This window comes from Podarcis liolepis (genome assembly GCF_965112155.1).
Source record: "Podarcis liolepis genome assembly, chromosome: 6".
Lineage (NCBI taxonomy): Eukaryota > Metazoa > Chordata > Lepidosauria > Squamata > Lacertidae > Podarcis > Podarcis liolepis.
Genome location: NC_139559.1, coordinates 8,837,844 through 8,955,863, shown reverse-complemented (window position 1 = coordinate 8,955,863; position 118,020 = coordinate 8,837,844). Strand labels below are relative to the sequence as shown.

General features: G+C 46.5%; 1 protein-coding gene and 1 long non-coding RNA gene across 4 annotated transcripts; one reads left to right on the top strand and one right to left on the bottom strand.

Moving 5' to 3' along the window:
* Nucleotides 1-1,792: 1,792 nt before the first annotated feature.
* On the bottom strand, nucleotides 1,793-106,411 carry NKAIN4 (sodium/potassium transporting ATPase interacting 4; the record flags this gene model as incomplete). 3 transcript variants are annotated; one of them, XM_083507773.1, is made up of 7 exons in its annotated part: nucleotides 106,045-106,411; nucleotides 63,166-63,303; nucleotides 59,605-59,685; nucleotides 45,159-45,356; nucleotides 18,628-18,688; nucleotides 8,082-8,166; nucleotides 1,793-5,086 (listed from the first exon to the last, which is right to left on the bottom strand). In XM_083507773.1, exons 1-7 carry the CDS (start codon nucleotides 106,096-106,098, stop codon nucleotides 5,077-5,079), a joined length of 627 nt encoding a protein of 208 aa, XP_083363899.1. In that variant the 5' UTR covers nucleotides 106,099-106,411. The 3 variants fall into 3 exon arrangements, with proteins under 3 accessions (XP_083363899.1, XP_083363901.1, XP_083363900.1); XM_083507775.1 differs by lacking the exon at nucleotides 8,082-8,166 and having other exon boundaries at nucleotides 106,045-106,392; XM_083507774.1 differs by lacking the exon at nucleotides 1,793-5,086 and having other exon boundaries at nucleotides 8,078-8,166; nucleotides 106,045-106,392.
* Nucleotides 90,200-97,348, top strand: LOC310708970. Its single transcript, XR_014527272.1, has 3 exons — nucleotides 90,200-90,293; nucleotides 95,834-96,052; nucleotides 96,570-97,348. It is a non-coding gene; the product is annotated as an uncharacterized lncRNA (long non-coding RNA).
* Nucleotides 106,412-118,020: the final 11,609 nt, after the last annotated feature.

The window sequence follows — 118,020 nt, the reverse complement described above, 5'->3', positions numbered from 1 at the left end:
TTGCTTGAGGAACTGCAAATTAGGGAGTTTCATATTTAGAGCACAAAATGAGACATTGCTCATCAAGCATCAGCCAGCATTCAGCTTCATGAAGCTGTTCTGTAGATGACTGCACAATCGTATTTCATATTGGCTCCTGACTCTGGCTTGCTAATTGTGGAACAACATGCCCAGACCACCTGATCAGAAACAGCTTGCTGATTGGCGAGTCTGTACTCCATTTGGGCCAATTCTCTTATTTCCTCAACCGGGTTTAGAACCCTGCCAGGAGTGGCTGTGGCAACAGCTCCCTGATTACCAGCTCAAAGGTCAGCTTTGGAGAGAGGCAGATAGACAAGAAGACCTCCCCTCATGAGGAGGAGAGACACTCAATAAGCCAGAAGGATCAAGGCTTGGTGGGTGGCACATTTAGCGAGGCTCCCAAGTAGGGAAAGATCAAGGATGGAGTAGCAAAAAATGAAAGGAGTAAAGACCAAGACTGAGGGCAATCTTTGCTCTATAGCAGCTTAAAAAGGTAAAGGGACCCCTGACCATTATGTCCAGTCATGGCCGACTCTGGGGTTGCGGTGCTCATCTTGCTTTATTGGCCGAGAGAGCCAGCGTACAGCTTCCAGGTCATGTGGCCAGCATGACTAAGCCGCTTCTGGAGAACCAGAGCAGTGCACGGAAATGCCATTTACCTTCCCGCCGGAGCGGTACCTATTTATCTACTTGCACTTTGACATGCTTTCAAACTGCTAGGTTGGCAGGAGCTGGGACCGAGCAACAGGAGCTCACCCTGTCGCGGGGATTCGAACTGCTGACCTTCTGATCAGCAAGTCCTAGGCTCTGTGGTTCAGCCCACAGCGCCACCCGTGTCCCTTCTATAGCAGCTTAAGGCACAGGAAAAGGATGCAACTCTGGGCCTAGCCACCTCAGCAGTGAGTCAATGAGGGAAAAGGTTAACTGAAGGTAGGAACACAGGAAGTTGTCTTATATAGAGTTGGACCAATGGTCCACAGAGCTCAGTATTGTCTACACCAGTGGTGGCCAAACATGGCCCTCCAGATGTTTTGGGACTACAATTCCCATCATCCCTGACCACTGGTCCTGTTAGCTAGGGATGATGGGAGTTGTAGTCCAAAAACAGCTGGAGGGCCAAGTTTGGCCACCACTGGTCTACACGGATTGTGATAGAGGGATTAAGGGGGAAACAAGGGTGATTAAATGGACAGATTTCAGAAGGGCTCTGAGGATGAGAAAAGTTTTAAACTCATCCAAGGGAAGAGCTCACCAGTTGTTTTCCAAAGGGAAGAGACCCTCTGAGATCCTTGGGGGGAGGGTAGAAGCACTGATAACATAATTTTGTTCCCTGGTATGTTGTTATTTTTTGACGGGTGCATTGAAAACTACAATTTCCAAGGGGCAATGTAATGAGATGCACATGTGCCATCATCACTCATCAGCCAACAGAGCGCTTGGGGGAAAGGTGAGTCCCCACCCCCACCCTGAGAATTATCCAAGAAAGCTAGTAAATACCAAACTGATTTTGAACTGAGCTCAACTGAGGATGTTTACAGAAATGATTTGGCTGTATGGCAAGGTGATTCCAGAATCCTCATGTAGCCTTATTTTCAATCAGAGAAAAAATTAAAAATGGCAATATATCTGCCTCCTCCCCTCTCTAGCAATTATTCCCTCTCAGCTGTGCTATGGAGAACAGGATTGTCACCGTCCTTGAGGGGAACAGGAGAAGACAATATCTGTGATGTCTGATCAAAAAACACTTGAGTGATGGACAAGTCAAATAAGGTTTGTGTATTTAAAGCATTAATTTATTAGAACAGTAACAAAGAACAGAGAGAATCATGCTAATTAAAAACAAACAAACCAAAACCTCCTACTGTCTTCTAGAGGACTCCACCATGGAGCCCTTCACAGATCACCAGGCCAGATCACATGGAAATGTCTGCTCAACCAAACCAACGCAATGGGCTGAATGGTGGTCCCGATCCTTGGCACCCTTGCGTCCTGTGCCACTACGATGATTTGCTTGTGTGTTTCCTTCGTGCTTTCTCCTTGGACCATTGTGGTCCTCTTCAGAGGTGCAGGCATGCAAGTCATGGCTGATGGTCACTAGCATAACCCTATAGGTTATATGGCTTAATGGAGAGGGGAGAGGGCAGAAGCTGTCTGCCTGTGAATGTGGGCTGTGGACACACGTGTGGATCTTCACTCTTAAGAACATAAGAAGAGCCTGCTGGATCAGGCCAATGGCCCGTCTAGTCCAGCATCCAGTTCTCACAGTGTCCAACCATAATGCCTGTGGGAAACCAGGGAGCAGGACATGAGGACATGAGTAACTGTACCCTCTTGTGGTTTCCAGCAACTGGTTTTCAGAAGCATCCCTGCCTCCAGCTGTGGCAGAGGCAGGGCATAGCTATCTTGCAAGGCTGGGAAGAAGGGAGTCCTGAAACTTGACTTGGCTCTTAGGTAGCCCACAATCCGATTCACACAATGTCATATTTGAGCATTGGTCGCCTGGCTTCTCAACCCCAGAGAAGAATGTTAAGAATAAGCGTCTTCCTTTCTCCTTTTTAGCATCTGGAAAGTCCTTGCGATATGACTGTTGCAGATGAACTTTTTATTTTTAAAGGCACATGTGGGTTGCCTATGACAGATGCAGGGTCTTAGCATCACAGCAGATGGAGCAATTCTGCAGAGAGGCGTCCTTTTGCTTGAAACACTTGCCGCCTTGCTATGCATCAGTATTCTCAAAAGGCCACTTGGTTTTGCAGACAACAGTCCAGAGCTCAGACCTTTGCAAGTGGTCAAGTTGTGTAATAAAGTCGACTCCCCGTCCCCGTTTAGCACAAAGGGCATTGTCGGTGGGCATGATTGCAAATCGAGAGAGAGCGGATGTAGGAGAATGTGCATGTGTGTGTTGTTAACCAGAAAATGTTCTGCTCTGCTTCGGCATCCATGGGATCCAAAAAGTAATAATTGGGGGGGGGGGAGAGGGAAACTAAAAAGTATTGACGACTGAAGGAGACCTGACGGCAGCTTCAGCGTAGGATTGTGTTCTGGGATGAGGATGGAAGGCAGCAGGTAGACATGGCATGGAGTAGGTGTGAATTGTAGAGAAGAAGTAGTGCAGAGACAGTGGGAAAGGGTGGGAGATGGAGCCATCGGTTTGGGGAGGGGGCTGTTATACAGAAGCGAAAGAACAGGAGAAAACCCTCAGCCGCAATATATGTGGCACGTGACTTTTTCTGTGGACAATGGGATAAGATGAGCTCTGCGTAAAGGTAAAGGGACCCCTGACCATTAGGTCCAGTCGTGGCCGACTCTGGGTTTGCGGTGCTCATCTCACTTTATTGGCTGAGGGAGCTGGCGTACAGCTTTCGGGTCATGTGGCCAGTATGACTAAGCCGCTTCTGGCGAACCAGAGCAGCGCACGGAAACTCCGTTTACCTTCCCGCTGGAGCGGTACCTATTTATCTACTTGCACTTTGATGTGCTTTCGAACTGCTAGGTTGGCAGGAGAAAGGACCAAGCAACGGGAGCTCACCCCGTCGCGGGGATTCGAACTTCTGACCTTCTGATCGGCAAGTCCTAGGCTCTGTGGTTTAACCCACAGTGCCACCCGCGTCCGAGCTCTGCTTAAGTCAGTCCAAAAGTCCTTCTAGCTGAGCATCGTGTTTACTCACACTGGCTGATCAGAGGCCTTTGAACAGCCCCCAAGCACGACGTGAAGGAAATAGTCTTCTCTGCTGCCCCCCAGCAACTGAAACTCACCAGCAAGCTGTCTCTGAGCCTGGAGGAATGCCGACATGACTGACAGCTGCTATCAAGGACATAGCCACCCATGAATTTATCTAATCCCTTTATAAGACCACAAGGATAAAGAAAACATTCGGGCAAAGATCAATCTCGGGATCCTTCTAGCATGAAGGGCTTGAGAAATCTGCCATGGCCCATGATATCCATGGACGATCTATATGTTTGTGGAGATCTACTTCGTGTGGGATGTCTTGTTACAAGTGCAGAAACGTGATGTCTCACCACCTTTTTGAAACCGTGGGGTAGCTTTGTACAGCATTGCAGTTGGAACGAGGTAGGCCCACTGAAAGCCAGCTAAAAATAGTCTTGGAGGACGGATCCAGCAAAGGGGCTTGCCAGGTAGCCACCCAAGCAATAGACCATATGGATGGAACCTTTGGTCCTCCAGATATAGCTTAACTACAGCTCCTATCATCCCTGGCTATTGGTCATGCCTCCTTGGGCTGAAGGACATCATAGTTCTCCACATCTCTGCAGACCTTAATGGATGAGGGTACAGGGAGACAGAATAACATAGAATTGGGTTCTAAATAGTTTTCCTATGACATCTAAAAAAACAACCACCACCAAGGAACTTACAAGTTCAACCAACACGTTGTCCATTATGGGAAACGGTAAGGTGAAACAGTTTGAAGTGGGTTTGGAGTTTGGGGGAGTGGGAAGAACTGTAGAGAAAGAGGGTAGGGACAAATGCATAATTAGTTGGCCCTGCCAGTCATTGGCTCAGCTAAGCTCTCTAGCACCACCTACTGTTGGCCTCCCTATCTTCCACCCTACCTATCTGAATCTCCACTGGATCAGTCCATTTGTCACAAGGAAATGGAAGCAATGATACCTTGGAAGTGAACCGCACTCAAGGGCGCTCCTAATGAAAAGTGAGTGCTACAGAGTCAAGTGGAGATTCTCCAAATACCTTCTTCTGATTCTCAATGGAGTGGTGTGGGGAAGGGAAACAGTATTTCCTCCCCAATTCATTCATTCATTCACAGCAAAACCTGCAAGTCCACTAATGAGCTAGCACATTGAAGAGACATTGGTATGAGTGGCTGGCCAGCAAAACGATATTTGGGCCTGAATGCCCACTTGTCAGAGTTCAGTCATCTTTTTGTGTATGTGCGTATCTGCATGTGTGTCGGTGTTTTTGTGTTCTTTCAAGTGGAATGTAGTTTCCCATCTTTTTGCATCCGGGACATCTGGCATTTGGGGAATCTGGATGGATGGTTTCAGTCTGTCCAGAGTCTGGATCCTTGTCACTTACGCAGGCCTGCAGAAAGAAGGAAGGGAGGGAGGGAGGGAGGGAGGGAGGGAGGGAGGGAGGGAGGGAGGAAGGAAGGAAGGAAGGAAGGAAGGAAGGAAGGAAGGAAGGAAGGAAAGACGGAAGGAAAGACATCAGATGAGAACTCAGAATATGGCACATACTCAAAAGCAGTTACAGATAGGTAGCTGTGTTGGTCTGCCATAGTCAAAATAAAAAAATTCCTTCCAGTAGCACCTTAAAGACCAACTAAGTTAGTTCTTGGTATGAGCTTTCGTGTGCATGCACACTTCTTCAGATACACTGGTTTACCAAACTTAAAATCATGGAGAGACCTGGTCTGAACAAAGACATTGGATTCTTATCTCATTATACATGACTTGGCCATTTTTCACCTTTTCACCCCTTGCCTTTTCCTGTAAGACCTATTGCAGTCGTTAAGAGTCGTCAACAGGCTCATCTCAGCTATCTGCCAATCTCCCATTCCCACCACCCTTCTGAGTAATACCCCTCCCCACCTTCTCTCTATATAGAAGGATCTGGCAACTTCTGTTTCAGTGTATCTGAAGAAGTGTGCATGCACACGAAAGCTCATACCAAGAACTAACTTAGTTGGTCTTTAAGGTGCTACTGGAAGGAATTTTTTTATTTCAAAAGCAGTTGTCAGGGTGCCTTTCCTCGAATACCCTCCTCCCATTAAGAGTATCTAAATTGAGTAAAGTAAGGCATTAACAGGGCATGGTATATTGTAGAAAGAACCTTTCTCTCTCTGCCGCACCCCTCAAACACCCTGAATTCTGCCTTTGTTTTTTTTTTAAAAAAAGAAAATTTTTATGTAAAATATATTTTAAACAAAAACATATATATGTGAAATATGCAATATGTAAATTCAGCATGTGTGTGTGGCCATCACTGAGCATGGGGAGGGGCAAAGATGGCAGTCAAGGAGCTATGCAGGCCAATGAAACTCCTTCCTCTCGTCCCTTGGAAATCCTGCTCAGCCTCCATACCATTTTCAGAGAGTGCACCCAGCATGGCCCCTCTACATTACAATTGCAGTCCTGAGGACTGGTAACTTTTTAAGCAGCAAACAACCGAGAAACAAGTGCAGGTTGAGGTTATTGAGGTGCTGAATTCTGAACACGTTTTTGTGCGATTGTGGGACTCTCACAACACACACAGGAGGTATAATATTTCTTCATCTGCATGCCTGCATGTACCACTAATTAGGCAGGTGGTATTATCGTTTTAGAATGTATCATCTGGTTTTCACTGGTATGTCCCAGGAAAGGTTACAGCATTTTAAAATTCCGAATTAAAATCAGAATAAGGTGGGGTCCTGAAGCACATATCTCAGGCTAGGGTAAAGAGGTGTATCTTCAGAAAATGTTACTTATTACTAATACTGCTAGAAAAATGCCTGTTGTTCTACCTCTCAGGAATCTCCCCAGGCCACAACGCTCCTCCCCAGCCTCCCTCCCTGTGTGTCTCTGGTCCAGCTTGCCACTGACACATGGACCCCGGACACTCCTACTCCATGTAGACCTTCATAGGATTGTCCTTTGAATCTACACTGCACCTCCAACCCAACCACACACACACAAAAGAGAACCCCCCCCCCCAAGTACATTTTGTTCTACTTCAGCTTTAAGCTTCCTTCTGCTGGATTAGTAAATCAAGGCGCTGCCTCGGATCCTCCAGAGGCATTGCATATTCCCTCCTTGCAAAACCTACAGTGCTGGAAATCAATATTTAATCTCTTGCCTCATCAATCTAAACACGGTGACAGAATGGGGGGAAATGCAGTTCCGGACCAAAAACAAAAACAAAACCCAAAGGTGCTGGCGTTTTAAGAGCTGACCTTAGGCCATTTTTGCAAACTGTTGGCGCCAGTCACAAAATGAGATTACGAAGCAACAAAAGCAAGAACTTCTTGACGCTGAGCACAGTTCGCTTACAGAATTCTCTGCCACAAGACGTAGTGACGGCCACCAACTTTGACATCCTTGAAAGGGGATGGCCACTTCAGGGTGCTGGCCTAGAAGCGCCATTGGGCTCTTCTTAGGTTCTTGTGGTCATGATGATTGTATGGTTCTCCCAGGATTTGAGGGAGAGAGCCTTAGACTATCCATGCCTTGGCAGTTTTTGCAACAAGAGGCAGTCCGGATGAGCCCTTAAGTCTTAGCACTGCCCTTGTAGAACTCAACAGGGAAGAGGAGGGACATAAAATCAGGATTAGCTCTGGCTTCACCTACTGTTGGCCTCCCTGTAGGGATGCGGGTGGCACTGTGGTGTGAACCACTGAGCCTCTTGGGCTTGCTGATCAGAAGGTCAGTGGTTCGAATCCCCATGATGGAGTGAGCTCCTGTTGCTCTGTCCCAGTTCCTGCCAACCTAGCAGTTCAAGTAGATAAATAGGTACTGCTGCAGTGGGATGGTAAACGGCGTTTCTGTGTGCTCTGGCACTAGTCACGGTCCTCCATGTGCCAGTAGCGGTTTAGTCATGCTGGCCACATGACCTGGAAAACTGTCTGTGGACAAACGCTGGCTCCCTCGGCCTGAAAGTGAGATGAGCACTGCAACCCCATAGTCGCCTTTGACTGGACTTAACCACCCAGGGGTCCTTTACCTTTTACCTTGGCCTCCCTGCTACGATCAGTCTCCAATAATAATGGGGTATTCGTGGTGGATTTATACTGGAGTGTACAAACATCATTCGACTTTTTAAGTTGTTCTCCAATGTTTCCCCAATGTTGCAGCGTTACTGATGTTTGGAGGGCCAGTCTTGCATTATCGCTTAACAGAAGCAGGATGAAAACAGACCTGGGAATATTTGTTGCAGGATTCCAGCAGGGAACCCAATTTGAAACAGAGCAGTATGTCCACCCTGAAACCTTTGCAGGCACAAAGCAGAGAGTCCACATATATCCGCCCCGGTTATCATCCTGAGCACAAATCATCCCGAATGCACAATCGGAAAGACGTCTGGAGGGGCCCATACTTACAGGTATGTCTGCTTGAACAAAAGGTTGGAGGGCTTTTCATTGACATGGTAGAGAGGGAATGGGTCAAATCCACCAATGAAATCAACTGAAAGAAAGAAAATCCAAAACTCATGCATAAAACAATGGTGTGGTTGAAACAAAACAGAAGGAGGGTGAAGATGGCAATCAGTAAACCAAAGGGTGAGGAGTGTGTGCGGAAAAGACCAAATGCAAAGGTGCTCACCAGCAAAGCCTTAGGGCAGAATCATGCCAAATTTAAGTGTATGCGCACCTTGGTGATTTCAATGGGAGACTAAAGGACAGGCTTCACTCGCCTCCACTGAAATTAAATGGACGTAACTATCCTTAAGGGACACAGGTGGTGCTGTGGGTTAAACCACAGAGCCTAGGACTTGCTGATGAGAAGGTCGGCAGTTTGAATCCCCGCAACGGGGTGAGCTCCTGTTGTTCGATCCCTGCTCCTGCCAACCTAGCAGTTTGGAAGCATGAAGTGCAAGTAGATAAATAGGTACCACTCCAGCGGGAAGGTTAACGGCATTTCCGTTCACTGCCAAAGCGGCTTAGTCATGCTGGACACATGACCCGGAAGCTGTACGCCGGCTCCCTCGATGAGCGCCGTAACCCCAGAGTCGGTCACGACTGGACCTAATGGTCAGGGGTCCCTTTACCTTTACCTTTAACCATCCTTAGCTTTAGCTAGTTTGTTCCCTGGGTTCCTTGCAAACTCCTATCAAGAAAGTCAGTGTGGTGTAGTGGTTAGAGTCTTGGGCTGTGACGTGGGAGACTAGGGTCTGAATCCTCCAGTCAGCCATGAAGCTCAGTGGATGACCTTGGGCCCATTACTGCCTCTCAGCCTAATCTACTTTGCAGGATTGTTGGAGATTAAATGAGATGGGGCAGAACCACATGCGCCAACTTGAGTTCCTTGGGATATAAATGCAATAAAATAAATAAACACTTAAAATGGAAATGCTGGCAATGTGGACTTCCAGGATGGAACAACCGTCCAGGACTACAACATACTTCTTTTGGTCAGGCACCAGTAAAACAATCCAGAAAGGAATTGCTTGCTTTCCACAGTTATCACAGTGATGCAGTTGCTCAAGGTTTGGGGTTCCAGCCCAGCTGCAGGAAGGTCTGAGAGGCCTTGGAGTCTGAGAGCAGCTCTTGAAGTCCTCGTTCCTCTGGCCCACCACAAGCACATCCCCAGCTCCATCTGGTACACAGGCTGAGACCCTACCTGCCCATGGACTGTCTTGCCAGAGTGGTGCATGCTCTGGTTATCTCCCACTTGAACTACTGCAATGCGCTCTATGTGGGGCTACCTTTGAAGGTGACCCGGAAACTACAACTAATCCAGAATGCGGCAGCCAGACTGGTGACTGGGAGTGGCCGCTGAGACCACATTACACTGGTCCTGAAAGACCTACGTTGGCTCCCAATACGTTTTCAGGCACAATTCGGCCCAGTATACCTGAAGGAGTGTCTCCACCCCCATCATTCAGCCCAGACACTGAGGTTAAGCTCCAAGGGCTTTCTCTTTGACATCTGGTGGGAGGGCGTTCCACAGGGCAGGTGCCACCACTGAGAAGGCCCTCTGCCTGGTTCCCTGTAACTTGGCTTCTTGCAGCGAGGGAACCGGCAGAAGGCCCTTGGGGCTGGACCTCAGTGTCTGGGCTGAACGATGGGGGTGGAGATGCTCCTTCAGGTATTATTATTTGTGGGGGGGGGGTGTGGGGTACTAGAGGAGGTGGGGTACCTCTGGTGGGGGAACATGTCATGGTGCTTCAGGAACGGTTTGTCCACCTTTGGTCCCCATCCTGCACTTAGCTGTCACCTGTGGCTCCTGGAAGCTGTCAACATGCGACAGCCGTCACACCCCAGGAAATGGCTTCGACTGGCTAGCAAAGTAAGGGTGGCCGATGGGTTTCAAACTCTCAGTGACTTAGGGACTTCCCCTGCATGAGAAGACAGGCTCTGGTGGATTGAGCAGGCAGGAGCAATAGTGGGTCCAACGGTCAAGAAAGTGGTTTCTGTAGGTGCTGTAGAGGGAAGTGACGGGTAGATGGGGCCCATCAACCTGGGAAGGAACCTGGGAAGAAAAACTCTGAGCCTAAACCTCTGCTGCCATGTGGGATATCTTCAGGAGAAGGAAAGGTTAAGGGGCAAACCCAGAATGGAGTTCCTAAGATGGTTGGATGGTGCCTTGTATGCCTCCTTCTGGCAACTCCTGCTGCTAAACTGGTGCCACTCATATTGCTCTACTCTCCTTTGGACCACATCAGTGAGGCCGAGAAGAGGGTCATGTCATCTGGGTAGCCCAGGACCTCCATACACACTGCCCAGGTTTGTGCCCCACTTTGGTGCTGCTAAAACAGCAGTTTGACTTCACCCCCAGAAGCGCACTCCATTGTCTATTGAGACAGACAGATGGCAACAACAAGTATCCTGGGAAAGGGGACGGGTGGCCAGTTGAAACCCTGAACAGGCCAACTCTATGCTGCTACATTATAATGCAGGTCCCAGTCTTTGAACTATCATTCCCAAACAGAGTAAAGTGTGATAGCGGGTTGCGTTATTGTTTCCGCCTCCCACCCCACCCCACAATGGCACGCAAATTGTGTTAGCGCCTGGCAAGGCACCTCTGCACTTATAACGACTTCCTGCTCCAGAGCAAAGGCGTGTTTTCAAAGAAACCCACAAATGGGGGAGAAAATTAAAAGGCAGCTCAAATTGGCTCAGGTCACTGGAAGGCTCTACTGCTGAGAGTGTGAAATATTGATGGTTTGTCAGTGTTAATTATTGAGGCTGGCATTTCGGAATTGGAATGCCGGAAGAGGGAGGGGGAAAGGATTTGCTGGGGGTGGTGGGAGGGGGGGACGACTGAAATTAGCTGCTGTGAATTTCTCAATAAATCACTCTCCCCCCGCCAGCTCGGTGACATCTCTTTTTATTTTATTGGCTTTTCTCTTGAGATTCACCCTCCCTCACCTAGCCTGATCGACCTCCTCCCTATGCCCCATCAAAGTTACTCCTTTTATTGCAAATATATAGCCATAGTTATTTTAAAACAAACTATATATATATATTCTAAAACCACAAAATCCTTTAACCAAACCACAGCCAAAATTGATAATCCAGCTTTTCTCTCTAGCAGTAAGTGGGGGTTTTGGTTGATCAAATTACAAGTTATTTCCCACTTTTCTCTTCTCCATCTCTCTCTTTATATATATATTGCTCAAGTAATAATAATAATAATAATAATAATAATAATAATAATACCCCGCCCTCCCCAGCCAAGACCGGGCTCAGGGTGGCTAACCATCAAAGTTATAAAATATCAGAGGTACGTACAGAGAACCAAAAGTAAGTGTAAAACATACACCCAAAATAATACGGTTAGAATAACAGTAGGACATCGGAAGATGATCGGCGGGCAAGAATTAATTAATGATTAATGGTTTAATCGTGTCTTTAATTATTAATCCATTCATTCTGGGTTTTCGTTCAGAACAGGTGTGGGTAGACACCCAGGTCTTAAACACCTGAAATTACACGTGGTTGGAGCGAAGAGTTAAATGAATTTCATGTTAAGAGAGCCCCCTACACTGACAGCCCCATTACTTGGGACCAGAAGGCAAATGTTAGGATCTCTTTGTGCCTCCAAAAGGTTCTCTACCATAGAAGACAATAGCTTGGCAAAGAGGTTGAAGGGGAGAGTTGTTTAGGACTTTGTAAGCAAGTAAGAAGACCTGGAACCCCACCTGGTGGCATATTAGCAGCCAGTGCAGCTGCTTCAACAAAGGTGTACTACTTTGACAACAGTTAGCTCAAGGCAGCAACCTCACGGCAGCATTTTGCAGTAACCACAGTTTCCGAACCACCTACAAGGGCAGCCCCACAGAGAGTGCATTGCAGCAATCAAGTCTTGAGGGTACCAATGAGCCAGCTGAACGTGGCCAGATTATGTAACTGTTTAAAATTAATCTCCCAGTGGATTTGGCCACTAAGATTGTTTCACAAAATCAATTCAACGGTTGCCCCCTTGGGGAGATTTCATGTCTTAAGCACATGCTGTTTTTTTGTTGCATCAATTAAGTTTTTTAAATTTGTTGTTAGCTGCCCTGAGCCCGGTTTTCTGAACAGGGAAGGGCGGGCTGTAAATAAAAATTATTATTATTATTATTTATGCTCAAGCAACAATGATAGATTTTAAGTCTATAATCAGAGTGGGGAACTAGATGTTACTGAGAGCCAGTGTGGTGTAGTGGTTAAGAACAGTGGACTCGTAATCTGGTGAACTGGGTTCACGTCTCCGCTCCTCCACATGCAGCTGCTGGGTGACCTTGGGCTAGTTACACTTCTTTGAAGTCTCTCAGCCCCACTCACCTCACAGAGTGTTTGTTGTGGGGGAGGATCGATGCTTATGTTGCAAATTTATTGTAATGTATGTTGTTGGTCTTTTGCTTATTTTGCTTTGGTTCTTGTCTGTTTTCTGTAAGTTTTTGACTGTTTTAAATTTGGAGGTTTTAGTACATATATGTTGGTGGGAAACTGTCATGTGACGGGCTAATGGCCGTAATAAATTTTTCTTTCTTGTGGGGGAGGAAGGGAAAGGAGAATGTTAGCTGCTTTGAGACTTCTTTGGGTAGTGACTTCTTTGCGTAGCGGGATATCAAATCCAAACTCTTCTTCTTCTACTGGACTCCAACAGCATCCCCAGCCAAGAAGGTCAATGGTCAGGGATGATGGGAGTTGCAGTCTGAAAATATTTGGAGGACCAGACAATCCCTTCAGAAGCTGGTACCCTCCAGATGTTATTGGACTACAACTTTCATCATCATTGGTCACACTGGCTGGGGCTGATGGGAGCTAGTGTACCAACATCTGGAGAGTATCAAGTTGGCTACCACTAGCATAGACTCACCTCACCCCAAGAAAAAAACACAACATCTCTCCTACCTGCTAGTCAACATCTTCAGTAACGTGCAAAGTATCTTAGCATCTTCCTAAGCTCAGTTCTCGACCAAGTACAGATATATTAGCCTAACTAGAGGGGGTGGCAGTGAAAGTGGTTCAAGCTGTTCATTACAGGCATTTTAGAGTGTTGTAAATTTAAAGGCCAGCTTCTGACGCAACGCCGATCAATAAAACCACCGTGAAGAACACATCTTTTAGACAGTTTCAAAGAGAGATTGCTGGAGTAAGTGCTCTTTCCGCCCACCCCAGAATTTGGAAAAGCACTCACACTACTCCACTTGAAATAAATACAGCCACTTACAGCAATTGAACTTAATGCGTTGTTTAACAGGAGATTAGTGACCTGGCCGCAATACTTGTCGAGCCAGCCAATAAACACTTAGGGCCCAGTGCAGCCCAAGCCAAGCACTTTAAACAGTGCAACCCTAAAGCACAGTCCTCCAGGAATAAGCGCAATACATAAAGACCAGGCTACCTTAAAGTTTAGCTCAGGTCCTGTTTGTGGGTTTCTCATAGGTGTTCACCAGGAGGACAGGAAGCTAAACCAGATGAGCCATTGGCACTGCCGGATTTACATATAAGCAGGGGCGGACGAAGGCGTCGTGACACCTAGGGCAGGCGTTGCTACGTACGACTCATGCACCGTACGTAGCGACACCGCACATGTGCTGTGCATAGTGGTTTGCCTGCGCTCCAGCGCCATACGGATGTTGCCGGGATCCTCTGCTTGCGGCTGCAGCCGCGAACAGAGGATCCCCTACCCCGACCTGGCCACAGTAATCCATGCGATGGTCACCTCCTGGCTTGACTACTGTAATTCGCTCTATGCGGGGCTGCCCTTGAAGCTGTCCCAGAAACTCCAGTGGGTGCAGAATGCTGCAGCGAGGCTCCTCACAGGGACTCTGCCATGGGAGCATATTCACCCAGTGCTTTTCCAGCTGCATTGGCTCCCGGTGGAGTACAGGGTCAGATTTAAGGTGCTGGTTTAAAGCCCTTCACAGCCTAGGACCCTCGTACCTACGGGACCGCCTCTCCCGGTATGCCCCACGGAGGACCTTCAGGTCCATATATAGCAACACCCTAGAGGTCCCGGGCCCTAAGGAAGTTAGATTAGCCTCAATCAGAGCCAGGGCCTTCTCACCACTGGCTCCGGCCTGGTGGAACGCTCTGTCTCATGAGACCAGGGCCCTGCGGGATCTGATCTCTTTCCGCAGGGCCTGTAAGACAGAGTTGTTCCAGCTGGCCTTTGGCTTAGAATCAGTTTGATTCACTCCCCCTCTTTCTTTTTCCTTTCTCCTCCTATGAAGAGATTGCACCCTAATGTTTTAATGTTGTATCGTAATCTTTTAAATTGCATTTTAATCAACTTGTTTTTATTATTGGTTGTTAGCCGCCCTGAACCCGGTCTTGGCTGGGGAGGGCGGGGTATAAATAAAAATTTATTACAGTGGTGCCTCGCAAGACGAAAAGAATCTGTTCTGTGATTCTCTTCATCTAGCGGTTTTTTTCGTCTTGCGAAGCAAGCCCATTGAAGGATTAGCGGATTAGCGCTATTAGCGGCTTTTAGAGGCTTTTAGCGGCTTATCTGCTGATCGGATCAGCTGATAAGTGGCTTAGCGGCTTAGAAAAAAGGGGGGGGAACAGCAGGAACTCACAACACATTGTCGTCTTGCGAAGCAAGCCCATAGGAGATTCGTTTTGCGAAGCACCTCCAAAATGGAAAACTCTTTCGTCTAGTGAGTTTTCCGTCTTGCGAGGCATTCGTCTTGCGGGGCACTACTGTATTATCAGTACATAACACTCACCAACTTTTGGGGTGTCCTGGTTTCTACTTTTTGAAAGATGGCATCTACTTTTTGAAATATGTGCAATGGGAGAGGCCTGACTGGAAAGCTTAAGGCCTGTTACTGCTACACAGGAAACAGATGGATGAAAAGAAAATATGAACTGGCCTGTAGCTTGACCAGTCACTGTGAAGAGTGGCAAGGAGCTAGGTGGAGTCACAGATCTTTAAAAAAAAGTGTAGACTTGCACACACTGGCCAGCTTCCATTTTGACTTGAAATGTTCATTTTGGGCTTCTCAAAATCTACATAAAGGCAAGTACGTAAAAGCAAGAAGGGGGGGGGGGGCTGCAGTGGTGCCCACCTGAGAGGTGCGCCAGAACTGCGCTCTGTTAATTTATATGAATATTTATAGACTGTCATAAAAATATATCAAAGCGGTTTACAGCTATGAAACATAAATCCGTACAAGAAAAACCACAAAAAGTTGAAAGCAGACATTGATTAACCATGGTGGAAGGATGTATTCTTAATTGCCTGCTTTCTTATAATCTCATCTCTTTTATACACAATTGATCACTGCACTCATCTCCTCAGAAGGTTCCTTCCATATGGTGTGGAAATCCGGCCTTTGCAGATCCCTCTGAACCCTTTTATCCCAACTCGATCCCTGAGATCATGTGCAAGAGCATCACTGGTCATTCCGTGAGTCAGTGAGGCTCATTTGACAATAACAAGAAATCAAGACTTACTACCATCATCCCTGTATTGTGGAATACTCTGCTAGCTGGTTTTCAACAGGCACCCTCTGTTCCAACTTTTAAATACCTGCCTCAAACTTTTCTGTTCTGTCAGCATTATGCAAGCAATTAAGAACAGATCTTAATAGTTAGCTGATTTCTGGTTTCAGCTTTTCACGTGGCTTTTATTGCATGGTTTTGTGTACAATTGTTGTTAACCTCTCTCATGTTTTTTATGAACAGCAATATAAATATTATTTTTTTATAAAGAATACACTGAGTCCCACAGTAAATGTAATAGATGTCACCGCATGAGCTCATTGGAAGCCCCCAGCAGAGCAAACCTTGGGGTAGATTTGCAGAGCCTGAATAAGTAGCCAAATGTTGCCACACTGAGAAATCAGCTTGTTAGGGTTGCCATCTGACTGAAGAATTCGTCATTGACTGGTGGTCTTGTGGAGTGGTAAAAGTCTTCTGGGAAATGATATATAATGAGTTAAAGAAAATGTTTAAGAAAAACTTTATTGAAAAACCAGAAGCCTTTTTGTTAGGTATACAGTGGTACCTCAGGTTACATACGCTTCAGGTTACATACGCTTCAGGTTACACGCTCTGCTAACCCAGAAATAGTGCTTCAAGTTAAGAACTTTGCTTCAGGATAAGAACAGAAATTGGGTTCCGGCAGCGCGGCGGCAGCAGGAGGCCCCAATAGCTAAAGTGGTGCTTCAGGTTAAGAACAGTTTCAGGTTAAGAACGGACCTCTGGAACGAATTAAGAGATACCAAAAGAAGACAAGAGACTGTTCATGTACAGAACGACGGCAGCGAGAATGCTTCTAGATGTCAGGAACCAGACTGAAGATTATTGCTCTGAGGAAAAATAGTGGGAGCCCCCCCTCCCTCTGAACAAGGGCCTGATCCTGAAGCTCCTCTGGAGCAGGAGGATAGTATTGACCTAGAGCAATGGTTCGAGGAAGGACACAGTTTAGAAAGTGACAGCTGGGCGAAGAGCAATCGAAGGGAGAGGAACGGGAAGAGAGAGAGCTGGTTGGATCTCCCTCACCAGAAAGTGTGCAGTGCATGAGTCCTAGAGCCAGGAGTCTGGATAGGGTAGCCTCTCAGAAGGCTCAGTGGTGGAGGAATCACGTGGTGAGGAGACGGGAAGACGGAAGTGTGGGATGTAAGAATCAGGTGCAGTCAAACACAACATTGCTAGAGTAGACATGAAGGTTGTCTCAGTCCTCCAGCCAGAACTTCCTGCTTCCCAGGACTGAGATGAAACTTCCTATGTGTAATTTGAGATAGGCATGGCCTCTCTCCTGAAGTAGAAAGAACCACAGGCTGGTGACCATCTTGTCTCTCTTGTCTCTATCAATGCCATCTTAACAACAGCACTACTAAGATGCACCCTTGGCTCCAGGCCAAGAGAAGAAAAGGGGGTCTTTCTCCCATAAGGAGATATTCACTATGTTCTAACCTTTTAAGTCTGCCTTCTGGTAACCTTTGTGTGAACAGATGATTACTTGTGAATAAACGCTCTATACTTTACAGAAGACTGTGTAGCGTCTTATTTTAGGAGGGATTAACGGGGAAAATACAAGGAAATATTTACAGAGACTCTGATGAGTCTGAGCAAGCTATCTGCTGTGCATGTGTTTAAAGAAAGGGGAATGTTAACTCTGCTGATTTTGTTGAACTTATAAAGAAAAGTTGGGATGGGATATCTTAGACAATATATCCTCCCCCGCATCCCTAAACATTCCCACAGGAAATAACTAGAGGGAAGTGGGAGGAACTCAACTGGGAGCACCTACACGATGTGAACGGACGCTGAATGTTTGTGCTGTGTTCAATAAACCTCTCTGTTGCTGCCAAAAGACTGCTTTCACTTTGTGCTGTTATAGACAGAGAGTGGGAAGGTAAGCCTGACACTAGCCCAGAGCATAGCTGTCAACCTTCCCTTTTTTGGTGGGAAATTCCCTTATTCCAGCGCCATTTCCCGCTGCTTCCCACTTCTATCCCAGATTGTTAGATATCCTGTAGACTGTCCCCGGGACAGGTGAGGCTGCTGATCCCTTATTTTCAAATCTGAAAGTTGACAGCGATGGCCCAGAGATGGAAGGAGGGAGAAGTGCCGACCAGAGAAGAATGGCAGACCAAGTTAATGGAATATGCAGAGATGGCGAGACTGATGGGAAAGATCAGAAACCAGGAAGTTCAACTCTTTCTAAAAGGCTGGAACAATTTTTTAGCATACTTAAAAGACCACTGTAAACAGTTAAAATCATTGGCAGGGATACAATGACACTTGTAGAGTGAAATGAACTTTGGAAACTGAATATAAGGGTAAAAGATGCAGGAAAAAAAATATTTTCTTAGGAAATTGAACTCATGGAGGGAGGGATGGAAGTCCAAAGGTTTGAAAGAAACTTTTCATTTTAATGCTTTCAAATGGTTACAGTTAAATTGTATAAAATTATGCACAACCATTAAAAAAAGAATTCTTCATTGACTAATCACCTGCCTTTTTGATCAAGTAAACACATTTGCATATAACCAAAGCCTCTGTAGAATCAGTTGCCTTGTTTGCAATTACAGAAAGAAGCCGGAGATACCCTATAATTTGATCGGCAAAATGCTGCCTCTTGAAGCTGGAATGAAAGGTCACCGTTTAATATTTTCCATTGCTTTTTAAAGCATTGTGCTTAAACTACATATATAAAAAATCACAGCAAACATGACTCAAAAGTGTACATAGGGCACTGTTCAGGGAGGACAGATGGTAGCTAGAGACTTAAGACGCGGGAGAGGAGGTTTCAAATTCCTACTCAGCCAAGAAGCTCGTCACATGACCTTGGGCCTAATCTACTTCACAGGGTTGTTGTGAGGATAAAACAGCGAGGCAGAGAACTTTGTATGCCACCTCAAGCTCCCTGGTGAGATATATATGCAATAAATAAATAAATAAAATAAATTCCATTCTGAGAGGAAGGGCATCAGATTAAGACCCACCGCCAGGGATCTGTCCTGCGGCGAATACTTACAGCTGTCTTCTTCTTCTGTAAAAACACTGACAACATAACAGGCATAGACGAAGCCCACCAGCTGGAAGAAGAAAAGATAAAAGGAATCACAATCATAATATTTGCTCCAAGACTAGTGATAACATAAAGGAATATACGCTCTGTACGCATAGAACAAACAACAGTCAAAACTGTATAGAAAGAGTGGAACTATTTTTATAGAGAAGAAGAAGAAGAAGAGTTTGGATTTGATATCCCGCCTTTCACTCCCTTTAAGGAGTCTCAAAGCGGCTAACATTCTCCTTTCCCTTCCTCCCCCACAACAAACACTCTTTGAGGTGGATGGGGCTGAGAGACTTCAGAGACGTGTGACTGGCCCAAGGTCACCCAGCAGCTGCATGTGGAGGAGCGGAGACTTGAACCCGGTTCTCCAGATTACGAGTCTACCGCTCTTAACCACTACACCACACTGGCTCTCTGGTTGGATCAGGCAAATAGCCTACCCAGTCCAGCATCGTGTTGTCACAGTAGCCAACCAGATGCTTATGCAAAGCTCACAAGCAAAATCTGAGTGCAAACACACACTCTCCCCTCCTGCAGTTTTCAGTGACTGCTATTCAGAAATGTGCTGCCTTAGACAGTGACGGCAGAATGTAACTATCATGGCTAGAAGTCATTGATAACAATATGGCCCATGGATTTGTCTAATCCGCTCTACGTGGGGCTACCTTTGAAGGTGACTCAGAAACTGCAGTTAATCCAGAATGCAGCAGCTAGACTGGTGACGGGGAGTGGCCGATGATACCGTATAACGCTAGTCCTGAAAGACCTACATTGGCTCCCAGTACGTTTCTGAGCACAATTCAAAGTGTTGGTGCTGACCTTGAAAGCCCTAAACGGCTTCGGTCCAGTATACCTGAAGGAGCGTCTCCACCTCTATCGTCCAACCCAGACACTGAGGTCCAGCTCCGAGGGCCTTCTGGCGGTTCCCTCCCTGTGAAAAGTGAGGTTGCAGGGAACCAGGCAGAGGGCCTTCTCAGTAGTGGCACCCACCCTGTGGAACGCCCTCCCACCAGATGTCAAGGCAATAAACAACTATTTTACTTTTAAAAGACAACTGAAGGGGAACTGTTTAGGGACGTTTTTAATGTCTGACGCTGTATTGTTTTTAATATTCAGTTGGAAGCCACCCAGAGTGGCTGGGGAAACCCAGCCAGATGGGCGGGGTATAAATAATAAGTTATTATATTATTATTCATCTTTTAAAGCTATCCAGGTTGCTGTCCCTCACTACATCTTGAGGGTTCTGAACTTGAGGGTATTTGTGGTGTGAAGAATTTATTCTTCTTCTAGTCTGTCATGAATCTTTCTACATTCAGCTTCACTGGATAGCCCTGAGCTCCAGAATAACACGAGAGGGGGGAAAGCTTTGATTATAGCTTATTTTTTATTTTAACATTTTGCTTTGGGGCTCCTTTGGCTAACTAGTTATCGCTATTGTTAGACGACTGGGAGGAGCGCAGAAAGAAGAAATGCCATGGTGCATCAGCTCAGCCAGACGCCTTCATCTGCCCCAGCTGCAACAAAACATGTCTCTCCCGTATCGTTCTCTACAATCACAGCAGGCACTGTAATTCTCCAACAATTTGACTTAGCCGCCAAGGGTGCTCTCCTTCATTGTCTCCCGACAATAGAAACCTTTGCCAGTCTGCTACAGATCACCCAGAGATCAGCCAGCAGATTCTGATCCACCTTCTACTTACCCAAGTCGTATAACATAAAATTGTAGGATTGTAGAGTTGGAAGGGACCCCGAGGGTCATCTAGTCCAACCCCCTGCAATGCAGGAATCTCAGCTGAAGAATCCATGACAGATGGCCATCCGACCACTGCTTAAAAACCTCCAAGGAAGGAGAGCCCACAACTCCCCAAGGGAAACTGTTCCACTGTTGAACAGCTCTTACTGTCAGAAAGATATTCCTGATGTTTTGTCGGAATCTCCTTTCTTCTAACTCGAAGCTGTTTTGAATTCCGATTCTGCATTAGCTACCCCTCGCGGTTTGGTGCCATCTGCAAATTTGATGAGCATCCCCTCAATTCCTTCCTCCAAAGACATTTATAAACGGCCTCGGCCCAGTATAGCTGAAGGAGCATCTGCACCCCTACCGTTCTGCCCGGATGCTGAGGTCCAGCGCCGAGGGCCTTCTGGTGGTTCCCTCATTGCGAGAAGCCAAGTTACAGGGAACCAGGCAGAGGGCCTTCTTGGTGGTGGCGCCCGCCCTGTGGAACACCCTCCCACCAGATGTCAAAGAGATAAACAACTACCTGACATTCAGAAGACATCTGAATGCAGCCCTGTTCAGGGAAGTTTTTAATGTGTGACATTTTAGTGTATTTTTGGTCTTTGTTGGAAGCCGCCCAGAGTGGCTGGGGAAACCCAGCCAGATGGGCGGGGTACAAATAAATAATAATAATAATAATAATAATAATAATAATAATAATAATAATAATGTTTGTTGTTGTTGTTGTTGTTGTTGTTGTTGTTGTCGTCGTTGAACAACAAGAAGCCCAGGACAGAACCCTGTGGCACCCCACTTGTCACTTATTTTCCAGGATGTTAAAGAACTATTAATGAGTACTCTTTGGGTTCGGTCAGTCAGCCAGCTACAAATCCACCTAACAGTTACCTTGTTCAACCCCCATTTTACCAGCTTCCTTGCAAGAGGATCATGGGGGACTTTTTCAGTAAGACTTTGCCTTACTGAAATCAAGATACACTATGTATTCCCTTCATCCACCAAGCTTGTAATTCCATCAAAAGAAAGACAGACATGAGATTCATCTGGCATTGCTTGTTATTGAGAAACTCATGCTGGATCTAAGAGCTCACAGAGCAACTGTTGAGTTATCTGTTTTAAGACCTTTCCTGGTATCAATGTCACGCTCACCAGCTGGTAGTTACCTGGGTCCCCCCCCCTTTTTTGAAGTGAATGTGGAAAGAGGAAGGAAGGAACAGTGCAATCAATGTTCTGAATTCTACAGCTCATATAGGTAAAGGTAAAGGGACCCCTGACCATTAGGTCCAGTCGTGACCAACTCTGGGGTTGCGGTGCTCATCTCGCTTTATTGGCTGAGGGAGCCGGCATACAGCTTCCGGGTATCAGCATGACTAAGCCACTTCTGGCGAACCAGAGCAGTGCACGGAAACGCCATTTACCTTCCCGCTGGAGCGGTACCTATTTATGTACTTGCACTTAGAGGTGCTTGTGAACTGCTAGGTTGGCAGGAGCTGGGACCGAGCAACGGGAGCTCACCCCGCCGCGGGGATTCGAACCGCCAACCTTCTGATCGGCAAGTCCTAGGCTCTGTGGTTTAACCCACAGCGCCACCCGCATCCCTTGTACAGCTCATATAAATGGGGGAAATTGAGCACATTTGCTCTTATTTTGCATAATTTACAATGCATTGTGTGGGTTGTATCAAACTAAGTTATACATCAAAACTTCCAGACCAAAGTTAGTCAAGCTCATAAATCTGAATGGGTCAGTTTGAGTAAAACTAATATTGGATGCAACCCTATAGATTTCACATAGACACCTAAGAAGTGGTTTTATATCAGGACAGATGGTTTGTTCATCTAGTTCGGAACTGTTAACTCTCACAGCAGTGTAGCAGGCCAACTTTCTCATCAGCTGGTACTTTGGGAGAAGAACCGTAGGTCCATGGGAAAGCTCAGCTGCAGAGCATCTGTCCTGCATGCAGAGGGTCTCAACTTCAGTCCCAGGCATCTTCACTAAGGCTGGAAATATCCATTGACTGAAACCCTGGAGAGCTACTGCCTGTCTGTGTAGACAATAAAGAGCCAGATGGACCAATGGTCTGACTTGATATAAGACGGTTTCCTATGTTGTTGTTTAGTCGTTTAGTAGTGTCCGACTCTTCATGACCCCATGGATCAGAGCACGCCAGGCACTCCTATCTTCCACTGCATCCCACAGTTTGGTCAAACTCATGCTGGTAGCTTCGAGAACACTGTCCAACCATCTTGTCCTCTGTCATCCCCTTCTCTTGTGCCCTCCATCTTTCCCAACATCAGGGTCTTTTCCAGGGAGTCTTCTCTTCTCATGAGGTGGCCAAAGTATTGGAGTCTCAGCTTCAGGATCTGTCCTTCCAGTGAGCACTCAGGGCTGATTTCCTTCAGAACGGATAGGTTTGATCTTCTTGCACTCCATGGGACTAATTCAAAAGCATCAATTCTTTGGCGATCAGCCTTCTTTATGGTCCAGCTCTCACTTCCATACATCACTACTGGGAAAACCATAGCTTTAACTATACGGACCTTTCTTGGCAAGGTGATGGCTCTGCTTTTTCCTACATTTCCTAAATCCTTTGAGTTGGAGATTTCAGGAGTTGAGCCTGGGACCTTTTGCAATGCAAAACTCAGACTTCATCACCGAGTCGTGGTTCCTCCATAATTTATCCTGATTTTAGCTAGCCTTCTCAGTGAGCCACCTTCTGAATGTTTGCAGACACTGCCCAAGCTTTTCAAGCTTATATTTTGCAGAAGCTTGCTTTGTAAAAGAATAAGATGTTGACATTCCCAGGATGCTGAATTCCTGCCTAATGCCATTGTCTCTACCCGAACACTACAATCACCTGCCATCGTTCAATAGAATCCATTTTGTTCCTTCTGTCAGGCACAAAAGCAAATTCCAACCTTTCCAAAGAATGGACGCCATCACCCGCATGTATTGAACTTCCTGGTGTCCATCAGACCAAGGAGAATAAAGTGAGCATTCCGTCATCCTTGCAACTCTTAATAAGATGCTCAGGAGAATCAGAGTTGGTGAGGCAGCTTTTTTTTTGCAAAACAATGTAAAACATTACTCAACCTCTCCAGAGTGGGGCTTTCAGAAGAGACCTGCCAAACCCAAATGCATTCCATAATCCCTCCCACGGAAACCTCATTATCCTGCCTTTTGTTCAGCGGTGTGATGTATGTTTCTCTTGTATTAAAAATGAATGACTCCACTTTCCAGAGTCCCCTCATACATCATTCTGCCTTCCTGCGGTGTGAGTAATTGTTTGGTCCTAATTCCTCGTTAAAGTGGATTGAGTTCACAGTGGAAAACAAATAATTAAGGCCTACAATAACCTTAAAAATGAGGTGCCCGGCAGATCTTGAGGAACCAGGGATCCCAGTTTGAGATCCTCCTTGCACCAAGCAACATTGCACAGACTCATGGAATGGCATTGCAAAGCCTCTACCTTACGTCTCCTATGTAAGCATTTCAAGAAAGTAGTGGAGATACTTTCACCTGCTGCCAAAAAGCCTGTAGGGAGACCAAGCCATTGGCAGATGTGTCCTATACAAATTTCAAACAGACCATAAAACCAAGAAAGCAGCACTGGCGTGGGGGCATACTGTATTGGCCCGAATCTAACCCACACCTTTTTTCCAAATTCTGACCATGAAAAGTTAAAGTGCGGCTTATATTCACGGCCTTACGATATCACTGCTGAAACAGCCCAGGATGCCATCATGAGGGCTGTTGAGGGTGCGAGACAATGGTGCCCATCTTGCCCACCGATCCCAAGCCTCCCCTGAGCCATCAGAATGAAGGGGCGAAGCAGCGCAGCTTCCCCCCCCCCAGAGAGCAGCCCAGGAGTGCGGGGCAACGGCGTGCTGCCCGCTGCACCCAAGCCTTTAACTCCTGCTGCAGCCCTACTGAGCGGGGGTTGCGGTTGCCCAGGCAGGCAATCACCTATGCCGCCACCCTATGCAAACCTCCCCCCAGCTGCACCATGTAGGGCTGGTGCTTCGGGGGAGTATCAGAGCCTATTCGGTAGCCCCCCATCACTTCCCAGTGCACTGTGCAGGTCCTGAAGGGACACAATTTTTTACTCGGACCACATGGTCACCACCAATTTTAAGGGAGCGTCTTATATTCAGGTATCCCCCCCCCCATTTTTATTTTATTTTTTCAATTTTTTTAATTAATTTTCCAAATTTATAACAGACAAATAAAAAGAAAACATCCAAATAAAAAGATAAATAAAAAGAAAACAAACAAACAAACATTAATCCTAAATGTAATAATTCCACTTTTGTTATTATTATTGTGTGACTTCCTCGAATCCCCCAGCTGAATTTCCATATAAATCATTACAGCAGTTTTCCAAAACTATTTTCACATAAAATTTACTTAGTCAATTAACATCTTTCTTTCTTTTCATTTTTTTTTTTAACCATAGTATTCTACAACATCACTTATTTAAATCCTAGGCCAATCTGGTGCTTGCAAGTAATTCTATTTAAGTTATCTTAACATATTTAGCTAAATAGTCTTTAAATTTCTTCCATTCCGCTTGGTACTCCTCCTCCTTCTGGTCGCGGACTCCCCCCCCCCCCCGAATTTTAAAGGTGCAGCTTATATTTGGGTACGGCTTATATTCGGGCCAATACGGTATTTGTACAGAGGGTTCCAGTGGCAGGGCCTGAGCACCTAACTCGCTCCAAGGCTGTAGCTGCATCCAGGAGGAAGAAAATGCTGCAACTCTCTCCCTCCCCCCCCCTCTCTCACACACACAGAAAGAGAGAGAGAGAGAGAATGGATGGCATTGCAAGTTGACAGAGATCAGGTGACATAAAGGGCCAATTGGGGTTCCACCCGGTCCTATAAAAGCTGCTGCGACCGGCATGACTGCAGTGTCAGACATTCATTGCTCAGGTGTGTGCTAAGCTGCTCAGAGGCAGCCTCTCCCTGCTTGACTACCTATTCTTTCCTAAATGAAGGATTCTGCCTAAATAAATACCGTATTTTTCGTCCCATAGGACGCTCCGCCCCATAGGATGCACCTAGTTTTTTGGGGGGGAAATAAAGGGGAAAAATTTCCCTTTATTTCCCCCCCAAAAGCAGGTCGGGGAAACAGAACCAGGTCGAGGAACAGCGGGATGGCAGCGCTGCGCTTCCCTGCTGTCCCCTGAGCTTGTGGGGCTGGCCGATGTCTGCCCCGCGCGAGGGGCGCTCTGCATCAGGGCGCCCCCCCCTGCGGGGCAGCAGGCTGCTATCCGCAGCCTAGACATCCCTGCCGGACCTCCCGTAGGGCTGCCTAGGCTGCGGATGTGTTCCTGAAGCCTGGAAAGCGAGAGGGGTCGGTGCGCACCGGCCCCTCTCACTCTCCAAGCTTCAGCAAAAGCCTGCATTTGCCCCATAGGACGCACCCAGATTTCCCCTTCATTTTTGGAGGGGAAAAAGTGCGTCCTATAGGGTGAAAAATACGGTATGCAGCTGAAGCAAAGTCTTTAATCCCCTGTACAAGAAGAGGATGCAGCAGTTTCCAGATGGTCTTCAAACCCTTCAGGAGCTGGAACAAGAAGAGGATCCAGCACTTTCCAGATGGTCAATGCAACCGTTCGAAAATCTGTGGCAACTGTGCTTTTCTGGTTTCCATGCAAACACATCATTGTGCAATTTTAGTAAGAGGTTTCTCACACACACACAAAGCAACATGACTCGCGATGAGGAAAGAAAAGCAGGATGTGTTCATCTCACGGGGTGACCATGGCAAAACCCACCATATAGAAGGAGCAGAAACAATTATTTATGTATGCAATGACAGCAGTGCGGATACTACTGGCCCAGAGATGGAAAGAAAATAAAGTCCCAACCAGAGACAAATGGACTATGCCAAAATGGCGAAATTGACAGGGAAAATCAGAAGCCAGGAAGAGAAGAACTTTAAGATGGAATGGGAAAGATCTACAATGTATTTAAGAAAACACTGTAAACAACTAAAAACTTTGGCAGGATTTGCGTAATGCTTGTAATGTATTAAAGACTATGGTAAAAATGGACTATTTTTTCTTAAGAGAAGCAGCTGAAAAAAGATTGATAATGGTAACCATGGAAGGACAGAGGGAGTCAAAGGATTCAAGGAATCCTAAATTTTGATGTTTAATGTTTGAATTTTAATTAGTAATGTGAAATTTAATAAAAAAGATTTGACAAAAAAACAACAGCACACCATCTAGGACACTAGTGGGCTTAGGCAGAGGAGCCTGGGGCAAAGAAGATGCTGAAAAGCCAAGGGAAAATACAACCCCAGACTGTTCCCAGTGATTTCTTACCCCAGTGCATGTATGTCCTTTGAGATAGTGGAGGTGAAAGCTTTTAGAGGTATGCAGGTCTGGAGCTGGCCATGGTGCTGAAACAATGACCTGGTCGTCGTCGTCGTCTTCTTCTTCTTCTTCTTCTTCTTCTTCTTCTTCTTCTTCTTCTTCTTCTTCTTCTTCTGCGATACCTCGTAGCCAAGTAAGAATGAGTCCGTAAGTGACTGTGGAGGCCAATTCTGGATCCACACGTCCTTCCACAGTGAGGACATAGGTTTCCGGGTGGGAGTTGATCACGGTGAGGGTTTGCCAAGCATGCCTTCCTCTTAGCACGTTTCTCCCTTGCGTCCTGAGTTTGAGAGTCTTCAAAGCCCATGACACCTTTGGTAAAGGTTATTCTCCAACTGGAGTGCTCACAGGCCAGTGTTTCCCAGTTGTCAGTGTTTATACTACATTTTTTTAGATTTGCCTTGAGACAGTCTTTAAACCTCTTTTGTTGACCACCAGCATTACACTTTCCATTTTTAAGTTCGGAATAGAGTAGTTGCTTTTGTGATCAACATCCAGCATGTTTTTTTGTTGTGCAAGTGGTGTTTCATTATTTACCGTACTTCTTTGATTTATCACATCCCAAATGCCCAGGTAACAATAACCTAAAATCATCAAGTTCCAAGTGCATTGATTAAATCACCTTCATCTCACATCATCACGCTATATCTGGGGCCAGCCAATGAGAAGCAGAATACAGTGGTACCTCGGGTTACATACGCTTCAGGTTACATACATTTCAGGTTACAGACTCCACTAGCCCAGAAAGAGTGCTTCAGGTTAAGAACTTTGCTTCAGAATGAGAACAGAAATTGTGCTCCAGCGGCACGGCAGCAGCAGAAGGCTCCATTAGCTAAAGTGGTGCTTCAGGTTAAGAACAGTTTCAGGTTAAGTACGGACCTCCAAAATGAATTAAGTACTTAACCCGAGGTACCACTGTATCTTGCACTTTCTTGGAAGATACCCAGATCCAGGTTTTGTGGGTCTTCAGGGGAAAGAAATGTCTTACGATTTTCCTCATGCCTTTCTATGTATGTGCTGTCAGATGTGGCGCAATGCTCAGATCCCCACTTTCTCTAGCTGAAAGTGTCCTGAACTCTATGAGGAAACTCGTCAAAAATCAGAAGCCCGGAAGCCTGCCCAGCTTCAAAAACCCAAAGCGGAAACTCCATTTACCTTCCTTTTATCAGCAAGCTTAAACCAAATATCCTTCAATGTAATTGTTTGCCCACTGTATGACACGTAGGAAAGTTAAGTACCAAAATACATTAAGCATTGGACAAAGGATTAAAAATTCATTATTGCCCCAGAAATATGAACCCTGGCTGCTGACATTTATAACTTCCTATGTCCTTGAAAAGGTAATAAGCAACTGGATCCTTCCATTTATTAATTCGATCAGATTATTTATAGCTGACTGTATCCCATGGGCTCAGGACTAGGGTAACGGAAATTTAACCCAGCTACCTTAAATCTCTGCCTAGGAATCTAATAATCGAGTCCATAGGAAATGGACGCCAAAGTCTCTGAATGGAGTAAGACAGAAACCAGGATGTTGTGGGCATCACTGAGATCTCCCTGGCCTTGAGTAGCATTTTAGGAAATTTTTAATTAGCAGGTCACTTATATCCATCTCTGAGAATATAAGAAGTCCTTTCTTACACTCTCAGAATGGAAGGGCAATGAAATGGGATATTAGACTGCTGGTTGTACCTGCTTGCCTCCCAGATTCCCCTTGTGCTCAGGGATCCTTTGCATTTCTCTACAGCAGTGGTTCTCAACCTGTGGGTCCCCAGATGTTGTTGGACTACAACTCCTATTATCCCTGAGCCTTGCTAGCTAGGGGTAATGGGAGTTGTAGTTCAACAACATCTGGGGACCCACAGGTTGAGAAAAGCTGCTCTACAGCTTTCTAGGGTTGTAGCAAAGGCAGAATTAAATAACCTTTTAATGAGGGTGAAAGAGGAGAGTGCAAAATATGGTCTGAAGCTCAATATCAAAAAAACGAAGATCATGGCCACTTGGCCCATCACCTCCTGGCAAATAGAAGGGGAAGAAATGGAGGCAGTGAGAGATTTTACTTTCTTGGGCTCCATGATCATTGCAGATGTTTACAGCAGTCACGAAATTAAAAGACGCCTGCTTCTTGGGAAGAAAAGCAATGACAAACCTAGACAGCATCTTAAAAAGCAGAGACATTACCTTGCCAACAAAGGTCCGTATAGTTAAAGCTATGGTTTTCCCAGTAGTGATGTATGAAAGTGAGAGCTGGACCATAAAGAAGGCTGATTGCTGAAGAATTGATGCTTTTGAATTATGGGGCTGGAGGAGACTCTTGAGAGTCCCATGGACTGCAAGATCATCAAACCTATCCATTCTTAAGGAAATCAGCCCTGAGTGCTCACTGGAAGGACAGATCGTGAAGCTGAGGCTCCAATACTTTGGCCATCTCATGAGAAGAGAAGACTCCCTGGAAAAGACCCTGATGTTGGGAAAGATGGAGGGCACAAGGAGAAGGGGACGACAGAGGTCGAGATGGTTGGACAGTGTTCTCGAAGCTACCAGCATGAGTTTGACCAAACTGCGGGAGGCAGTGGAAGACAGGAGGGCCTGGCATGCTCTGGTCCAAGGGGTCACGAAGAGTTGGACATGACTAAACGACTAAACAACAACAACAACAAAGCATAGGTCCAGAAGCATATGAAATACCCTTCTGAACCCTTTCAACATGTCCCCAAGGCCACATCCTTAGATAGCAGTTTTCCAAGGTCTCTCGTTGGCCTTGTGCATCTCATTCCTCACTCCCATTCCTTTGACTTTGTTTCCAACACATCCCACTTAGTGATTAAATCCTTTGTTCTGCTTTGACCTCATCCCCCCCTGCCTACGACTTTCCAACATGGGGTTTCATCAATAATGAATTACTGTTTATTCAATTGTTTCACTTCTCCCACTTTACCCAAAGAGGTTACATCAGCCTCCCAGCTCATCAGGATCAGAGAGGTTTCTAGAGCAAGCAGAGGGTTTCGGGGAAGAGCACATCATGTGAGCCTGATCTGCCTTTCCATGCTAAGCTGTAATGAAAGCCAGCACCTCGGGGATATAGAAAACGCCTGGAAGCTCTGCTACGTTTTGCCTTCTGCATGAAATATGAATGGTAGAAAGCCAATAGCAGGAGAAAAATCAAACTCTGAAAGGTCACAGCAGTAAAGCGCAATGCAAAGAAGGAAGGATAACATTGAGGTATGTAAATGTTTAAGTGAATTCATTGCTGATTCTTGCTCCACAGGAATTGATAGGTGCATATAGGAACATAGGAAGCTGCCTTATAATGAGTCAGATGGCTGGTTCATCTAGCTCAGCATTGTCTATTCTGACCAGAAGCCCCCTGAATCTCTCAGGGAATCTCTCCCAGCTGAAACTGGAGACGCCAGGCATTGAACTTGGAACCTTCTGAGTGCAGATCTGATGCTCTACCATTTAGCTACAGACTCCTTGCTTCTCCTTCAAGCAGCTATTATGTTCTCTAGCCACAGTTGTTGTTGAAGAAGAAGAGTTTGGACTTGATATCCCGCTTTATCACTACCTGAAGGAGTCTCAAAGCGGCTAACATTCTCCTTTCCCTTCCTCCCCCACAACAAACACTCTGTGAGGTGAGTGAGACTGAGAGACTTCAAAGGAGTGTGACTGGCCCAAGGTCACCCAGCAGCTGCATGTGGAGGAGCGGAGACGCGAACCCGGTTCCCCAGATTACGAGTCCACCGCTCTTAACCACTACACCACTCTGGCTCTCTTTTGTCATGCACCTATAACTTTGCCAAATGAGTCTGAAGACACTGCGGATATACTCATGTTTTCATGCGTACTCTGTTCCCCTTATAATATTACTATTTGTTATGGGTGCTATGGGCTCTCAGTTTTTGGACAGAAAGATGAAGACAAATACGGGATTCAAGATGACCTTAACAGATTGGAGAAAAGGGCCTAAACTAACAAAATGAATTTCAGTAGGGATAAATGTCAGGTTCTGCACTTAGGCAGGAATAATCAGCTGCACAAATATAACATGGGGAAAACATAGCTTGCCAGTAGTACATGTGAAAAGGATTTTGGGAGTTTTAGTGAATCACAAGCTGAACATGAGTCAACAGTATGGTGCAGCAGCAGCAAACAAACAAACAAACAAAAAATAACGCTATTCTAGTATAGTGTCCAGATCAAGGGAATTAACAGTACTACTCTATTCTGCCTTTGTCAGACCACACTTGGAATACTGTGTCCAGTTCTGGGCACTCCAATTTAAGAAGGATGTTGACAAACTGGAATATGTGCAGAGGAGGGCGACCAAGATTATCAAGGGTCTGGAAACTAAGCCGTACAAGGAACGGTTGAAGGAGCTGGGTATGTTTAGCCTGGAAAAGAAGAGACAGAGAGGTGATATGATAGCTGTCTTCAACTATCTAAAGGGCTGCCCCATGGAGGATGGAACAAGTTTGTTTTCTCTTTCTCCAGAGGGTAGGATTCAAAACAATGGCTTCAAGTTACAGGGAAGGAGATTGTGATTAAACATCAAGAAGAACTTTCTGAAAGTAAGAGCTGTTTGACAGTAGAGTAGTCTCTCTTGGGAGACTGTGGGCTCTCCTTTCTTGGAGGTTTTTAAGTAGAGGTTGGATGGCCCTCTGTCCTGGATGATTTAGCTGAGATTCCTGCGATGCAGGAGGTTGGACCAGATGACCCTTGGACTCTACAGTGGGTCACTTGCTACACTATTACAATGAGGAAATTCCCATTACACGAAGTTATAAGTGTGATCTCAATTTGACTAATTGTAAGATGATGATGAAGAAGAAGAGGATGAGGAGGAGGAGTTTGGACTTGATATCCCGCCTTTCACTCCCCTTAAGGAGTGTCAAATCAGTTAACATTCTCCTTTCCCTTCCTCCCCCACAACAAACACTCTGTGAGGTGAGTGAAGCTGAGAGACTTCAGAGAAGTGTGACTGGCCCAAGGTCACCCAGCAGCTGCATGTGGAGGAGCGGGGAAGCGAACCCGGTTCACCAGATTACGAGTCCGCCGCTCTTAACCACTACACCACCCTGGCTCTGATACGTCCTGTTATAGCTTTATTCAAACTATGATGTGTGGGAAACCCACAAGAAGGACCTGAGTGAAATAGCACACTCCTAGTTATGATCCCTGGTAACATGTAATCATCAAAACCAGTACCATTGATAGTCTTATCCTTCACGGATGTCCTTCACATGCTGGGGATTACAGTCGGCCTGCTACCACTGAGCTAATGAATTTTCTACACAATCACCCCACCTGCAAAAAATACGTCATGCATGTGGGATGTAAACACAGGAGCAGTCAATGACAACATTCCTAGAGTGTACATGTTAGAACATGGGGAGGGATGTCTGTCCAGCAAGCAGGTAAACTTCCTGGGGACGGACTTCCTCCGCACGTGACCAGAGGTGGGTGTGGCCTCACCTGTGCAGGTAATGACAAAAGCACAGGGCAGGCAGCCATCTCTCTCTCTCTGCCATTTTCCTTTGATGAGGAAACATCTAAAGATGCTCTCTTGGCTCTCAGCCAAGAGAGGAGATAAGGTCTATCTTACAACAAGATAGATTCTAAAATATATGTAACCTTTTTAAGCCTGCCTACCTTCTGGGATCATATTGTGAACAGATCGTGAGTAAACTCTTTTATACTTTTATAAAGACTGTGTTGTGTCTTGTATTTTAAGAGGGAACAAAGGGGAAATTACCAGAGTAATTATTATAGAGGTTCTAGCGAACCTGTGCACACGTTACCGTTGCGAACTTGAAGGGGAATGTCTATAAACTCTGCTGATATTTTGGGAACTTGTTAGCACAAGTTGGATAAGGATATAATTAGTCAATATATCCTCTCCTGCACCCAAGAACATTCCCACAATGCAGACCTCTTTCTGTGTGTGTTTGTGTGCGTGTGTGTTAATCTGTTCTGTGGAAAAGAGAGTCAATTGCCTTAAAATGTCCCCAAAGTCTTCTAAAGACGAGCGTCCTCTGGCAACAGCAAGAATGGATCGGGTGGCAGCGGGCGGAGGGAAATTACTTTTCCCCCGTTGTCTCAGCATGGAAGGCAAAGAGTTTTTGATCTATGTATCACAGCACCATCCATCAAGGCGTTTGCCCACAGCAGAAGATGCTTCAAGGTCAACGTAGGCAGGAAATTATCAAGAGGAGAATTAGGACAATGGAACGGAGGGGAGCAAGGAAGGGGGGCAGGGAGAACCCATGAGAGACGAAGAGTCCACGGTGATCCAAAAGGTGCTGAACAAGCCTAGCTTGTAATAGACCGAGAATGCATTTTTCCGTGATAGATGGGTCCCATTAGAATTCTATTAAAGCCCAACAAATACCTATAAGCGTTGCAACTTTTGACCCGCAGAGCCAACTGCGGCCCACCAGGCATGTAGGGCAGCCCACTGTTGAAGGGTCACTAAACCTGCTTTTCCTACTGTCATCTCCCTGTCAACTGCATTAACATGGCAAGCACTGGGGGATGGGCTGTAGCTCAGCAGTAAGGATGTTCCTTTGCATGCAGAAGGTCCCACGTTCAGTTCCATAGCTGTCACCTTACAGATTTGAAAATAAGGGACCGGCAGCCTCGAAAATAAGGGATCAGCAGCCAAAATAAGGGATCAACAATTACTTTGATAAAATACATATTTTGTTGCGTGCAAATGGCTTTAGATACCTATTAGGTCCATAAATTACCATATAGCATATATTCAACACAAAAAAGCAACAATTTGTTGTTGACAAAGGACAGCTGGACATAGAAAGGGCCCCATTACCTTCAGTAGCTTATTTAAGCGACATCATCAATAAGGAAAAATAAAAAAATTCCTTCCAGTAGCACCTTAAAGACCAACTAAGTTAGTTCTTGGTATGAGCTTTCGTGTGCATGCACACTTCTTCAGATACACTGAAACAGAAGTTGCCAGATCCTTCTATATAGTGAGAAGGTGGGGAGGGGTGTTACTCAGAAGGGTAACACCCCTCCCCACCTTCTCACTATATAGAAGGATCTGGCAACTTCTGTTTCAGTGTATCTGAAGAAGTGTGCATGCACACGAAAGCTCATACCAAGAACTAACTTAGTTGGTCTTTAAGGTGCTACTGGAAGGAATTTTTTTATTTTGACTATGGCAGACCAACACGGCTACCTATCTACTACTGGAATCATCAATAAGGGACAGCAGTGGGACATGGCGCTGGGATAAGGGATTGTCCCGCCAAATAAGGGACACTTGACAGCTATGTTCAGTTCCTGGCATCTCAAAGTAGATGCCTTTCTCTAGCCCTGGAGAGCCAAGTTATTGTAGGCAATAATGAGCTACAGGGACCAATCAACGAGTTCCGTATGAGATAGCTTCCAGTGCTCCTTTGTCAAACATCTGGGAGACCACCACAGATGTGCAGGTCGACTGTGTTCAGTTTCTTGGGTCATCAGCTGGGCAGGCTGGAAACAGAATTCTGCTTAAGCAGGAGATTCCTGCCCAGAGGCAATGGGCCAGCTTTCCTTGCGCCCGAGTACAGAGAGGCTCTGAGCCCAAGAAGCACCATCTACATTGCACATTTACAGCACAATCATACCACTTTAAACAATCATGGCTTCCTCAATGAACTCTGGGTGCTGAGAGGAAACTCCTGGGAAAAGGCCGTTGCCTATTGAAGCCGCTCAGTTGTGGAATTCCCTCCCCGCAGAGGCACATCTGCCAGCTTCATTATGCTGATGACACAGCTCTCATACCCTCCGACATTTCTCTGGTGAAAATAAAGGTAAAGGGACTCCTGACCATTAGGTCCAGTTGTGGCTGACTCTGGAGTTGTGGCACTCATCTCGCTTTATTGGCCGAGGGAGGCAGCGTACAGCTTCCGGGTCATGTGGCCAGCATGATTAAGCCGCTTCTGGCGAACCAGAGCAGCGCACAGAAACGCTGTTTACCTTCCCGCCAAAGCGGTACCTATTTATTTACTTGCACTGGCGTGCTTTTGAACTGCTAGGTTGGCAGGAGCTGGGACCGAGCAACGGGAGCTCGCCCCGTCGTGGGGATTCAAACCACCGACCTTCTGATCGGCAAGTCCGAGGCTCTGTGGTTTAACCCACAGCGCCACCCGCATCCCCTGATGAAAATAGGGATGTCCTATTCAGTTGTTGTTGTTGTTGCTTTCTCATAACAGCCATCTGACTGGTTTCCTCCAGCCACTCTAGGTGGCTCCCAACAAATATAAAAACATAATAGAACATTAAACATTAAAAAAAAACCCTTCTCCATAAAAGGCTGCCTTCAGATGTCTTCTGTAGGTTGTATAATTACTTATCTACTTGGCTTGGGGGTGGCAAAACTCCATACCCTCCAACATTTCTCCGGTGAAAATAGGGACATCCTAAGGAAAAACAGGACATTCCAGGATCAAATCAGAAACCAGGACGGCTTATGTAAATCTGAGATTGTCCCTGGAAAATAGGGACACTTAGAGGGACTGGGACATTCCTTGTTGTTGTTGTTGTTGTTGTTGTTGTTGTTGAATAGGACGTCCTTATTTTTATCAGAGAAATGTTGGAGCATATGGGGTCTTCTGTCTCAAACCCTGTGGGGCTGCTGCCTGCCAGTGTAGACAATACTGAGGTTGACAGACCAATGGACCAATAAGACATGGTTCCTTGGCAATTGATCTCAGGTTTTGATCCCACCTGGCGTTTGATTTTGCATTCGCCTCTTTCCCTCCATCTCTTCTCCTCTTGTTGGAGGCAGGAATCCGTCAAGTGCTAAGCAGCCCCCGCTCTCTCGTTCCTCTGGGAGACATATCCAGAATGCGCTAAAATATAAGACCCGATTTCCCAGAAGCCTTTAATGGAGCCATGCCAGTCTCTGCGGCCTGACGGTGCTCCCTCAACTTCATCTGTGTAACTGTCTGGAAATGTAAATCTACCATTTGAAAGACAAGAGATTCCAACTTGTAATTTCAGAGCCTGAATTATACATGACTCTAACCGGCACAGTTCATATCGCACCTCATGAAATCAGGCCCTTATTCTTCTTTAAATAAAATAAAGTGGAATATGGAGACTTCTTTTCAAATTAAAGTTGCTTTGAAAGAAAAATGGTGCTATGAATAATATACCCTCCCTCATGTCTCTCTCGTCCTCCAGACATCCACGCACGCCTCCCCCAGATTTAAAAAGTAATGCTCTTCAAATAGTTGAGGGTCAAGTTCTGACCTACATTAAAGTTCCTTTCCATTTGCCCAGTTTTAAATATTTTAATCAGAAATCGAAGAGAGCTGGAAGGAGGGGGAAATGGTAAAGAGGTAGGAGGGGCGGACTTCAGAGAGAAGATTAAAAGAGCTGCACGGATAACCAAACGGTTATGCAGAGACCTCATCATTATTCTGCTTTCAGATGCAGCCTAAAGGGGGAGAGAGCTGGACCATTTATGGCAATAGAGATCAAGCATCCTTAGCCCTTCAGCACTGCAGTTCTGGGCAGCGTTCTCCACCCCCCACCCCGAGAAAAAGAGGTGCCAGAACGCACCATGAAGTTGTCACAGGAAGTCACCAAGTGACTGGGGACAGCCCTGAACAGATGCCGGTTTCACAACAGCTACATTCACCACTTGTGGAGGTGCTAAAAGCTACAACATGCTGTCTCCCTAGCTGGTTTGGGGTCGCCTCTGGTTCTGGTGCAGGACAAACAGGGCTGTCTTTAGCATATGCGCCGCCAGGGTGGAAAGATCTGCCCAGCGCCCCCAAATTTAGTTTAAGGGTAAAGGGGACCCCTGACCAGTCCAGTCATGGCCAACTCTGGGGTTGCGGCGCTCATCTCATTTTATTGGCTGAGGGAGCCGACATACAGCTTCCGGGTCATGTGGCCAGCATGACTAAGCTGCTTCTGGAGAACCAGAGCAGCGCACGGAAACGCTGTTTACTTTCCCGCTGGAGCAGTACCTATTTATCTACTTGCACTTTGACGTGCTTTCGAACTGCTAGGTTGGCAGGAGCAGGGACCGAGCAACAGGAGCTCACCCCACCGCGGGGTTCAAACCACGACCTTCTGATCGGCAAGTCCTAGGCTCTGTGGTTTAACCCACAGCACCACCCGCGTCCCAAAAAATTTAGTTTAGCTGCCCCCAAATTAACTTTTATTGAGTTTTTTTTTTAAGGAGGGGCGAACTCACATGTAACAACAACACAGCGGAAAAAGCTGCTTTTGTCTCCTGACTCGTCGGGAATATTTGATGCTACAGAGTAACAGAGTGATGGAGGAGGGCACTTTTACTCCTTTGCTTTTCATTGCCACCAATCCAGAGGGACTGGTATACAGTAGGTATACATTTGGCATCCCCCAGAATTCGGCGCTCAGGTGCCCGCACCCTTGCACCCCCGGGTAAAGATGGCCCTGAGGACAAATGTGCCCCCACCTCCCTCATTCTCTTGGATTCAAGCAGGTGGCTAGGGCAGCCCGGAAGGGCCCTGAATTCGAGTGTCTTCAAAACCCATGACGCCTTTGGTAAAGGCTGTTCTCTAACTGGAGTGCTCACAGGTCAGTGTTTCCCAGTTGTCGGTGTTTGCACTACATTAAAAAAAAAATTGCCTTGAGAGAGCCTTTAAACCTCTTTTGTTGAATACCAGCATTATGCTTTCCATTTTTACTTTGGGGCTGACTGCCTCTTTATTGTTTGCGGCTGACTTTGGTTTAAAAGGGTTTTGTTGTATATGTTAATCTTGCAAGCTGCCCTTAAAAGAAACCCCTTAAAACATTTATTAACAATCACAACAGCAATCTTTCACCATACAGCCATATATTTAATTTTATGTGTCATATGAAATCCAATGGAGCGAAATTATTCTCTTTGGCCATACTGGAAGTGGGGGGGGGGACAGGCCCCAGCAACACCCGAGCTCTTGCCTGCATTTCGGAATTGCAGGCAAGCTCCCACCAGCAGCTGGCGAAGACGAAATCATGGCAATGTGCAGATGGCAGCCTGCAACCTTTGTTTTCACACACACACACTCCCTTCATTTGCTGGGGGGCAATTATTACTGGTGGAAATGTAGCATATGCCGGTGCCTCTCATTCTAGCTTTCGCTGTAGCATCTGCCATCAAAGTCAACATTTGCCATCTTCCTGGGAGCGTTTCAGGCTGTCGTTTGGAAATGGAAACAGCCAACAGGCAAGGCAGGTTCTTCTCCGATGAAAATGGGGAGACATTTCCTAACTCCATTTTGGCATGTGGGATCTTGGAAGAAAACAATCTATCTTCCCTCCCTCTTGTATTGCCATGCAAGCACTTTGACCTCATCCTGAGTCCCAACTCTGTGCTGTGCAGCTGCTGAGGCGCATGGCCGCCGCAGAACTTTGAGGGGGCCTGTCCCCTTCATTCAAAATTTTGAGGGGCATATTCCCTGCCTCCTCCCCAATGGGCATGCCAATAATAATAATAATAATAAATTTATTATTTATACCCCGCCCATCTGGCTGGGTTTCCCCAGCCACTCTGGGTGGCTTCCAACAAAATATTGAAATACAATAGACCGTCAAACATTAAAAGCTTCCCTAAACAGGGCTACCTTCAAATGTCTTCTAAAAGTCTGGTAGTTGTTGTTCTCTTTGACATCTGGTGGGAGGGCATTCCACAGGGCGGGTGCCACTACCGAGAAAACCCTCTGCCTGTAACTTGGCTTCTCGCAGTGAGGGAACCACCAGAAGGCCCTCGGTGCCAGACCTCAGTGTCCGGGCTGAACAATGGGGGTGGAGATGCTCCTTCAGATATATTGGACTGAGGCCATTAGGTCTTTAAAGGTCAGCACCAACACGTACTGGGAGCCAATGTAGGTCTTTCAAGACCAGTGTTATATGGTCTCGGCGGCCGCTCCCAGTCACCAGTCTAGCTGCCGCATTCTGGATTAGTTGTAGTTTCCGGGTCACCTTCAAAGGTAGCCCCACGTAGAGCGCATTGTAGTAGTCCAAGCGAGGCAATCCATGGGCAGGTAGAGTCTCAGCCTGCGTACCAGATGGAGCTGGTAAACAGCTGCCCTGGACACAGAATTGACCTGCGCCTCCATGGACAGCTGTGAGTCCAAAATGACTCCCAGGCTGCGCACCAGGTTCTTCAGGGGCACAGTTACCCCATTCAGGACCAGGGAGTCCTCCACACCTGCCCGCCTCCTGCCTCTCAAAAACTATTGAACTGGAATGGATATTTTGGAAAAGACAAAGCAGGAAACAGGGAGGGGAGATGTGCAGCAAACCTGCACAGATGCTGTCCACACCTTGATGTAGCATGTGAAAGCTACTTTCATGTGTAGGACTGGAAAGGGCTTGAGAAAAACACATACACATGTCTTTCAATTAGCACAGGGCTCTGCACTCTGGCAAAAACCCATCAAATGCAAATGAGGAGCGCAACAGGACGAACCCCTCCTATCTCCCCCTCTCTTTTACTTTCCAGGGAGGCAGGGTCAAGAACGCCATCGAAAAATAGCCATTTGACTTGTCTATAGCACAGTGGGTCAGGGAGGGGGAGTGGAAGGGGAGAGCCTGTTCTGCTCCTATTTGCGTTTAAATGAGATTAAGAAGACAGGCAAGGCTGCCTTTAACCCTCAGAGACAAGGGCTGCAAGGCCCTCGATGGCCAAGCAGCATCTGATTAGTCCCAGTTTTCCCTAAGGGCTTTCTTTCCTCCACATCTTTCACAAAGGAAAGGGCCCCTTTCCCCACTCAGCCAGCAAGGGTAAGGAAATGCAGGCTGTGTGCAAGCCCGATTGCAACCACAGATGGCATCATCTGCCCCAAAGATGAACTTCATTTGTGCTTCGGTGAACCCTCTGAGTGTCCGCAATGCACCCCCAAGTCTGCATGATGTTCCCCTCTGTGAGTGCATGCTCTAAAGTTGACCTTCTCCCAAGTGAGAATCCAAGTTTCCGTCTCAAAGGGACGTCTTGCAAGGCCTCATACTTTTGTCATCAATAATAATAATAGGGATGCGTGTGGCGCTGTGGGTTAAACCACAGAGCCTAGGTCAGTTCAGAAGGTCGGCGGTTTGAATCCCTGTGACGGGGTGAGCTCCCGTTGCTCAGTCCCTGCTAGCAGTTTGAAAGCACGTCAAAGTGCAAGTAGATAAATAGGTACCACTTCGGCGGGAAGGTAAACGGCGTTTCCGTGCGCTGCTCTGGTTCGCCAGAAGCAGCTTAGTCATGCTGGCCACATGACCCGGAAGCTGCACGCCGGCTCCCTCAGCCAATAAAGTGAAATGAGCGCCGCAACCCCAGAGTCGGCCACGACTGGACCTAATGGTCAGGGGGCTCTTTACCTTTACCTTTAATAATAATAATAAATTTTATTTATACCCTCCCCTCCCTGGCCAGAGCTGGACTCAGGGCGGCTAACACCAGTAAAATAACAGTAAAAACATAATGGGGGGGGGCAATTTAAAATGCAGCCTCATTTTAAGAGTAGCCGATAGAGCAAGACCATAAGGGGAGGGCAACATAAGGGTCAGACTGAGTCCAAACCACAGGCCAGGCGGAACAACTCTGTCTTGCAGGCCCTGCGGAAAGATATAAAGTCCCCCAGGGCCCTAGTCTCTTGTGACAGAGCATTCCACCAAGTCGGGGCCAGTACTGAAAAGGACCTGGTCCTAGTTGAGGCCAATCTAAAATGGACCTCCAAAATGTTGTCATTTGTGGACCTTAAGGTCCTCCGTGGGGCATACCAGGAGAGGCGGTCCCGTAGGTACGTGGGTCCTAGGCTGCATAGGGCTTTAAAGGTCAAAACCAGCACCTTAAACCTGACCCTGTACTCCATCGGGAGCCAGTGCAGTTGGTAAAGCACTGGATGAATGTTTTCTGATTCACACATGACATTTGTCATGCGACAGGGAGGACTAAGATCAGCTCCCTTGGTAAAAATATAGAGAGACATACAGTGTTATATTCATGCAAAACAAAGCAAAGCAGATTTTAAGAGACGGTGGCTTCCATTGCTGAGAATGCTAGAAAATGTACACGCACTCTAGTGGCATTTTATGAAGACAATAGACTTTTTTGTTTCAGTTTACTCCGCAGCAAACGAGAATCAATTACCGGGCGGCACCAATTACTGTGGCATGTTAATGAAAAAAATAAATAATTGAGGGTATGGATAAACATAAGCGCTGTGACATTTGATGGCAACTTTTGTGCAAACTGCTGGCGTCTGCAGGAACAGAAGCGGGGGGTGGGGGGGGAGTGCGCATCAGAACGGCTTTGTTTTCTGACGGGGTGTATTATTATATCCTTGGGGGGAGACGCACACAGCCTTTGCCTAATTGGATTCTCTCCCTTTCTGCAACTTCTTCTTCTTCCCCGACACTCACACATAAATATTTAAATCGCAGTCACGCTGGCTGGTAAAGTTTTTGATGTACCTATTGCTGAGGAAATGTTCCTGCTATATCAGCCTAAGTCTTGCTTTTCTTTATTTTTCTTCTTCCTGGGTTTACTTTAAATGAACAATCTCTCTCAGGACCAGAACCACATCCTGGTGTGATGGGCTGAGGGGCTTGTTTTGTACAGGTTGAAAAGAATTTGAGACGAGTGGGGAAATCCATCATATTCTTGCGCGCGCGCGCGCACACACACACACACACACACACACACACATATCAAGTTTATGTAATTTTTAATTACTGTTGGATTTAGGGCAATGAGTGTAGGGGTTTGTTGTTTGTTTTGGAGAGGGCAGGATCCAAAGAACTTTGAAGTTATTTGTATGTTCCCAAGGGGGCTTTGGCATCATGCTTCTGTTGTCTCTCCTCCACAGTCTCTCCATGAAACCAAGAGGGATTTCAGAAGCATTTTCTGTGTGATCTCAATCCTGTTCAAACAGTATGAGTCAAAAGTCCCCACTAAAGAGCACCTTAGATCTCAGCCACAGTGTTCAAGTACTGAAAACAGCAAGTTGATGATGACTCCTGTCATCAACAGGAGTTAAAAATCAAGTTTCTATCCACACACACATGCTACGTCCAAGGCCGGCATGGCCACTGGGCAGAGGGAAGCAACCACCTCAGGTGTCAGGCTTCGGAAAATCGGATCCCACCCCCGGTGGCAGTAATTAAGCAGATCAAATGAAAGATCAAACCTATCCATTCCTAAGGAAATCAGCCCTGAGTGCTCACCGGAAGGACAGATCCTGAAGCTGAGGCTCCAATACTTTGGCCACCTCATGAGAAGAGAAGACTCCCTGGAAAAGACCCTGATGTTGGGAAAGATGGAGGGCACAAGGAGAAGGGGATGACAGAGGACGAGATGTTTGGACAGTGTTCTCGAATCTACCAGCATGACTTTGACCAAACTGCGGAAGGCAGTGGAAGACAGGAGTGCCTGGCATGCTCTGGTCCATGGAGTCATGAAGAGTCGGACACGACTAAATGACTAAACAACAAATGAAAGGAGCGTTCTTAGCAGATAGTTTCTTTAATAATCATAGCGAGAGACAAAGGAATGCATATCTCTCTACAAATGGTGTTGCTCCCAGTTAAGGTTTACCCCCTCCATCTCCAATAATCTACGTCACTCCTACATCGGGTAATCTGAGCTTGTTGTCTCTGCGCTTTCTGTTCTATCACTCTCAGAGCCCGTCTGGTCCTAGGAATGCTGTCCAAGGACACTGAATCTGCCAGCTGTCTCTCTCCTGGTGTTCCCTCTTCTAGGTGTTCCTCACCCAGTATTTCTCAGCTTTCCTCCTCTGGACTATGCCCCTCTGCAAACCACTGTTCTAAATCAATACTGTCCTCCTGCCCTTGGTTTGCCACAGCACCTCCTTTGCTCTTCCCTTCTGTTGGAGGGCAGAAGCAAGAGTGCTCTAAACTAAACTAGCCAGCAGCTCTCAGGTGTGCTGGGGGTTGCTGCAGTCCTGTTGCCAGCATGGATGTTTGAGTCAGCCCCAAGTCCAGTCAACTTCTGAACATGGAAGCAGAGGAGCGTCCATCTTGGAAATGTCTTGGGAAATGTCTTGCTACATCCACAGAAAATCCCTCTTTTGCATGACTATCAAAGGTGCTGGTGTCATGTCCTGTTTCCCCCTGGCCACCCAAGCTCCATGGTTCGCAATATCCAAATTGTTATGTATTGAAATTCTCACCCTGGGCCAGCAGGGGGATACTGTAGATAGTTATGCAAATGAAGGATCGAAAGTGACATTCAGTGATTGGATAGTTTGTATGCAAATGAAGGGTCGAAAGTGATGTTCAGTGATTGGATAGTTTTAGAAAGTTGCAACAGTTACGTTGTTCTGGAGCTCTATATAAGCAGGCTGACTGAGCTCCTCTGTTCAGTTCTGTTCCAGCTTACAAATAAAGAGCTGCTTTGGAAGAATCGCTGTGTCGTCTGATATGTTCACCCACAACTTAACACAAATGGAATTTATAATCCTGATTCACACATAATGCTGAACCAAACAGTGGCTTAGCTTGAACTAGCAAAGGAGTGGATTCCCAGACCAAAGATAACAGCTGCTGCACTCCTCCCTTGGTCCTGCTGCACTAATGCATGACTAAGCCATGGTTTCGCTTACCATTATGCGGTGGCAAGGGACACGGGTGGTGCTGTGGTCTAAACCACTGAGCCTCTTGGGCTTGCCAATCTGAAGGTCGGTGGTTTGAATCTCCGCAACGGAGTGAGCTCCTGTTGCTCTGTCCCAGCTCCTGGCAACCTAGCAGTTCAAAAGCACACCAGTGCAAGTAGATAAATAGGTACCGCTGCAGCGGGAAGGTAAAGGGCATTTCCATGTGCTCTGGTTTCCGTCACGGTGTTCTGTTGCGCCAGAAGCGGTTTAGTCATGCTGGTCACATGACCCGGAAAACTGTCTGTGGACAAACGCTGGCCCCCCTCGGCCTGAAAGCGAGATGAGCGCCACAACCCCATAGTCGCCTTTGACTGGACTTAACAGTCCAGGGGTCCTTTACCTTTACCTTACGTCCAAACTCAGGCTTGTGGTTTGTTTCCCCCAGGCAAACCATGAGCAGTAAATGAAGAACAAACCATGGGTCACCCATTGGTTGTTTTTCTGGAGTGATACTTTAGTTGAGATTCCTGCATTGCAGGGGGTTGGACTAGATGACCCCTGGGATTCTTTCCAACTTTACAATTCTACAATTCAATGAGACAAACTATGAGCCTGGGCTTGATATGTGATGCTACCCCAAACTGTGGCATAGCCCTAAGAAACACAGCAGCAGCAGAAGTGGAGCAGCAGCATAGCAGCCATGATCTTCACCCCAGGAACCTGAACCCTTGGCTTACATGGTTTGGCTTAGCATTCAATAGAAACTGGTTTATTCACTTTCCTTTTTTTCTCTCCACTCCTCCAACTCGCTCTTTCACACACACGAGAACATGTGGCACCATCCACTGGAAACCTGAATTCAAAATATGTCTTTTAAATATCTAGCATGGGAGCCAACTCCTAGGGGCTGAGGTCCCTTTGGCTCCCCCAATATAATATTAGAGGGGGGCCAGCCCCCAGCCACAACTTAATGGGCATTGCCATTCAAATGTTGTGCATGAGCCGCATCTTATGACCGAGTATGCACGGCACGGCTTACCTGCCCCCTCCCCCATATACAATGGTACCTCTGGTTGTGGACACGATCCGTTCCGGGGTGCCATTTGCACCCCAAAAAGTCCATAGCCAGAGCGGCGCTTCTGCTCATGTGCGAAGCACAATAGATCATTTTTGCGCATGCGTGAACCGAATGACTGGCAGAATCCGAGACCAGGGAAAAGAGACGGCGGAAGGAGATTGGAAGAAATTTAAGAACTATCTTAAGAAATACTGTAAAATTTATGAATTTTAGAATAATGTGGTTTTTAAAATCAAATGGAGTACAGCTGTAAAGATTAAGTGAAAGGAAAGTAAGGATGATAATTAGATAAAATCAAGGGTGAGGACTTGCTGAATTAAATTTTTGAAATGGGAATGCAGAAAGGGGAGGTATGAGGAGGTCGGTGAAATAAGTTTTAAGAAAATAAGGTCTTGAAATTATACTTGTTCTTTGTTATGTTATTTTTGTTTGTGTGTGTGTGTGTGTGTGTGTTGATATGTTTGTTATAATTTGTAAAATCTTAATAAATATTTAAAAAAAAAAAAAAAAAGAAACCAGGAAGTAAACACTTCTGGGTTTGCCACATTCTTAACCTGAAAAAACGCAACATGTAGTGTTCGCAAGAAGAGGTTTGACTGTATTGCATTGAAATTGGCGGCACCCGGGATATCCAATACCCAAATGTGGCCGTTTTGAATTGCTGAAACAGGCCAAGTTTCAGATTTGTGGGTTCTGAGGGCATCACTCACCGCCACCAGAATCTGCATCGCACTGTGCATGACCTCGATGTAGCGATATTCCAAAGCGCAACCGATCACGGAGACGTAGGAATGGCTGTCCAAGCCCTTGATGCCGACCATGGGAGTCTCCTTCCTTACACATCCAGGACCGTTTTCACTCCACCAGGACTGGTGCCGGGAGATGTTGAAGGTCAAGAGCTCACTATCCTGCAGAGGGAGAAAACGCACACAATAAAAACAACAACCCATAATATTAATCTAATTCACATATTCACATATCTAATTCACATTTCCAATCTCTAGTAGTTGCTGAATCGATTTTCACTTTGCACAGGTCCACTCCCTGGCTTCTTCAGTTAAAGAGAGCAAAGGGTTATAATAAATAATAACAATAATTTATTATTATACTCCGCCCATCTGGCTAGGTTTCCCCAGCCACTCTGGCCGGCTCCCAAAAGAATATTAAAAACAGGATAAAACATCAAACATTAAAAACTTCCCTAAACAGGGCTGCCTTCAGATGTCTTCTAAAAGTCAGATGGTTGTTTATTTCCTTGACATCTGATGGGAGGGCATTCCACAGGGAGGGCGCCACCACCGAGAAGGCCCTCTACAAATGCCTTAGAAATGTTATTCATTTATTAATTATTTGTACTTGCAGCCCACCAAAAGGTCCTGGACAGGTTACAAAAATATAGCAATAAAAATAAGTACCATGTACCATTTTATTTGGGACATGGGTGGCGCTGTGGGTTAAACCACAGAGCCTAGGACTTGCTGATCAGAAGGTTGGCGGTTCAAATCCCCACGACAGGGTGAGCTCCCTTTGCTCAGTCCCTGCTCCTACCAACCTAGCAGTTCGAAAGCACGTCAAAGTGCATGTAGATAAATAGGTACTGCTCTGGCGGGAAGGTAAACAGCGTTTCCGTGCGCTGCTCTGGTTTGCCAGAAGCGGCTTAGTCATGCTGGCCACATGACCCAGAAGTTGTACACCAGCTCCCTCGGCCAATAAAGTGAGATGAGCGCCGCAACCCCAGAGTCGGTCATGACTGGACCTAATGGTCAGGGGTCCCTTTATCTTTTTTTACCATTTTTTTAATTTCTTATTACATATATGTCCCAACTTTTAATCCGAGGATCTCAAGATGATGTACATGTTCTCTCCCTTCCCCGTTTTATCATCACGACGACCCTGCGAAGTAGGTTAGGCTGACTGGCTCAAGGTTGCACAAGCAAAAGTCCTTCCATGGAGATTCCGCTGATGGGGCGAGTTAGGTGAAGCCTGCCTCATATCTCTGTGCAATTTGTGATTTATTAATTTTTTTAAAAATGCTCCTGGAAATTCGCCATCCTTTTATTGCAAATTTCTCTTAAAAACACACTTTTTGCGGTTTTGACAAATATGCCCATTTTTACGGTGATTTCCATTTATATAATGCAGCTTGGCACGCAGTTCTGCCTAATATATGTTTTATTTACATCACATATGAACTTTTAAACATCTTGTTTGGCTGGATCACAAAATTCAGGAAAGTGTAAATTTCAAAGGCTATGGTTCGCACACTGGTTCAAGAAGTGCAAATTAAACAGATTCTCACGCAAACAAAACCAAATTTCTCCTCCACCCCTAACTACAGAGATAGCATACTGCGTACTCACAGAGGGAAATACAGCAACTGCATTCGTGCGAGTTGACAAGCCAGAACTGGAGTTATAAGAAATATTTTCCTACCGGGCTGGTTTAATTTCCTCTGTGCCACGAGCACTAAGCATCCTCCATAAATTCTCTTGCCAATTCCCTTTGGTATTCTGATGCATTGCACGTTCAGGTCTTCTATTGACCTCCGTCACAATTAACCTCTTGGGTCAAATTACTCCAAGAAACTGACCCCTGGCATGATCAATAGCTGCTTAATGTACATCTCCCTGCAGAATTTCAAATCATCTCTCCTCTGCTGTTTCAGTTATCATGTGGTTCCCTTGCACCTTTCCCCACCTTCCTGCTCGGTTCCATGTTTGCTTCCCTCGATTTTGTAGCTGATTGTATGCTGGAGACAGTTCGGGAGTCTGCAAGGAATAGGAAGGACACACCAATTCCTAATAGGAACAAACTGGTGTCACCCGGATGTTCCAGAACCTCCAAGTGTCGCTGTTTTCCAGGGACAGTCCTAGATTTACAGAAGCCATCCCAGTTTCTGATTTGATTCTGGAATGTCCAGTTTTTCCTTGGGCTGCCCCATTTCTTTAGAGAAACGTTGGAGGGTATGGTGTTCTGCACTACAGCTCTCATCTGCTGGCTAGGGCTGATGGGTGCATTAGTCCAAAATATCTGGAGGGCACCACGTTGGGGAAGTTTGGGCCCTCTCTTTGACATAGCTGTCAACTTACAGATTTGAAAATAAGGGAGCGGAAGCCTCCAAAATAAGGGATCAGCAGCCAAAATAAGGGATCAACAATTAATTTGATAACATGCATATTTTGTTGCATGCAAATGGCTTTAGATACCTATTAGGTCCATAAATTACCATATGGAATATATTCAACACAAAAAACAGCAACAGTTTGTTGTTGACAAAGGACAGCTGGACATAGAAAGGGCCCCATTACGTTCAGTAGCTTATTTAAGGGACATCATCAATAAGGGACAGCAGCGGGACATGGCGCTGGGATAAGGGACTGTCCCGCCAAATAAGGAACGCTTGACAGCTATGCTCTTTGAAAAGGCCCTCTCTGTCTTCAGCATCACAAACGTAGAGTTTCTGCTCATTTCAGGTGCTTGCTCCAGTTTCCCAGCATCGAAGTGTTGGTAGGAGAGAAAGCTTACAGTATTTCTCAGCTTGCAAAAGGATTTCTTAACCGGAGTAATGAGGTACAGTTAACATCTCTTAACTCAACGCAGCTTAAAGAACCAAACACCTTTTCACTCTGGGCGGCAGATAAATAATGCAAGCACCCCGGCCAGATTACTTTTATATTGCAGATAAAGCTGCGATCATTTAATTGTCGTGCCTCTTCCCCGTGCCGCTCATGAATGTCCCTCTGCAATTGGCAAAGGCAGCTGAATCAATCACTCTGAGCCCAAGACTCAGTGCTCCCCATAATCCAATGAATTTAATCCATTTAAAGGCTGGCAACTCCAAAAAGTGTTTCCAAGCAAAAACAATAAATTTCACTTACACCTTGTAGTGGGGACAGAGAAGGGGAAGGGATGGATACTGTTTTGTCTAGGTCAGGGGACCTTTTACAACCTGAGGGAAGCATTTGCTTATGGGCAAGTGGTGGTGGGACACCAAAGACAGGTCAGAGGATGAAGTGGAGGCAGAATGGTTGGATGCTGAACAAGCAACAGGCTTGAGTGAGAGAGAGGAAGCAGGGATAGAAAGCCCTGCAGATGCAGGAGAAGCAGCTGAGGAGGAGAAGCAGGGAACAGAGGCTGCAGCAACTTCACAGGAGCCTTGAAGTTCTGCTGTCAGGGCCATCTTACCCATAGGTGCTAGGGGTGCGGGGCACCCAAGCGCTAGGCTCTCAGGGGCGCCAGGCCGAGAGTCTGGGGCCCGAGAGTTGAGTCCAGGGAAGAGCCCACCCATCGGTCAGAGCACTGCGACGGGCTCTTCTGCTGTGGGTGGCTCTGTGCTGTGAGTTTGGGGGTGGCCGAGCCAGCGAAACGCTGAGGTGGCCGGCCGGCTCTGCCCTCCTGTGCACCTGGGACTGGGCATACTGGGGGGGGCACTGGGTGGATCTTTGCACCCCGGCACCACATATGCTTAAGACAGCCCTGCCTGCTGTATTCAGCTCCCCTCCTTGCTTATCTCCAATGGCATGGAGGGCCTTGCATGTAGCAGAATAAAGAGCACAGAAGACCCCCTCCTCAATGGAGCTGACGTCTGCTTGGAAAACATCGGCTGATGAGGAGACATAGAGGGAAGTGGGAGGCACAGGTCGTCAGTTCTGGCAACTACTTTACTGAGAACCAGCCTTGCCCAGAGGTTTCTCTGTTTGTATTCTGTTTCCTTGAAAAAAGAATCAACTTCACTGCTCATCTCTGAGTCTCCATGCTGACCTGCAGCTGAGCCAGCCCTGACATACACACATAAACACATCTCTGTCCTCCACCAAGGTAAGCAAGAGGCGTTATCAGAGTTTAAGCACACAGTCCAGCCAGGTAGGAACATCCAATGAGGGCCTGGCGTGGGGAGAATCCACTGGAGGCATCCGGGTCTGGGGTTCCCCACCCCTCCTAAGTGGCGCTCACATGTCTGCATTCTAGGACTTGCCAATCAGAAGGTTGGCGGTTCGAATCCCCACAATGGGGCGAGCTCCCGTTGCTCGGTCCCTGCTCCTGCCAACCTAGCAGTTCGAAAACACGTCAAAGTGCAAGTAGATAAATAGGTACCACTCCGGCGGGAAGGTAAACGCCGTTTCTGTGCTCTGCTCTGGTTCGCCAGAAGTGGCTTAGTCATGCTGGCCACATGACCCGCACGTTGTACACCAGCTCCCTCGGCCAATAAAGCGAGATGAGCGCCGCAACCCCAGAGTCAGCCACGACTGGACCTAATGGTCAGGGGTCCCTTTACCTTTACCTAAAGCAACTTCATAGATGTTGTTCCCACAGCAGCCACCCCGGTGCTTCAGGGAAGCCAACATACAGGACTTGAACCCAGCCCAAATGAGAGGTCCATTAAGAGTAGGAAGGGCAGAAATGTTTTAAATAAATAAACAACGCCTGAGTTTCCTCCCCCCCCCAATTTGTTTCCATTTGCTCTATGATTCTGCAATCTTCAGAACCATTCTGGCCCCAAATTATTTTAATGAACTATTACAAGCATTTCCCTGCTTTGAGTCAGTTGTTTTCTCAGTGCCCTAAGACTAATATACTCTTTTGACCAGGATCTTTGGCTGCAACTCTCCGGGGGACACCTGCACTGATGGAGAGTAATAGGCGAAAGCACTCAAGGCAAAGAGCTTATTGACCTCTGTCAGTAAAGAGAGCATTATCTGGGAGACTAGAGCGACCACCATCAAGTTCCCCTTTGCAACCTTCCCACCTTAGCTTTCTTTTCTCCTGCTTGAACAGTGCCATTTTCAACCCACCTGAAGTTTCATTAGCACGGGGATCTCTTGCGCATGCAAGATTTCCTCCCTTCATTTCAACGGAGGGAGCAGATCTGAACTTCCATGCACACATGGCATCTACAAGCACCCGCTCCCTCCACTGAAGTGAATGGGAGAGCCATTTCCAAGATGGAAAACTCAGAAACCCAGCTGCCTGTCAGCGGAGAGCTAGATGCATCAATGGGTCTGACTTCTAGATGTTGTAGACAAGTCATCAACCAGGGCTTGAAGGCAATAGTCCTCTCTTGCAGTTGCTCGCCAGTAAGTGTAACTCAGTGGTCCACTGAAGAAGTGTGCATGCACACGAAAGCTCATACCAAGAACTAACTTAGTTGGTCTTTAAGGTGCTACTGGAAGGAATTTTTTTATTTTGACTATGGCAGACCAACACGGCTACCTACCTGTCAGTGGTCCACTGTCCCTCAGCTTGGAGGTTTCCCCCTTTCCATCACCAGGGCCAAATTTAGAGGACCTGAACATTGAAATGGCTACCAGCAACAGCTTTCTAGGGTCTTAGACAGCAGTCTTTCTCATCCCAACCTGGACATGTCTGGGATTGATCTGGGACCCACTGTATGCAAAGCTAAGGGCCTCTCCCATCCCCTGAGTCAGAGTCTTGCAGCACCCTCTCCAACGACAACTTCATTTGACATTCAGAGAGGAGTTTGTGTGGGAACCACACGACTCATATCTTGAATGCAGAGGCAAGGTTGGAGGAGAGGAAAGCAGACCAAGAATGCATATCTGTAAGATTATGAAAATAATATGCAATTTTCTTTATTGTCATCCATGCACACCATTGGCCGTGCATCACACACCTAATCCCCGTTCCACACACACACACACACACACACACACACACACACACCCTTGCGTTTCTTTTTGGGGTGGGTCTAAGAGCAGCTGGGCTCCTGTACTCGCTACTTCCTTCCTTCCCTTTCATTAATTACCAGAGAAAGCCGTGTTGATAGCCCCCCAGACGAATTGAGTCCAGCCAGGCAAGTCCTGGGAGAGCTCGACGGTTGAATAATTTTGCATGTTTTAAGGCGCGGAAATTTATTATCAGCTTAAAAAGTGGAGACCGTCATTTTTTATCTCCCGGTGGCATGAGCGGCTGTGTGTCGCTGGGCTGGCAAGGGGATAGCTTTTATTCTGGCCTGAAGCTCTCACCGGTTGCATGTGTTGGAGGCACAGCAAACACGGGGGCATGGGCAAATGAGTTTCCGGGGCTGGATTTAAGGCAAAAAATAGGTTCGGGGGTGAGTGTGGTTGTGGATATGGATATGATGTTGCTATTGAGTCGTGGAATAAATGGACACTAGAGGTCTCTGTTCAGCTTTTCCCCAAAAGAACCTATTACTTGAACAGGATATGTCTAATCTGTACTTTATGAAGCCTTCATATAAGCACATAACCTCCAACATTTCTCTGATGAAAATAGGGACATCCTACTCCACCATAATGATTTTACTATTTATACCCCGCCCATCTGGCTGGATTGTCCCAGCCACTCTGGGCAGCTTCCAACATACAGTGGTGCCTCGCAAGACGAAAAGAATCCGTTCTGTGATTCTCTTTGTCTAGCGTTTTTTTTGTCTTGCGAAGCAAGCCCATTGACGGATTAGCGGATTAGCGCTATTAGAGGCTTTTAGCGGCTTATCAGCTTATCGGATCAGCTGATAAGCGGCTTAGCGGCTTAGAAAAAGGGGGGGGAGAGAAAAAAACCCCGCAGGAACTCGCAAGACATTTTCGTCTTGCGAAGCAAGCCCATAGGAGACTCGTTTTGCGAAGCACCTCCAAAACGGAAAACTCTTTCGTCTAGCGAGTTTTCCGTCTTGCGAGGCATTCGTCTTGCGGGGCACCACTGTATATAAAAACATAATAAAACATTAAACATTTAAAAACTTCCCTATAAAGGGCTGCCTTCAGATGGCTCAGGGGTCAGATAACTCCATTCCCTCCAACATTTCTCTGATGAAAATAGGGACGTCCTAAGGAAAAGTGGGACATTCTGGGATGAAATCAGAAACTGGGACAGCTTCTGCAGATCAGGGATTGGCTCTGGAAAATAGGGGCACTTGGAGGGTCTGTAAGCAACTGCAAAGGCTGTGACTTGGGCCTGTGACACCGTCATATCCTGTCTAAAACAGTGACTTCCATGGAAGCTATACTGTAGTTTGTTTGCAACAGAGCTATAGTCCCCAGCACCCTAGAATCATAGAATCATAGAGTTGGAAGAGACCACAAGGGCCATCGAGTCCAACCCCCTGCCAAGCAGGAAACACCATCAGAGCACTCCTGACATATGGTTGTCAAGCCTCTGCTTAAAGACCTCCAAAGACCTCAACCAGCTACAGTTCACATGATTCTTTAAGTCATGCCTGTCAAATTGGCATAAGAGTGCTTTAAATGTTTGGTGTGGATGTGATTTTAGATACAGCCTAGGGAGATAAGATTGATGGGGGTGGGGGCGAAAGATTAGCATCCCTTTGGTGCTTTAAATTGCACATCACACACACACACACACACACACACACACACACACACACACACACGATCCCTGCAGTTCTGATGTTTTGGGGCCATAGCTCAGTGGCAGAGCTGCCGTTTCACATGTGAAATGGCCCCAGGCTGAATCCCTGCCATCTCTGGGCTGGGCTAGGGGAGACCCCTGCCTGAAACCCTGGGCGAGCCATTGCCAGTCATTGTTGACAACGCAGGGCTATATGGACCAATTGTATGACTATCACTGGGGACTCCTCTACGTTTGACGGCACTGATATGCTGGCACCAGGTGCAAGATGGGTCCAGCTGGAGGGTCTAAGGACCAAGGCAACAGACTGAGGGCACCGTCAGGAGCTGCTGGGATTTGGCAGATGGTTTTTGGACCTGGGTGCAGTTGCCCTGTGTGGCAAGGCACCAAAATGCCACATTCCCTGGCAGATAAAGGGCAAACAAAGCGTCACGCTCAGTGGAAGTGCTGCTCTAGCATAGGGTTACCAGAAGTCCCCGGATTTGCAAATCTGTCCCCGGACAAATTCCGTCCCCGGAATGTCCCCAGATTTGCAAATCTGTCCCCAGGAAATGTGGCAGCGGCAGCCTTAGCAGCCCGGAGCCAGCCTGGTAGCACAGTTGGCTCTGGCTGGCTTCAGGAGCTGCTCGCTGCAGTGGCGCCCGCCATTTTTCCTCACAGGAAGTCCCCATGTGATGTGTGATTGTGCACAACAAATCATTTTGGGACTTCCGGCGAGGAAAAATGGTGGGCTCCACAGCAGCGAGCAGCTCCTGAAGTCAGCCAGAGACAACTGCGCTACCAGGCTGGCTCCGGGCTGCCGATTGCCACTGCCACTGCCAAAGGGCAACCAGGGACGTCTGGCGGTACACATCTCCTGCCCCCCTCCCCCTTTGTTTTGACTGATCAGGGGACACTCAGGAGTAACAGGCAGGCAGCGCGCCATTGCCCAGTTTTAAAAAAAACTCTGCTTATTTATGTTTCACAGGGTGTGAAAGAAGGGCTTTTCACCTTTATACAATATGCATGTGAGCTTGGGCCCAGGGTCTGTTGCTTCACCATCCCCACTGCTGACTCCCTGTTGCTACTCAGCTTTTTTTTTTTTTTTTAAGTGTCCCGGGTTCATTGAAAAAAATCTGGTAACCATACTCTAGCATCACAGAAGGACCCTGAATTAGATCGCATGGCTTGTCCATAAGTCTGCAGAAATCTACTAGGGAACAGCAAAATGCTTGGCTCTATTCTGCAAAAAGGACCAGCTCGCTGCTTGCCTTTTATGTTATTTGCTCTTTCCTGCCAGGCTGGGCAAACCATCAAAAAAGATTTGTACTACTTTGCTGTCTTTCTGCCATCAAAATGTACATAGAAGGCTCTTCGTGGCAGGGATCAATGGAATAGAAAGATCAGAATGTATGCTAATGCTGCCGTGAGGAAAACCAAAACACTGTCTTATGTATCGACAGCATGTCCGGAAATCACAGCTGTGCTCGCCTCCATCTCGTCTGCAGCTGTTTGAGGAAATGCACTTGCTTTTTTGAGAGAGCTCTGCTCAAACGCTCGCAGTGCCCTCAAAACCTACGTCATCAAGACCTTTGGGGAGATGTCGGTGGCAGGGAAAAGAAAGGATCTATTAATATGCCAGCCAACCTGTCCATTCTTCTGCCGTCCACCTAGCAAAGTTTTGGCAGACAAGATTTTGCTCCCCGCTCCCTTCTCCTTTGGAGATATGACATCTGCAGAAGGGATGACAGGACGCAGGAAGAACATTTCCAAATGTCATCCTGTCCCCCTGTAGAAAATGCGAGCAAAGGAAAAAGGCGGTGAGAGGACTCTTGCACCAAAATAACTCCACTAGGCAAGCGTAGGAGTGAGAGTAGCTAAAGCCAATCGGCTTAACCTTGCCTGGTTATAGAAGGCTGCAGCTGAATCAGGAGAAATGCTGAATAAACTGGAAGTTTGGAGAAGAGAGCTCATGCAGTGTACAGTGGAGCCTCAGGTTACGTTGCCTCCGGCTTACGTCACCCTCGGCTTGGGACCAGCACAAACCCAGAAGTACAGTGGTACCTTGGGTTAAGTACTTAATTCGTTCCGGAGGTCCGTTCTTAACCTGAAACTGTTCTTAACCTGAGGTACCACTTTAGCTAATGGGGCCTCCTGCTGCCGCCGCACCACCGCCATGCGATTTCTGTTCTCATCCTGAAGCAAAGTTCTTAACCCAAGGTACTATTTCTGAGTTAGCGGAGTCTGTAACCTGAAGCATATGTAACCCGAGGTACCACTGTACTGGAATGGGTTACTTCCGGGTTTGCAGAAGCGCTAAAGCATGTGTGCACATGCGCAGAAGCGACACTTTGGGTTGTGTCATTTTTGGGTTGCAGCGGATCTCTGCCATAACCCGAGGTTCCACTGTAATTGTTAAGAGTGCTGGACTATGACCTGGGAGATGAGGGTTCGAATCCCCACTCAGCCATGGAGTTCACTGGGTGACCTTGGGCCAGTTCCCGCTTTTCAGCCTAACCTGCCTCGCAGAGCTGTTGTGAAGATAAAACAGGGAGGAAGAGAATCCTTTCTTACCCTCGCCTGGCTAATTCAACAGTGGGATTCTCCATTAGATTTTAATCCTTGCTGAATCAAGGAATTAAGAGGTTTTTGGGTTTTTTAATGGATCCTTTAGATGTGATTCCTTGCATTGCAGGGATGGGGCTAGATGCTTCCAACTCTACAGTACCAGACCCTCCAAGTGTCCCTATTTTCCAGGGACGTCCCTGATTTAGAGAAGTCATCCCGGCTTCTGATTTGATCCTGGAATATCCCACTTTTCCTTAGGATGTCCCAATTTCCATTGGAGAAATGTTGGAGGGTATGGAGCTATCCGACCCCTGAGCAGTCTGAAGGGAATCCCATTTAGGGAAGGTTTGGTTTTTTAAAAAAATGTTTAATGCTTTATTATGTTTTTGTATATGTTGGAAGCCACCTAGGGTGGCAGGGGCAAACCAGTAAGATGTGTGGGGTATAAATAGTAAAATTATCATCACAGAATAGTATGTCCCTGTTTTCATCAGAGAAAACAGCCCCGGCCCTGTATACCTGAAGGAGCGTCTCCACCTCCATCATTCAGCCTGGACAATGAAGTCCAGCTCCGAGGGCCTTCTGGCAGTTCCCTCATTGGGAAAAGTGAAATTACAGGGAACCAGGCAGAGGGCCTTCTTGGTAGTGGCGCCTGCCCTGTGGAACGCCCTCCCACCAGATGCCAAGGAAATAAACAACTATCTGACTTTTAGACAACATCTGAAGGCAGCTCTGTTTAGGGGAGTTTTTAATGTTTGATGTTTTATCGTGTTTTTAATATTCTGTTGGTAGCCACCCAGAGTGGCTGGGGAAACCCAGCCAGATGGGTGGGGTATAAATATATTATTATTATTATTATTATTATTATTATTATTATTATTATTATTAATAATAATAATAATGTTGGAGGGTATGCAGTACTGTGATTTTATGGACAACAAATCACCCAAAAAACATGGGAGAAGCTCTCCCAAAGAAGCAATTATGGAGGTTTACTCTCTCCCCCCACACTGCCAGCTTTGCAGTGGATATTTATGAAACCAATTAGAGCAATTTGAACTCCAGCTCCTCCCCTCCTAAAACACACACCTTTCTCTCCACCTGGCTGATCACCTGTCTGCAGACTCAAACGGGCAGCAGTTACCACCAGCTGCCAGTTGACTATCTCCATTCTTTCCACCTCGCTGCACCTCCTTGCATTCTGTCACTACAAATTAACCGGCCGCTGAGACAGCCAAGCTACTTTGTCAGAAATTAAATGTAAAGGAGCAGGGTGTGTTTGAGGAGGAGAGCAAAGAGGGTTCAGAATGCATTTGCCTTAAACATCTAATCCCCAGGAGATCAGAAGAGAAGGCAGAAAAATAGGATAATTCTTCCTTTTTAGAGACTTAGAGCAGAGCAAAAGGAAGCCTTTCTCTCTTTCTCTCTCCAGGGGTTGAGAGTTCACCAGCTGCCTATGTAGAGCAAACTAGGGTTTCGGCAGGGACGCGAGTGGCGCTGTGGGTTAAACCACAGAGCCTAGGACTTGCCGATCAGAAGGTCAGCGGTTTGAATCCCCGCAATGGGGTGAGCTCCCATTGCTCGGTCCCTGCTCCTGCCAACCTAGCAGTTCGAAAGCACATCAAAGTGCAAGTAGATAAATAGGTACTGCTCCAGCAGGAAGGTAAACGGCGTTTCTGTGCGCTGCTCTGGTTCACCAGAAGCGGCTTAGTCATGCTGGCCACATGACCCGGAAGCTGTACGCTGGCTCCCTCAGCCAGTAAAGTGAGATGAGTGCAGCAACGCCAGAGTCGGTCACGACTGGACCTAATAATGGTCAGGGGTCCTTTTCCTTTACCTTTAGGGTTCCGGCAGGTGGGTGAGTGGGGTTTGTTTGGGTCACATGCATAGGCGCTGACTCCATGGGGCTTGAGGGGGCCCGAGCCCCCTCAAAAAATCGTTTGGGGGGGCTCTGCCCCCCCAATAATCTCTGGCGCCCCTCCAGCAGAGCGCCATCGCCGCCCCTCCCCCAGCCCAAAATACACAGGGTCAGGCTGCCTGCCTCCTGCCCTCCCTCCCGAGCAAAAGCTCCACCTTCGGAGCTGATTAATAGGAGCAGCACGCTCTCCCCTATTCGCTCACGAGGAGGCGGCGCCACTTTATTTGCATATTCATGAGCTTATTTATTATTCATGAGCTTTCCCGGGCCCCCCCAATATTTTTTATAAGTCCGCGTCCCTGGTCACATGTGAAAGAAAGATAGAATTTTCTTTATGTATGCTACGACAGCAGCAAGAATACTCATCGCAAAGTATTGGAAGACACAAGATCTACCCACTCTGGAAGAATGGCAGATGAAAGTGATGGACTATATGACACTGGCTGAGATGACTGGCAGAATCCGCGACCAGGGGAAGGAGACGGCAGAAGAAGAATGGAAGAAATTTAAAATCTATCTTAAGGACTATTATAAACTTGATGAATGTTAGAATGTCGAGGTTTTGAGAAAGAAAGGGTTACAGCGATATAAGATTAGATTGAAGGAAAGATTAAAAAGACATATGTTTGACAGAACTAACTTGGGAGTTGCTGGGAAATTTCCGACATTGGGATGCAGAAAGGGGAGGTATGGGGGAGTCCGAGAAACAAGGTTTATGAAAAAAAAGGTCATGAAACTATACGTGTTTGTATGTCTTTTTATATGTTTGTATTGTTTTAAAAAAATTTGTAAAATCAATAAAAATTTATATTAAAAAAACACACACATGTGAATGAAAGGTGGAGCACAACACATTTCATTAAAAAGAAAGAGAGAAAGAAGAACGGGAAACCTGTTGAAGCATCTTGACCCCCAGGTGCGCCTTCTTCCAGATGGCACCAGACTCAAACCTTCTTCATCAGACCTTTCCCCTTCTGAAGATCATAAACACCCTCAACCCCCAGGGTTCTTTGGGGGAAGCCATGATAGCAGCGTCAGTTTTATGCAGATTACTTTTTCACGCCCGTTACTCCTCCACAGGTAAGGTCAATATTGTGGAGACGGACCTGCAAGTATCTGAGTGCATCTCCTCAAATACATTCCCAAATATTCTCTTTCTGCTTGTCCCCAAAAGGGTTTCTAAGGCATGTGCCTTTAGATGTGCAAATCTATATGGAGACTGCTTAAATGTACAACAGGAACATACCACATTTTATGCAGGGAGACTTGCCATTATTTTTTATTGATTATAGATAAGTGTAAACAGTTAAAAAAATATTGGCTGATGTTTAATTTTACTGTTTACTATTAGATTCTAATGAATTATTGAATATTGCTTTATTTGATATAAGTTGTTTATTTTAAAGTTATTGTGACTTCTCATATAGGATCAGATTCTTATTATTAATGTTTGATGTTTTAATATGTTTAAATATGTGTTGGAAGCCGCCTAGAGTGGCTGGGGCTATCCCACTATGCCTCTAGAATTTAGCTACTAGCTGTTTTCCAATACTGGTAGGTCCTTAAACAGTAAATTCTTATCATTATCAGATAGAGCTGTTCCTCCCAGGTAAGCTTAGTCCGAAGACGACTGCTGCTGAAACAACATCTGAGTCTCCAGCACAGCACTCTGGAGCTGTCCAGGGTACTGTAGTAGCCCTGGCTCAGCTCCATGCTGTTGAGGCCATTGCCCCAAACACAACACATTTCACTCATGTCAAGCAACAGCACAGAAAGGCAGGAACCACAAGCGAAAACTCGCATAGGCCTTGAGCCCAAATTTGCCACAAATCTAAGCCCTTGGAGTGTGCAGGATGGAATAACGCATATTCTAAGTGCAACCGGGACGTTCCCCTCCAAATCTGGGATTTTACAAGCGCTTAAAGGGAATGAAAGGGGTAGAGAGAAATGTAAGGGCAACAGAAACCCAAACAGCAGTGTTATATCTGCATTGAAAGAGTTGGGGAAATTAATTTTCCACCCAAATCGTGCTAGGAGCCTGCAATGATTGATAGCCTTTTTTGGAGAGGCATTAAAGCACTGAATTGGATTCAGTTTATGGAAGAGTAATCTAATCCCCTCTGGCCCTCCCCTTTCCATTCTACCCTTAATCTGAAAGTGTGCAGGCGGCGTTTTGTCCGACAAGGCCCTCTCGGGCCACACTTTGATGTGAATGCTCCCCTCCCCTCTGTTTGTGTGTTTGTGTGTCTCCATCCCACACCCTCTTCTCAATCCTCTTGGCACTTCTCCCTCCCTTCCTTCCCTTGGACAATTTCTGGCTGCGTCCGGACGCCAGCCTTGCTCACCTTCGAAAGTCCGCCAACCTCCAAATAAAAGCAGATGATGAAGATGTTCCAAGTGACCCAGATGGCTGTCCAGATGGCATACTGGGTGGAGAAAGAGAAATAAGTCAAAGTTGCAGAAGAGGGAAAAAGCAAAACGAGCACAAGCTCTCCAAAGCAGGCGCCGCAGATGCAGACCATTCAATGCCATGATCTGAACAGCAACAAAGTCAGAGCCCTCTGTGCTTCTGGTGGCCTGATGGATTTCAACTAAGAACAAAGACTTAGCATTGGGTAGCAACAATGACCCCCCTGGGTGCTGCTGCAAAGGGCAGTTCGCAGCAGTCGGTGTGAGAGGAGCTCTTAATTAGAGTGGCCATGTCATTATGTTATTCTAACCCATCCATTTCAAAGCAAAAGAAGCACGATGAAAATATGTGTTGTGGAGAAGGATATAATCAATTACATATCATTTGAGGTCTGAAAGTAACAGCAGCAGTGAATACTGATCATAGAATCATAGAATCATAGAATCATAGAGTTGGAAGAGACCACAAGGGCCATCGAGTCCAACCCCCTGCCAAGCAGGAAACACCATCAGAGCACTCCTGACATATGGTTGTCAAGCCTCTGCTTAAAGACCTCCAAAGTAGGAGACTCCACCACACTCCTTGGCAGCAAATTCCACTGTCGAACAGCTCTTACTGTCAGGAAGTTCTTCCTAATGTTTAGGTGGAATCTTCTTTCTTGTAGTTTGGATCCATTGCTCCGTGTCTGCTTCTCTGGAGCAGCAGAAAACAACCTTTCTCCCTCCTCTATGTGACATCCTTTTATATATTTCTCCCTCCTCTATGTGACATCCTTTTATATATTTGAACATGGCTATCATATCACCCCTTAACCTCCTCTTCTCCAGACTATATGATCATATTTACTGGACTGATTTCCATTCTGGACTTGGGGCAAGTCAAATAACGCTGGCAATTTCTGCCCCCGTTTCTGTTTCCGCCAGAATTTTCAAACGTCCCTAGTGTACATGTGGAATCCCCTGGATTCCAAATCATGTCACTATATTGACCTTCTTTTGCCCTCCGCCCATACTGATGGTGATCCATCGCAGCCTGTCCTTCAGCTACAGACCAGAGGGTGATGCAACTTATGTGTTCATTGTGTCCAGAGATAAACTCTGTGCTTGTTTGTAGCCTTGCGGCAATAGATTGACTGGCAGTCCTCGCTTTCCAAGATCATTGACGGTGGACTTTTTCACTTGAGCAATGATGCCGGTCAATGAGGAATCTCCCTCTTCGATAACTGGCAGTGATAAACCCAGGCTTGGTTGGGAGACAGGTGGCAGAGAGAGGGTTTTAAAAATATACAAGTCATCTGTCAGGCAGAAAAGCCTCCTTGATATAGATTTCCAGAAACCACAAGGAGCACCTGAGGCTTCGAAGACAGTAAATAGCATGGACCCATTCCAGAAGGGAGGTTTCCAACACCATCAAAATGAAACAGAGCACCTCAGAGAACCAGGGGGAAGATGCCTTTCATTTGGGTGGGCAAGGAGAACTTCCTGCCTGGCTCTGACCTGCCAAGTCAGGAACATTTAGCTCCACAGCTATTTGGAGCTGAGCAATGGCATCAAAGGGCCAGCCTTCCATCACAGAATGCAAAAGCCAGCATTGGTGAGGCACGATTGGTCACCTTAATGAAAGACATTTGCACAGGGCAGCGCGCTTCAAACTGGCAATTAGGGCAGTGGCTGCTCGTCCCATTAACAGCGCAGTAATTTAATTTATATCCAAAAGGCTGTGTAATAAAGTGAAGCAGCCTGATTAAAATAAATTATGCACACTCTGTTAGAAGCAGCAAGTGAAAGGGCAGATTTGTTGATGATCGGAGCTGTCCCGCTGTCAGCCAGTGGCCAAAGTCTTGTGATCCATATGCGCACTGTATCTAGGAAAGATCCAAACTGGTTATGGGCCCATGAAGAGAACTATGTGCACTACTAACAAGGTTAATGTGACACAGAAACCCACTGTACACGTGTGTGTGTGTGTGTGTGTGTGTGTGTGTGTGTGTGTACACTGCAGGATGACATGCCTGCTCACTTCCCCCTCCAACCCCACCCCACCCCACCCCTCACCATCCTCCATACCTTTACACTTCAGCACCCCGCTTCCCCCTCTCCGAACTCACCACTAACCTTACCCTTGCCAACCCACCCATTGCAGCTCACCCAAACTGTTCTCGCTCCCTCTGTACATGCATTGACAGTGGGGAATGGGGGAGAAATAAGTTTCTTTCTTCCCTTCATTCTCCCCCTGCCCCCCGCTGCTGGCAGCACTGTGGAATGCTGCCCTTCGGTCCTCAGGACATATGATAGAATGAATTTATCACCCAATTAACCATGTAGTAGTTTAATGGCAAATAGGGACCTGGGAGCTGAACCCTGGGATGTATTCAAGGTAGCGCTGAGGACAAGGTTCCGTCAGTGCAAGGATTTCTCCTTGTGCAACAGAACACTCCCCCTGTCTCCTTCTCCTAAATCTGTTCTAGGGTTTTCCCCAACCCTCCAGAGTACATTTTGTGGGAGATTGCAGTCGAACATAACGATGCATGAGTGCTAGTTAGCAGCGGCGTAGCTAACCACTCAGGCATCTGGGGTGGCCAGCTACACCCTGTGTGTAGGCACTCTGGGTGGAGTCTGCACGGAGTCTGCCTGCCACATTCCCCTCAGCTGCAGGGCAGTGAAGTGCCTGCAGGTGCCCGAGCCACTGTGTCACTCCCAGGAGAGACGTGTGGCTCAGGTGTGCTGCAGGCCCCAATGTAAGTGCTGCCTCCTGGGTAAGTGGTGCCCAGTGCACCCTGCTCCCCCACCCCAGCTAAGCTGCTGCTAGTTAGTTACTTAGGAAGCTAGGTCTGTAAGGGAGGAAGTGAAGTGGCTTCTATTTCCTTTCCCTCACTTTCTGAGCACCAGGTAACCTACCAGGATGGGTGTGCCTAAACTTGCTCCAAATTCAGACCGCATGTTTGAAACTATAGGCTGTATTTTGCACCCAAGGGTAATCTACCTGTGCTTTCCTTGCTGCTACATGGAATAATGCATGAACCACACCTTTACATTTAGTAAGTAAAGCATTTTAAACTTACTTAACAGTGTGATTTGTTCATTGCAAGAGGGATAGAAAATGGGGAAAGTACTATATGCAACTAAACAGGATGTACAAAAGACTTAGCTGCCTAGATTCCTAATGCTTCACTGTGTTGTTTGACTTTGTGAGTTTAAACTCTGCTGCTGGAGTGTATGTTTAGCCCTGCTTTTTGAATCCAGACATTCAGCTGATTCTTTTATTATTTACCCCATATACATGCGTCACAGGGATCCATATATTTTCAAATATTTGGAGATGGCATAAGGCACACACAGGGAGAGGAGAGTGGGGAAATCCCATTGCACTAGACCCAATCCTTGTGCTAGCTCCAATATTCCATTAAATACCACCCCTTGGTTTTTAAGAGCTAGTCTTAAATTCATCTTTAGGAATCTTAAAAAAACAAAAACTCAAACAGAACTTTGCTACTTACCACCACGATGTAGCGTGGCCTGTACTGGATTGTACCAAACAGGCCAAGGATGACAATGATTATGTGGAGGAAATTGGCAAGAATTGGAGCCCATTGGTATCCCAGGAAATCAAACACTTGTCTCTCTAAGGCAGCAAGCTGGAAAAGAAAGAGAAGGAGGCTGTGATTTCTGCACTGCAAGGGCTTGGGCCGGACGACCCTTTGGGTCCTTTCCAAATCTACAATTTCTACAATCCTGTGATGAACAATTGCAAATTGGAGGCTTGCTTTGAAAATGCTTGTTTTTCAAAAAATGGAATTTCCCTCCTGTTGGTGGCAATCTCTTGGCTGCCACGGTTTGGTGCAAACGATACAATCATACGCATCAAATTTAGGTTGCATGGTTGAAGTGGATTTGGGCACTCTTGTGCAACAAAGAAGCAGAGCTTCTTCTTTTTTTGGTAAGGAAAGAGATGGGGAAATGTACTTGAAAGTGCAGGATTGCAGCAACATCGGGCGATGTCGAATAGGCTGCATGCAAGCAAATCAGAATGATTGCTCTAAGTTTTCTGCCAGCAGCTCAGGAAGAATGCTCCACAGGAAGGACCTATGGATGAGAACTCTGTCTAGTTCCTTTCCCCCATATCCTCTGAAAGTTCACCATACGCCAAGACTGACTGTGTACCGAAGAAACTAAAAAAAATGTTATGCTCACAATAAATTCAGCAGGGCAGTATGAACACGTGCCAATTCCCTGTGAAATGCATCACCCATACATGCATTCATTCTGCCGTATTTCGAACCTGCAAATATTTGAGGGTGATTTGCATCCGGGTGGATTTGGGCAAGGAGGTTGCTGCAAAAGAAATGGGATTGACTACACACACACAAAGAGGCACCGTGATGCCTAGACAAGAGGTCCTAATAAGCCAGGAACAGCAGTGGTATTCAGAGTAAAGAGATGTTTGCACAGATGGAACAAATGGAAGAATGCCATGTTGAATTCAACCCAATGTACCTTAGTTACCCATGTCTATTAATTTCCGTGTGTCTTGTCTGAGTATCACCCACCCCTTCTGTTTAATGGACTCATGCAGGAGAACTTTTGGGATCATGCCCACTGCCTCTTCTCTCGTCTTTGCGGGATACAGCTAACAATCATTCTCACTCTTCTTTTTTGACAGCTTTGAAAGCCGCATTCTTCAACTCCAAGGGAGCCAATTTAATTAAACAGCCAGACAGGTACCATCAGCAATCTTGCAGGAAGCACGCGAGCTACTGAATGAACAAGTCCCATACCTGGGAAAGTGGCACTGGAAGGTTATTATTCATTTCAAAATCAATTTTCTCTGCATCATCAGAGCCAGCAGCAATGTGTTAAGCCCTTAATCTTTCATTAGAAGGATCAAAGCACAAATGGCGGCGACATTTAGGAGTCCCGGATTCTGGCTGGCTGGCTGGAGGACACGTGACCGCAATCAGTTTATCCAATCGGGCATTTAATTGGCTTTGTTTGTTACTTTGAGCCCAGAAATGTAGATAAAGCACCAGCCCGTCCATATATTAGTTTACCTATTTAGCAAGGAAACCCTTCAGTGGTGTATGTTACAGAGAGATAACCCCATGCCTTCTGGATTTTGCGAGAAGTGAGCTTGACTTTGCTTCCTGCCTGCAATCGCTGGGACCAAAGAGTGTCATGATCCAAAGCAGCAACTACAGTGGTACCTCGGGTTAAGTACTTAATTCATTCCAGAGGTCCGTTCTTAACCTGAAACTGTTCTTAACCTGAAGCACCACTTTAGCTAATGGGGCCTCCTGCTGCCGCCACGCCACCAGAGCATGATTTCTGTTCTCATCCTGAAGCAAAGTTCTTAACCTGAAGCACTATTTCTGGGTTAGCGGAGTGTGTAACCTGAAGCATATGTAACCTGAAGCGTATGTAACCTGAGGTACCACTGTATATCTAGATTCCACACAGAATGTAGTTAAACATTCTTACAAAAGGGACTGGTGGCTATCAACTTAGATGGCTTTAAAAGAGGATCTGACAGATTCATGGAATAAAAGGCTATCAAAAACTAGTTGTCATAAGGGTTGTGTTCTTCCCAGTGGTGTAGCACAGGTTGCTGATGGCCGGGACGGGGCAAGTGTGCGCCCCCTGGTGGATTGGGCAGCTTGGCGGCGCTGGGCCATCAATGAGGAAGCTGCCACCGCACACCTCCATAGCTTCCATTTGGTTCTAAGCATTTTGCCTTGTTCATGTGCCATGGAATCTTGACTTCTGTCCCTTCTGCTTGCCATTGTGCCTGCACTGCTCTCAGCCAGAATGAAGATATTTTCCTTACTTTCCAGTAAGTGTCGTTGTCCTTGTTCGTTGGGAGGGCAACCCAACCAAATCATTATCTAGCTCACAAGAAACATCAGAGCATATGCTCCTCTAAAAGAACAACTCCTATTAAACAAGACGGAAACCTGATTGAATTTTTTCTTAATCAATTATTTGGCAGAGTTTTACTTAATTAATCTGTCAATTAAATGTGCATAAATTTGCATGCACTAAAACAATGCTTCTGAAGCCAGAGGCTTTCTTTATTTCTTTATGTTTCATCATAGCCGTCATCGAAGGCATTCATGCCCTCCTACATGAGAGAAAGGGAGGCATGACTCTTTAGACATCTTGCCATCTGCAATTTTTAATTGCATTTTTTAATTGCATGGAAAAAAAGAGAGTGTCTGCTGTCTGTTTAATCGGTGGCAACTTCTTAACTGATGGATTAAATTTAACTAATTGAAGACCACAGATCCATACTTTTAAAGCATGCATGAAGGGATGAGGATTTTGCTGCAGGTTGCCAGGGGAAGCCACTTGGCTATTAGGAAACCTCCCATGTCCTGAGATAGTCTGCTCAGTTGGGAGCTTCCTGCCTCCAAAGCTCCGCCTATGATATCCTTGGAGATGCCTGATTGGCCACTGCAGGAAGCAGGATGCTAAACTAGATGGACTGTTGGTCTGATCATAGGGATGTGGGTGGCGCTGTGGTCTAAACCACTGAGCCTCTTGGGCCTGGGTAGGCAAACTAAGGCCCAGGGGCCAGATCTGGCCCAATCACCTTCTAAATCCACACACACACACCCCACGGAAGGTCTGGGAATCAGCATGTTTTTACATCAGTAGGATGTGTCCTTTTATTTAAAATGCATCTCTGGGTTATTTGTGGGGCATAGGAATCTGTTCATTTCCCTCCTCAAAATATAGTCTGGCCCCCCACAAGGTCTGAGGGACAGGGGACCGGCCCCCTGCTGAAAAAGTTTGCTGACCCCTGCTCTTGGGCTTGCAGATTGGAAGGTCGGCAGCTCGAATCCCCACGATAGAGTGAGCTCCCGTTGCTCTGTCCCAGCTCCTGCCAACCCAGCAGTTCGAAAGCACACCAGTACAAGTAGATAAATAGGTACTGCTGGGGTGGGAAGGTAAACGGCATTTCTGTGCGCTCTGGCTTCTGTCACGGTGTCCTGTTGTGCCAAAAGCAGTTTAGTCATGCCAGCCACATGACCTGGAAAGCTGTCTGCAGGCAAACACCTGAAAGTCAGCTGAGTGCCGCAACCCCATAGTTGCCTTTGACTGGACCTAAGTGTCCAGTGGTCCTTTACCTTTACCTTTACCTTGGTGTGATCCCAACAGAGCTCTTCTTAGGTTTACCTGAGTACCTGCCCAGTACCTGCCAGACTCAGCTGGCCAGTTCCCTTCTGTTTCTGCCAAGTAGCTATTCTTTAGATGGTTTGAATCATAGAATCATAGAGTTGGAATAGACCACAAGGGCCATCGAGTCCAACCCCCTGCCAAGCAGGAAACACCATCAGAGCACTCCTTTGCCTGCTCTTTGCCTGCAAACTGACCCCTGTTTGCCTTGCATTGATATGCAATTACTCATTTTGTCCCCTGCCCACAGACAGCATCGCCGCTTGTGATGCCAGGATTTGATCTTGGCAAGGGCCAGGGAATAAGTGCCCATGCTGGCTGCAGAGGTGGGTTTAGGGCAGCCTGACCAGTTCCCCTGCACTGGGTGGAGGATGGGGTGTCACAACTATGACGTAGTGCATGCACAGAACGGAATATAAGAGGCAGGAGGTACCAAATTTTGGGCTCACACAGGGCTCCACTGAAATTGGAAAGACCAAAGTCTGGCAGGAACAAATTGGCATACAGAGGTCTGAAAGGTTTGGGACATGGGTAGGCAAACTAAGGCCCGGGGGCCGGATCCAGCCCAATTGCCTTCTAAATCCAGCCCGCAGACGGTCCAGGAATCAGCGTGTTTTTACATGAGTAGAATGTGTCCTTTTATTTAAAATGCATCTCTCGGTTATTTGTGTGGCATAGGAATTCATTCATATATATTTTTTCCAAAATATAGTCTGGCCCCCCACAAGGTCTGAGGGACAGTTGACTGGCCCCCTGCTGAAAAAGTCTGCATCTCCTAAATCAGGGGTCAGCAAAGTTATTAGTTCATCAGACTGCACCTACTGCGACTGTCCTTAGTTACTGGGACCTCGCTCTAATATCATTTATTTCTCAGATTTATTTCAGAGAGGCATTTTTAAAGCCCTGGTGGATCAGACTATTGGACCATCTGGTCTGGCATCCAGAGGCGAACCTCAGCCAGTGAACTTCTTTATCTGAATGGGGATTTGAACCCTGATCTCTCAGGTCCTAGCACAACACTTTTAGCCATTGCACCACTGTGTGAACGCCAATGTAGGTTTTGACCTGTTCCTGTAACCTACTGTAATTCAACCATGCTTCTCGGCAGTGGCGCCCTCCCATCAGATGTCAGGGAGATAAAAGAATTACATAACTTTTAGAAAACATCTGAAGGCAGCCCTGTTCAGAAAAGTTTTTAATGTCTGACACTTTATTACGTTTTATAATTTGCTGGAAGCTGCCCAGAGTGGCTGGGGGAAAAAACAATATTATGATTATTGTGGTGGTTGTTGTTATTTCTAGCTGCATATCTGTAATAGGAGGAAAAATCCTACCTCCATATACATGCTCTTTGTGATTAAATGAATGCAGATCAGGCTCTGATAAGCTTAATGAAAGCAGCAGGCAGAGCGGAGCAGAGTCTGTCACAATGATTGTGATTATGCAGATGGAGTGAAGGTTCAGTACTGATTCATGTAGCTGTTGCCAGACCTTCAGGTCTGATCTGAAGTCTCCAGGTTTGCCTTGCCCCTTCCTGGTGGCAGGTGCTGGGCTTGACTCTCCAGATGGATTAGAGGGTCTTTTATTGTCATAACAACAACAACAAAGGCAGCAGCAGCAGCAGCAGCAGCAGCAATAACACGAAGAGGAACTTGCAAGCTTCATCCCAGCAGGAACTGGCTGTAACTTATAGAACAAACACCAGTGGCGCAGCATGGGGGGTGCAGGGGGGGCCGGCCGCACCGGGCGCAACATCTGGGGGTTAGGGTTAGGGGGCGCAAATCCACAGGTTAGGGGGCGCAAATCCACAGGTTAGGGGGTGCAAATTACTTGCCTTGCCCCGGGTGCTGACAACCCACGCTACGCCACTGACAGACACTCTGGCGAAGCTGCTCCTTTCTCCCACTTAACCTCTGTCGCCAGGACCCATGGCCATGACATTACCAGGGCTCTCCTCCCTTGACATCACCAGGGGCTGGGTCTCAGGTCTGTGCCCTGAAATCTCAAGAGTCTGGGATCCTCCTGACCTGGTAATCCTAGATCCCTGGCGTGAAGTTAGGTGTGTTATTTATTTATTATTTTTATTTATTCATTGAATTTATATACCGCCCTATACCGAGGGGGGGTGTGTGTCTCAGGGCATTTCACAGAATAAAATAAAGATATAAAATCGCAAAATACACAATAAAAATAAAAGCAACAGCCCAGTAGCACCCCTCCCCCACAAAAAAACACATTTTAAAAGGGTATAGGATATAAATTGGATCAACCAAAGGAACGTTTTTTCCAGGCATCTAAAGGTTTATAATGAAGGTGCCAGGCGAACTTCCCTGGGGAGAGCATTCCACAGATGGGGAGCCACTGCAGAGAAGGCCCTGTTCTCGTGTTGCCACCCTCTGGACCTATTGAGGAGGAGGTACACGAAGGAGGGCCTCAGAAGATGATCTCACGGTCTGGGAAGGTTCATATGGAAAGAGGCGGTCTTTGAGGCATTGCAGTCCTGAGCCATTTAATGCTTTATAGGTCAAAACCAGCACTTTGAATTGGGCCCGGTAACTAATTGGTAGCCAGTGTAGTTGGACCAAGATCTGTGCAATATGCTCAAACTGTCTTGCTCCGGTGAGCAAACTGGCCACTGTTACAAGTATATCCACATTTTCAGCAGTGAAGGCATGAGATTACATGGCTAATTTTTGCGTTCGATGAAAAAAGCGGAAATTGTGGGGAGTCAGCAACTCATTAGAGGAGCTAATACACTACTAGCAGTATACACATCAAATTATAACAGCAGGCATTTAAATGTGAGCCTTCGTATAAAACACAGGTGGGGAGAGGTGGGGCATAATTTGACTCTTCTTCCCCAGAGTTCCCCCCAACCCAGTCTAAATGCATCACCAGAAGAGGAAGGGTGTATTCAGAGAGGGGGTGTCATAGCTGGGGAAGAAAGACTTAACCCGCCGTGGAGAGGGAAAGATTAACTCTACTCTGTCACTGTGCTGGGCCCAGGGGTAACCCATGAAACGCGGTCCAAGACTGGTCCAGAATCTGAAGGTTCCGCTAGGAGTCAGCCTGACAGGGCCAAGGCTGGAAACCAGGCAAGATCTAGCATACAGCAATGTTGCTCCTGCAACCTAGGGTGGGGTCCGACAGCCTTTTATCTTTTTCGGGGTAATGGCCAGTCCCGATCCCCGGCAACTCACCTCCCTGTTTCTCCCGAAGGCGAGCACTCCTCCTGCGAGGACTCAGGTCTCTCCTTTTCTTAGACCTTAGTCTCTGCAACCCGTGAGACATCGGTGGGTTACTAGACCCAGAAGTTGCCTCAGCCTCCCCTGACCCAACCAGTAGTGGAGCAGCTGTAAGTGATGGCCCAGCTGAAGGCAACAAGGTAATCCCTGCATCTGGAGCCAGGGCAGGCTCAGGCCCCTGACTCAGCCCAGCTGGTGTTTGTTGCAGGGGAACCTGTGCAGCCTGGGACTCTTCAAGATCAGGCCCCAGACTTGGTTCAGGTGATGCCTGAGGCAAAGGATCCAGTGCAGACTGAGACTCCTTTGGTTCTGAGTCCCAGCCCGAGTCCCAGGCCATCACAGTCAGAGAGCTGTCTGTCCAGGCAAGAATGCTGCCCTGTGCAGCCAGTGTTTGGTAGCTTCTGGTGGGAAATGTCATTTTTAAATACTCAGATGTTTTAGGCAAGTGAGGAGAACAGAGGGAGGGGGCTGGTCTACTTAGTTTTGCCGCCATGACCATAAAGTGACCATTACTGTTCCTAAGTTAATGGTACAATGTGTTTGGGACGGGGCATTTATTTCTCAGGCAAAAGACTGTGTGGCCCCCAAACACAATCTATTACCTTTCCCTCCCTGCGACCACTCTGACCATAATTCTCCTTGCACTGTCAGGAGAGGAAACTTCAGATAGCGGAGAGGAACGAGACAGATGTGCATCTTCAGAGACATCTGGAACGTGAGTGCAGAAATATCTATAGGAGAATCTGGCACAGTTTCCCAAACTCGCTTCCAGATTCCATATTTGCACAGCAACGTCACCGATGCATGGAAACACACCCAGCCTGGATAATCCTTTGCAAGTGATCCTTGAGGCCTGCGGTGGATGTTAGTGCAAAGGGGACAAATCTGTTAAAGTGCTTAATGCTCCAACTCTATTAATTAGCAACAGGGATGCGGGGGAGTGGCAGGGAAGAGCAACCATCTGGCTTTAAAAAAAAGAAAGAAAGAAACTATCCAAGGTCCACAGGCAATAACAAACAGAATGACTCAAATGAGTTGTGTACTCAAGACAGCTCAACAGGATCAGCTAAGCAAACTCATTGGCAAAACCGGCCCAAACTTGTTGGTTTTTCAAGAGATAGGAGGACTGCAAGAATGGATCTGTTTCCTTCTTGATCTCAGTCATAAGGTTCATCCAGATGACCTGATTATTGAGCATTCTTCCTTTGTGGGGGGGTTTATACGTCTCCAGTCTTGAAAGGGATACTGTAGGCATCTGAATACAAGTTACAGTTGTACCTTGGATCCCAAACGCCTTGCGAGTCGAACGTTTTGGCTCTCAAATGCCGCAAACCCGGAAGTGAGTGTTCCAGTTTGCAAATGTTCTTAGGAACCTGAACGTCCGACGCGGCTTCCAATTGGCTGAAGGAGCTTCCTGCAGCCAATCGGAAGCCGCACCTTGGTTTCTAAATGTTTTGGAAGTCAAATGGACTTCCAGAATGGATTCCGTTCAACTTCCAAGGTACCACAGTACTGGAAACCACAGGAGGGAAGAGTTACTATTGCATTCAAGTCCTACTTTCAAGCTTCCCCCAGGCATCTGGTTGGCCGATGTGAAAACAGAATGCTGAACAAGATCTGCCTTTCTTCTCATCCATCAGGGCTTTTCTAATTTTTTTTACACCTTCCCGTTAATCCTCAGTGCATTTCCCCATCATTCCCCTAACAACAAAAAGCCTGTTGTTGCTTTTTAAAAGGTGGATTTGTTGCAACAGAGCTTTAATCCACTTTTAACGGCACAAACCTAAATTTACAGCTTGCGCTTGACTGCTTCCTGCAGAAAAGGAGTGTCCTGGGGGCACCAAGGGACTGTGTCATAATAACACACAGGGGCATGGGAGCCAAAGCAGAAGTCCCAGCTCAAATAGGGACTGTAGCTGGGAGGGCCAAGTGGTGGACTTTGGGCTTTCAAATTTCAGAGGCACCCGGTGGGACACACAAATTGTTGCCCCTTGCCTCTTGCCTTCTGTTCTAAGTCATTGTTGCGGCACCCATTCAGCTCGGTGCCCAGTGAGGGCAAACCAGTCACCATTGGCATGCAGTGAGATTTTTCATAGGGGGGGCAGTTAGGGCCAGAGACGGCAGCTTGCGAGGGTGATTGGGGGGAGCAAAGTCCTGACAGCGTGACTCCCTCCCTAAGCCAGGCAGAAGCTTCCTATCAGCAAATAGGAAAAAAATAATGAACGAATTCCTATGACCCACAAATAACCCAGAGATGCATTTTAAATAAAAGGACACATTCTACTCATGTAAAAACACGCTAATTCCCTGACCATCCATGGGCTGGATTTAGAAGGCGATTGGGCCAGATCCGGCCCCCGGGTCTTAGTTTGCCTACCCATGTGCTAGTGGGAGTTGTCATCCAAAACATTTGGAGAGCACCAGGTTGGGGAAGGTTGATTTAAAGGCCTCTGCTCCCCTGGCCAGTGATGATCTATCAATAACTTTTATCGACTCTCTTGAAAGAGAGAGGATGCTGAGACAAGTGGTCCCTAAATGCAACTACTCAGAGTCCTAGAGGCTTGTGGGGTTCAGGTGCCAAGATTTAACAATGGCTTGACAAATTATGTGAGAGCCAAGTTGCATTTTTCTTTTCTTTTATTAAAAAAAGATAAATAAATAAAGGGGTTTACTTTCACCAGCATTCCAGAACAAAGCTCGACACAACTGTCACAACTGAGATGCGTGCAATTCCTTACTCCAGCATAAGGCACCCCCCTGGATCACTTAGCACCAATTAGTCACTCCCCCACACCTCATTTTATGCATTGCATGCTGGGGGGCAGTGGGGGCAGGATGAGGCAGGGAGGCTTAAGGAGAAAGCAGTACAGCCTAACTATGAATTATAGCCAGGGACATTAGGTTATCTGTGCCAACTCAGCAAGAGCAGGGAAAATGCCAGAAAATGTGCTGTTGCCTGTGGAATGATAACACTATTCAGAAATCCATTTAAAAGTGTCAAAACGAGGGTGTGCATGTGCATTGGAGGGAGGGGAAATTAACAGTGCAATCCAGTGTGGTTTGGTTGTGAGAGTGTTGGGCTAGCCCCTGAGAGGTAAAGGTAAAGGTAAAGGGACCCCTGACCATTAGGTCCAGTCGTGACCGACTCTGGGGTTGCGGCACTCATCTCACTTTATTGGCCGAGGGAGCTGATGTACAGCTTCCAGGTCATGTGGCCAGCAGGACTAAGCCGCTTCTGGCAAACCAGAGCAGCGCACGGAAACGCCGTTTACCTTCCCGCCGGAGCGGTACCTATTTATCTACTTGCACTTTGACGTGCTTTCGAACTGCTAGGTTGGCAGGAGCAGGGACCGAGCAATGGGAGCTCACCCCGTCGCAGGGATTCGAACTGCCGACCTTCTGATCGGCAGGTCCTAGGCTCTGTGGTTTAACCCACAGCACCACCCGTGTCCCTATAGCCCCTGAGAGACCAGGGTTCAAGTCCCCTCTTGGCCACGGAGCTCGTCACATGACCTTAGGGCCAGTCACTATTTCTCAGTTGCTGTTGTGTACATGGGACCCACACTTGCCAGTTTAAACTTGGCAAAGTCTAGTACTTCCCCCCCCCCCAACTCCATCATTTCCATAACCATCCCCAGCTTAAAAGCCACCCAGCAGAGCCTAAGGTCATGGCTTCCTTGCCCAATACTTGCTTGAGTTTATGAAATCTCTCTTTTTTCCCTTCCCCTCCTTCTTTTCTAGCAACGGTTGTCAGGGAAACATACCTTGGGGGCTCTGAACTTCCACCCCAGCATCTCTCTCCAGCTCCGAGAGGTCAAAAGAGTAATTGAGCAAGAGGGGGCTGTTTGCCACTCCGTCTCCAAAATATGTTTGGTCAGCACTGCCATTTAATAAAATAAACACCGTTCCATATTAGGTTCGGTCTGTCTTCTTCCTGGGAGATGGATGCTCTCGCACCTTGAAGCTGTTGACATTCAAAATTGCAAAACACAAATAAAAGCAGAGAGAGGCTGATGGTTCCTTCAGGCAGACATCTTCTCATGCCTGGTGACGGACATGAGCTTTCTACCAGCCCAAGGGTTAAAAACGGCTGCCTGTGGCTGTTGACCCATTTCTGCAACCAACAGCAAAGTGAGTCATGCCCAAAGCATGGATTGCCCACTGGGTCAACAACTCCCAATATGGAGGGTTGCTCTTTGCTGATTTTAGGCAGGGTTGCATTGCTGCTTTAATTTAAACCGGTTCCATTAAGTGGTTCAAAGCAAGGCACCAACTAAGGCAGACCAAGATTTGCATAGTTTCACCACTGCAGGAGAGTTATCCCACCCGACACATCCCAGAATCTGAATTTCCTGTTGGAATTAAAGCAGGGCAGAACTGGCCCTGATGTTGGAATCCTGGAACATTCACAGAACAGAACTGCTCCATTGCACTTATCCCTAAGATCGCAGTCCACCTCCCCAAAAATGTCCGAAGTGGTTGTTGTTGTTTGTCGTTTAGTCGTTTAGTCGTATCCGACTCTTCGTGACCCCATGGACCAGAGCACGCCAGGCACTCCTGTCTTCCACTGCCTCCCGCAGTTTGGTCAAACTCATGCTGGTAGCTTCAAGAACATTGTCCAACCATCTTGTCCTCTGCCGTCCCCTTCTCCTTGTGCCCTCCATCTTCCCCAACATCAGGGTCTTTTCCAGGGAGTCTTCTCTTCTCATGAGGTAGCCAAAGTATTGGAGCCTCAGCTTCAGGATCTGTCCTTCCAATGAGCACTCAGGGCTGATTTCCTTCAGAATGGATAGGTTTGATCTACTTGCAGTCCATGGGACTCTCAAGAGTCTCCTCCAGCACCAGAATTCAAAAGCATCAATTTTTCGGCGCTCAGCCTTCTTTATGGTCCAGCTCTCACTTCCATACATCACTACTGGGAAAACCATAGCTTTAACTATACGGACCTTTGTTGGCAAAGTGATGTCTCTGCTGACCAAAGTGGTAATACATGTCTAAGGCAAAAAACTGGGCTGAACCGTGTATGCAAAACAAGGGTTGACATTTCATTCTCTCTTTGCTCCCCAATTTTCACATGTACAAATTCTGGCAAATGAGGCTGGGCTGCCCAACGTTTCTCTAAGGGCTCAGCCAGATCTGCCCTTGCCTTGCTGCTTTCCCCCCTGGAAAACCTGATCTTTACTGCTGAATGGGAGCAAACGTCAATTGGTGTCCCGTCCTCCCATATTGACATTTGCTTCAATTTATCACTAAAGAGCAGGTTTTTCAGGAGGAAAGCAGTGGCACAAGGGCAAAATTGCTTGGATCTGTGCATAGGATAAGAGGAAGTGTGAAGGAGTCCTAAGTCAAGTTGCCACTATGTCCTGCCAAGCCCCTTCATATGCAAACAGCGCATTTACCTGAGAAGCAGTGAGATACCTGACCAGAAAGGGCCAATGAAAGGGGGAAGAGTTTATAAAAAGCTGAGCTGCTTCTTGCAACCCTTGTTCCCTTGCCAACATGAGGAGAACCAGTTCCCTTTCCCAAACTAGGGATCCAAGGCAGGATCCTTATGAAGCTGACTAGCCTTGCTGATTCTTTGGGGGTAAACATGAATGAGCACAGGACGCGGGTGGGTTAAACCACACAGCCTAGGACTTGCCGATCAGAAGGTCAGCGGTTCGAATCCCCGCGACGGGGTGAGCTCCCGTTGCTCAGTCCCAGCTCCTGCCAACCTAGCAGTTCGAAAGCATGTCAAAGTGCAAGTAGATAAATAGGTTCCGCTCTGGCGGGAAGGTAAACGGCGTTTCTGTGCACTGCTCTGGTTCGCCAGAAGTGGCTTAGTCATGCTGGCCACATGACCCAGAAGCTGTATGCTGGCTCGCTCGGCCAGTAAAGTGAGATGAGCGCCGCAACCCCAGAGTCATCCACGACTGGACCTAATGGTCGGGGTCCCTCATTACCTTATGAATGAGCACAGCGAACAGGCCAGGATTAGTCCAGTTTTAGAGCCACAGGGTTCTGGTTTATTTTGATTCTGCTTTCTCCCTCTGCCTGTTTCCCCTCTACCTTTGAGTCCTAATAAAGTTCTTTAACCTGACCGCTGGAGTGCATGTGCATGTTTAAGCTTTGGGGTTTAAGAATCCCCACATGCCTATTCGCTCAACATTCAGGGTTACTGGGAGTTCAGGATTGAAGCTGTAAGTGACCGGCATGCTCTCCTGAGGTCTGGGAGAGACTCAGAGAGAGTGTGGGCTGCTGCTACACTCTAAGCAAACCACAAAGGTACCAGCTAAACCTTTTAAAAAGTGATTGCTTTAGTGCATCCCAGGTTTCTTCCCATCTGATATTGCAGGAGTAATTTGGAGGGTGGTAGCAGCGACTACCGGAGAGTAAGACCCACTGGTAGCGCTGCAGGGCTGTTGTGCTGTAGTTGGGCAACGAAAGGGGTTTGAGAACCTCTCTCAGGCACCCCCCTTTTGTCAGACAGATAGTTCCAGCTTCTGCAAAACCTGGTAAGAAGGAGCAATAAATCTCAGCCTTGAGTCATTCTGGGAAGTCACCCATCTGAACAGCGATAGGATGTTGAACTTGTTTCAGCCAGCAATTTCACACAGCTTGCATATCCTGGCTAAACACAAGACGACAAGACAATAATCCCTTTATAACGCTGCTTAATCAGGCACTCCAGGATGTAAGCCAATGCAATCTACCAGGCATGTCGACGTTATTTCTGGTGGGGGTAGTGTTACAAATTTGGGATAAGTGTTGAAATATTTATTTTATTAGGAGACGGCACAGATTCAACTTGCGGGAGCCAAATTCAGCGCATGTGGTTTGTTTAGGATAGAATCATTTGCAGTGGGAGTGAGTGAAATTCATCAAAAGGCCAACACGGTTACACCCTGTATCCTATTTCACTGCAGTTTATCTGCTTGGATTTTTTTTTTTATGCTGTTATAAAACATGATATGCCATGTTTTAGGTGGCAATGGGAATTTGGGAGGTAACCTGCCCAGTCGTGGGCTCTCAGGCTCATAGAGGTGCTCTAACGCATCTGGCCCTCCAGATGTTTGGGACTACAATTCCCATCATCCCTAGCTAACAGGACCAGTGGTCAGGGATGATGGGAGTTGTAGTCCCAAAACATCTGGAGGGCCGGAGTTTGCCTATGCCTGCTCTAACGCATATGAGGGGCCAGGATGGTGCAGTGGTTAGAGCAGGCATAGGCAAAGTCAGCCGTCCAGTTGTTTGGGGACTACAACTCTTATCATCCCTAGCTATCAGGACCAGTGGTCAGGGATGATGGGAGTTGTAGTCCCAAAACATCTGGAGGGCCGGAGTTTGCCTGTGCATGGGTTAGAGTCTTGGGCTAGGATCTTGGAGACCAGAGTTTGAATGCCCATTTAGCCATGAACCTCCTTAGGGGAACTTGGGCAAGTCACTGCCTTTCAGCATAACCAACCTCACAGGGGTGGTTGTAGGGATTGAATGTGAAGGGTGGAAACCATGTCTGCCACCTTAAGCTCCTTGGGAGTGGGGGGTGGGGAAAAGGAAATAAATGCAATAAACAAAACAAACACATTTTCTACCACAAGTCAGGAAAGGCTGTATGTGTGCTTCAATTCAAGCACGGAGCCCTAATAATATTGATGAAAGTGCCTTTGCCAATCTGAGGTCAGATTGTCAGCTGTACCTGATGTCAGGCAGGGCCGGCCCTACCATTATGCAAGATGAGGCAGCTGCCTCAGGCAGCAAGTGTGAGGAGGCGGGCAGCAGCACTGAGCTGTGTGTACCACAGGGCTTCCCTTTAAGCCTCTCTGACTGCCTGCTTCATTCAAGGGCCGTGGGGAATGCTTCCCCATTGCCAGTGTTGAACTGCCAGTGTGGCTGCATTCAGTACCGGGAAGGGAGGCACGGTCTTGTCCTCTGCCTCAAGCTACAAAATGTCTTGGGTCCACCCAAGCTGACCACAGTGACAGAAGCCATAGCGGAAGGCTAAGACATGGTTGGCAGAAGCCCAAGGATTACAAAGCAGAGCTGTAAGAAAAACACCGGGGCCTTGTTTAAATAGTAGGGTGCTTGGTATCTGGTGCTCTAGAACAGTGTTTCCCAACCTTGGGCCTCCAGCTGTTTTCGAACTACAATTCCCATCATCCCTGACCACTGGTCTTGCTAGCTGAGGATTATGGGAGTTGTAGTCCAAAAACAGCTGGAGGCCCAAGGTTGGGAAATGCTGCTCTAGAATTTGCCCCACCCTTCAGTGTGGGTTCCATTAAGAATGCCTTATTGTTGTTATTGTTGTTACTATTATTATTATTATTATTATTATTATTATTAGAATTTATATGCCACGCCCTATACCCGGAGGTCTCAGGGCGGTTCACAGAACAAAACCAAAATATAAAACCACAAAATATATAATCAAAATGAAAACGACAACCCAATAACTCTTTCTTCTTGTTTCTTGCCTCAGACTTGCCTCATGTTGTGGTATTTAGTTTCTCTCATCATGTTATTTCATTGCAGTTTTCTTTATTATTAAAACTTAGTTTACATTTATGGGAGCCACTTATTTTTCTGAAAGCAAAAAGAAACTCTGCTGAAGAACGGTGGAATATCCTAAACTTGAGGGAGTGATGGGATATTCCCAATTTGCTAGGAGGATTGATTTTGTCAATCATCTCCCAACAGTTGGTTATGGGCCCAGTCTGGCAGAGAGAGAGAGAGAAAGGGGTATATAAAAGTTCTGAAAGCCCTAGAACCTGCTGTGCCTGTTCTCACTTCAAGTGACTATCCTTTATGGAAATTTTGAATGGAGAAGAAACTGGTGAAAAAGGATTTGTGAAAAATCCGCACCAGCGGAAGAGGCAGAAAAAGTGAAGTGTGGAAAGGTGAGGGCAAAAATTCCAACTTATGTGAGTGACAACGACTTACACATAAGAGATGTTAAGACTGCCAGAGAGTTTTGGCAAGATCTGAAAGAGTTGTATGAGAGAAAACACTGTGAATGAGAGACTGTATTTATTAAGAAAGCTGTTTAATTTTAATAATAATAATAATGATAATGTTAATAGGGGAGTTAGGCAGCTGTGGGGAGGCAGAAACCTTCAGTCTCTGCAGCTGCTTCCTAGGGGTTAAGTCACAGGGGTCAGCAATCTTTTTCAGCAGGGGGCCTGTCTACTGTCCCTCAGACCTTGTGGGGGGCCAGACTATATTTTGAGGGGGGAAATGAACGAATTCCTATGCCCCACAAATAACCCAGAGATGCATTTTAAATAAAAGCACACATTCTACTCATGTAAAAACACGCTGATTCCCAGACCGTCCATGGGCTGGATTTAGAAGGCGAGTGGGCCACATCCGGCCCCCGGGCCTTACTTTGCCTACCCATGGGTTAGGACCTAGCAAAGAAGAGTTGCTGTGTTTGTAAAGAGTTTGTTATGTATTCAGTGGTCTGTGTTTGCCTGAGCTTGAGTCTGGACTAAGGACTCTGAGCACCTGTGTTCTGATTCAATACACGATGTCCAATCACAGAACATTTCAGGATTTGGGCCTCTGCCATTGGCCGTTGAACTTTGAGTCGTGATTCGCAGCTTGGAAGTTGAGACAGCCAATCACACTGGGCGTGGCCCAGGCTTTCAGGAACGTATATAAGCAGTTGCTTTGCCCGTTTCCCAGTTATGCAGTTCAATAAAGGTTCTTGCTGTTATCACTGTGGGAACCCACCTACACGTCAAAGTTCACTTACTTCATGTGATTTACCGCTGCTCGTGCCTGTCATCAGGACTGAGTAGTAGCTCACTGGCTACAGGAAACTGACTGCCTTTTGAGTAACAAAAAAGGAAACCTAGAGGATAAGAGAATGGGCCAAAGAGCATCTTGTTAGAGAGCATGGCCGGTTGGCAGGGATCTTGAAGAGTAGCATTGCTTACAGCACCATTTTGCTTCAGGCACCAGTTTGTGGATCTGGACAGGTTGGATCTCCTCCTGCAGCTTAGAAGGAGCTTGTTCCCCTAGAGCACAACAGTCACCTGCTTCCTTTAGATGAAAAATGTCAGATCACAAGAAGCTCCATAGAAATCTGAACCCAAGGCTCACTGGGATAGCATAAGTATGAAACCCTGAGACCCTACCTGCCCGCAGACTATCTCGCCAGAGTGGTGCATGCTCTAGTTATCTCTTGCTTGGACTACTGCAATGCGCTCTATGTGGGGCTACCTTTGAAGGTGACCCGGAAACTACAACTAATCCAGAATGCGGCAGCTACACTGGTGACTGGGAGCGGCCGCCGAGACCACATAACACCGGTCCTGAAAGACCTACACTGGCTCCCAGTACGTTTCGGAGCACAATTCAAAGTGTTGGTGCTGACCTTTAAAGCCCTAAACGGCCTCGGTCCAGTATACCTGAAGGAGCGTCTCCACCCCCATCGTTCTGCCTGGACACTGAGGTCCAGCTCCGAGCGCCTTCTGGCGGTTCCCTTGCTGTGAGAAGCCAAGTTACAGGGAACAAGGCAGAGGGCCTTCTTGGTAGTGGCGCCCTCCCTGTGGAACGCCCTCCCACCAGATGTCAAAGAGAACAACAACTAGCAGGCTTTTAGAAGACATCTGAAGGCAGCCCTGTTTAGGGAAGCTTTTCATGTTTAACAGACCACTGTATTTTAATATTTGTTGGAAGCCGCCCAAAGTGGCTGGGGAAACCCAGACAGATGGGCGGGGTATAAATAATAATAATAATAATAATAATAATAATAATAATAATAATAATAATAAATTATTCCCAGTTGTTGTTGGCATCCTCCTGTCTCAGGAGACAATGGAGGAGTGTGTTTGCAGCAAGGAGGAGAGGAATCTACACAGTGTGGCAAGCCACTAAGTTACACACGGCTGATCACAGCTGATAGCCGCCACATGGATCAATTTAAACCATTCTCCACGCTGCTGGGAGTAACAGGCAAACTGTCCCAGAGCGTCCCCTCTGGAAATGCCCACAGGTTTCCTGTCTTTTGCCAAACCTTCAGTCCAGAAAAGGAAGGGCCTGATCCTCTTTTCACACCGTGCATTGCTGGCAGGTGCCAACCCCCTGTCAATTACTTTTACAGGAACAAAGATTGGCCCTTGCAGCTTTTAGGCAAGACTGGAAGGCCTAATCCTCCTAATTAGGTCAAGAATGGATTGCTCGATTTAAAAATAAAAATTAAAAAAGCACACCAGCGGGCCAATTTCTGATATAAATCTCCTTCTGCATTCAGGGCATGTGGGGGCTGGGGGAAGGTATCAGCCAATGAAATTTGATTTTTTTTTCTCCCGGACTCTGCCCACAAGGCAGGGAGGCGGCAGAGTGACAGATTCAGGTTTGCTTCCTCCCAAGCCAGCTAGGCAGGGCTGACCCTTTCTGTCCTCTGCAGCTAAGCAATGATGCTACTTTAATTTCCTCTTGCTCCTGCTGCAGCCCCAGAACTGCTTGGATGTTCGAAGCAGACGGGAGTTTAATGAAAATTGTAATTAGAACCCTGCAGTGCTCTCGTCTCTATGCTGGGCCTGCTAATTTGCATTACAAATCAAACCGATGTCAGGCAAAAGAAGGGAATTCATTAGAGACTAGCTGAGTAAAGTGTGCATTTGCGGAGGGGGGGGGCACACCCAATATGAGATTGCTACCCTTGATATAATAATAAAACATTTCTTCCCTGCCCTTGATACGAGCTAAGGGAGGTTTCCACATAGGATACTAACAGGGCAATCCCATGCATGTTTTACTCAGAAGCAAGCCCTGCAATATAATAATAATAATTAGTATTTATTATTTATACCCCGCCCATCTGGCTGGGCTTCCCCAGCCACTCTGGGTGGCTTCCAACCAAATATTAAAATACAGTAATACATCTAACATTAAAAGCTTCCCTAAACAGGGCTGCCTTCAGATGTCTTCTAAAAGTCTGGTAGTTGTTGTTCTCTTTGACATCAGGCGCCACTACGGAGAAGGCCCTCTGCCTGGTTCCCTGTAACCTCACTTCTCGCAGCAAGGGAACCACCAGAAGGCCCTTGGCGCTGGACCTCAGTGTCCAGGCTGAATGATGGGGGTGGAGACGCTCCTTCAGGTATACAGGACTGAGGCCATTTAGGGCTATAAAGGTCAGCCACATTCTGGATTAGTTGTAGTTTCCGGGTCACCTTCAAAGGTAGCCCCACAGAGAGCGCATTGCGGTAGTCCAAGCGGGAGATAACCAGAGCATGCACTCTATAGCCATAGAGGTGGAGCTGGTAAACAGCTGCCCTGGACACAGAATTAACCTGTGCCTCCATGGACAGCTGTGAGTCCAAAATGACTCCCAGGCTGCGCACCTGGTCCTTCAGGGGCACAGTTACCCCATTCAGAACCAGGGAGTCCTCCACACCCGCCCACCCTCTGTCCCCCCCAAAACAGTACTTCTGTCTTGTCAGGAATTCAACCTCAATCTGTTAGCCGCCATCCATCCTCCAACTGCCTCCAGACACTCACACAGGCAAGCCCTGCAACGTTGAGCAGGGCTTACTCCTGGTCAAGAATGCACAGGATTGCAGCCTAAGGGCAAAGCAAGATATGAAAAACATATTTTTAAAAGGGGGAGCTGCCTGTAGTGACCAGTTCAAGCATGTTTTAAAGAGCATGTTTATCGGAATGCATAGTTTGGCCCTAAATGTTCCTTTTGCATTCTCATGTCTGCAGCTACCTGTCTTATTCAGTAAACTGTGGAAGGGCTTCAGTGATGCTATGCCCAAGCCATGGAGATAAGTAACTATACAACTTTTAGAAGACATCTGAAGGCAGCCCTGTATAGGGAACTTCTTTAAAAAAAATGTTTGATGTTTTATTACGGTTTTTATATTTGTTGGAAGCCGCCAGAGAGGCTGGGGTAGCCTAGTCAGCTGCGCGGAGTATAAATAATAAAATTATTGTGATGGTGATGAAATAGGACGTCCCTATTTTCATTGGAGAAATGCTGGAGGCTATGAGCTCAGTAGCAGAACATCTGCTCTGCGCACAGCAGATCCCAGGTTGCTGCTTTCAGTCCACAAGCAGTAGGCAATCAATCACGCTCTGCCTCCCATTTGCACCAAAATGAAGGGGACGAAAGAATGAAACGACAATGTAGTTTTCGTAACTTAGGCAAACTGTGCAATAAATCACAAAAATCGCGTAAGCTACTTAATTTCACCACTAAAGACAGAGAGATGGATAAAAGAGTTTTGGGGAGAAGACAAACTGCAGCTGAATGGAAACAGTGGTGCATGCAGGGCAGAATGAAATGCACAACCCATGAAATGAACTGTGGTTCACTTTCTTCTTCTTCTTCTTCTTCTTCTTCTTCTTCTTCTTCTTCTGTGATCACTCGTAGCTGAGTAAGATTGTCTTTCACAAACACGGGTTTAACAATGAGTCCATAGATGACTATGGAGGCCAATTCTGGATCCACACATCCTTCCACAGTGGGGACTTTGGTTACCGGGTGGGAGTTGATCATGGTGAGGGTTTGCCAAGCATGCCTTCCTCTTAGCACGTTTCTCCCTTTTGTCCTGAGTTTGAGTGTCTTCAATGTCCATGACACCTTTGGTAAAGGCTGTTCTACAATTGGAGCACTCGCAAGCCAGTGCTTCCCAGTTGTCGGTGTTTATACTACATTTTTTAAAAAATTGCCTGGAGAGAGTCTTTAAGCCTCTTTTGTTGACCACCAGCATTACGCTTTCCATTTTAAAGTTCTGAATAGAGTAGTTGCTTTGGAAGATGATAATCAGGCATCCGCACAACATAGCTTCTTCCTTCCTTGGAGTCTCGTTTTGTTTTGCCACAGCTGTGTTGGTAGCCTGGCTACCATTTTGTATCATCCACACAATCCTGGCCCTAGCATTGTTCCACTACACAATATATATTTAGTGTTCTGCGAAGTGGTCTTCGTTTTTCAGAGGCAACAACAGCTGGAATTTCTGTTGAGAAGCTCCATGTATCCATTCTTGACAGAAGCCACAGAAGAGATGGAAGAGACCCAGAATGACTGCTTCCTGGCCAGTGGGTTGCAATACAGTCACAGAGGCAATGCAACTCATCTGGTGGGCTGAGATTGTTAGATAATGAGTTGGGTGGACACTTCATGCCTCAACCTCAAAGAGGAAACACATCACCAAAAAAGGAGGGCACTTACTGGACTATACCATAGGCGCCGACTCCATGGGCCGAGCCCCCTCAAAAATTCGTTTGGGGGGGCTCTGCCCCCCAATAATCTCGGGCGCCCCTCCAGCAGAGCGCCACCGCCGCCCCTCCCCCAGCCCAAAATGCACAGGGTCGGGCTGCATGCCTCCTGCCCTCCCTCCCGAGCAAAAGCTCCACCCAATTTCCTTCGGAGCTGATTAATAGGCGCAGCACGCTCTCCCCTATTCGCTCACGAGGAGGCGGCGCCACTTTATCTGCATATTCATGAGCTTATTTATTATTCATGAGCTTTCCCGGGGGCCCCCCCCCAATATTTTTTATAAGTCCGCGCCCCTGGACTATACAGTGGTACCTCGGTTTAAGAACAGTCCGGTTTAAGAACGATTTGATTTACAAACTCTGCAAAACCGGAAATAGTGTCTTGGTTTGAGAACTTTACCTCGGTCTAAGAATGGGATCTGAACAGTGGAAGGGCACTCATGAGGACAGGAGGCCTCATTAGGGAAAGCGTGCCTTGGTTTAAGAACCATTTTGGTTTAAGAACGGACTTCCGGAACAGATTAAGTTTGTAAACCAAATTACCACTGTACATTCAAAGTAGCCTCATACCATTTAAACAGCCATGGCTTCCCCCAAAGAATTCTGGGGAGTGTAGTTTGTTGTGGGTGACTGGCGCTGTTAGGAGACCTTCTACTCCACTCACAGAGCTACAATTCCCAGAGATCCTGGAAGAGGAATTGATTGTTAAACCATATTCAGAAGTGTAACTCTGTGGGTTAGGGTTAACCTTAACAGCTGGAACTCCCCATTATACCTAAATGCCAAATGAAGCTACAGACAGACAGGCAGACAGATGGATGGATGGATGGACAGCCACACACACACATCAAAATTCCACCCCATGTACAATTGGGATATTTGGGGTCACTTGCCTCTAATTATTCTCAGACCAGGAAGAATAAATATTAGGATCAAATTTGGGAAAACAAGATCTTAGCTTTTTTGATATGGGATTTTGTAACAAAGGCTTGGCTGGCTTTCTTTTGGAGAGGCAGGAGTACGCGCAGAGGAAGCAACAGTTTTGTTATTTCCTTGAATAAATGTATGTTATGCATTTCAGGCAGGCCCAGATTCTGTTTTTGCTGGCAAGTGGGGAAGGTAACACCCCACATACAGCAAAGCAGTGTTTATTTTCTCAAGGGATGGGGAAGGGAATGCAAGATGGGGATGCTGAGCTATGACAAGCCGATTTCCCTTTGGTTTAGGAAGTCACGAGCCAGCGTGAAGAGAGAGTTCACTTGCTGCTGACCTCTTCCTTTCCATCCCCTTGGCAAAAACACTGGGTTCATGCTCTGGTCATGCGCCTCCCTCCTCGATTACAGCCACATTCCCTTCTCTGGCCTTAGTGCATCCTGCTTCAGCCTGGAGTTGCCAGATCTCCAGGGCTAACCTGAAGATGTTTGCCTGGCCTCATCCAGGTGACAGGCTTCAATCTCTAGGTAAGTGAGAGTGTATTTAATAATGAGGGGTGGGGGGTACCAAGAAGACAATGCATGCGGCTTTTAAATTTCATCCCAGGAGGAGCTGGCTGCAAATTACAGCACAGACACTCGCAACCTTTCTCAACCTGTGGGTCCCCAGATGATGTTGGACTACAATTCCCATCACCCCTAGCTAGCAAGGCCAGAGCTCAGGGATGATGGGAGTTGTGGTCCAACAACATCTGGGGACCGATGGGTGGAGGACCACTGCATTCACCCTCCTCCACTTCTTTCTCCCAATTAACTTCCATCTCCAGGGGCTGCTCCTATGTCTCAGGTTTGGGCCTTGATAACTCAGAGTCAGGGATATCCTTGACTTCTCTTTTCTCTCTTCTAGGTAGCTGTTTGCTCCCAGAAACTATTTGCCTGCCTCATCACTCAGGGCACCTCCAGACAGTCTGTTCGTTGTTCATCCCCAATTATTTGTGCTCTTGATGGTATTGGGGTGGTTATACGTTATCCCACTATCAATACCCTTTGCACCTCCAAAAGTTGCAGGCTGGACTGAATTGCTTCACTAGTGGTCAGTGTTATGTAATCCCATTTTCAATACCGTTTGCCCCTGCAAAAGTTTTTTTTTGGGGGGGGGGGTCACAGTGCTTCACTTCTAATCAGTGCATATCCCAAAACTTCCTGTAACTTTTTATACCACAATTATATATATTTTTTGTCCCGCTTTTGTTGCTCTGTGGTCAAGAGTGCCCCTGCAGGTGGCAATAGCCTGATAATGTTGTTGTAACATCACAGAACAACTAATAAAGCGGAAGGAAGGGTGGGTGGTCCAGTATAATTCCTCCACAAATGCACTATACAGTGGTACCTCAGGTTAAGTACTTAATTCGTTCCGGAGGTCCATATTTAACCTGAAATTGTTCTTAACCTGAAGCACCACTTTAGCTAATGGGGTCTCCTGCTGCTGCCGTGCCACCGGAGCACGATTTCTGTTCTTATCCTGAAGCAAAGTTCTTAACCTGAAGCACTATTTCTGGGTTAGCGGAGTCTGTAACCTGAAGCGTATGTAACCTGAAGCATATGTAACCCGAGGTACCACTGTAATTGCATCAACAGCATGTTGCAGAATACACACACACACACACACACACACACAAAGAATATAAAGAACATTCTGGAGGGGCCCTCAGATTTAATAATAATAATAATAATAATAATAATATCTTTATTGTCATTGTGTGCTATTCTTCAAAACCTCATTGGTTTGGAGAAGAGCAGGACCAGGTCACAGGACAGGTGTACATAGGTGAAAAAGGTCACTGCCAACTTCAGTTTTTGTGGTCCCTGAGGAAGATGTATCTGGTGTGAAACACCATCACTCCTGGCTGTTTGCTCACCAAGCAGAAGATGGGTGGGACAAGCAAGTGACAGCAATTCTCTTCTTCTTCATTGCCAACGTTATTCACTTGCTCAATCCTTTTGACCGAGGGAGGGGGTGAAACAACAGGCGACAACAGAAACAAGTGACAACTGCAGCAAGGCTACTGCTTGACTTGACCAGAGGATGGGGAACATTTAACAGCCTGAGGGACACATTCCCTCTTGAACAACCTTCCAGGGACTGTATGCTATCGAGATTGCGGCCCCACAAAAGCGCTTTTTCCAGGGCGAGAGCGTGGCACCCAAAATTGCCACTGTCAGCTTGCACAAAAAATCGGGATGTCCCATTTTTTTCAGGCCATTTGATGGGTATGAAACTATAGAAAGTCAGTATACATTAAATGTATATGTATGCATGTACTATATGATTTGTGTGGCCTGGAGAGAGCAGGGGTGGCCTGAGACAGAGTCCAGAAGACAAGAGAGAGGTGTCCCTATGGTTCCCCATCCTTGATCTAGATCAGTGATAATAGAATAGAATAGAATAGAATAGAATAGAATAGAATAGAATAGAATAGAATAGAATAGAATAGAATTTATTATTTATACCCCACCCATCTGGCTGGGTTTTCCCAGCCACTCTGGGCGGCTTCAAACAGAGTATTAAAATACAGTGGTCTGTTAAACATTAAAATATTCCCAGAGTGGGTGATACCAACCACTAGGGGGTAGTAGGATTGCTAAGGGTGGCACTAAGATGAATTGGGGAGCTTGAGGTGTAAATGGCGCTGAAAAGCTGGTATCACTGGACCAAGTTCACCATTTTGTTGAACTAATCAAACTAAACAGTTTTCATTGGATTTTGAGTAAATGCACAATCCATTATTAGTGCTTCAAATTTTATGCTGTCATCATCATCATCATTTATTTATTTATACCCCACCCATCTGGTTGGGTTTCCCCAGACACTCTGGGTGTCTTCCAACAGAATGATCGAAACACGATAGAACATCAAACATTAACAACATCCCTGAACAGGCTTGCCTTCAGATGTCTTCTAAAAGTCCGATAGTTGTTTTTCCTTGACATATGACAGGAGGGCGTTCCGCAGGGCGGGTGCCACTACTGAGAAGGCTTGGTTCACTGTAACCTCACTTCTTGGTTCACTGCTTGGTTCACTGTAACCTCACTTCTTACAGTGAGGGAACTGCCAGAAGGCTCTCGGAGCTGGACCTCAGTGCCCAGGCAGAAAGATGGGGGTGGAGACACTCCTTCAGGTATCTTCCTTCATGGCAAACCGCTGTTCTGAAAAACGTGTCATATAGGGTAGAGTAGGGGGCACAGGAGATGAGTTTATGGAACCCAAGGTTGCAGTGGCCGCTCCCCCAAAAAGTTTGGGAACCACTGCTCTAGATAGACCAGTACTTTTACTGGGTACAAAGGCAGCTTTCTGCATTCCTTCTTCGCTGCTTTCATTCACCCCTGTCAAGAGTGCGTGCAGGAGCCAGGCCCTGTGACCAGTAGGGCTTTGCAGGACTAGGGCCTTCCTAAGATTGTTCTGGAGAGGCAAGGCACAGTTGCACAGGTGAGGCCGCTTCGTAACTCACTGCAGCTGGTGGCAAGAGCCGGGAAGGGATATAAGGTCAGTATTTCCCTTCAGCTCTTTGCCACAGCAACACGTTTCCTGATTTGTTGCGTTTGGCTCTTTGCTTCCTGATCCTCGGACCTTGGCTCCTTCCTTCTCGACCCTCGGACCCTTGACTTTGTGAGTCCTTGCTTCTTGACCCTCAGACCCTTGACTTCGAGACTCCTTGCTTCTCGACCCTCGGACCCTTGATTTCGTGACTCCCTGCTTCCTGACCCTCGGACCCCTGGCTTCTGGACTCTCGTTCCTGCTCCCACCCCACCATCTTGCCCCCAGTCCTGACGTCTTCAGACCGTGACAACCCCTTGCTGAAGTGTCTTGGCTTCAAAGACAAAGAAAAGAAGAAGCTAGGATTCTATTCAGGGTGTAACATCTAGCCAGCTCCTCCAAGAAGCCAAGAGGAGGAGTGTTGGTAACTACGGATATTTACGTGGCATTGTTTAAGCACTGCTTATTCAGTGAAGAGCGTCGTTTATCTCCCCTGTCATCCTATGCAATTTGTTTTGGTTCCTCCGAATCTCTCAACAGCACACTTGACTCCCGAGTCCATTATTATGTATGCTTTTTTGGCCTCCTCCCAACAAACACTCCAATTAAGTTTCTGTTCACAACGGTCCCTCGTGTCCATCCATCCCTCGCTCGCTCGCTCACAAGCCCCGTTCCCTGTGTTTGTCATCCAGGCTAGCAGTCCCCCCCCCCCAAATCAGCTGATTCATGTTTTATTCAAAAGCGAATCGACTTCTTTACGAGAGGGCAGCAGGCCAAACCTGTCGTAAGGATCTTAAAGGAGACAAAAACATAAGAAGGCCTTTATTCTTAATCCCGGCTTTATCTCCTAGAACCTGCTCTCCACTCCAGGTCTCTGCTTTGGAACATTTGAAATTATAATAAGGAAGGGGGAGTGGGCTTTGAAAGAGGATGGGGCAAATTCATGGAGGATCCTACTATCAATGGCATCTCACAAGCATCTGGTTGGCCACTGTGGGAACAGGATGACTATATGGGCCATTGGCCTGATCCAGCAAACTCTTATGATGTCCTTTGGGCTACAGCTAAGGAAGGCCAGCTTTGTTTGTTTGAAAAGATTCTAGGTTTATTTCACACACAGCCCTGCAAATAGCTCAAGTTATGCTCTTAGATCTAAGAGAGGATTAGACAAATTGGTGGAGGAGGGGGCTGTTGATGCCAGAGGCAGTAATGCTTCTGAATACCATTTGCTAGAAACCACAGAAAAGAGTGGTCTTAGGGTCGAATCCTGCTTGCCGGTTTCTCACAGGCATAAGGTTGGCCACCTTGAGAGCAAGATGCTGGACTAGTTGGCCAATGGCCTAATCCAGCAGCCGCCTCTTATGATCTTAAGAGTGCCTTCCTCCTTCCATTATTGCAGAACTGTAAACAACTCTATCTGTAATTTCAGGGATGGGCAGACCTCAGGCTTGCAGGATCTGTTTCGTGTGTCACCATAGTCCTGAGGAACCCCAGTGCTGGGTGGAATACAGTGGCTATGAGTTGGACAGAAGGTACTTCCAGACTGTTGCTGTTATGGGGAAGGGTTCTGAAATATATTTGGAGTCAAGTGTGAATTTCATGCTCTTTATTCAGCTCATAGTAGCAATGAATGAAGCTTTCCCTAAAACGTCTAGCTATATATACATTATTTACACAATGGGCCCGACGTGATTGGCTAATTCCGGGCTGCTCCTCTAGGCCAATCAAGCTGTGGATTCACTTCCTCCAGAAGCCTGATTGGCTGCTCCTGCAGGCCAATCAGGTTGCTGATTCACTTCTACCTGGAGCTGGATTGGGTGGCTCCTGCGGACCAATCAGACTACTGCATTCTGGATCCTATTGTTCTAAGATTTAGCTCAGTACATACCAGTTTGATCACATACCAGAAAATTCTGGTTGTACAATTAATAGTTGGCTGGGAGGTCTTGCACCACAAACCCACTTCTTCCAAAGACCGATCTTTGCAATAAAGAAAGTCTAAAATATTGGGAAAGCACTGAGTTGGCAGTGGTGCTGTGCTAATCACGTGAATTAACTCCAACTCTGAGATTTATTGGCCCGTCGCCTTCTTTTTTCCCTTTATTCAAGCGTTTCATTCAAGAGTTTTCTCCATCCCAGTTCACAGATTGCAAATGTATATTTGGCAACAGAATGGATCCTGCTACTTGTAGAGTCAACTGTCATTTAGGAAACGGAACAAAGGGGACATTATTCATCTGCTGGAAAGACGTACAATCCCCTTTTTGTCCCAGACGTTTGTAGAAAACCATATTCTGTTACCACGCCTTTCGCTCTCTTGCCACCAGTTGCACAATTCACAGCCAAGTGCGGTTTTAGGGGAGACTTGAACCGCCCCATTTACACTCCTAAAGTGGCCCAGATCCAGAAATGCACACACAATGTTATGAGGCACTGGTGCCCTGCAGCAAACAGGTTTCTGCATGGACTATGAAGTGTCTTATATGGTTTGGGAGGCACAGCTCAGCATTCATGTGCTTGGGCATAGGGTTCAATGACACAGGTTCAATCTACACCACCTCTAGATGGGATGCCAGACAATTCCAAATAGAACAGAAACAGGAGCAGAAATTGATGGTGTTTGTGAACTCATCCCACATCCAGAATTGAAATCCATCCAGTGAATGCAGTCGGTATTCACGGTTGTTGCTTTCCATCTGCAAATATGTAACTGATGACGTTTCCTTTTCACTGAAATGAATGGACTGGAACAATGCAGTGATGACATAACTTACCAAATTTACATAATTAATTATGCAAATTGGGTAAGTTGTGTGATTCTTCCACAGTGGACAGCGTGAGGAATAACGTAGTTCCTGGTGGAAGTGGAACTGCAGCAGAACAGAAACAGCGTTGTGTGCGGCAAATATAGTTGCTATAAGTCCGTAAATGAAACACAATTGATTATGTGGAAATGCAGGAATAAATCCCCACCCAGTGGAATGTCATCCCATCCAATGTCAAGGAAATAAAAAACTTTTTGACTTTTAAAAGACATCTGAAGACAGCCCTGTATAGGGAATTTTTTAATGTTTGATGTTTTATTGTGTTTTGATTTGTTGGAAGCTACCCAGATTGGCTGGGGCCACCCAGTCAGATGGGCAGCAAATTATTATTATTATTATTATTATTATTATTATTATTATTATTATTATTATTATTATTATTATTGCTGCTGCTGCTGCTGCTACTACTACTACTATACTACTACTACTACTACTATACATTTCCCCCCGTTTTGCATTCGTGTTTCCTTTGCAATGAAATGAATGGGGTCAAATATGGCAATTTATATTACTTAACTATTTACATAAATTTCATAAGTTATGTGATTTGAGCGCAGCCAGCAGTGGAATGAATAATGCACTTTTGATGGAAGGTGAAATGCAACAGTGATGAATACAGGGCTGGAGGGAAAGCTGTGCTTTCTTAGGATCCCTAATCTCTCTTCTCAGCAACTCTAGGAACAACCTCTGCCCCAAATCCACATTGGACAGACTAGAGGGCATACCACCGTACAGAGTTCGCTTCCCTCCCATCCACCCACACATAACTCTTCAGCTCCATCTGCTAGCTACTCTGGGACTGCCCTTTAGCATCTGGGAGACTACATCAGGAAGAACATCTCATCAGGGGGATTCCAGGGCATGTTCCAGAATGCAAAAACAGAAAACAAGCTAAACAATTTGCAACTGAAAGAATGGAGTGGGTCCTATAAGCTTAGACTGGCATTCAACTAATGGACCTAACTGAGCCATGTCCATTCATTACAAAGTGTCTGCTCTGAGTAAAACCACCCATGTATCTCAGGTATCCAAGACCAGGCCATAGAGTGCAAGTTTCAGCTGATGACAAAAGCTATACAAGGTGCCAGATGGATAGCCACACTCAGTGCTCTCCCCTTAGTCACCACCCCACAAGCTTCCAAAGGTGGTAGAGCTACCAAGACCCCATTGCTGGTCTCAACACCCAAATGTGCATTTCAGATGTTGTTGTTGTTGTTTAGTCGTGTCCAACTCTTTGTGACCCCCTGGACCAGAGCACGCCAGGCACTCCTGTCTTCCACTGCCTCCCGCAGTTTGGTCAAACTCATGCTGGTAGCTTTGAGAACACTGTCCAACCATCTTGTCCTCTGTCGTCCCCTTCTCCTTGTGCCCTCCATCTTTCCCAACATCAGGGTCTTTTCCAGAGAGTCTTCTCTTCTCATGAGGTGGCCAAAGTACTGGAGCCTCAGCTTCAGGATCTGTCCTTCCAGTGAGCGCTCAGGGCTGATTTCCTTCAGAATGGAGAGGTTTGATCTTCTTGCAGTCCATGGGACTCTCAAGAGTCTCCTCCAGCACCATAATTCAAAAGCATCAAATCTTCGGCGGTCAGCCTTCTTTATGGTCCAGCTCTCACTTCCATACATCACTACTGGGAAAACCATAGCTTTAACTATATGGACCTTGCATTTCAGATACCTGGGGCCAATGCCATTTAGGTCTTTAAACACTAGAGTGAGCACCTTAAACTGGCAATTCAGTCGGTGACAGCTGCTGTGTGACGGCGGTGCAAGGAAGACAGCCGGTGGAAGCTGAGAATCTTGACCGCCACCTGAATTCATGCCCCGTACTCCCCCAGACAATGCCCAGGGAAAGGGGAAAGGTCAAGGACAGAGACATATCAAAGCTTGGCCTCCTGACACACATTGCATTCGGCTCTCCCCGCTAAGGGAATACACCCGGCCGTGAATCTGCAGCTACTCAATACATATCGAGACAGTGGAGCAAACTCACGAGGGAGACCTCTGTTATTATTACAAAGGAGCGTAACCAAACACAGGAGAGCAGCTTCGAAAGAGGCCATTTGGAAACCGTGTGCGTGATCCAAAAGTTAATGGGAGTCACCATATGTTGCTCTGCACCAGCTGAGGCCTCCGGACCTGCTGATCATTATAATCATTATTTATTTAGATTCGTAAAAGTGGTCTTACGGCACCTTGGAGATTTGCCGCTTTATTGCTCCAAGAGTCTCTGGTAAGCAAGAGGCTGCTTCACATCAGTTGCCTCATGTGCACCAGAGGTCCTGACTGAGCTGGTTTTCCTTGTCCCTCTTCCTTGCAACTTGTCACGCCTATGTTTTCTCTTTGAGGATGGTTTTCAACCCATTTCTTTAGTTGTAGGCTGCTTCCTCATTAGCGTTTCTTAAGCATGGCATGAGTAGTGATGTATGGAAGTGAGAGCTGGACCATAAAGAAGGCTGATCGCCGAAGAATTGATGCTTTTGAATTCTGGTGCTGGAAGAGACTCTTGAGAGTCCCATGGACTGCAAGAAGATCAAACCTCTCCATTCTGAAGGAAATCAGCCCTGAGTGCTCACTGGAAGGACAGATCCTGAAGCTGAGGCTCCAGTACTTTGGCAACCTCATGAGAAGAGAAGACTCCCTGGAAAAGACCCTGATGTTAGGAAAGATGGAGGGCACAAGGAGAAAGGGATGACAGAGGATGAGATGGCTGGACAGGGTTCTCAAAGCTACCAGCATGAGTTTGACCAAACTGCGGGAGGCAGTGGAAGACAGGAGTGCCTGGCATGCTCTGGTCCAGGGGGTCACGAAAAGTCGGACATGACTAAACGACTAAACAACAACAATAACCATGGCATGTAGAAAGAAGGCGAACAGAAGACGGAAGAGTGAAAAGTCACCAAGGGAAACACTTCCTGGAATAAACACTTAAAGTGCTTCCTGGGATAAGAAAGTGTTTGTTATGCGACAAAGGTTCTTAACTTAAACTTGATCAGAAAGGAGATCCACAGGGGAACAACAATGAATGCATGGCTTCTAGCAGTTAAAAGCTGTGCATCAGACTCCCCCAAGTTCTCAGTGGTTGGGCTTAAACCCAACACGTAACATTACCTGAACCCAAGTTGCTAGGGCCTTCTTGATAGTGGTGCCCGCCCTGTGGAACGCCCTCCCATCAGATGTCAAGGAAATAAACAACTATCTGACTTTTAGAAGACATTTGAAGGCCGCCCTGTTTAGGAAAGTTTTTAATGTTTGAAGTTTTATTTTGTTTTAATGTTCTGTTGGGAGCTGCCCAGAGTGACTGGGGAAACCCAGCCAGATGGGCAGGGAATAAATAATAAAATTATTATTATTATTATTATTATTATTATTATTATTATTATTATTATTATTATTTGCCTTGTAAATTAGTACAAAACCACTGAACCTGGCCCAGTGATATATGGGCAGCCACATATCCTGCAAGTGTCCCAGAAAAAACAAGCATCCTGCTTCCTTGTGTTGAGATCTCACCTTCTAAAAAGCGTGGTGCCCCAAAATGTGTGTTTTGGGGTGCCGTGTGAGCACAGCCCTGAACAAAGTGTCACTGAAGGTCAATGATTTCCCATGGGTCATATGACTCTCACAGAAGCAGATGCAGGAAGTTGCACGTCTTGGTTTTGGGACTCAAGATGTTGGAGGTTATGCAGCCAGTGCCAGCTTTTTGGCCACCGGAGTTATGTGCTGATGGTATTATTATTATTACTATTTACTGAATTTATGTACCACCCTAGACCTGCAGGGGGACGCAGGTGGCACTATGGGTTAAACTACAGAGCCTAGGACTTGCCGATCAGAAGGTCGGCGGTTCAAATCCCCGTAACGGGATGAGCTCCCGTTGCTCGGTCCCAGCTCCTGCCAACCTAGCAGTTCGAAAGCACGTCAAAGTGCAAGTAGATAAATAGGTACCACTCCAGCGGGAAGGTAAATAGCATTTCCGTGCGCTGCGCTGGTTCACCAGAAGCGGCTTAGTCATGCTGGCCACATGACCCGAAGCTGTACGCCGGCTCCCTCGGCCAATAAAGCGAGATGAGTGCCACAACCCCAGAGTCAGCCACGACTGGACCTAATGGTCAGGGGTCCCTTTACCTTTACCTTTATATGTGCAGGTCTCAGGGTGGTTCACAGGATAAAATCAGAATATAAAACCACAAAATACATAATCAAAATAAAAACAACAACAACCCAATAACCCCCCCCAAAAGGAGATAGGATGTCAATCCAATCAACCAAAGACCTAGTTAAAGAGGAACGTTTTTGCCTGGTGCCTAAAGGTGTATCATGAAGGCGCCAGGCAATCTTCCCTGGGAAGCGCATTCCACAGATGGGGAGCCACTGCAGAGAAGGCCCTGTTCTCGTGTTGCCACCCTCTGGACCTCTCATGGAAGAGGCACACGAAGAATGGCCTCAGAAGATGATCTCAAGGTCTGGGTAGGTTCATATGGAAAGAGGCAGTCCTTGAGGTATTGCGGTCCAGAGCTATTTAAGGCTTTGTAGGTCAAAGCCATGGTAGTCCATCCCTATCAACAGTCCAGCCACAACAAGTACCAGGAAAACTGGGGCAGAGGACAACCCAGAGGGGGAGAGAGCTCTGTGTGAAGGGAAAGGGGCCATCAGGCACCATCATCAACCCCTAACTGACTGTAGAAGAAGGGAAGAGGGAGGGAGGAAGAGAAGGGGGGGTTGCTCAAACTGACCCTTTAATCTGCTTCTTGTTCTGCTGGTAAGAGAATTGGCAGGGAGAGTTGGCATTATGCAAGCTTCACATCACACACAAACACCACACAGGCACACACACACACCCCTCATTTACAACTCTCCTCACACTGCAATTAAAAAGTACACCCCAGGACCAATGAAATGAGGCTGCAATCCTATACATATTTGTTTGGGATTAAGTCCTATTGAATTTACTAATTATTACTAATAGCGTCTGTGTCTTATCTAGATTGAGCTTCTGTTTATCTGGGGCTGTTATGCAGCCAGACACTGGTTCAGCACATCCCCTGCTACAACTGATTGCGATGAACATGAGAAATAGGGTTGCAGGCGATCAGTGCACTGCTGAAAATGCCCTCGGAAACCCTGGGTGGTTCCTCAAAATGATTTCATGCAGGTGTTGAATAACATGGGGAATAAGGGTGAGTCCTGCAGAACCCCACACAAGACTTCCTCAGCACCAACCTCTGGGGTCAGGTCCCCAAAAGTAAGAGCTGAACCACTGCAAAGGAATATCTCTTGTTCCCCACAGCTGCTCCAGAAGGATGCCATGGTCAATGGTACTGAAAGCCAAGAGATCAACAAAGACCCACAGGTTCACATTCCCCCGTCAATGAAAAATTTGTTTGTGTGAGCTGTCACTCATGTAACCCTCATGTGTGAATAAGCCATTACAGGACTGAAGCCCCTCCACCCATCCTTTAAGGCTCCTAAAGAGATTCTCCTATTTCCCTGAGAAGCTATTTATCTCTGGCCAAGCTCTTGGTGAAGTTGTTTGTTTTTATTTAATGAGTGTGCTTTTTTTTTGCCCAGAGACAAAAAATTGATGATCTCCTAGAAAGTGTCCTTTCATACTGCATCACGGTGTGGTATGCTGGTTTGACATCAGCTGATAGGAAGTGCCTACAGAGGGTGGTGAATACAGCACAAGATATTATGGGCTGTCCCGTGAATCCGCTGGATGAAATAGAGGAAGAACGTTGCCTCAGGAGAGTGAAGAAAATTCTCAGGGATTATTCACACCCTGGCCGGCACTTCTTTGATCTCCTGCCCTCAGGCAGAAGATATAGAAGGATGATTAGTCGCACCAACAGGGTAAAGAACAGCTTCTATCCATGGGCTTTTAGGCTGCTGAATGAAAAGATAACAACAGGGAAACTGACTTTCGGGTTTGGTGGGTGTGCGTCTGTAAAGGAGGGGAATTAAGACTAAGAGAGCTGGGTGGGGGGTGCTCGTGTAATCTCACTGTATACAAGTTGTACAAGTGGCAATAAAGTATTTCAAATTTCAAAGACCACTACCTGGTAAAAGTCATCATGATGTTGCGGCTACAGAGTCAGAACGGTGGTGCCTCACATTCAGAACCGCCCCCAGCCAAGTAGCTGAGCTGAGCTGGGTCCAACCTCACCCACGGGGTTGTTGTGTTGATAAAAGAAAGGGGCATGCATGTACACAAATGTGTGTGTGTGCCACTTCAAGTCACTCAGAAGAAGGATAGGGTGTAATAAATACTTCTCCCTTTATAAAAGGTAAAGGTAAAGGAACCCTGGATGGTTAAGTCCAGTCAAAGGTGACTATGGGGTTGCGGCGCTCATCTCACTTTCAGGCCAAAGGAGCCAGTGTTTGTCCACAGACAGCTTTCTGGGTCATGTGGCCAGCATGACTAAACAGCTTCTGGCACACTGGAACACAGTGATGGAAACCAGAGCGCACGGAAACGCCATTTACCTTCCCAATGCAGTGGTACCCATTCATCTACTTGCACTGGTGTGCTTTTGAACTGCTAGGTTGCCAGGAGCTGGGACAGAGCAACGGGAGCTCACTCCGTTGTGGGGTTTTGAACTGTCGACCTTCTGATTGGCAAGTCTAAGGGGTTCAGCAGTTTAGACCACAGTGCCACCCGCATCCCCTCCCTTTACAGCCAGCAATTAAAATGGGTACTGCCATGTTCATTTCCCACAATGCCCCGCCGTGCATTGTGGAGAATGCACATTTTTCTCTTTAGCTGCACAGAATGTAAACCTAGGCCTGGCATCAGCACCCAATATCCATGGACAGCTGCCGGGATTCTTCTACCTTTACATTCCATACCGTCAAGAGGAATGTATTTTTGATTCCCATCTGCAGGGCTGGTCTAGTCCTGCTAGCTGGAACATCACGGTAGATGAGAACCTGAGCTATATGAACCAAGAAGTTCCTTGAGCACTGCTCTTTTAGCACCCTAATGCATGCAAGGAAGCATAATTATCTTTGCAATTCTTTTTTTGCACGCTGCTGAAAGAGAGGGTGCAGGTGTCCCTAAACGTTGACTGGGCTAATTTATATGTATAGGTGCAAAGGCATAAATAATTGCTATAATTTAAATAGAAATGCTATCCATCCATTGGAGCTGAGGCTCCAATACTTTGGCCACCTCATGAGAAGAGAAGACTCCATGGAAAAGACTCTGGTGTTGGGAAGATTGAGGGCAAAAGGAGAAGGGGACGACAGAGGACGAGATGGTTGGACAGTGTTCTCGAAGCTACCAGCATGCGTTTGACCAAACTGCGGGAGGCAGTGGAAGACAGGAGTGCCTGGTGTGCTCTGGTCCATGGGGTCACGAAGAGTCAGACACGACTAAATGACTAAACAACAACAATCCATCTCATCATGGTGGAAATGACCTGTGTGCCTACTTAATTTGCTGTCCATCTTATGCTCATGTATCTTTAAATTGGTCTTGGGCAGAACATCCCTTCAAACATGAGACATGTGGTGCCCCCAGTCTTGTTATCCTCAGTGGAAGAGTGTTTGCATGCAGAATGTCCCAGGTTCAATCCCAGCACCTCCAAGTTAGGTCTGGGAAAAGACTTCTGCTTTAAACCCCTGGGGTACCACTTTCAGTCAAAGTAGACAATATTGAGCTAGATGGAGCAATGATCTGACTCAGAATGCGGCACCTTCCTATGTCCTCCTATTCTCTGGGGTGTTGGAAGAGGCAACCCCACACTTCAGACCTGTAGGGGGTTTACATACCCTCAGCCTGACTCAACATGCATATTTGGATTGGACATGATCCGCAACCCGGAATTAACACAGCACCACATTTGTCTCTTACCATTACAGAAAGACCAAAAATTAGCTGCCAATGATAATACACCTGTTCATTTCCCAACTATAGTTATATGTGTGTAACAAAATCTACTTCTGGTGTACTTTTCTTTTTCTTTTTTACTGTAACCAAATTTGCAAAAGCCGCCGCTTATTTAAAAACCGTGCTTGTGTGTGCTGATAATTAGTAGCAAGGGATTTTCCACCCCATTTTTTTCCTCCAAACATCCCACGTGATGCTGTTGTGCTCATAGGTACCTGGTTTCTAAGCAGATGGATGGTGGGGAGCCTGGAGTGAAGGTAGCAGATGGGACCTTCTGTGAGAAAGGGGGTCATGCAGTCAGTGCAGTCCGTAGGCTCAGTCCATTTAAGTCTGGATTATGTACCATCCAGAGGGTTTGTTCCTCCCTCCTCCCCCCCCCTTTTTTGGCACAAAGGAAACCATTAGCAGGCATCAATTAAGAAGCAAATGTATCCATGGCTTGGCTCAAATGAGAAGACATCAAGTGGGATGGAGCTGGGGAGCTGAGCAGCAGGATGCAACCCAGAGGAAAGGTGACGGTTCTGAAGTGTGTGTGTGTGGTTTCTGAGCTGGTACAACCTTCTAGTAGGGCTATACCACCTTGGAATGGAACTTTGCATGCCAACATTTCCATGCAGGTAGAAAACCTGCAAATAAGTCAGGAAATATTCTGCAAAGATAGCATGGAAAAGCCAGCATAGCTGCATCTGTTTTGAAACCTCAAGTGTGAGACTGGGGCAGCGGCGTAGTGTGGGTTGTCAGCACCCGGGGCAAGGCAAGTAATTTGCGCCCCCTAACTCCTAACCTGCCATCACTGCCAGCTTCTTCTTGCTGCTGCCTGGTCTGGTGTGGTGTGGTGTGGTTCTCTCCTGCGCTCAGCGCTGCGCTGGGCGGCCGCTACACTGTCCCTCCCCCAGATAGTCCCTCGCGCTCTCTCTGCACCACACGCCTGGCACCCACCCCCTCCACAGTGGGCGGCGACCCAGCGGCTCGGATCGGATTCGCACAGCCAGCACTGCAGTGAGAGAGAGTGAGTGAGCCAGGTAGGGGCAGAGAGCTGCGAGTGCGAGTGCACCCCCCCCCAGATGTTGCGCCCGGTGCGGCTGGCCCCCCCTGCACCCCCCACACTTCACCACTGGACTGGGGTGTTGTAAGGGTGGGCGGAATTCCTTTTTTATGAAAATCTAGTGTGACAAGAAAAGACTAGGTTAGACGCCTGATATCTAGGTTTCTAGGTGGAGGGAATTTAAATTCTCCTCCATATCATACAGGCCTTGTCCTGCAATCTCAGGCAGTACAGATGGGTTGAGAAACTTCAGGTGTAGGGGCTGGATGCAGCCCTCCAGGCCTCTCTATGTTACCCTTGGAATTCCTTCCAGCCCACACTTCCCTCCCTCCAGGCAACATCCCTTGCTTCACAGCCTCCTTGAGTGTTTTCGCCTGGATGGAATGTGGGGAATGCTCTGGCGAAACAAAGCCCTGGAGTTGGCAGGTTTGCAGACTCTGCTCACCAGCTGGTGAACGGAAAGTGCAACCCTGCTCAGCTTGGCTGCCCACACCTGTTCCCAAGTTCAGAACAGACACACACACCCAAAGCTCAAGGCAAGGCTTTTTGAAAGCCCTTTTGCAAGCAACACCGTGTTGCTGCTTATACTGGTTTTCAGAAGGTCAATGAGCAAGGTGGGGCTGTTTGCAAAAGCGCTTTCAAACAGCCCCATGCTGCACTTTGAAGTCCCAGCAGTTGGGACTTCAAAGCACAGCATCAACTGATGTCACTATGGCAACAAGTGATTGGCAGCTTGCAGAAAAGGCTCCCCACCCCTGATATAGACAATACTGAGATAGAGGGACCAATGGTTTGGTTTCGTAGAAGGCAGCTTCCTATGTATATCTTGCAAAAGTTATATACAAAGCTCCACTGATTTTGGATTAGCCTTGGTTGCCTTCTGAAATCTGTTCTTGCCACCCACCCTGCTCCTTCCCCAACTTGGGGCAGGGGGTGTCCTTTCCAATGTTGCTCTATAAAGACATCTTGCTCCTTTTTGAGTGTATCAAAGGTTCAGCTTGATAACAGGGAGACCATTTGTCTTTCTCCTGAACCTGGAGAAGTTTGATGGGCTTCCGCTGACCTCAAAGTGAGCTTCTCTTGCCAGATTAAAAGATGCACTCGCCAACAGCATGCCTTCTCCTGAACCTTGGAAAGTTTGGTGGACTCACATGGAGCTTGCCTTGCCAGATGCACCCCTACCGGAAGAGGCATAGCACCCATTCATTCTTGTACATGTATAGACCAGGAATTAGGAGGGGTGGGTTTTTTTAAAAAAGGGAAATGCAACAATGAGGAGGCTGTGAAGCTGACTGCCGAAGCAGTAAAACCCATTAAGGACCAGAGGGGTGAAGAGTGCTAGCTCCTGTAATACTAATAGAAAGCTTCTTCAAAGGAGACCTAAATGCAGAAGGGAAACTATTCAGGGAGAGACAGAGAAAGAAAGACTTGCAGAGTCTCCTGCCAGGAAAAAGGCAAGGAGGGGAGGTGGAAAGAACTGTGTTTTGGGGGAGGGGGGTGCCGAGGAAGTTAACCATTAACACAGTGCTGCCCAGCACCCAACCTCCCCGCTGGCTCAAGTGATTTCACAGCGTTGTTCTCCGGGAAGAGCAATGGGGCACCACAAATTCAAAGCAGCCAGCAAAAAAAAGCCACAGCGATGAACGAAAAGGGTCCATATCATTATACTTTATGAATGGGTATGGACATCTCCTTTTTTTATATGCTTCATAGGGTCCATCAACATGTGCTGGATGGCGCCCATTAGGTTCCATCGCTGGCCAGATGCATGATGTCACACAGTATAACCAGAACAATTGGAAACAGACCAGGCAAAATCTCATCGTTTCACCCAGTAACTCACTGGGAGTTTCGCCAATAACTTGTGATCTCACTCTTCGGAGAGAAAGCAGGGGGAGAGTGTGTGGTGGGAGGGCGGGTGGGAAGCATGGGCAGGGATGCTAGATAACGTGCTTTAGAAACCCCCCCAACTTTGCATTTTTTTGACCTCTCCGTTTTCGCCGAGGAAAATGCCGTGGGAAGTCTCTAAGGCGATGGCATCCAAAACTGGCTGGGGGAAATGAGCAAGCCGATTCTTCAAGGGGGAGGAGGGTCTCTCTCCCTCTCCCTCTCCCTCTCCCTCTCCCTCTCTTCAAAATAAATAAATAAATAAAACATGCCTGGGGTTCTTTGTTTCAGTATCTTGGATACCAGAGAACTCCCACGCTTGTCAAAAGTGAAGGCCAGCGACAATAATTACTGGGGGGTGGGGAAGGAATTAAAGAAGAGCCCCAATGATGCAAAAGTGCATATTAAAGGACAACGATGATATTTAAACAGCAAGATGAGCCAAGATAAACATGCACTTAAAGATAAATAAATATATATATACAACTCACTAAAGTGAGCACTAGTTATTGATTTCAATGCATGAAACGCAAACGTGTGTACACTTTTCTGCAGAAATATAGTGATTACATTGAACAAACACCCAAATTTTATATCAGTATTTAAAGTTTTCAAAAAGAACGAACCGCCTGAGCTCACTGGTGACGATGAACAACGGAAGACACCAGCCCATCAGCATAAATTCAATCCCAATTAAAACTTCCTCTTCGCTTCTAATCCCCGAAAGCACCTCATTTCAGCTGAAACGTTTCCTAACGTTAGTTTACAACCTGATTGTTTAACGTCCCTCTTTTCCCAAGCAAGACCTAAAGAGTCTCTTTTTAAAACGAAGCGCATTTGGAGGAGCAGTGCCAACTTCACAATGAAACAAACGGAGCGCGTTGCCCTTTTAAGGCGAGAAAGACCCTGTCTCCTATTAGAAATTGACATGTAGGGAAACTTCCAGCTACAAGCTCAATCCGCAGACAATCATAAAACAGCCAAACCTTTGTTTATCGCTGTCCAGTGCTGGGCAAGTATGTGGAATGCCTGAAAGGGTGGGGTGAGAGCCTTATTTCAACAGAGAGCTGCTCTCCATGCACAGTTCAGACAAGAATTTGTCCCCCTGCCCTCAAAGAGAGAGAGAGAGAGAGAGACACGAAATCCCCCACCAACTGTAGTTTGCAATCTGTAACGCTGAGAAAGCTTTAAGCTGTTTGTTTCAGGCTGGCAGACATCCCAGCTCACTGGCCAAGCACATGCTGTAGCAGGGAAAAAGAATTAGCACACTCAATAGAGCCTTATATGCTACTCAATATAAATTATGACCTTTGGCAGTTTTGCTCATCATGACTATTCCAGAGACTATGTGTGGAACTTTAGCAGTTCCCCTTGGATAGCGGGGTGTGGGGGGGGAAGCCTGGCTGTTCCAATTCCAGTTTCAGATCAAGCGGAATAGCCAAGACCTCCCCTATTCCCCAACAGACAGGAAAACAGGGGGATTCCATCCAAAAAATAAATAAATTACATTTTAAAACTTGGACGGAAAAACATCTGTAAGTCACAGCAGCGAACAGCACGAGCACATTATTCCCAAAACGAGGTGGATGCGAAGGCAGTCGTTTCTGGAGCTGTTGAAAACCCAGTTTTCAAGGATAAGGATTTTTGAAAAAAATTGGCATCCAGGTGTCTTTTGTCTGTGTGGCCTCCCTTTCCTTTCAGAGCTGAAAGCAATGGAAAGTTTTCTCTATCGTGCACACACACAAAATGAACCAGGTTTGGGGTTTCCATGTAGCAATCCGTAATTTGGAACAGGACAGAAGTGGGATGAAAAGGCAAAAAAAATAGGAAGCCAAATTGTCTCCGAAAGCCACTAGTTCTGTAGGGCCACTCAACAACCAGCTTAAGCGCATGTCAACAGCGGTGGTGATGTGGACCTCACCTGGCATGCAACAATTTTTCTGGTTTGTTGTTATCCTGAATATTTTTAATGTCTCTTCATGCTGTGCAGTTTTCGCCTCTGAGAAAGGCAGATGGAGGAAAAATGCAAGAGGCTATAGGATTGACTTTCGGTGGTATGTACAGAAATGATTTACCAGGGATTTGCTAGGTTTTTTACAACATTTTAACCACTGTGCACAGAATCTGCAAGGGTGGATTGATTTATTTATTGCTTGCTTGTCTGTCTGCCTGCCTAGATGCTTGCCATATACACAAGACCTGTGGCATAATTAATCCAGAACAGCATGAACCTTAGTGATAAATTGGACCATCACTAACCGGAATTAGAATCTCCTCCAGTCCTACAAAAGGGAGATCTGCTTTTATTTCACTGCTCTTCAGTGACCACGATGGGAGGGAATGTTAAAAGTTGCCTTAAAAGCGTGTTAAGGGGGAACTAATCCACTTGAAGCCATTGTAATGATACGGCTTCCTGTGTCAGAATCCAGTTTCCTAATCCACAGAAGCAAATTTGGAGCAACTTCGAGAAAGAGGTGGCTGTTATTCCGGATTAATTGGAGGCAGCCTTTTGAAGGGGTCAGAGTTGCACCATCACACCCATGGCTGCAAGGCACACAGGTCACTAAAACTGTATGGAATTTGAACTGTTAACACTTTGCAAGGTGCTGCACACCAGGCTGATAACTTGACATGCTTTGGATGCAGAAGGCAAACTTAGAGAGAAAAGTGAGGGCAGCTGAGAAGACAGGAATTATCCTATTATTGTTGTGTTCTTAATATTATTGCTTTCATTTAGGGAAGATAAGAAGGCTGCACTCAACCCTAAGCCCAAGAAGTGGGGCAGGTTAGAAATTCAATAAACTGACTCAAAAGGCATGCGGAAAGGGAAGCAACTCATTGGCAGAGCTGATTCGTTGCGTGCAGAAAATCGTCGGTTCGATCCCCAGCATCTCCTGGTAAGGCTGGGGGAGGACCACCACCCCGAGAATGAATCTGCTAGGAAACTAATAAACCTTAAATTTCAGGAGCCCTGATCCCAGAGGGGCCCCAGAAGCGACTTTAATCCACATTGATTAATATACATTTTTTTATTATTCACGCCAGTGACTCTGACATGGGAGACAATCCACTACAGCCATTTTAATCCAAACCTGAGATCTAGCAGTTTTTAAAAAGTGGAGATCTGTCATGGGACAACCCCACCGAAGACGTTAACGGTGGTGACCCGCACCTGGTTGAGAAAGGGACCACTTTACCAGTTCCAGCTTCAGAACTCCAAAAATGTGGGTCTGCCACTGCCCAGCCCCCTTCCTGGCTGCTGCCAGCCAGTGTAGACAGCACTGAGCTATGTGGTCCATCGAAGAAGCCCGCTTCACCTGTTTCCATGCGACGCTCCCCAAAAGGGAGACGAAACTCCGCCAGCGACACCATTGATTGTACAATGGCCCAGTGGCTTAGCGTGGGGGGTGCAGGGGGTGCCGGCCGCACCGGGCGCAACATCTGGGGGTTAGGGTTAGGGGGCGCAAATCCACGGGTTAGAGGGCGCAAATCCACGGGTTAAGGGGCGCAAATTACTTGCCTTGCCCCGGGTGCTGACAACCCACGCTACGCCACTGCAATGGCCTGGGTATCATCCCGGAGGCAGGAGTTCTCGCCGGGAGCATCCTCTCCCCCAGCGCGCCAGCCGCTTCCACTTACCAGCTGTAAAGTGCAGAGGAAAATTAGGGTGCAGCGCCCCGTACAGCACGCCATCCTTCCCGAGCCTTGGGGGACCCCGCCGGCGCCTCATCCAAGGGAGCGCCTCACCACGACCTCCCGGCTACCATCTCCAAGTTCAGCGGCGCTGCGCTGCGAGAGGAAGAGACTCCAAAACCCGCAAAGCTTCTGAGTCCTTCTTCCAGACTTTCTTCTTCTTTTTTTCTTCCCCTCCTCCTCCCCCCCCCCCCACCCTGGGAAGCAGCCGGGCTTGAGCTGAGCTAACAGCTGCTCCGAGCAGCCAGGGAGGTGCTCCTGGCGCTTTGTGAAAGAGCCCCCGCCAGGGAACCTCCACCTTGGATGGATGGATGAGTGGGTGGGAGATTGGGAGCGCGGGTGGGGGGGGAGTGGGTTCTTAAAAGGGCCATGCCACGCGGAGGTGGCCACCTTCCCCGCGACTGGTTGCGAAGCTGCCTCGCAGAGACGAGAGTGGCCCCCATTGTCTTCTGGTTTGCATTTTAATTGCAATTAAATTGCTGCTACTACTACTACTGTTATTATAATACATTTATACCCCGCCTTTCCCCCCTGACAGGGACTCTAGGCGGCTTACAGGTAAAAATAATAACAGCTAAAAACATAGTGGGGCAGGGAGGGAAATAACCGTTAAGAAACAATTAAACAGAATTAGGGCTCTATATTTGTATGGAAAAGAAGGCTGATCGCCGAAGAATTGATGCTTTTGAATTATGGTGCTGGATGAGACTCTTGAGAGTCCCATGGACTGCAAGAAGATCAAACCTCTCCATTCTTAAGGAAATCAGCCCTGAGTGCTCCCTGGAAGGACAGATCCTGAAGCTGAGGCTCCAATACTTTGGCCACCTCATGAAGACTCCCTGGAAAGGACCCTAATGTTGGGAAAGATGGAGGGCACAAGGAGAAGGGTATGACAGAGGACGAGATGGTTGGACAGTGTTCTCAAAGCTACCAGCATGAGTTTGACCAAACTGCGGGAGGCAGTGGAAGACAGGAGTGCCTGGCATGCTCTGGTCCATGGGGTCACGAAGAGTTGGACACGACTAAACAACAACAACATATGTATGGAAATATATGTGTATATGTACACACACAGAGAGAGTGCTTTTTATGGGGTGAGGCAGGGGTACACATACCCCTAAAATTTTTGTGAATTTAAGTTTGGCCTCATTGAGGGGCAGTATTTAAATACGAGTAGGAAAATGAGAGTTCCTGTAAACATTTCTATTCGAAAAAAGCAGTGTGTGTGTGTGTGTGTGTGTGTGTGTGTTTATGCATAAAAACTGAATTGAAACTATGTCTACAATAACAATGGTTGTCATTTTAATTGTACAAACTAATGTTGTACAACTAGTTTGACAGCCTCCAAGTAAGCCGCAATGTATTTTGCCCTTTTCTTGTAGCTGGTGTGGTGTAGGGGTTTGAATGTTGGACTAGGATGGAATTTGCTCCCAAACGTGAGGGGTGGGCAACTTGAAAAAAATATTGGGGGGGGTAAGCCCCACTCCACATAATCAGTCTCATGACACAGCACACACACATCATTTGAATGCCCATAGACTTTGGAGGGGATGGGCGGTACCCTCAAATATTTTATGGGGGGGGGGAGAAGGGATCTTGGCCCCAAGAGTTGGCTGCTATGCTCCCAGAGGAGGCAGCGATGGGCACCGACTGAGATGGCTTTAAAAGAGGATGAGACAAAATCATGAAGGATAAGGATATCAATAGAAACTAGCCATGATAAACCATAGAATCACAGAATCATAGAGTTGGAAAGGACCACAGCACAGTGCCGGATTTATGTATAAGCTAAACAAGCTATAGCTTAGGGCCCCACTCTCTTGGGGGCCCCCAAAAAATTTAAAGGGAAAAAATCTGGATGTACATTTCCAAAATATAAGTTAAAAAACAAAAACCTACATACAGCAACAGTGTTTTGTGTTGTGTAGGCTCCTATGATGTAAGTAATGGGCCCCACCTGCTAGTCTGCTCCCTAAAATATCCCTAGTTTGCTCATTTCTATATATAGGGTGCCTACATTCTCAATGTGCAAATAGCTTTAGATACCTATTAGGTCCATAAATTACCATATAGCATATTGTTGTTGTTGTTTAGTCGTTCAGTTGTGTCCGACTATTCGTGACCCCATGGACCAGAGCATGCCAGGCACTCCTGTCTTCCGCTGCCTCCTGCAGTTTGGTCAAACTCATGTTGGTAGATTCGAGAACGCTGTCCAACCATCTCGTCCTCTGTCGTCCCCTTCTCCTTGTGCCCTCCATCTTTCCCAACATCAGGGTCATCATGATGACTTTTACCAAGTAGTGGTCTTTGAAATTTGAAATACTTTATTGTCACTTGTACAACTTCTATACAGTGAGATTATACGAGCACCCTCCACTGAGCTCTTAGTCTTAATTCCCCTCCTTTACTGACACACACACACACCAAACCCGAAAGTCAGTTGCCCTGTTGTGATCTTTTCATTCAGCAGCTTAACAGCCCATGGATAGAAGCTGTTCTTTACCCTGTTGGTGCGACTAATCATGCTTCTGTATCTTCTGCCTGAGGGCAGGAGATCAAGAAAGTGCCGGCCAGGGTGTGAATCATCCCTGAGAATTTTCTTCACTCTCCTGAGGCAACGTTCTTCTGCAATGTCATCCAGCGGATTCACGGGACAGCCCATAATATCTTGTGCTGTACTCACCACCCTCTGTAGGCACTTCCTGTTAGTTGGTGTCAAACCAGCGTACCACACGATAATGCAGTATGAAAGGACACTTTCTATTGTGGACCGGTAGAAGGAGATCATCAAATGTTGATTGACATTGTTCTTTCGCAATATTCGGAGGAGATGGAGTCTCTTGCATTGCAGGGGGTTGGACTAGATGACCCTCGTGGTCCCTTCCAACTCTACAATTATGTGGTTCTGTGATTCTAGGAATCCCTGATTTGAATTGCCAGGGCTTTCCATTGCCTGATCCGATGAAACCTACAGTAGTACTTGGATCACACCGTAGCTCATGGGATAGAAATGTCAAATTTACTTACGTTCATGAATCATGACTGATGAAGCAGTCTTCCCTTTTGCAAAATTGATGGTGTGGCAGAGAATCTGAGCATAGCATCTCTGCTGTAAACCCCTTTGCATTTCCTGAATAAATATATTTTTAGAGAGAGAGAGAGAGAGAGAGAAGCAATAAAGAGCAAGAAGGGAGGTGATACCTTTTTATTTGATTATTAAAACATCAAACTAAATTGAACACACTTGCTGGAATCATACACCCAGTAGGCTACGAGAAATGAATAGATAGGGAAGAGATAGACACAGAGAAAGGAGATACCTGTATATCAAATGGCAGGAGTATAAAAGAGCAGAAAAATAAAATAATTCAGATGCCTTTGCCCATCAAAATGACAAACGGAACATGGAACACACAAAGGAGAAATGTAAAGCAGAAATGAAAACATGAGGCAAGAGTTGTTCCCCACTCTATACAACAATTTGAAATGCATTATTAAAAACAGTTAAATTACAGCCACAGGAACAGGGCTGAGGAGCCCATTCACACGTGTCTTGCTATTTGATTTCCACACCTCCTTTCAGCAAAGGCTCCCCAAAAGGCTAACACAACAAGATTAATTCAAGCTGGCTGGATATTGAAAATCAGCAAACAGTAATAAAAGAGAAGAGAAAGTGGCAGGGAGAATAAAAAATCCATCCCCCCATTTGAAGCCCATAAGAATCCAGGTCTCCTCACCTGGCACAGGAGTGACATTTATGGCTTGATTACAATGGCAATGGCAAGTGGGGACTTGCGCATGAGACAGACGCAGTCATGGATAAAACCCCACAAACCCAATTGCTGTTCAGCTGCTTGACATCTAGCGGGAAGACCAACACACCCACGCAGAGCTTTTCTCTTTTTTTCATTCCCCGCTTTCCCAGTTCTGTTTGACTGGTTCTTCTAGGATAAGTGTAGTTTGGGTAATCGTTACAAGAACCCTGCAAGGCAGAATCACGATCATCCTCACTCTCACATTGCAGGTGGGGCTATGGTTCCTTCTGGGTGAGCATTGATCCTGACTTGTTTGCACAAAGTTTGCGGGGAGGTCATTGAAACAACAAAAGCCATTTAAAGAGGATTTGTTCTGATTTGCTTGCAGGGATAGTATACAATGGACTCAATAGGGAGCGGGTGGCATTGTGGTCTAAACCACTGAGCCTCTTGGGCTTGCCGATCAGAAGGTCGGCGGTTCGAATCACCACGATGGAGTGAGCTCCCGTTGCTCTGTCCCAGCTCCTGCCAACCTAGCAGTTCGAAAGCATGCCAGTGCAAGTAGATAAATAGGTACCATGTGGCGGGAAGATAAATGGTGTTTCCGTGCACTCTGGTTTCTGTCACGATGTTCTGTTGAGCCAAAAGCGGTTTAGTCCTGCTGGCCACGTGACCCAGAAAGCTGTCTGTGGACAAATGCTGGTTCCCTTGGCCTGAAAGCAAGATGTGTGCTACAACCCAATAGTCGCCTTTGACTAGACTTAACCATCCAGGGGTCCTTTACCTTACCTTTTACCTTTACAATGGACATTGTACAATAAAACATTTTAAATGTGTATCAAAGTGCAATATACAGTGGTACCTTGGGTTACATACGCTTCAGGTTACAGACTCTGCTAACCCAGAAATATTACCTTGGGTTAAGAACTTTGCTTCAGGATGAGAACAGAAATCGTGCAGCCAGCGGCGCAGCGGCAGCAGGAGGCCCCATTAGCTAAAGTGGTGCTTCAGGTTAAGAACAGTTTCAGGTTAAGAACAGACCTTCAGAACGAATTACAGTAAGTTCTTAACCTGAGGTACCACTGTACACATGTGACACTAGATGGCGATAGTGAGCTATGCCAAATGCAATGCATTTTTCAATTTTTTTTTTAAAAAAAACATTATCGCAGTGGTTTTTTATATGTGTGTAGATTCCACCAATATTGTGTCAAGCGATTGCTATCCTGCTTTGAGGTTTCATTACAATCGTATATGATCATACAATCATAGAAATATAGAGGTGGATGGGACCCCCCGAAGGGTTATTAAGTCCAACACCCTGCAAGAAAGGAATGTTAAAGCCAGCTGACACAGCCAGCGTTGGAAGATTTTGTCTCACACAGTAGGAGAAGCCAAGAGCATTACTGCAGACACACTGCAGAGTGTGACCAGCTAGTAATTCAATACAGACAACAAGTTTCACGTAGTACTAACACGAATTGAGTGTTTGATAGCTTGGCAGTTTCCCGAACATTTTATAGCAGCCCCCAGAGAGAAGTGTTGGGCCTGTTTGTGCAAATAACTTCTTCTTTTTATAAGGTATCAGTCTTGGAAGATGGGAAGGGCTGGTTTCTAACAAAATGATGTTCGTTGACTCGCATCCTTCCAACCCTGTGAGAGTCGAGAACAGCGAGTGGGACGCGCACAGAAGAAATCTCTCTATGGGATGTGGGATTTTGTGAATCGGAACAGATGAAGAAGGCTAAGGAAAATAATAAGGGAAAGGGCACGGTTTTTGACATTTCCTTGTAATGGAATCCTCAGACTTTTCCAAGCGAATACTCCTGAAAAATGAAGCCACGGGGCATGGCAGGCATGGGCTGTCGAGGGAAATTAAGGAGAAGAACATGGTGATTCCTGCAAAACCAAAGGGCTTTCCCCCTGCTCTTAAAAACTTACTCTGCAGTGATCTGGTGGCTCAATAAACACATCACATTAATTAGCTGAAGGTATCCAACTTCTGAACAACTGATTGGTTCAAAATTGGGAAAGGAGTACGACAAGGCTGTATATTGTCTCCCTGCTTATTTAACTTATATGCAGAATTCATCATACGAAAGGCTGTACTGGATGAATCCCAAACCGGAATTAGGATTGCCAGAAGAAATATCAACAGCTTCAGATATGCAGATGACACAACTTTGATGACAGAAAGTGAGGAAGAATTAAAGAACCTTTTAATGAGGGTGAAAGAGGAGAGTGCAAAATATGGTCTGAAGCTCAACATAAAAAAAAACTAAGATCATGGCCACTGGTCCCATCACCTCCTGGCAAATAGCAGGGGAAGAAATGGAGGCAGTGAGAGATTTTACTTTCTTGGGCTCCATGATCACTGCAGATGGTGACAGCAGTCACGAAATTAAAAGACCCCTGCTTCTTGGCAGAAAAGCAATGACAAACCTAGACAGCATCTTAAAAAGCAGAGACATCACCTTGCCGACAAAGGCCCATATAGTTAAAGCTGTGGTTTTCCCAGTAGTGATGTATGGAAGTGAGAGCTGGACCATAAAGAAGGCTGATTGCCAAAGAATTGATGCTTTTGAATTATGGTGCTGGAGGAGACTCTTGAGAGTCCCATGGACTGCAAGAAGATCAAACCTCTCCATTCTGAAGGAAATCAGCCCTGAGTGCTCACTGGAAGGACAGATCCTGAAGCTGAGGCTCTAAGACTTTGGCCATCTCATGAGAAGACTCCCTGGGAAAGACCCTGATGTTGGGAAAGATTGAGGGCACAAGGAGAAGGGGAAGACAGAGAACGAGATGGTTGGACAGTGTTCTCGAAGCTACCAGCATGAGTTTGACCAAACTGTGAGAGGCAGTGGAAGACAAGAGTGCCTGGCGTCACAAAGAGTCGGACACAACTAAACGACTAAACAACAACAATCCAACTTCAGGCTTACATGAAATAGATGCAGCCAAGGATACTATAAGGCAGAACCTCTGGCCCTTTATCTTTTGTTGGACTGCATATCCCACCATCCCCGATGCCTGCACATGCTGGCAGGGACTGCTGGGAATTGGGATCATAGAATCATAGAGTTGGAAGAGACCACGAGGATCATCCAGCCCAACCCTGTGAAATGTGGGAATTTTTTTTGCCCAATGTGGGGCAAAAGATTTGAAATCTACCTGATCCTGAAGAATAATTATCATGAAACAACCCACACAGATGCTTTGGACAAATGCTGGTTTCCCTGTTATACCTCCTGCCAAATCATCAGCCTTCCCGCTTGAAACTCAGTGAAAGCTAGCACCTCTTAGCATTAAAGTACCTCCATGGTTTATGCAGCAATCTTATATCCTGCAGCATATAAAATGGGAATGGGGGCATGCTTCTTTAAAACACCTGTGTACAGGTGCCATAGAACAGCCAATCAGGGCTTCTGGGCTCACATTATCTTACGATCTTTTCTAAACCTTTTTTCTTCTAAATGTCCATCAGCCCTGCACATTTTTAGCTTGTTTATTGTGGGGAAAGCCAATGAAAAATAGCCAACGTGATTTCCTTGTGCGAAAGGAAGCCGCAAGCCAAGCAGACTTAATCTGCCCTCCTGAAATATTATTTGACACTGTTTGTACAAAGCAGCCCTCTGCAGTCAGAGCCTGCCTCTTACATCCTTTCCCATCCAGGCATATTTTACTGAAGGAGTGTTGAGAAAGTGCAACGCCTGTCAATTGCCCCCCATGTTGTGCATAGTATTCCCTAGGCATCATGAACTGCCTTGGTTATGGGGGCTTTAGCACCCCACAGTGGAACACCCACAGCCGTTCCTTAACGTGCTTCCTGCTCCCTCTTGAGCAGCTGAAGAACTGTGGCAAATATACCAACCAAGCACTAGCTGTGTGTTTTCCAGACAATTTGTAAATCATAACTCCTGTGGAAAAGCGGCATCAGCGCTTGCCAATTGACTGGGGGCAATTTTGATCACGGCCACTGATTTAGCTGTCCAGACTGTGCATGAATATTCTTGGCTGGTAAATTAACCAAGGCAGAGCATGAGAGGGAAAAACAATGAGGGGTGGGGGGGGAGAGAGAGAGAGAAATGAGAAAGGCTGTCCAACAGTGCTCCCTTGAGGCTATGTGTATGAAGTGTTCAGTCTGAGAGAGAGGCATGTTCAGCCAAATCAGCCTTGCTAATTTGGACCTATGCCAATAACAGAGTTATTCAGGGCCAAGCTAAACCTGACTGGCATCAAGTTCACCCAGGCATTTTTTAACTTGATTAAAAATATTTCCATGCTGTTTTTCATATATTTTTTCAGAAGAATAGTCAGTGTTTTAATTGTGGGAAAAACAAGTCTGCAACCAAACAATTCAATAAAAGCATTCAGTGGGAACAGAAGGCAAAAACAGAGTGACTATAACAAAGAGATAGAACCACAACCTGCCTAGGAAAACAAAAAGTTCTCCATCTGCTCCCTACATCATAAAAAAAACATCAGTGCTGGCCTAACACGTCTAAGGAGGTTGTTCCATTGGTAGGGAGCCAGTACCAAAAAGGCCCTCTCCACAATTGCCGCCTGCCTAAGCTCTAACGGCAGGAGCACTCAGGTGAGGCTAAAATAGCCATCCACCCAGGGGAGGCTGAAAGCTGTGTCCCCGTGTCGCTTTAGTTCTTTTCCGTAACTCCTGGAGTCAGGCATTCCTATCCCACCTCTGCACTTTGAATGTGTGGATAGCATCATTGCAAAGATATGGAGCAGATACTGAGGTCATGCGGGGAGAGGAAGGGAGCCCAGTTGTGCAAGTGAAACAACACTCCTGCAGTGTGGGGGGGAAACCCTATATTCCTATGAAACTGCTTTATACCGGGGCTGGATCTACACTGATGTTATTAGAATGATAATAGATATCTCATGCTAAAACATCACAGGGCTTAGGTAAAGGTAAAGGGACCCCTGACCATTAGGTCCAGTCATGGCCGACTCTGGGGTTGCAGCGCTCATCTCGCTTTATTGGCCAAGGGAGCCGGCGTACAGCTTCTGGGTCATGTGGCCAGCATGACTAAGCTGCTTCGGGCGAACCAGAGCAGCACACGGAAACACCGTTTACCTTCCCGCCAGAGTGGTACCTATTTATCTACTTGCACTTTGACGTGCTTTCGAACTGCTAGGTTGACAGGAGCAGGGACCGAGCAAAGGGAGCTTACCCCGTCGCAGGGATTCGAACCGCCGACCTTCCAATCAGCAAGTCCTAGGCTCCGTGGTTTAACCCACAGCGCCACCCGCATCCCCTGGACATGCTACTCAGCTGCTGAGTTTGGGTCCCTCCAAATCTAACCCTCCGATGATTAGGCACACTCAGTTTGCTGGCATGCAGAAGAAAAGGGGGGGGGCTCTACTTTCTCCTCTGCCCCATAGAAGCAAACATTTTCAAGTGCATCTGCAGTTTTAATACACACACACAAAATACTTTGCCTCCCCAAAGTTCCAGAAACATGACTCTAATTAAGCACTCCAATGTAATGTATATATCGGAACCGCAGCACGTTTTGTTTCTGTTTAGCAGAACATCTCACGCGTGCCTGATGTTTCACTGCTCCCTCCAGTGTTCACATATTTTGGAGTCCGTTTCCTTCTTGCTGGCAGGAGGAGGCAGCTACAGATGTTAAGCATCATTAGCATGAATGAGAGTGACTGTAAAATCTCCCACGTATCCCAAGGAAGACGAAGAGGCTGCAGCAGAGCTAAGCATATGCAAGACAGGAACACACTGAAAATGAGCAGTTTGGCATTGTCCCCGTGGGCTGCTGACGTGACCGTTAGGCGAAACCTCTGCAGACTTCAAAGTTGTCAATTAAAAAGAAATTAGCGGCGGATGTGTGATTATGCTCCTGGCATTTATCTCCGGCGAATCCCTGAACATTCACATGTTCTTTCTCGGATATTTATTTCTTATCATTATTTATAGCCCCACTTTTCAGGTTCAAATCCTTCCAAGGCAGCTTGCAAGGAACATTAAAATGCATTGAAATGCATTTTCAAAACCGCAATGAACCAGCGCAGATCAATCTCCGAGTGGTAAGAGATTTCTTTTTTTTTTTTTTAAAAAAATAATATTTATTAAGTTTCCAACAAATTAAGCACAACACTACAAAAAAAGCCAAAAAAGAAAAAAAAACATACAATACAATACAGTACAATACAATACAATACATAAAAACATAATAAAAGAAACAAACAAGACAAAACAGAACAAAACAAAAACCATTTAAAATTTCAATTTCAACATCTTATCTTTCTTTCCCTTATTTCCTCGACCTCCTCACACCTCCCTTTTTGTATTCCACTTCTGTTAATTGTTTCAGCAATTCCTTTCCATCTTCCTCTGTTTTCTATCCTATAATTATCTTAACGCATTCTAACCATATTTTTCCCTTTAAAGCTCAATTAATCTATTTATACTTAATTCCAATTCCTATCCATCTTCCCCTGTTTTCTATCCTATAATTATCTTAACACATTTTAACCTTATTTTCCTTTAATACTCTATTAATCTATTTATACTTAATTCCTTATAACATTTCTACTGAAGCCATATAACTTCATTCCAACGTTCTTCTAACATTCATTAATTTTACAATATTTCTATAAATAATCTTTAGACTTTTCCCAGTCTTCTTCCACTGACTCTTCTCCCTGGTCTCGGATCTTGCCAGTCTTTTCCGCCAATTCTATCTAGTCCATCAACTTCATCTGCCATTATCCAACACTTCTGTACTTCCAGTAGACAACCATTCTCTCAGCCAGCAAAGAGCAGATGATTCACAACAAAGTTTAAGGGTCTGACAGGGCAGGTCCACCTCCTTCTTTAGCATCCGTCAATATCTTAAGTTTTACTCGAGGCTTCCTGTCCTGCCAAACAACTCCAAAAACATCCCTCTGCCACCTCCTGATACAATCCATCCCATCCAAATCTTGCACTGTTTGAAATGAAAGCAACATCCCCAGCATCCCAGCAACCCTCATCCCCACCACAACGACTCGGCCCAACAATAGCAACTTCAGATTTGTCCATATTTCCCAATCCCCCTTCTCCTCAATCCAACGTCCTTCACAATTACCCTTAAATGAATTCACATTTTTGGCGGTCATACTGGCCCCCAAAGGCCTCTCTTTCTCAACCGATGCTAGTCCAGTCTCCTCCTGAAGCTCTGTCAGGCTTTCCTTTCCCAATTCAGGTAGGGCTCTGGTCCTCAAATTCTTCTGTTTTCCTTTGCCTTTGAATGGGTGGGGCTCTTTCACACTCCAGTTGTATTATTTTACATTCAGCAGCAAGGGTTTTCTCCCTGACTTCATCCGCAGTTTGCCGTGTCGACGTAAATTCCTGTATCGATCTCTGAATGGTTTCTGTGTTAGTGTTCACCTTTTGTCCCAGATTGTCTATTTTCCTGTGAAGCTGTTCCAACGAATAGTTTATTTTCACTAAAGCGACCACTAAGACCTCTTCTGTCGACATTTCACCTGTTTCTTTCCTTTCCATTTACCATAACACTTGAGAAATTCAAGGTCAGTCCAGAGTCTCACAGTTCTTATCTTGCAGCTGGAAATCCCCCTAGCCCAGCTCTTATAAAGTAACCAGTTTCAGAGATTTCCACTAGGGGGAAACAATGTCCCCTTTAAACACAACTCATACAGTCCAAAGTTAATTTCAGATTTCAGATACTTTTTACTCCTTTTTAGAAGCAGCCGGAAACAATAGCAACAATGTATTTCTCTTCCTTTGCTAGTTGTCAAGGAACGTTCTAAATGCTGTCAATGAACATTCCAAAACGTCAGTCCTACTGGCAGCCCGTTTCCAGGGTCAGAGCGGCTTTATTTTAACTCCTTTCACTCTCTCCTGCAGGCATACTCAATCCACAACTCCCCCCCCCTTCTCCTGCCTCCAAGGGGGGTTTTGTACTCTGTACCGATGGAAATTTAGGCTTTTACAAAAGGCTTTCCAAGACTTCAGCCTACAGCCTCCTTGCCTCAGTCTGTTTACAAGTAGGGAAGGCGGACTTCCTGTTTTGAACCTCCCCGTTTCGATGCCAAATTAAATGTTTAAAATCCGATTGTCCCGTCTCAGCTCTACTCACGGTAATTACTTTGGAGTCAAATTGTCCACAGGAAAAAGTCAATGCTC